Here is a 140,208-nt window from a genome sequence, read left to right on the forward strand (position 1 = left end):
CAAGGTGGAAGTGCTGGGAAGAACTTTCAACTTGGTACGAAGAGTAGAAAATCGTGACGTTGGTAAACTCTTAGTGAGACAATCTGCCGGTTGATCTGAGGATGCCACATACTGTAGTTTAATAAGGTTGGAAGAAACCAATTCACGAATGAAATGAAAGTCCAAAGCAAGATGCTTGATTTTTGTGTGAAAGACCGGATTAGATGCAAGAGCTATAGCCGATACATTATCACACCAAAGTTGCGGAGGACGTGGTAGAAAACAATGTAAGTCACGAAGTAAGTAACAAATCCAAATTACTTCAGCAGCACAATTTGCTAGAGAACGATATTCAGCTTCGGTGGATGATCGTGAAACAGTTGGTTGTTTCTTTGCGGACCAAGAGATCGGACTGTTGCCAAGATAAATGATAGAACCACTAGTGGAACGACTGTCAGAAGGGCTGCCAGCCCAATCAGCGTCGGCAAATCCATGCAGAGATAAGTTGGGAGATTTTGTGATGGAAATACCAAATTGTATAGTGCCTTTGATATAACGAAGTATTCGTTTTACCGCAACAAGATGATCGGACGTGGGCTTATGCATATAGAGACTTACTTGATTGACTGCATGGCTAATGTCTGGTCTAGTCCAAGTTAAATATTGAAGGGCCCCCACCAGACTTCGATATGTGGTAGGATCTTTTAATAGGACTCCAGATGTGGGAGAGAGTTTAGTGGATGAGGTCATGGGTGTAGTACATGGTTTTGCACCAACCATATCCGCCTTCGATAAGATCTCAAGTGCATACTTTGATTGACTCAAAAAAATTTCAGAGTCATTTCTGTTTATTTCTAACCCAAGAAAATAATGGAGATCTCCAAGATCTTTCATAGCAAATGAGAGGCCCAGTTGTTGTATCAAAAGTCCACATGCTTTCATAGAATTTCCGGTAACTAGGATGTCATCAACATAGACCAAAATGATAAGAATAATACCATTGGTGCAGCACACAAATAAAGAGGAGTCTGATTGAGATTTAGTAAAACCAAGAGCCATGAGACAGTCAACCAATTTTGCATACCAAGCACGAGGTGCTTGTTTAAGTCCATAAATAGCCTTCTGTAGTTTGCAGACATAATGAGGATAATTTGGGTCCTTAAAACCAATAGGTTGTTGCATAAAAACTGTTTCTTGAAGATCACCATGAAGAAAAGCATTGCTGACATCTAGTTGACGAATAGGCCAATTAAAATGCACGGCCAATGTCAGAAGAACACGTATGGTGACTGGTTTTGCGACTGGACTAAAAGTTTCATTATAATCAACCCCTTCTTGTTGAAGAAAACCCTTTGCAACTAAACGAGCCTTGTACCTATCAATACTACCATCAGCTTTTTCTTTTATACGAAAAACCCATTTGCATCCTATAACATTTTGAGATGGATGGGGAGGAACAAGTGACCAAGTATTTGCTTTTTGAAGAGCCTGATATTCAGAAGCCATAGCATCTTTCCAATTGGAGTCTTTACATGCTTGAGAGTAACAAGTGGGTGTAGAAGAAGTAGAACTGATAAGAAGGGCAGTAGGAAGAGGATATTTAGTAGAAAGTAACATTTTAGGTTTAAAAATACCTGCTTTCCCTCGGGTGACCATAGGATGAATATTCGATGCAGAGACTGACGGTTGAGATGTAATAGCCGGGTTAGAAGGGGTAAGCTCGGGTGAGAGAGATGTTTCAAAATTAATGGGTGAGATATGGGTGTCATGTAGTGATAAACTATTTGGTGAAGATGAAGGTACAGGAGATAAAGTGATGAGTTGGTTTTGAGGAGACATGATGTGATGTGGCATTAATGAAGCATTTAAAGATGGAGGAATGGGTATAGAAGAATTTATGGGAGAAGAAATGTGGGTAGTTTCTAAAGGTTGGGTTTGACCGTTGTGGGTTAAAGAATTGGCATTTGAAATAGGGTTAATATGGGAAGTGGGAGAAGAATGGGTACTGTGCCCATGTGAAGGAAGGAGGGGTAGTTGGATATGTGATGAAGAGAGAGGAGTGTTGGGAAGTGAAGCAACTGGAGTTGACAGATTGGGTTGAAAAGCTGAAATTTCTTGCTGTAAAGCTGAGTTAGTAGCCGTTGGTTCAGTGGGACTTTGATTTATGGAAGTAACTTGTTGTGGAGCTGATAAATTAGTCATGGGATTTGCAGTGTTTCTATTGAGCAACGGAAAAGGAGTGGGAAATAAGGGTGGAGTTAAAACAGAAGTTGCAGGAGATGACCCTTTCAGGAGATCAAGGTAAGGAAATTGATCCTCATTGAATATTACATGTCTGGAAATGTATACTCTTCCACTTGAGGGATGAAGACATCTAAAACCTTTATGAGAGCTACTGTACCCTATGAAAACACATTCTAAACTTCTTGGAGCAAGTTTGGAAGATGAATAAGGACGCAACCAAGGAAAACACGAACAACCGAAGGCTTTCAAAGAGGCATAATCAGGTTTGTTGTTGAAAATTCTTTCCCATGGGCTAAGATAACCAATAGATCGAGTAGGTAATAGGTTTATAAGGTGATTTGCAGTAAGTAAAGCTTCTAACCAAAATGATGGAGGAAGATTAGCTTGGATTAGGAAGGTACGAGTAATATCAAGAAGATGACGGTGTTTAGATTCAGCCACCCCATTTTGTTCTGGGGTATGTGGACATGTGAATTGGTGAGTGATTCCTGATGAAGTTAATAAAGAGGTGAGTTCTTTGTGAATAAACTCTCCACCACCATCTGTTCTAATAATTTTTATTGATTGACCAAGCAGATTTTCAATTTTTGTTTTAAAATCTGAAAATACATGTCGAAAATCAGATTTAAGAGAGATAGGTAATACCCAACAAAATTTCGAAAAATCATCAATTATGTTTACATAGTATTTGTAACCACTAATTGAATCTACACCTGCAGGACCCCATAGATCGATATGCAAGGTATGCAAAGGCGTTGGAGCATTCGTAGAAGAAGGTGTGAAAGGCAACTTTTTGCTCCGTCCAAGTTGGCATTCCTTGCAAAAGATGGGTTGGAGTGAAGAAGCTGGTAATAGATGTTTGAGTTTCTGCATAGTTTGAAAGGAGGGATGGCCGAGCCTTCTGTGCCATGTGAGGGAAGTAGAAGCTGAAACTGAAAAAGCTGAAAGAGACGATCTAGTTGAGGTAGTAGAATCGAAAGTGATAGGATAAAGTCCATCTTTAGATGGCCCTTGGAAGAGCATCTGGCCCGAAAACAGATCCTTGACAAAATAACCAAAGGGATCAAATGTTAATGAGCAACAATTATCAGAGGTAAATTTATGAACAGATAATAAATTGTGAGAAGCTTTTGGAACATGTAAAACATTATTGAGTAAGAATTGATGTTTGTTATGTAAGAAAGATGAATGCCCAATATTTTTTATTATCATACCTTCTCCATTTGCAGCTGAGATTTTTTCATTACCATTGTAGGTGGAAGAGGAAGCAATGTTGGAAAGATCAGGGGTCACATGATTCGAGGCTCCAGTGTCTGCAAACCAAGGGTTGTGACCGAGGATGTTGGCAGAGGCTAACATAGCAGCAATATTAGTCGGCGGAGCACGCCCCTGATAAGCGAAGTTAATTCTATGGTAACATTCAGAGGCACCATGACCAAACTTGTGACAGATTTGACATTGAAGTCGTTCAGAGTTAAAAGAGAAAGATTGATGATTCTGAAAATTTCCAGAGGCTCCATTGTTAGGTAGGTTGTGATTTCCATTAGTTTGATAATGGTGAGAGGTACGACCACGACCTCTATATTGAGAACCTCTTCCTCTATTCTGATTTTGATAGTAACGGTTACTTTGATTAGGAATAGGATTACCGAAATTGTGTCTGGATTTAGAAGTAGCTAGGAAAGCTTGAGAGTTTAGTGCAGTAATGGGCGAAGCCTTATTTTTCTCTGAGATGGTAATTTCTTCACTCATGAGAAGATTATGGAGTTCAGAAATAGTTACTGGTGGATTACGGACACGAATCGCCGTAGAAAATGAGTCGTAATCAGATGGTAACCCTTGAAGAATACTTACAATTACTTCATTGGTTGATGCTGGACTCCCGGCTTCAGCTAGAATATCTGTATATTTTTTTATTTTTGATAAAAAATCAGCCATTGAAGAGTTTTCTTTCTTACACTCTCTTAATTTCCCTTGAATTTGAATAATATGTGCAGTCGAAGCTGCTGCAAAATTTTCTTCTAGACGTAACCAAAGTTCTCTTGATGATGTTGTTCCAACAACATAAGGTATTACTGAACTTGATAAAGTTGAATTCAACCATATGAGGAGGGTTTGATCTTCCTCAACCCAATCAACATATTCTGGGTTAATGATATTGGCTTGTCTCTTTTCCTCATCAACAAATTGAGGAGGACAAGACCTTGTTCCATCAATAATGTCAGTGACTTGGTACTTCTTTAGCACAGGTAAGAATAAACTCTTCCAGGCTAAATAGTTATCACTTTGTAATTTTATTGGGATAACATTCCCCATTGTATTGACTGCTAGTGAAGTAATCTTAGTTGCTTCCATTAAGATAAATGTTTAATAAAGTTGTAGTAAGAATGCTATGTTTAAAAATGAAAGACTTGCCGGACAATATTTTCAAAACAAATAAATTGTGTACTAGTGGAAACTGAATTTAGACAGACTACAAAAAAAAATAAAGGAAGAAGAAAGACGCAGCTAGAGCAGCTCAGATACCATGATTGAATGAAGAATAGTGTATTTATCAATGAGATTACAATGACTATTTATAATAGTCTTAATACTCTTATTAGAGTATACACAATATTCTAAGTATGGTTACATGGAATGATATGTATGGATACAAGAATATCTTAGATATATTTCCTAATGTGATAATATATTCTTTATTTGCTATTAGAAGGATGCACAACCATTCTTTTCATAAACCTCGACTTCAACAAAGATAGACAAATAAAGTGATCCAACAACAATCCTCAATGTTCATATAAACTTTGTGCATAAATGAAACAACTTTCAACTATGTAAATCAATGAGTATTCCTAAATCGTTCAATATTTTTATGTACCGACAAAAAAATTATGATTGGAATTTCACCTCCATATTTGTTGTGAATTCTGCGATGGTTTTCAATATTATATTTATGTTTGGAGATCTCCCAACCAAGTAGTTCGAAAGAATTTTTGAATATTTATATGTTTGACTTGAGAAGATCCTATAGCAAAAAAAAATGAACATTTGGACACAGTTTGTTTGAGGAGTTTTCTTAGGATAATTTATCGAGGTTGAAGCGACAGTTAAAGGTGTTTTTTTTTATCATATATGTCAAATTAATATTAAAAATGAATAACAATACAACAAATATTTATAATTATTAATTAAGTCAAAACATATAAATATTAAAATACTCTTTTCCTAACTAGTTCTTTAATATATATATTTTTCTTAAACTTTAAATATATATAAACTTTTTTTATTAAATGTTGGATCTCGATAAAAGTTATATATTCAGAAATGATGTTTCATTAGCTTCCTAACAGGATATACTTTACTGCTAAAAAACAAGACGTACTTTCAATTCATTTTTTTCAAGAAAATTGTACTCTTTTTTTTATTTTATTTTCCATTTTCTTGCAAACAAGGTTTGTTAATAAAAGTGTAAAATGCATATTTGAGTTTGCAAAACGTAAATTGAAAACCAGATTTGCAAACTTGATTTATAAAATGTAAATTACAAACTAGACTTACAAGCTTTGGAGAATGTAATCTCGAGTTGCGTATCTTGCAAACTCTATGATGCAGGGGCACCCGGCGTGGAGGCTTTTTCCATGACTAAACCGGGCCATGGGCCATGGAGAGTAGCTTTAGGAAGTCCCAATTTTAGTATGATTATTAGAGAATTTATGTTTAGGAAATTATGTTATTTTAGTATTTCCAATAATTGGAAAGGTCCAGATTTGAGTCTAGTTATTTAGGAAGTTGCAGTATTTTATTTATCTAGGAAAGTCTAATTCAAGTCTATCTAGGAAAGTCCAGAATCCTATAAAAGGATATCTAGTTTGTCCATTATTCCCATGTTGAAGAGAAAACCCAATCAAGTTTAATCGAGTTTACAGTTATTTAGAGTTATTTAATCGTTATTTTATCGTTCTTCGTATTAGTTTATTTTATTCTTAAATTCCGCTGCGTTCTACATCACTCTATTTGCAAATATTGCAAACTTGCTTTCTAAATCGAGAAAAAAAAACTTCAGTTGTTTTTTCTTCGCGTCGGAAAATTAATTTTTATTTCTTCATCATCACCATATAAATTAGGGTTTCGGAGTTGGTTGCACATCATCATATGATTCTTCGCGTCTGAAAATTAAATTTTTTTTCTTCATCATCACCAGATAAATTAGGGTTTCGGAGTTGGTTGTACATCATCATATGATTCATCGTCATCGTCATCGTCATCGTCATCATCAGATCTATTGTTTATCTCTGATTTTAGTCGTGGTGTTGGGTTGTATGACGTGATCTGGTGGTGTGGTGGTGGTGGGGGTTCAGTGGTGGTGTTTTGGTTGATGATGGTATGATGGTGGCAATGGAGAAGTGGTGGCGGCTGGTTTTCTGTGGTGATGGTGTGGTTGTGTTTTGTTATGGTGGTGTGGTGGTGGGGTGGTTCCTGTGGTGGTGGTTTGGGGTGTTAAAGGGCGGTGGTTTTAGTGGTGGTGTGGAGGTTGTGTGGTGGTGGTAAAAAAAGGGTTGTGGTTATGGGTGATGGTGGTGGTGGTTTGGTGTGTTTTGTATGGTGGGTGTGGTGGTTGAATGTCTTCTCGCAGTGTCGGCGGTTTTCTATGGTGGCGGCGGTTTTTCCGGTAATGGTGGCAGTTTTCCGGCGTAGGTGAAGGATTTTTGGATGACAAAGGCGGATTTTCGGTGACGGCGACAATTTTCCGGTGACAGCGGCGGTGGTTCTTTTCGTTTTTTTTTTCTTTTATTTTGTCGACCTTTAGGGTCATTTCATCCGTGATCTTTAGGATCCTTTCATTCTCGGCCTTTAGGGTCTTGTATTGTGTCGATGTCTAGTCCCATTTCTTTCTCTTCATGAGGCACTTTGCATTTAAATGTGTGTAACTCTCATGAAGTTTTCAGAGGAGAGAAATAAGAATGTATTATCATCCATGTAAACTTTGTGATATTATCACTTATGAATGGAATTGGTTCAAAAAAAAAAAAAAAAACTTCAGATGAAGATTCCAACCAAGTCTATATACTGTAAAAAGATTCATCGTCATCATCCGATGTAGATACAAACGAAGTCTATATACTATAAAAAACCCTGAAAGTTATCTGAGAATATTTTTTGAGATCTATAGATGTGAGTGAAAGTTCAAACCTTTCTTCCAACTTTCTTTCTAAAGAATCCATTGAAATGGTTGGTGTCATTACAACCATTTTTACACCATCTGTTCCACCGTTATATGTACTCTATATGATTTTCTTTTGAGTAGCCATAGGTAAGGCTGAACTTTTTTGGAGTTAAATCTGGCTGTCTTGTTATTTTAACGCCAAAAGATTCAGGATGTGGAGCATTTTGGTTTCATTAAGGATCACATAAACAAAAAGGATACAAATTGTAAGAAAATTCATTGAACTTCTGGGAGACCGACAAATATGACTTTTTTTTTAAATCTGTAAACATCGTATTATTTATAAAACATCGTTTACAGAATGAGAAACAAAATTACAATATCAAAGTACAATACACTAAAGTTTAACGTTAAGCACTCTCCCCAACTTGTAATTTACACGGCAGGAAGAAAAGCCGTCTCTAAAATCTTCTGAGAACTAGCCGTTTTGAAGTTAGAGTCACGTTTTTTAACAAATTATTATTGAACTTTTGAGACAAAAAAAAAACTTTAAATGTGGGACTCTATATTATAACACATCATCCATCTACAAGTTTAAAACCTAAAATCCTAGGATTATAGACTATTCATATGGTGTCCTCCCTTTCCTGTCTGTCACCTGTATACTTATCCCACTAGAACCGTACAACCAGTACCAAGGTACTACTACAGTAACATGCATGCAGGAAGGAAAACCCTGTAAGAACTTCGTTTTTAGTCTTATATATCTCATCAAAAAAAAAAAAAAGGAAGGAAAACCCTAATCATACTCACACACACACACTGTCTCTCTCTAGAAAACAGGCTTTTTTCCTCTGTTTCAGAAAAAATGGACATCACATTGTCTCTCACTTCATGGGAGAGACAGTCTCCTCGTGTAACCGTAGCCTATCCTCACTTCTGACGATTGCAGTTCCACTATTATTATACTCTATTTAAGTCAAACTTTTTGTCAACTTTACCTAATTATCCTCATATCTTCCAACATAATTTTGGTCTTTATTGATGCGCATCCTAGATACTAAGTATACCGAAATCAAGATCTCAGTCAATTAGTTTTGACTAAAAGAAAATTTTGTTTGTCAAATACTCCAATTAACTTGCTTAACTTTTATCACATTATCTTAATTTTGCACATGCGACCACGGCCATTTCTCTTCTCTCTATGTCTCTCCTTTCTTGTTCTCTTTCCTTTTCTCTCTCGCGCTATTTCTATCTCTAACTGTTCTTGCGAAGGCAATGAGTCCCTTTGCCATAACTCCCTTGGTCTAAAACGAAGAATCAGAACTCCCTTTGTCCAAAGCGAAGAATAATTCGAAGAGAATCGTGGTTGACTCGCCACGAAACTCTCAATCGAGGGTTACATAATCTTCGATAGAGTCAAAAGTAATATGAAGGGGATTATCCCCTTCATGTTATCAACTAGGCAACAATGAAGACGAAGTGGCACCCCCCTTCTTTTGGGTCGTTTTAGAGAAAGGATGTTGTGGTGAAGGTGATGTGAAGACGAAGATTAGAGAACAGAACTCAATCAACTAAAATCGTTGGAGGAAGTTTTTATTAGCCCGAGGTTATTAAGACTCCCCAAAAGCTCCAACCAACTAGAAGGTTGCTCAAAACGAGCTTAGTTTACCAAATACCAAGATTAAGCTTTAGGCTCATGATTTGTTTGTCAACTCACTCATAATATATTTACTCCAATTCAAAGTTTTCTACAAAAAAAAAAGAGAACAAGTCCCCACATTTTAGATCCGCAACTTTCACCCCAATTACCTGCTCATGTTGTACAAATACTAGTAGTGTACAGCATACTGCAGTCAAGTTCCTTGTATATTTGATACGATCTTCGCTTGAGCTATATTCATCTTATACATCAATTTAATATCAAGAGAAAGAGATAGTTAAATGATTTATAAAAGATTCACCTTTCTTTGCACCACAATAGCTGTTATTATTATCTTTGGCGGTGGTAGTTGTGCTGATGGTGGTGGTTACTCAATTCCGGTAATAGTAGTATTGAGGGGTACTTGTTGATGGAGGGTAGTGATTGAAGTAGGTTGTATTTGTATAGGGCAAATGTTGTGGTGGAAAGGCGGGGGCCAATGTTGAAGAAGCAGTGGTTGTTGAAGAAGAGAATCCTGATGATGCTGCTGTAGTAGTAGAGAATAACGGCATTGAGGTAGCACCGCTACCATTGCCGTACATTTGGAAGGCCCAATTTGAGACTCCTGGTGGACCTAATTCGACCCTCTTCTCTGTCGTTCTTTCCTGCTGGCAAATTGAACAATTTGTATTTTAACGGATTATACGCGCCCTAGTACAACGATTCTCAGAAGCTTTGAGTAGAACATGTGAATGACTTAAACAAACTCTGAACAGATTTTCAGTAAACAAAAATGGAGGTGGACAAGGTAGTTGTTTTGATATACTTGTGTCCAAAGCTATACCACATTGAAATAAAAAACAATGGTTTTTGTTCTTGATTTGTTAATGTCATTTTGAACTGCTAGTTTTACGAGAAAAAGGTGGTTTGAAAATTATGAACGTATAACAAATTGTGAGATTGATGCGGATAAAATTACCTCACAATTAGGAAAGTAACCGGGGTATACACCATTCCAGACGGGATGTTGGTTGGGTGGAATAGCATGGCCGTGAGGGCTTTCTCCACACACTGCTGGAACAGCCTGTAACAACATTAATGTGGTCATTAGCCTATAAATAGTTGCCTCAGATTGATCAATGCCGCATTCTTTTATAGAATATATACTGACATGTAAATAGAGATGGATAGAAACTAGTAAGATGCTGTCTAGACAAGTAAATTTTCTCAAGTGTGGTTAAATTTCAAGGTAAAACTAAATATTGTTTGGAGTTTCAACATATAAAATGGTGTAAAAGTATGTAATTCGAAGTTGAAATAATAGTGAAGGAGAAAACAGAGAGTTTCAAGTATATTACGCTTGCTCTCCGGGAATCTGTTAGGTCAAAGGGGCCACCCGGAAATTGGAGACCCGCAGTACTATCATCACCCTTTGGTTCAGAAGGGAAGTTGGAGGGAGAAATTCCCAAGTTCAAGTCAAGATTGTGATCGGTGCCTGCAAAATAACATAAGAATTCATGAAATCGGACAATTTTACAGACAATGGCCTTATAATCTATACTGAATGTTGCATCGAAAGAGTTTATTTTATCACAATGGAACTCGCCTTTTTGGTCGCTTACAAACTAGACATAACAGAACCGTTGTATCATACCTCCTATGTTGGAATCAGAAATGATCTCCCCTTCATATGAACTCAACTCAAAGTTCGTGACAGCTTCTCTTCCATTACATTTGATTGCTGCCTTGTCATAAGCTCTGATATAGAACACAAAATTGATAATTTGAGTTAAGACTATTTCTGGATAAGAAATTGCAAGTCAGAGAGGTGTTCATTATCAGTAGTACCTAGCAGCTTCTACCTCACTATCGAATAACCCGAGATATATGTACCTACGAGTAAAGGATCCAATTAGAAGAGGGTTTAGTAATTTCGATTAGTGGTTGTGAAATTATTTGTTTCTGTTGAGAAAAAAACACGGTTCTAAATATTTAAAGCATGCATTAGAAAGATTCGACTGGAATTAAGAAGAATGGAAATATGATTCGTAATTACTTCTTGCCAAGGAATTGCCCCATACGAGCTTCCCATCGACCACATTTGTGTAGAGTAACCCCTCTGTATTTAGAGCTTCCTCTTGAGAAACCAGTGCTCTGTCGTCGGAGTATATGAACACATTCTTCTTTTGTCAAGTTCTTCATCTGATGAATATAAATTAGACAACTACTAATACCCAATTTAAAATCAAAACTAGAATTATAATGAAATGAAATTCAGAATTTCCATACTCCAAATACCTGTTTTAGATCGTCATCGTAATCACTTAGATTAAAGTTTATATCAGCCTCAACTCCTCGGAATTTGATCGCAGCTCGATCGTAAGCTCTGCAATAAAAATCTAGTTTCAATCAAAATTTACACCAACCCAAAACTTTTCTAGGGTTTCATATCTGAATTGTAATCCATTCTAACCTTGCAGCTGCATGAGCTGTATCAAACCCACCTAAAACACAAAAATCCAACCAAATTTAATTAGCAAAACCCCAAAAAGGATTACAAAAGTGAAGAGGAATATGAAAAAAAAAAAAAACCTAGGAATGAAATCATAATTTTGAAATGAATTCTTACCTAAATACACTTGTTTCCCACAATCCCTGTTCATCCAACACCAAAAAACAAAATTCAATGGTAGGTAGATAGAGAAAGAAGATAGATAGATCAAATGCATGTAGAAATTATTGGTTACCAGATATGAGACTCCCATCTTCCTGTTCTCCGATAAAACGTAACGCCCCGGTACTGAGAACTCCGAGACCTAGGTCCCCGTCGACTCTTCTTCACCTGCTGTGGTTGTGGCTGTACAACATTCACCTCCGGCAGCACAGTCTCAGGCTGGAAAAATGAAAGATCCGTCCAATGTGACCTTGAAGAAGAAGAAGAAGCCATGGAAGGACCTGATCGAAACTCCGTACCATAACCAGGAGTTAGTCCGTTCACCGGAAAAAGCTCTCGAGTTACTTGAACTGACTCATGATGATTCCGATTCAGATTTTCTTCTTCATTATCGACGGCGATTTTTACGGATTCATCTCTGTTAAGAATATCAAAGTTGAAAGCAAAAAGATCGGAACCAGTACGGTTAGTATTATAACGAGTTGAACATGAATCTTCATCAACTCCATTACTAGATGCTTCAACATTGACAACAGATGAACTTGAAGTTCCAGATTCCGCCATTAAACCACCAGAACCTTCTCTACCTCTATCAATCATAATATCATTTTCATCGTAAGTAGAATCGACTGAGTAACCAAGATTAAGATCCAACATAACTCCTTCTGTGTAAAAGTATCAAGACGAAGAAGAAGAAGAAGAAAACGAAACTTCTAGAGAGTGATTCAACTTAAAGAAGAAATTTGAAGAAAAACTTTCTGATTAACATTTATTAACCAAAGGAATCTATAATTTCAAAACCTAACAAAGTTGGATTAAGAACAGAAAATCGATCGCATACATAAACCATATAGAGAGAGAGAGATGGATCAAAAGATAAAAACAAATTCAAGAATCAGAAAACGTTTCATACTGAACAGAAAGCGAAAGAAACTGATATTATCGTGTCGATCGACTTCAGATTACAGAATCAGTGCCGTTCGTCAAGTTCCGTGGATGGAATAACCAAAGACAAGTGGTAGGAAGGTGAAGTAAAATGTAGAGAGAGAGAGAGAGGTGAGGTTAGAGAGAGAAAGTAAAGAAGATCGATGATGATAAATGGAAGAAGAGATAGAGAGATAGAGATTATTCAGATTGAGATGGGACGTATGATGAACATTTAGAGCTACTTATTTTGTTGCGTCTCTCTTTCTTTCTTTCTTTCTCTCACCTTTCAATCTTTCTGGTTTCTCCACTTCAGGAGAAGAAGCGCTTAAAAAGCTAGAGAGAGAAAGAGAGAGGAGTCTATTCTAGGTTGGGTTAATTAAAGAAGCAAAGAAAGGAAATAAAACAACAATTTTCACAGGTTGTTCCGGTTTTGAGTACTACTTTACTTTTATCAGACAAATCCTCCTGCCCTAATTACTACTAATTTTTTTATTATTTTTTCACAAAATATCTTCAACAGTTGAACTTCTTTTCTATTTATTTATTTTTTATTAGTAGTTGTAGTAGTATTAGTAGCAGCAGTAGTAGATTTTTTTTTTTTTTTGTTGAAACAGCAGCAGTAGTAGATGATGGGATGACTTTAGCACATTTTTATGTCTAGTTGGAAAGCAGTGGTTTTGTTTATCTCCCATTGATTTGTTGATCAATAATATTGATAAAATATCCGCTAATTTTTAATTCGATTCATTTGTTACGCTTATGAAAATAATTTTGCAATAAAATGTAAAATAGATACGGTAAAATTGTTAAAATCGAAGTTAGCAAAATCCTAACTGCACAAAGTTGGATTGTTGATGTAGAATAACATTTGATTAAGATACGTGGTTTGATCATCGTCTCTTCATTTTTACGGTTGAATTCATTGTTTTCCTCAAAACGGCGTTCTCATAATATTTATAGTTTTCAAGAGTTCTTTTTTTTAGGATTCTATTATGTTTCTTTACATTGAAAGTATTTTAATTACAAGTTAATTTAGGATTTTAAAATCCTAAAATTATCTAAGGGTTCTTCCCCTAGTTACATTCATTCAATTTAGTTAATAAAATTTAACCACTTCACTGTATTCGAGAGTCTAACCGTTCCTCTCTGAGTTTAAAAAATGCTCTACGTAAATATTTTGAGATTTTGTTACTCCATATTACGATAACTTCGCTTGCAATCTGGTTCTTTCGATTGACTTATGACATATAAACTATAAGTTGTGTTAAACAATATACAAGCATCGACATTCATACCATTAGGTTGCATTTGTGTTTTACACAAATACAAAGAGGTTATGCTTAGATTAGACAAGAAGATATAGTTTTTTTTTTTAATTGGTCAGCGTGTCTCGAACCTTTGACCTCTAAGTGGAAGATTATACCTCTTACCACTCCAACCAAGGATTGTTGACAACAAGATATAGTCTTAACCGGTGACCTTCTCTGCGTCATAGGACGGAGTTCTCTAGACTCTATGGATAGAAGAACTTCTATATTTCCTTTTTAATAGTTTCATTGAAGGAAAAGAACTTGTAGGTGTTTGTTCTATCACTAACCACACTAAAAAAAGGCATCCGTTCTATTTTAACCTTACTATTTCCATGTGGCCAACTTATACAAGAACTGCTATTTTTATTAAAGAAGAGTTCGTTATGGAGTTTTATTTGGGAACTTTACATTATTGATATGTAATTCGAAAAAGTAAACTTCATTAAGAAGTGAATATGTCGTTAAGTATGCCACTCATTGGTGATCAATTTTTGTGATGGAGAGATTTTTGGTAATTTTACCTAAATCGAAAAAATATTTAAAGAAAATGTTTTGACCAAACCATTGTCTGTCTGTCAAGGGCGGAGCCAGGATTTGAAATCACACCTGGCTAGCCTAAATTTTCTATAAAACAAAGGGTGGAAAAGAAAATTTTGTTTTATACAAGCATTGTTAGGAAGACGTGATTTTTAATGCGCTTACAAAGTTACAATTAGTTAACTATGTTAACCAACGAACATCTGCTCTAATGTTTTTTTTTGCAAAGGCAAGTCGATAAGGCATTTATTAACAACGCTCTAAATTTGCAAGATTACCGCTAATGTAACTTTGTCATCCTTATGATTCCATGGTAATTGTATTGCAGCTTTATTTCATAAGATGCCTATAGTTTGAATTAAGGCGTAAAAGAATCAATATCGCGAGAACAAATAAAACCAAACTTTACGATAAAATTAAAACTGAAAGTGCACATAATTGATCTTCACACATCTTTCTACGGGATTTACTACGACTTTTTAGTAGTCTTGGTAGATCTTAGTAAATCTTAAAAATGTCAATATGAGTAAGTAGTAATTATATTCGTTTAAAATAAAAAAAAAATAACCTCAAAAAATATTGAATTAGTTAGAATGGTAAGGAAAAAAACTCTAAAGTTAACTAAAAATAGAAAGTCACACGTCCTTGTGAAAAAATTAAAATTGTGACTCCATGAGCACATGTAATCTAAGAGAACTCAAGAGAACTAATAAGTGCACTCAAGAGAAGGGAAAAACGAAGCTAAATAAAGTGGTTGAAGGGGGATTTGAAGCATGGACCTCATGTGTATGGGATAAAAGCGTTAATACTAAGCTATCTCTTACTAGTGTATACACCTTGTGAGGTATTCTATAAAATCTATCCCTGACTACCACTAAGCTATCTCTTACTAGTGTCTACAGTTTGTGAGGTATTGAACAAAATTTATCCCTGGTTGCAGCCATGGATAGTCCCCACATAGATCCGTCATTGCATTCAGTTGGTCGTATATCTAGTCTAAAAATTAAAAGGTCACAAATTTGATTCAAGGTAAAGATGGAATCCATCATTTATTGATAATCCATCATCTGGTGATTTGGGTTAAGAGTTACATAAATAAATAAAAGTAAAGATAGAAGTGGGTTTTCGTGCTCGTATGATGTTGATGATGCGAAAAGTAGTCATCAGTTGACTAGCTCAATAAGTGAATAAAAGACCACGAACTCAACTGGTCAACTCGTGTCAAGTCATCAGGGAGTTGAGTCCGAAAGAACTCTACCACTTAAGCACGGAATTATGGGGTTGGTACAAGTATCTTAGGCGCCCACGTAAATTCTAGCTGCTTCATCACAACCGGCTATCAACAGTTTGTCAACAATAAAGCAATAGACTCGCCTCAAGCATGCAAAATCACAACCTAATACAAGCAATTGAAGGTCCAATTCTAAACTCGGAACTTTATACTCATTAAGGTGTCGTTTGACAATCAAAAGTATCAGTTCTTTTGCTTGTAGTATCAGTAATGCAATTTTCTTTTTATTTTCTTTTTTTTCATAGAAATACTTGAGTTTAATTGATTTTATTTGAAAATTACTTTTTTGAAAGAGGTGTCGACAATATTGGTGGTAGTTGTGGTGGTGGTGGAGTCCTGGTGGTATAGTGATGGAAGTGTGGTGATGGTTGTAATGTGATTGAGATGTGGTAGTGGTGGAGTTCGGTGGCGGCGGTGCTTGTGATGGTGAAGGTATGTGGATGGTGGTGTATGTATGAGGATGGCGATGGTGGAATAATGATAGTGGTGTGGAGGTATGGTGTAGATGGTGGATGTACGACGGAGGGATAGGATAATAGTGGTGGATGTATAATGGTGGTGGTGGAGGTATGATAGTGATGGGGGAGGTACGGTGGTGGTTTAGGTGTGATGCTGGTGGAGGTGCGGTGATGATGGATGTATGGTGGTGGTGAAGATACGGTGGTGGTCGAGCTACAGTGGTGGTGGTTGAGATGGGATGGTTGAGGTGGAGGTGTATGGTGGAGGTGATACAAACGGTGTGGTGGAAGTTTAGTTGTGGTGGTGCAGTGGAGATAAACAAAAAAAATGGTAAAGTAAAATTTATGCATGTGTTGAACAAAAGTTACTTTCCTTTCAAGTCAAAAGTTAAAAATCTGAACTTGAAAGGAAAGTCAATTTTTAACTTAAGTGAAGTGGGAAATTTTCACGTTAATAAACTAACTTTTTTACTTTTTTACTTTTCTACTTAAATAAGTAAAAAATAATTTATTTTAGTGTTGTCAAACGGCACCTAATTTAACTGAAAAAACGTTTGACTTGAGTGTATGAGTGGTATTTGAGTACCATACAGATTTCCCCTCCCCAATTCATGAGGAGTAGTTTGAGATCCAACTAAGTAGTCTCTTTGTCTCAAGTCATAACCTAAAATCAAACTTAGACATCATCAGATGTGTATGTGGCCTTTTAGGATCCAAAAATGTCTTAGATGGTAGTTTTAGGGCGTATTCAAGGCATGCATTTATTTATGATTTATCTGTTTGAATGTAATGACCCGGCGAAAGATATCTATACTTCAAAAAAATATTTTTTTTGCGACATTTTTTTGGTCAATTGATTGTGAATCTAATACAAAAATTATAGGTCACAAATTAGATTCATATTAGAGATGAAATCCATCATTTATTGATTTGTGTTAAAGGATATGCAAATAAATAGAGTAATATAAGAACAGGTTTTCATGCTTGTACGTTATATATGGTGTTTTAGTCTAAAATACCTTCGATGATAGTACTTAAAGGGCTTATTCAACTCATGTACCTATGCATAACATGTTCGTGTCGTATTAAATGTAATGATTATTCAAACCTATGCTAAAAAAAAATTAAAACTCAATTTGCAAGCTTACTAGCACGATAAAACAAAGTAGTCTTAAATTAGAGTTAAAATTAATACATTTTCTTGTCATTACCCATAGAAAAAAAGATTAACTAGCAAAACCGACATCTAAAATATCTTAACATTAATGATTACAAGCTTACTCAAAATTATGTACCAAGAGTGGATGTGGATTGAATAAGACATTGGATCATTAGGAATTTAGGATCCAATTGATACCCTAACTTTATAACAACTTTACCTTTAATATTGATGCCCTAAAAATACACTACCTAAAACTATCAATCACACTGGACAATGTTAAACCATTCCATAAATGGATATTTTATTTGGGATTGGGACCATCATGTTTTCATGTCTCTGTCTCACAAAGTGAAGGTATCCAATTACCTAACATCAAATCAACCGTCAAGATTAATCCTTATAAAGTGAGAGAATCGAAATCTTTAACCTCATTCAACGGCTAAGATTAATCTCCTTTTTTTTTGTATTTAATGAATAACTAACAAAATTTATTACCCTATTCTCGGCCTCGTGTTTACGAGCGGGCAAGATCCGTACACGTCGTTCGCTGCCCCAAATGTTGACAGCTGTCTATTAGTGCTGCCCAAACCTGCCCCAACCAACTTTTTATTTTTATTTTTTTTGATTATTTAATTTGTTCTCTCAAATAATAGTTGTCTTTGTGTGATGATGAGGAGATAGAAGAATAAAGAAATGGACGATGAAGACTTGAAGAATGGTTAAGGTGTGAAAAACGACAAATAAATATTTTACCATTATTGTCCTTATTATTTTTCTGAAATGCCACGTTACTCCTTTGCCACCTAAAATATCCCAAAGGTCATAAGTTGGAATATTGAGGACTACCGTTTGTCTCCTTGGATTATCTTTTCTATTCACAGACGGATCTATATGTATTAAGTAAAGCAAAATAAACCAAGTTTGTGAGTTTAATTGTGTCTATTCTCCTAATGCATGTATCGATGTATCGATATTATTTGTTATAATAATATGTTAAAAAATAAAGATAAAAATACTATCGACATATACAATAATAGAATAAACACTCGCAATGTTGAGAAGAGTTATAACATTGTGATAAGATAACGTTATGTCAAAATATTTAAAAGAATGGTAACAAATACAAGAGCATCAATTAGATTCGTAAAAAAAAATGTTCAGATCTCCAATAAGATATATAGTTGTCGAATTGGATACTTTCTGAAGATAGAATATAGATGCAAGAAAGGTGATAGAAATACATAAAAAAAACAAGATAGATGGGGCACGGAATCCATATACAAGTTAATGCTAACTAGAAGACTCACCATGGGGGTTCCATTGATTCCTTCTTAATTTTGAAGTAGTAAAGTGTACTATCAACTAGCAATGGAAGTACATAAGTATTTTCTTACATTTCTATCCCAAATATGACTACATGGAGAGCTACAAAGAGCAAAATTACATTTTTGTGAGTATAGTGGAATAGATTTCTCTCCGTTGCAGAAATCATAGTTTTGAATCTTATTATTACTTCTAGATCTAAATAAAAGCTTGGTCATGGTAAATAAATATACTAATACCAAATATACGGACTAAATGAAAATGACAATTATTTATATTAATTTGAACATAATCTTGAGGTGAGTGAAAGCAATCAAACTTGACTAGCTAACACTTGGCTTTTGTTAAACCTTCATTATCAACTTGATATCCCAAAAACTAAAACTTCAATGAAATTTGGAAATTTGATGCATATTGAAGTGCTTATCTTTGAAGCAAGTTTCAATTTTGGATTATAAGTCAAATATAAGGTTGTTTGTAACTTTCAATTAAGAAGTTAGTACCCCCCAACTTGTACGGCATGTATCTTTCAATACTAAGTTTCCTTAGATCCACTTGCACCTTAATTAGGGCTTTTATTTGTAAAGTTGATTATTACTCGGAATGACTTTTTTCTCATGCTCTTCGATTTTTTCTATGTTTACAAGGACCACAATTTCACTTTGTTTCTTAATTTCCAGTCTTGGAAATCTAAATTGCTTTTTATGTAATTGAATTAATTTATTGGTTCCTAAAATATGAATAGAGGTGTATAGACTTCCGTAGCTTAATAAGAATCAAATTAATCACTTATAGAAATATCGCGTAGTTGGTTAAATTATAAATCTTAGTTTTCCCAAGACTTTCAGGAGTACAATAGTTCTAAGTGTCCACCATGTGAACATAAACCATGTTTCTTTGCTCGGGTCGATATATTTTCATTTCAAAAGTCAAAATTTAGCCAACACGTTTACTTGTTGATTATATGGAATAACTCTTCACCATGCCAACATAAAAGAAATTGCTACTCGGCATTTTTATTATCTAAGTCCAAAAGAAATAGCCAAAGGAGACATAAAAGAATAGGATGTCGAAACAAACATAGTTGAGTTAACTATTTTGAAATGCTCTTATCTTCAATGGAAGGTGTATATATAACCACTAAACAAAGAGAGTTCATATTTTTATGCATAATTTTATTCTTTTGGATTTCTAACTTGTTAAAGTCGGTTAACAAAAGAAATTATAACATGAACTTACGTCAAACCTATTTAAGATACACTTACATATTTCAAGTATGAATTTAGCAAAAAAATTATATTTGACATATATAATTGTTTAAATTATTATATCTATCCTCATATATTTTCAAATAATCATGCGTGAATGAATATAATTGGAAGAATTCAGCATAAAAAAACGAGCATGAACTTAATCAATTTTACGTATAAATCAAGCCTATGGGATTATAATAACTAATATAACTGCACAAACTTTTATAAATTAATAAAATTTAGCCACTTTTGATTATTTATTTACTTGAATAACAAAATCCCATTCACCCACTTGAAGAATTGCATCAAGTACAACTGTTTTTTAAAGCATAATTGGAAAAATGACTAAGTTCATTGAATCACATAAAAATAATAACTGAATATAATCTAAAAGCAATCTTATGCTGAAAATTTTAATATTTAAAACCATTTACTTGGTAAATATCATGAAAATTAAACCTATTTTTTTGTCGTTAATTGGTTGTAATATTCAAGTAATCAGATCTTTTAAAAACAAAAAAAAATAAAAGAATGTATTTTTAATTTATTTTGTATTTGTCTATATAAAGTCATTAGTTTCCAAAATACTAATTTACTTATTTTTATTTAATAATGGTGTGTTCAAGTTTGGTCAATTTTTAAGAATATGTAACTTATATAGTATCCTTACCTTACCTCATTAGGCAAGTGGTAATCGTCTTAACCCAAAAGATACGGCTTTTCTATTTGTCGTTTAAATTAATTAATCGATAAATTAGTTGAAACTCTATAATCTCACAACCAACTTTTGCCCTTTCAATTTGTAAGGAGCCTACAGAACAACCACTTTCTAAAACAAGATGGGAATACTTTTCAATATAAAAGTATTACAAGGAAACATTAGGAAAGTAATATGTTGAAATAGTTTTTCTAAGATTTATTTTTTAAATATAATTTCTTGTAGTGATCGAACAAAATTTTTACAACATTAATTAAGATAATTGTCTTATGTTTGTCATCTACTTTTACATCTTCTAATATCTTGCAATTAAGAAAATTAAAATTGCAAATCAAATAATTAAAATCCCCAAGTATTTTTCTTTAATTTTTTTTATTCTACTCCAAAATATTTATAAAAAATTTCAAAATATTAAGGGGTATATTAGTAATTTTAAAAGTATATTAACTACAATAGATAGAAAAGACCTCAAGGAGACAAGACAAAGCAACAAATCAAACACCTCCCAAACTTGTCATTGACCAATCAAATCACACTAAATGGCAATATAATCTGCAAACAGATCATGACCGTTAGATTTATGAGATTTCATCGAGATAAGTAGATTGAAAACAAGAGAGATGTCAAAATTGTCATTTTATATCAAGTTGAAGGTTTCTACTTAAGGCAACTCTCATTCCTTAAAACCCTTTCATTAACTATTTTCCTAATAGGGTAACCTTAGCCAACTACCTCATTTTTCACCCTTTATAGCCGGTTTTCCGGTCATTTTATCCACCTCAATTATTTATTCATTTTGCCACGTACACCTCAATAGCCTCGAATCTCCTTTTTATTTTATTTTTTTGCCCTCCCTTTCCTGGTGTTGTGGATGTCACACGTTTTCTTTTTTCCAACTAATTTGTGTTTTTCTTTTTAATTTTATTTAAATTTAATTAATTTTGAGCATCATAAATTTATAATAATGAATTTTAACAAATCGTGTTTAATAAATTTGTAACGGCGTCTCATTGACTGCATTACTTTAAGGTAATTTTTATTTGTTGATCTCTTTTAATCTAAAATTAGGTTATTCAAACTCAATTAACAGAATCAATGAGTTGATTGTGAGTTAGGATGTTTGTAGATCGCATGCTTCTATTTAAAATATATGGTCTTACAATGTTAGTAAATTAACGACGAAAACAACTCTCAAGTCAAGGCGTCTAATGGATTGTTTGGCCTCTTGTGCTTAAAGCGACACCCAAAGGGTGAACTTCTGACGATTAGCTTACAGATTAGCTTACAGTCTGTAAGCATTTGAGGACGAAAGGAAGCAAACAACTAAACAAGTGAAGGGAGGCAATACATGTCGAATACAAAAAGTAAAGATTGTACGATAATGTAACAAGGGACTCGACAAGTCCCTTATAGAGTGCAGACTACTAGATAAAGTTCAGTTAGGAGAGAGGAGAGCAACTTAACGACCTTTAGTTGGTCACCCACTACATAAGCCGTTTGTAGAAAAAGCTTTTCGAACTTCCTTTTATTCGTTGTTAAACTAGGGTCCAAGCGTTTCATATATGCCGAACTTATGGGGAATTAAAGTTTTGTTCTTCTTCTTAAATCTGAAATTAGATTATTCACATCTAACTAACAAGATTAGTCAGTTAGATGTGAATTAGGTCATTTGTACATACCCATATTTGAAACGTAGATTTCTCCGTGGCTTCTTATATCTCATGTGTATGTGTGTGCTCGTTTTTCTTAATCGAAAATTGACGAACAACTTAGGTAAGATACTTAAAAATATTATAGGAGAACACTTCTAATTGACGAAGAAATGGAAAATCATGAAATGATAAAAGTGAATAATTTTATACATCTTAAAAAGACAGTGTATAAATTTCCTTTACATTTTTATAAACAAAAATTATTTTGTAATGAAGAGAGCCAGATGAAAGCTCTATTTAATTCTACTAATGACTGAAATTAATAAAGTAAGAGAAGTGATTAGTGGTCACTATAATCCAGCGATTAAGGTAAGCCGTACCCACTAAGTGGCTCCTATTAGTAGGTCCTAGATTTATTATTGTTTAAATTGACGTCATTGAGTATGTCATCACCTTAATATTTTAATAATAAAAAAAACGTGGATACAGTGTACTAAGGATCATTGAATTTTACTGCTCCCAAGAGTGTCGGCATTTGATCCTATATTATATTTTTAGGGTAAAGCCACTAGAATGACTAAAAGAGTTTCTTTAATCATTCTATATATTAAGGATTATTATAGTACTAATTCTGCTTCATAAATCACGACAAAAAGGATACTGAAAATCTATATAATAAGGGAGGAGGGTATCTTTTTCTCTCCTCCCAACGGTTCAGATTTATCACTAGGAATATATAAAAGACGGGTGTGATGAATTCTCTTTAAATCTAAGGGATAAGATCTGAACTATTTTAATTCAATGGTATAGATTAAGAGAGAAAGGGAAATACAGAATCTTTAAAAGATGTTTTTTTTTTTTTAACCCACCCCCAAACATTCTTCTGGCCAAACACCCTCTTCATTTCTTTTAGCTCTCGGTCTTGCTCTCTCTCATCTTCACGACTGTCATAGCACCCTCTCATCTTCATCGCACCCTCTCATCTTCATCGTAGAGAAGTTGTCGATCTGGACCTCTCCCCTCTCTCATCTTCCCAGCAGGTATCACTTTCTCTCTCTCTCTCTCTATATATATATATATACTGCACAGATTTTATCTAGGGTTTTGATTTTATCTAGGGTGAAATCATTGAGCAGAAATCATAAACTTTGAATTCAAGTTTTAAAGAAACCGAGCTCTCAGTTTCTTCATATATTTCACAAGATAGGGTTCTTCCTAAGGACCATTGATTTAGAATAAGAGAAACCCTTCTTAAAAATTGAAACCCTAGCCCCCCAAATTAAAACCCTAAACTAGGATTCTAATTAGGGTTCCGAATTTGGTAGATTTATACATATCAAACTCTACATAGCAAGCTCTACTTGAAAACTAGGGTTCTTCCCGTGAAATCCTAAATTTCATACATTTAGGTTAATTTCGTGTAAGCAATTTGATAATGGATTTGGTAGATTCTTCAATAACTTCTTACTACTCTCCCTTTTAAATGGTAACATATATCATGTTTTTCTTCTCCCACAAAAAATTTAACCATCATATGAGATGGACTGCCGCTTAAAAATAAGGCGGGTTGTCGGACAGACTGTCATTTTCGTATAGGTTAACCATAAATTTTTGGGATCTATATTCAGAAATTAAACTCATACGAGCAGAGAATACAAGTAGTAGCTTCTCTGCCTGGGTATAACCATAGTAACAACAGACACACATGCCTATTCCTATGAACCATAAGCCTCACCTACAAGGCAGTTCAGCATGTAGCTTGACCCAGTCCGAAAAATGTGACACTTAGCCAGATATTTTAAATGCTTTCAATTGCGGAACTAAATGTAACTTCTGGATCTGGATGGAATCAATTAACCCACATGCCTAACCAAATGAAACAAATGGCGATGTTTATTGTAAGTTTCATTTTGAATTAGAATATGTGGATTTCTAAAATTGAGTTGTGTAAACTGAAACCGTTATTTTCTAAGGTGTTAATTTAATTGTTTCCTTGACTGTAACCATTAACTTTTTTTAAGACTCAATAGAATACTACTCTTTCTTGCCTATTTTTATTGGCAATTTACACTATCAAACTTAAAGAGAAAAATGCACATTCTCGCGTAACGCCTTTCATTGTCAGTTTACACTATCAATCTGAAAGATAAAAATGTACATCCTCGCGTAACTTTTGAAAATACTTTCCGTGCCCTACGGGCAATGGTTACACCCTCGTGTTATTATAAGATCGGTTTTTCGAGGTAATATGGTCCCTTTTTACGTGTAATTTGATGTTAATATGAACAAAATTCACATGTTATTTGAAGAATTACTCTCAAACATTTTCTTTCTTCAAATTTTGATCTTTTATTAATTGCTTCAAGAACAAAGTTCACTAAAATCTTTTATCTTCTGTTATTTTCGTAAAGATTCTAAAAGTTTACCTAAATGGAGAGGGTTCATGGCATTTCTTTATTACGATTGGATCAATATCAAATTACATTAACACATGGAGAACTAGACAATATAGTAGTGATTATTTTTTTTAAGTCACGAGGTTTTTTTTTTTTTTTTTGTTGAGGTAAGTCACGAGGTTTGGTAGTATAGAATGAGCTATTCTCCCTAGTAATCTAGAATAATAAGGCTGTGTTTTCATTTTTTTTTTTCTAATTTGAATTTTGAATTATATCTCAATTTAGATTTTTAGTGTTTATTTCGTGTTCTTTTTTAATAAATTCTGAAAAGTTAGTTGAATAGAGCAGAATTCTCAAAATGAAACTGACTCGCTTTAGTTCTTGATGATTTCGATAACAAACTTTTTGGTTAAAACATCTCCAACCCAAAATTGTAACTAAGAAAGCTCCGTAAGAAGCCTTAATTGAAGTTCTTGTTTCGATGTGGGAGAGAAAAAATTCCCCAAATTTTGTATCTTTTTAAATGCAAATCTCAATAACTGTTTTATTTACTTCTCTGGCATGATGAATTTTGTAAAGAAATTTTTAGTATTTCTAATGACATATGAAACTCGATTTATATTAGTCTAAACTTCAAAAATGATAAGTTTGACGATTACAAAATATCCCGAGATTAAACTTTTAGAAATAGAAAGTCCTGTTGAGGTATCTCTTGTAAAGTAACGCCACATCATCTTAGTGGAAAGATTTGTCAAGGCAAAAATTTTAAAAATCTTTTGCGACACTTCAAATTTTTAAGAGCAACTCCAACCCATAGGCTCAAGCCCAATGAAAACCCTCAGTCGATTATACTTAAGAGTCAGATGAGGGCTTTCCCCACATGACCGTTGCGGTTCCAACGGTAATGCGGGAAGCCCCTAGTCGTTGGAGCCAACGACCTAAATTCCAACTGTCATGCGGGGAAGCCCCTGGTCGCTGGAGCCAACGACCTAAATTGGACCCATAATCAGGGAAGCAACCTATAATTTCAAAAGAAAATTTGAACTTAAAAGAAACAAAAATTACTTCAAACACTTGTTTCGCACATACATAAGGTCACCATTTTTCTTCGCACACCTACACAAAAAACCCACACACGTGTTTCACACATATATAATGGACCTAAATCCTCTCGAAGTTGAAGTTAATTTTTGAAGTAGAACTCTTGGATTTAATTACATTAATGAAAAAGTGATTTTCAGCCCTAATCCCCTCCAAGATTGGAGTTGCTCTAAGATTGAGTGTTTCACATTTTTTTTTTTTGTTGAAAGAGATTGAGAGTTACATTGGAAGTGGTCATAGGCTTTGTTGATTGAACCACTGGGTCTAAGCTTCCATACTCTTAAACCCCAATCTTGTTGAATACGAATACATGAACTATAAACATCAACAAGTCCCCACAAGAAACTCAACGAATTATCATCATTCTACAAACTTGAAAGCAGTTCTTTGCTTAGATTAACTACGGTAGAAATTACAAACAAAACCCACTTCTGAATCTTGTTCATCTTCATCGTTGCTGAAGTGGCAAAGTCTCAGATTAATCGCATTCACAACCTTAAGGGCATATATAACCGATTCACCAGGAGTTACATTATAAACATAATTTTATACGCTGTGTTGTTTGGTATGTATATAATCCGCAAATTCGCCCCATTTAATGATAGACACCTTTAAAGGAGAAAATCCCTCTACATAATGGTTAGTTAAATTAAAACAACTTTAACGGGCAACTCACTCAAATATCAAGCAAGTCCAACCAACTTCACCACCACTACCACTTCATCTGTGATTAAGGGGAGATGGCCACGAATGATACTCATGGTGATGAGAGACTGTTGAGAGAGATAAAGAGAGGTTTTACGTCACAAATTCCCCAACTCCTCTCTTATGCAAGGATTATCACACCAAACAATGTGGTCCAACTTAACACATCTGTAAAATTTAAGGTACGAAAAGCAAAATATGATGAAGTTTAACGAGATTCACACAAGCAATGTTTATTAGTTCTAAACATTTTAAGTGCAAATTTGTAATTGAATATCTTTTCTAGGTAATAAATAAACGACCAAAAAATGAGAGACATCGAGCCGAAGTATAGCTACACTGTCCCCTTACTAAGTTCTAACTTCAATATCAGCAGAAAAATAGAGAACCGGAAATCTAAAAACTAGAAAAAATAAAAATTTCACAGGATAGAAAAACTAGCTTGAGATCGATAATTACTGTGAAACACCTAGCCATTTTGTAAAGACATCAAACTCTGTGTAGTCGCTGTCTGAGATCATAGTCTTGTACCATGCCTTTCCTGCTGCCCTAATTGCAGTTGCCTCCTCCTAAAAGTTGGAGAAGAAAATATATTTCATTAACAACAAAATTATGTAATCATCGACAAATTAAGAACACCAAAAGACATGAATGAAATTCAAAAGTTGTTTATTAATACCTACAATTATGCACAAAGACAAAACATGAGTGAAATTATGCCTGACCACTATCCCGGCGGAATCCCAACAGGGGTACGTGGACTTGCAGGATTAGAAGAGAAAGAGTACTCACTTCTCTCTAAATTCTGCATGACACGTACCTCAGTCGGGATTCAGCCGGGGTAGTGGGTCCGTCATAGGATAATTTTCCAAAAAACATTAAAGTTCTACCTACATAGCTTTAACACGAACGGAGGAACATTCTATTAAAAGAATGCAAGTAAAACATCTCAATCTAATAGGTACTTTTCCTAACCGTCCATATATGCTTTAATGCAGTGGCTACCACGTCCTAGCTATAGAGATTAACTTGGTATTTGCTAGTTGCTACACTAAGAGAGGTGATTATTCGCGGTCTTAATTTTAGAACTCTATAAAATGAATAAACAAGTTATAACAGAATGAACATAGTAGAATGTGATTGCTAGATGTCGTCATCTCCAATCCAACATTCACAACATCATAGTATACAACTATCATCTCCACGATGTGCATATCTGCTCAAACTATTATCAATTTGCAGATATATCTAACCTATACTAACTATAATGGTTTTCTTCCGTACTATGTTCGGGTATGATCATGCATCTAATATAAACACCGGGTTTTAATTTCCGGAATTAAACTACAAAAGTAACTTAAACCAACATGAAAGAATACCTAAATTTAGATGATCATAAGAACTAATCAACATTATTAAATCATCATTATCTAAGTTATAATCGAGTGAATATACCTTGGGGATGGCTGTCCTCTTTTTCTCAAGCTTCTCCTTCTTCGCCTTGACCCTTTGAGCTTCGGCAAGTAAAGCCATCCTCCTAGCAGTCTTAGCATATGGATTGAGTCTAAGAAGAGTATTCAAATTCTTTAATGGGTTCTTCTTCATTGGAGGTCTTTTAATATCCTTCTTAATTGGTCTTACAACAGATTGAACCTCATCAGAGTTAATAATCCTAGATAAATCAGCATTAACCATTTTCGATCTAGGCAAAATATAACCTTTCTTCTTCTCAGATTGTTTATCGAAAGTTCCATAAATTGAATCAATCATTTCAAAAGCAGATTTAGTCCAAATGATAAATCTTCCTAAATGACCACCAGGAGCAAGTTTAAGTAGATTAAGACGATTAACATTTGCAATTTCAACACCAGGAAGATTACGAAAAGCTTTAACAATCTTTGATCCTTCAGTTCCATAAACAATTAATGGACCTTTACTAGTAATATAACGACGATTTCTCATTTTACCTTTACCAGGACGAATCGAATGACTATCTTTCGCTTTCTCGACATCGGGATAAGCACCGATCTGTTTCAGTAATTTGATCGCCGATGAAGTTTTTTCAACAGATTCAGCTGAATCACCGATCACGAGTGGAAGTTCAGGTACGGATTCGATACGGTGACCACGAGCAAGAACGAGAGAAGGTACGGCACAAGCAGTTAGAGCAGAAACGATGGCGTATCGTTTCTGGTTAACATTGATTTTCCGGTGCCATCGACGATAGATTCTGGTTGGTGCAAACATTCGTCCACCACGACACATGTTACCGAAGGCAGCTTGACCGGCACGATGAGTACCACCGCCGGGAACACGAGGGATACGAGAAACAGCACGACCAGTACCCCATGATTCAGCTGAGGTTTGATGACCGGCTTTTCTGCTAACGGCGTAAGGTTGACGACTGTTTTTTGACAAATTAGCGTGAACGAATTTGACGATATCAGGTCGGATTGATGCTTTCATGGCGTCTGGGAGAGGAAGTGAGTTGCCTCCGTCGGTTGCCATATCGCCCTCTACCGGCTGAACGGTTACCAGAGGACGAGCCGCGGCGGCCATTGATGATGAGTATAACGGGGAAACTAGGGTTTAGTGAAGATTAACGATGAAATGGGTTAGACTTAAAAGGGGAAGAATTAGGGTTGTTGGTGTTCTATATACTGCAAATGATGCTTACACTTACAGTAGTACCCTCCGATTGGGGCTCCAAATGGAGAGAGGGTATGTTTGGCAACCAGTAGAATAACAACCCAGATTGGGCTACCTACCCGAGCCAACTGGGCTGGACCCAAGCAAGAATGAAAATATTTATTCTCTTTAAAGACCACCTAAATCTCCGATTTTGATGGAGAAGGGAGATTTAGTCAATGCCCCCCACTTATTTAGCTATATTATGACTACCTTCCTGACAAGCGTTAACTCCCAAAGTTCAGTTTCCCTTCAAAAGCTCGTTATACAGTGGGCGTGCGAGTCACATGCTTCTTATCTACCTTCATCATAATTTGACGGTCAGTGGAGGCTTACACTTTCAATGGCCAAGATCGAGTCCGTCACTTCTTCTAGCTGTTGGAATTTTATTCCAAACTTTTCCTTCCCCCAACTTTCTCTAACGGTAAAAATCCAGTCCATAAAAATCCTAGTTGCCTTCTAATCTTCACTTAGAATTCTTTAGAAAACTTTGAAACTGTGCAAATGTTAGTCGACTAGCTAAAACTGATGGGAGGAGGGTAAAAAACAGCTTCAGGTTCTCGTGTATATCAAATCTTATGGACGAAACCTGTGTGGATTATTCGGAAAGTTCTTGTATAAGTGTTTAAAACAAAAGCGGTGTAGATTATTTGGAAAGTTCTGTGCCACAACCTCTATCAACCCCTTTTGCCTATTAGAGGTGAATGTGAGAAGCTTTGGATGCTTCTTGACATGGTCAATGAGTTGCCTAACACTTGCACAGTTGCACTTGCTTCCAAAGTTGATATACCTGAGAACTTGAAGTTGTTTTTGACCCTCCTTCACAATTTTAGCTAGTCGACTAACACTTACACCTGCTTCCAAAGAATTCCAAGTGAAGATTAGAGGGCAACTAGGTGTTTTCATAGACTGAGTTTTTACCGTTGGAGAAGGCTGGGGGGAGGGTAAGCTTGGAGTAAAATTCCAACAACTAGAAGAAGTGACAGACTCTATCTTGCCTGTTAAAAATGTAAGCCTCCACTGATCGTCAGATTATAATGGGGTAGATAAGAAACACGTGACTCGCACATCCTATATAACGAGTTTGGGACGAAAAATTGAGTTTTGGGAGTTAACATCTGAACGACAATATTATTAGGAGTGTACAATATTATTAGGAGTGTAATCCTAATGTACCTAAATCTCCCATAAAAAAAAAAAGGGGGAAAGGGACAACCTAATAAATCGTAAGAAAAAGAGTAAAGACTCCCAGCCCTTCAAATTCAATCCGGTGGATACGAGAAAAAGGCAGATATGGTCTGAGCCTCTCCCACACTTGACTAACGGTACACACTCACACAGTTAAAGAGCGGGAGAGCAGATGACAGCACTAGAGAGAGAAAGAGAGTGAAGAAGAGTGAAGAAGAGTGAAGAAGAGAGAGAAGACAGTCCAGCGGAGAGAGATAGTGAGAGAATGAGAGACCCACTTCTAGTCGGGTCTTCGATTCTTCTCCCTCCAAATTCAGTTCCTCTCCCTCATCTCTTCGCCGCCACCACCAAGAATCACAAATCCTCCTCCTCATATTTCCAAGTCAATTCATCCAAACATTTTCCCGCCAAATTATCATGCTCATCATCATCATCATCATCATCTTCTTCAGATTCCTCCACCATCACCACTACCGCATTCTCACGGCCTCCGCTTCTAATGAACGTCCGTCAAGATATCACTCCACGAAGAGGAAACCGTTTGAAATACTACGCTGATCTTGCTTCCAAGCTCGCTGAAGATGGTAGACTTGAAGATTTCTTGATGATTGTCGAGAGTGTTTTAGGTTTAGGCATTGATCCCCATTCATTTATTGGTTCATTGAACATCAAACTCGTTTCTTCTGGTTTTTCTTCTATGATCTGCGATGGTAGGATTCAGTATCTAGTCGAGGTTCTTGGTAGAGTTGACAAATTAGGGCTTTCTCCTTGTTCACTTTTTAATGAATCGGCTAAACAATCTTTGGCTTTAGAATGTCGTCGGCTTGTAAATCGCGGTGAATTGGAAAAAGTCGTTGGATTCATGGAAAACCTAGCAGGTAATTGAAATTTAACTTCTCTATCATATTGAAATTTAACTTCTCTATCATCAAATAAATTTTATTAGATGAAAATGCTTCTTGGTTTTATTTAGGTTTTCGATTCTCTATCAAAGAATTCGTGGATCCATCAGAGATGATTAGACTATGCGTGGAGAAACGTGATCCAAAAATGGCCGTAAGGTATGAATTGTTTTATTGGGTTCTTGTTGAGATTAAATTTTTAAACCAACTGTACACGTAATATATAACGCCAATGTGATTTTAGGGCGTACATTTGTATATATGGTAGAAAGTATGAACCATAAATTTTAGCTACCCAGAGATTTTGTTTGTACGATATGTTTATGCTCGGTCTATGTGAAACAAACAAAATTGCTATTGTGATACTTGAAACTATGAAAACATAGGATAACGTGTATTCTTCCACAATCCTCGTTTACTTTGCGGCTTTGTCTCATTTATATCCCCTTGGCCTTTAACTCTCCAACTTTAATGAGGTCTGCTACTTTTGTTTTTCGTTTTCTAGTTTACTGCAGTTGCATGCTCTACCTGTTTGATGCTCTTTTTCTTCCACTCATTTTCCAATTTTCTTCATTCTCTCGCTTCACAACTAAGAAAGGGGTGGACTCCAAGATTGGTTGCGAGAAAGGCAGAAAGCATTATGTACTTGGAGTTATTATTACTAAAATATAATATGTTCTGGTCACTATTTAGTATTTAATTCATTTATTACATTATCTTGCAGGTATGCTTGCATTCTTCCGCACGGCCACATGTTATTCAGTTCAATCATTCAGGAATTTGGAAAGAGAAGGGACTTGGTGTCCGCTCTGACTGCATATGAAGCCTCAAAGTGCAATGGACCTAATATGTACGCTTGCCGCACTATAGTTGATGTTTGTGGTCTATGTGGTGACTCCTTAAGGTCTAGGCACATTTATGAGGTACTTGTCTAGTCCCTCTTGGCCTATTTAGAAAATTTTATGCTTCTACTTGTTTTTCATTTAGTCTCCACGTGGATGTTATCTTCCTTTCTGGAGCTGAAACACTAGAACCAGTCATTAGCACACTGGATATGGGTTTGCAGTTCTGCTTTTGCTTTTCGTACACATAACGTACACATCTACTTTGCTTTGATAAATTTTTACAAGAGATCTTGCTCGGATGTTCTGAAAATGAACACGACTATCACTATTTACTACTTATGAACTGTAGCTATCAACATTTTTTCCCTGGGAGAGGGGAGTTTTTTTTAGTCTAACTTTCTTTTAAGGATTTAAGAGCATCTTATCTCTTTCTTTTAAATGCATTTAGTTAAGGAAAATCTTGAAGGAAACTGGTATTTAAAATCACCTAGTTATATGGTCAACCACTTCCTCTCAAGTCCCTCTTGAACCATGAAACAACATATTGAATTAGTTGAACTTGCAGCTGGTGTCCAAGTTTCTCACTTGTCGTGATGGACGACTCTATTGTGAATATTGTGTATATATTGTTCGCTTGATGGGTTAATTAATACTATTTTGCCTCGATTAAAAAAAGTTTAGGGTGTAAATGCAAAGGGGGGAGAGTCCATTATATGAAGGCTACTTCTAGTTGGGACAGTACTTTGTTGAGTACAGCCTATACTATAAACAATAGTCTTGTTCCAAGAGAAAGTTATTAACAATAATATGTCTCAAATTTTAACCATCTATCTTCATATCTCCGAGGAAATACAGGTGATTGTTACTCAGTTTATTTTTCCTTTACTTTTGGTGTATGAAGTTCTCCTCTCCCCATCCATGCTAACTTTTTATTTGTTATTCATCAACATTCCTTGATTCTTTATTGATTCAATTTTGTTTTAATGTTGAATTGTTCGGCAGGAGTTGCTTGCTCAGAAGGTCACCCCAAACACTTACGTTTGCAACAGTCTTATGAATGTGAATGCCCATGATTTGAGCTACATCTTGCATGTCTACAAGCATATGCAAGTAATGCTATCTCCTCTTTTATCTTGCTGCTTTGTAGGTGGGTTTTGTACAAGTTCCATTTCCATGTCTAAATGATGTCATCTGCATTTGGTTTTACAAACTCTCAACTCGCTTCTGACATTTGTTTCATGCCAATGCTGTGTATGTAGTTGTTCAGAAACAATCTAGACATTATTTATTTGACAGTTCAGGGAAATTATCCAGCTCATTTGGAGATATCTATCCTCTTTGGCTCTCCGAGCTTCGATTTTTCTTACTCTTTGCCAGAATCTAAGTTTGAATCCTGCTTCATGTACTAGTTGAATTCATACGGATAGTTATAGTTATTTGCTAATAGATCACTTAAGAAAATTACTATTTCATAGAATGCCACAAAAATATATTGTGCTTTGATGTTGTTTATACACACTCTAACCTTCTTTATACCTGTATATGCAGAACATTGGTGTTTGTGCAGATATGGCATCTTATAACATACTATTAAAGGCATGTTGTCTTGCTGGAAGAGTGGATTTGGCCGAAGACATTTATAAAGAGGTAAGGGATAAAGCTTCGACCGGGGCATTGAAACTTGACGTTATAACATACAGCACAATTATAAAGGTACTTCTCGTCGCTAACTTGTGTATAATTCATTTTTTCCTTGTATCTGTTGACTGGTTTCCTCATTTCCTTTTTAGGTGTGTACAAATACAGTTCATCACTTTTTTTTTCTTTGGGTTCTATTAATTTTTACTAAATTACCAGGTCTTTGCAGATGCAAAAATGTGGCAAATGGCGCTGACTATTAAAGAAGATATGTTTTTGGCTGGTGTTACTCCTAATGAGGTTACATGGTCTTCATTGATCACAGCATGTGCAAATGTGGGACTTGTGGAGCAGGCAATTCGAACATTTGAAGAGATGCTACTGGCTGGCTGTCAACCCAATACACAATGTTGCAACACTCTTTTGAATGCTTGTATAGAGGCATGCCAGTATGATAGAGCTTTTCGCATTTTCCAGTCTTGGAAGGAACATGGGCTTCCGAGACCTTGTCATCCTAATGAGTTCAGTCAAAATACAGGTACCGAAGTTTGCACGGTCGTAGGGGTTTCAAGTTCAACTACTAAGCCGTTCCCCGACCCACGTCGTTTAAGATTTTCTAAGATTGTCCCATTTAAACCGACCATTGCTACATATAATATCTTAATGAAGGCTTGCGGTACTGATTATCACCGTGCAAAAGCTATTATGGAAGAGATGAAGATAGTAGGTCTTTCTCCTAACCACATAAGCTGGTCAATATTGATTGACATTTATGGAAAGTCAGGCGATCTAGGGGCTGCAATACAGGTAAGATATGTTTTAAATATGTTTCTCAACTCTGTCCTGATTGGTATATTTGGTTGCATTGGTTTTGTGGCAGTTCTGATTACTGCTACTGGAATAGATATACAATAATGTCGTGATTGATATACAATAATGTTGCACACTTGCACTCTCCTCTCTGGAAGCACATTTGCTCCGTCAATTTATTTTCAATAAATGAGAGATTCGAGTTGTGTTGCAAGTTCGTAGCGACGCTATTTTTATTTTGGTCATCAGACAGGGTCAGTTATCTCATATCTGGGTCACGGTGCTATTGTAGTGTTATGTGACCCTGGAAAAGGCAAAAATCTTTAACCGCAGCTTGCAACATGTCTCTTTATCCATATTCACTGCACCATCTGTTCTCAAATACATGATTCTCGTTATGTCACTTTTACTTCACTTGTGTCTAATTTTCCGTAGTAACATGCTAACGTCTTGTACCTTGATGTATTCATGAAATTTATTTTTCTTCGGCAGGGGTTAAAATCTATGCGTGATGTTGGAATTAAACCTGATGTCGTTGCATACACAACAGTCATTAAGGTTTCTACTGTTGGTAACACTAAGTTTGACTGTTTCCGAGTCCTTATTTAGTCTTTTTTATGTTCCGTACTACATTGCTATCACTTTCAACCTTGCACAAGCTGACACACCACGTTATTCTTGCAGGCTTGCGTGGCAAATAAAAATTTAAAGATAGCATTTTTGTTATTTGAAGAAATGAAAAGATATCAGTTACAACCGAATCTGGTAAGCACTACAATCCTATAAATTTTCTTTTATAGTGTATAGATTTTTGTGTTTAGTTCATATTCTATATTTCAATTTTAACTCTCATCTAATTTGGTTAAAATAATGAAGAAACATGTTGTGCAAGGTTATTTAGTAGTTATCCAACTTAGATTGTAAGAGGTTGGTAGTGAGAGAATGAAAAAACTACGGTAATTACCTTTCCTGTGACAAGTAAGGAGAGGTTTGAATTCATCCCAAAATCGCCACTCGAGTATCAGTGCGACTGTACCACTCAAAACTATTTTCATCCACAATATTCCCCTTAACTTGAACTTAAAAGGTGAAATTGATCATACAACCTAAGTGGGACCCAGGACGATGAATACTTGCATGTTGAAACTGAGACCATCCAATGTAAAAAAGAACAAGATTACAAGAAACACTTCCAGGTTAGAGAAAACATGATTTGAGGAGGTTTGCTTGTGTACAACACTACAACTGTGAGGCTTATATTGGTCAGGGTCACTTGGAATAGGTGTACCAACCATTATTCATCTGTCCATGGATTTACCAAATGTTATCCTCAGAAGTAATCATATTCCTTAAATTTCATGTGAAGGGCTGAGGTTAATATGGGATCTCGAGTTTGTGTTTCACCAAAGGTTTTTCCGTCATAGTTGCTATGTTACAAAACCAGTTCGCATTCATGTAACTATCATATTTTAAGAACTATAAGCATTTAGTTGAGATCAAATCACAATCTGCTACATTACTCCTTTTTCTAATAGAAAGTTAATAATCGAATTTTATTTCAGGTGACATATAATACGCTTTTGAGAGCTCGTAGTAAGTATGGGTCTTTACATGAAGTCCAACAAAGCCTGGCTGTTTATCAAGATATGCGAAAATCTGGGTATGTCACGTTTCGTTCTTATTAATGATTTTGTTATTAAAAGTACACCAAGTCCTAGAAAAAATCAAAATTTGTGCATTACACGTTTAGACGCATTTGAATGTGCTCTATAAACCTGCTGATGAAATAACATAAATACATAATCATAAATATAAAGTTAGTACACTTCTCTCTTTTACTAAATTGAGGAACTGTTTTGAAGTTCCTGTTCAATGTGCAGCTGGAGAAAAAACCCAGTGATTTCTAATTTATTGTGCTTGATTACATAAAGACATTATATACGTGTTATAAAAATGCAAGTACACAGTTAGTATAAATACCCAGGTGCATAGTTACCTACGTGATTTAGGCTCTATATCCTGTTTCCTTTGTTTCAACGAAATTTGGTGGGTTTGGGAATTTGATGAAGATGAGGGTCCTTTTGGTCGACAACATGTTAGGACTTGGATCCGAAGCTTCATCTGCTGAACCTTTGCAAACCTCTTCCTTTAAATAAATAGATAAATAACATATATACGAGGAACTAAGAAGAGCTATGGAACAAATTGCTGGGGTGACTTTACAGTTTCTTAGTACATAGGTATCTAACACGGACAATCAGTTTTAGCATTTCATGGTGTTGGACCAAAGCCTCACAAGCATTTCCTCTCTGTCCATCTTGTTTGTGCAGCAGTTTCTACGCAATCATGTTTATTCCGTTGAATATTACTCAATGTTAATGTGTTTTCTATATAATCTAAAATTGTCAACTAACGTGTGACCCAAAAAATTGCAAGTAAAGTTAAATGACTTTATAACTAAGACAAGATAACATTGTTTTTCCACTCACAATGTGTAATGTTGCCCGGTACTTGCACCAGATATACAGACACACGTATGATACTAATGTTGAATAGGATTAACAATTTTGGGCATTTCTACTACAGGTACAGTTCAAATGATTACTTTCTGAAGGAAATAATCGAGGAGTGGTGTGAAGGCGTAATACAAGGCAGTAGTCAAAATCCAGGCATTCTGGGTTTGGGCGGTTCTCGTAATAAAACCGGGGAGGCTAAATCTCATAGTCTACTTCTTGAAAAAGTTGCAGATTACTTGCAAAAGGATATCAATGAGAGCCTAGCAATTGATATCCGAGGACTTACAAAGGTATTTCCATTTTTCAGTCATTTCTCTGCAGCTAACTTGGATAAATATGGAATTTCAGATCTAGACTTGAATAGGTTAGGGGAAGTCGAAAACCATTAGGATGAGGATGAGGCTCAATTTTGCCACCTGAAACTATGTTTGCAGACTGGTAGCCTTTATCCTTTCCTAACGACAATAGCTTGTAGCTGTCTTAATCTCCCAATTAGATTGGAGTCAGTATATCGTTGTTGAGCTGTTGCAAGTTAATATTGCAGCTATTTTTTCCTTGCCGTGTTCTTTTCTCCATAAATTTTATTTTTGCTAATATTTCCTATATATCAACAGGTTGAAGCTCGGATTGTCATTCTTGCAGTTTTACGGATGATCAAAGAGAATTATGCTCAAGGTAAGAGTAACTTTTTATGGCAATTCAAATCAATTTTTCACAAAACCAGTGAATTTGAGTAGCTTTATCTGAAATATCTTGGGCGGGATACAGGAAATTCTGCATTTTTACTCTATCTAGGGTCTTATCTTCCGTTGTTTTTAGATTTTCACGCGTCTCCTTATTCATTTTGTTGAGTTGATAATATTTAGGATGTCGTGAATAGTTAGATAGGATATTTTTTTGTTGAACCAAAGACTTCAGATGAGTAATTAGTAACTAAAGATGTGGAACTTCTGATTGATTTGTGCCAAATAGTTATGAATTTGATTTTCTGTTGCAGGATACCCAGTTAAAGATGACATGGTTATCGTCCTAGGGGCCGAAAAAGGTGTTTTTGGCGCCGATAGTGAGTCTGAGGTGCAAGATTCAGTAATGAAACTTTTGCGGGACGAATTAGGCATGAGTGTTTTATTCACAGGACCTAAAATTCATGTTGGTAGAAATGATGGGGAGAGCCCTCTCAACTCAGATAAAAATCTAGAGAAGAGTATAAAGTTTGGATCTTCAGCCAGGAGACCTGTTGTCTTACGGCGACTCAAGGTTCCAAGAAAGTCATTGTATTATTGGTTACAGAGAAGGAATCGGCATCGGTAATGATACTTTAATCTCTCTCTTTCGATTTTTGCCTGTAAAAGCTAATCAATCATGTAATTTAGTTTTTTACACTTTCAGCCTTCAAGAAATACTGATGATGGTTATGTAGAAAAATGTTGAAGTAATAGTGGAGTTACAACCATATGAAGTTCACCGGTTTGATATATAACAGGACATCGGGCCGAACACCCAATTTTTTTTTTTTTTTTTTTGAGAAAAAGGAAGGCAAGTTACAATTTTTTTGGTTAAAAATCTAAAATTTGTCTTTTTTCTATCAGATCATTTTGTTTGTTAAAACTCCAAAATTTGTATTTTGTTTGGTTAAAAACTCGTTTTCTTTTTCTTTTTTGCAAAGCTCTTTCTTGAGGCGTTGCAAAGTGTTGCAAACTTCTTACGAAGCTGCAACAAGTTGTTACAATACTCAGAGAGTTGAAGACTAAAAAATATTGAGTTTTGACAAAATTTTCCTCTCTAAAACTCTCTTGAGATCAAGTGCCTTCAATTTCCTGTATAAGTTTTTGATTCTTTAATGTGCGAATGAACTACAAAATCTCCAAGTTATTAGACTTCGGCTTAAAGAGATGGTTCCTTCCATTGGAGCAAAGAAACTCCTTTAAAGCAAAGAAAGAAAAATGACAACTTTATGAATACAACTGTACAAGCCTTTGAAGAAGTAAGTTTTCCTGATCAAGGTTCCTTTCACAACCGTCAAGAAAAAACATTAATAAGTATTTCAACATTATTTCATAAAAAAAAAAAAATTATTTCAACATTTTTTTTTGGAAGTCGACTACGATCTACTTGGGACCACCAGGGATTTCTAGAGTTTATGTCAACATCTTGGAACCACTTGGGCTACCAACTGTTGACAAAGTATTTCAACATTAGTGAAGCAATTCATCCGAACTCGCCCACTAAAATCTATCGGGCTGGGCGGGTATTACCCGTTGACGGGTAAGGGTGTCCGCGGGCCTTATTGGACTTGGTTGACCGCGTCGGATACCTGGCATTCCAGGTCTCTTTTCCCACCCCTAGTCCACCCCCTATCAGCTCCCCTCCCAAAAAGGTGGAGTGAGAGTCCACCAGTGCACCAAGAAGGGTGGAAGCTGGAAGGTAAGAAACGGTTAGGGACGTTAATTTTTGTAATAACGTTGAGGAAATGATTATCCAACAATTTTCTCCTTTGCTTATTTGAGGAGAAGCGGAAATGAGATTTCCCCCAGTAATTAGGGTTTCTGGTAGCAAAATGAAATCCCCATGGTTGGGGTTCAAATCTACAACAACATCAAAACACCACCAAAGGTAAAATCTTTTCTCAAACTCTATAAATTATTCTCAAAAGAAGTTGTTGTTGTTGTTTAATTTCAGTATGTAATTGGTGAACAGAACTTCTTTTGGAATTGCTTTTGATATTGATGGTGTTATTCTTCGAGGTCGTACTCCAATTGGAGGATCATCTCAGGCTTTGAAGAAATTGTTTGGTGATTTTGGTACGATTCTTCTACTTATTATCATTAGGGTTTGTGAATTCTATAATCTTGTTTTGTTCATTTAGAATGAATTTGGAATCCAAACTCCTGACAGGCTGAATTTAGATTTTAGGATTCAACTATTTATTCTTTTCTTTTTTTTTTTTGCTTTTGTTTTGAATCTAAATGACTAGAAATCTAATCTTGTGCAGGTAGTTTAAAGATACCATTTCTGTTCTTGACAAACGGTTAGTTCGCTTAAGTCAATATAAGATTCTTCATATAGGCTTTTAGCTTTTCACTATGAATATCATATGTATCTACTTGTTATGTTGTATTTGAGCCATTTTTCACGAAAAATGAACAGTGGGTTTACAACGATTTTTGATTTCTTAACAAATATGAGTAACTAGGAGGTGGAACCCCAGAATCTAAACGAGCGGTGGAGTTAAGTGAACTTTTGGGAGTAAATATTTTACCTTCGCAGGTACTAATATACTGCAAACTGATTTCAATTTTTTCGAACATAATATTTTGCACTTATCCGATCTCACATAGTGAATATTGTTGTTCAAATTCATAGCGTCTTTGATTCTGGTGCAGGTTGTACAAGGTCATTCACCTTTTAAGAATCTTGTTAAGAGGTATAATGGCGTAATGAGATAAATTTGATATGCTCTTTATCTGTCTCATTCAATAGTTTGTCACCTAAAAGTGATCTTCAACTCGTGTCTGGCCTAGGCAGATAGATACATCACCGACATATCGGTTATCAACTACTACCCGTCGTACCCGATACTATATTATCGTAACAGAACTTATATACATTATGAAAACGATTCAAAAATAGAACCAATATCTGTTTTCTGCCCGGTCTTTTTCTCCTTCTCTAATATAATATCGGTTATCTCTCTTGACCAATTAGTCTGGTGTTCGCTATCAACTACTTAACTGAGAGCAAGGGGTTTGTGTTTTCTACAGGTATGAGAATGACCTCATAGTTGCTGTTGGAAAAGGGCAACCTGCCGAAGTAATGATTGAGTATGGATTTAAGTATGGTTCTAACCTGATGATTTTGCCTTAATTATGGATTACAATTTGTCACCAAATTCATTTACGGAATTGGAAGCAACTGCTTCGATCCTCATACATTCAACTTTCTTTAACACTTTTATGTGCAGAAAAGTTCTCTCAATCGATGAATTCACATCGTACTTTGAAAATATTGATCCTGTTTCTCAGTATAAGAGTTGGGCAAAGAAGATAAAAAATACTGCTTCTTTAGAAAGAGTCGAAGCAGTATTTGTCGTTAGCGATCCTGTTGACTGGAGCAGGGACATTCAGGTTTTTATATCCTTCCACTTCCACTGTTGCACATTGATTTTCAATATCATTTACGATTAGGTAATTAAAGTATTCCTTTTATCTGTCTGTAACTACAGTTACCGAATGTGAAAAATTAACAAAGGAGATAGCTATTTTTTTTTGTAATTTAGCTCAAACTATCTGTCTAACGAATAGAATACTACAATATCGTTTTTTTGCCAGTAATAGGCTGTTAGTTAACTGATATCTGAATTTAGGTTCTTTGTGACATTTTAAGAACTGGGGGACTTCCAGGAAAGGAGATCGGGCATCAACCACCATTATACTTTGCAGCAGATGATCTTGAATACCAGGTCAGTAGAGGTGTTCATGCTATACAATTTTATTTTGGGGAGATTTTATCCGGAATCATATAAGCAGTAACCATTAAGCAAGGTCTTTGAACAAAACAACCACGTCTTTTGGCACACCAGATTCAGCCAGAGTCTATCGGTCGAATTACCCACAATCCATCCATGGATTTTATGCCAAGAAGAAAAATAGATCTTCTTAGTTTACCAAATTGTCGAAAGAAGTTTGAACATAAAATTTCTCCTACTTATATACTTTCTTTTTGTTCTAGTTGCTGCTTATACGAGACAACTTCTCCCACTTAAGAGTGTGCTCCTTCAATTAGAATTCCCAATGCTTTCATTCTCATAATAGTTAACAATCTGTATTTCATAGTCAATTGATTGGCTCGGAAAGTTAAAAGTCACTGAACTTATTTCTTCTCAACACAGGCTGCATTTCCTTCAGAACGTCTTGGTATGGGCGCTTTCAGAATTGCACTTGAATCCATCTTCAACAGGTAGGTACATCACGAACAAAGAGCATTAACTAAAATTATTGTATAAATAGTATATATCGTGTGATCAGTAGAAGAAACACATGCCATATATTCGACTATCCAGTTTATCTCTTGGATGAGGCGTAATCGTAAAGTCATGCCAACGTAATCTAATCTTTGTAGGTGAATACTGTTTTTTCCTTTCTTTGGTGACTATTGCCTTTGTTCCTAGCAATTGCAGAGAATAGAGGAAAAACATCATCACCTTTTAATTTGTTTTGTTAAAATCCTCAACTTCTTTCTGTTTATGGAAACTCCAAATAACGCAAATCTAATAAGTAAAACGCCAGTTGTTATCACGCAGTACTACATTTGAACTATCCCTGGAGTTCGGGATATGAACGAGTAGTTAAGCACAGATACCATAATGTATGGTTTTTCATTTCAAGTATGAAAAACTGGAACTGAAACTTCCTCATACCCTTGATTTAAAACATGCAGAATTCATCCTAATGCACTGGAGTACACAACTTTCGGGAAACCAAATCCATTTGTATATAAGAATGCAGAGGCTATACTAAGTCAACTTCAGCCATTTCTAGGCTATGACATCGATGCCGTTGAGAAAGAAGCTGGTTCTTGTCATTCTTTTAAGACCTTGTATATGATTGGAGATAATCCTTCAGTTGACATTAAAGGTGCACGTCAGGTCTGCTACTATATAGAATTTTCACACCGTCATTAAAACTTAATCAATTTCGTTCCGTTTAAAATTTTCAGGTTAAATGGTTGAATGTTCCTTTTTTTCTGACTGTTTAGGCCGGACATCCATGGGTTTCTATTTTAACTAGGACAGGAGTTTTCAAGGGGAAAGAAAACCACGCAGAATTTCCAGCAGATCTGGTTGGTTAATCTTCATATTACGCGTTCAGAAAGCTTTTCGTATTTTTATCTGGTAGCTTGGACTTTTTCTGCATCAAACTTAAGCTTGATCTAACACCCGTCTCAATACCAGCGGCATCGTCCCTGATTTAGGCACCACCAAGGCTACTCAGCCAAGGCCCACATCAGTACAATGTATTTTGTTTGCACAAAGCAGCCCTAGACCTCCCTAGACTTATCCACCTGATTAGCCTTGGGGATTACCCTACTTTTACGAGGCCTAGCCCATCTGCGAGAAAGACAAGGTGCTAGCCACCTTAAGTTATAATGCATGTCAGGAAAGTCTTCTTAAGCAATGTGAGACTAATCTGAACTTAACAGGTTTCAAATTGGGAGTTTTTTTATCATTCCGTCCATTTGATCTCTACTAAATCACGAGGAAACGTTATTACTTAAATTTCATAATTGATGATTATGGTTTTCACATGCGGAAATTCTCATTTACGGCTATAACACTAACACTGTTTAGTTTGATGCTTTTGCAGGTTGTCGATACGGTTGAAGAGGCAGTGGATTTTATTTTGAGAAAAGAGTGCATTTTGTCTGGCAGCCGACTGTAATTTGTAAAATCTGTCCAATTGTTTTGTTTTTATATTTGTCATATGTAATCAATTTGATTTGTAGCAAACACATTGTGCAGAAACTGATAAACGAAATGATAATAAACTGATTATATCCATTTAATGCTCACAGCAATATATGCCAAAACTTGTTCTGTTAAGTAAAAATTCACAAATCGTTCTTTCTTGCGCAACCATCCAACATGCTATATAGCATAACCTTGGATCCTGGATCGACTCTCGATTGACCTCAAGGTACGCATCCATTGGATGGAATCCAACCAGAGAGACATCTAGATTATCTTTTCCCCTGTTCCGACCACAGAAGCTAGTTCATTAATTAGAGCCGTCTCCGGGAGACGGCTTGGATGATTACAGTAAATGAGCACTAAATGGTTAATGAGTTGATAAAATGTGGAACGTGATTTGAGATTAGTCTAATAGTGGGTAGAATTGCCAAGATCAAAGTTTCTTTTAACCTTGGTATAATAACCTATATATTATTTTATAAAAATAGCTTAGTATTTGCTTCGAAAGATAACTCCGATTCTCCATTTTTGGTTTTGCTAAGGACATAGATACGCCAGACTATTATTGATTGTGAAGTTCGGTGCGGTTTGCAGTTCCATGTCAACTCACCATATGAGAACCCTATCTCCTACTACTATCTAGACTTTAATTTGTGTTTCTATTTTAATCCTAGTATAAGAGCCCACGAGGTTTAAATTATCTCTTATAAGTTGTACAAATCTTCTGTCCACAAAAATAAATATAACCGTGAGTAGGATATCGTTTTTTAGTTTGCTTATAATTTTTACCCTCACCCCACCCGGTTCGCCCGTCTGAAGGTTCAAGTATATCAGCAAACGCGCCGTCCGGTCTGATCCTAGTATCCTACTCAAGTTTAAGGGGTTAATCCAAAAAGATAAAAATAGTGGAAAAGAAATACAAATTTAAAGAAGTTGATGGACTAATTCAAAAATATAAAACAACACTTTTGTCTTCCTCAGTTGGGAGTGGGAATTGGATTTCCTCTTGGGTTTGCGACTGAAACTGAAACCCTGTGAAGAGAGAGAAAGAAGAAGGAGAAAAGAAGAAGAAGAAGAAGAGAGAGAAAAAGTGACGAAATGGACGATTACACCAGGGAAATGATGGACCTTAAAACTCTTGTTACTCGAACCCTAGAAAAGAAAGGTGTTCTTGCCAAGATCAGAGTAATTTCTCTTCTCTCTAACCAACCTACATTTTTTATTACTTCCCCCTTTTGCTTTTATTCGAATTAGGTTTGATTATGTACGAAAGGTCGGATTTTGATTTAGGGTTTTTAATGGCTTAATGTATACGGTATAATGTTTGATTTCTCGCAATTAACAACCCCTTATGTAAATTAGTGAGATCTGGAGTAGAAGTCTAGGTTTCAAAGCTTTGAGCTGAAGATCCATTCAACATGGGCAACTTTAGATCCAACAGTTTTTTGAGAACTTGCAACTATTTTTGGTCAATTGAAGTGATTTAACCTAATTGTCTTCAAAAATGTGTTATTTGGTGAATGAAAAAAAATCAAAGTGAATTTCGTAATTCATTTTGAGTGATATTAAATTTGAATGTGGTGGAACTTGTATGCCATTTTAGTTTCGGATCGAGCTTTATAGCTGCAATGGGGCATGAGGGAGACAATGTAATGCTAGGTTGTTGTAGTTTATAGTTAGTAGTAAGATTAAGAGGAGCTTAATATTATCTTTTTGTGTTAACATCTATTGATTATATTAATCTGATCCATCCTTTGGCTAGGCTGAGCTTCGAGCGAGTGTATTTGAAGCAATTGAAGAGGAGGATCATGTATTAGAAAATGAAGATGGTGTTCCTCCTGCATTACTTGGAAGCTGTAATGATCGTGCAAAACAACTTCATGCCTCACCTTCTGGTTCGCTCGTTATAGTCTATTTTACTTTTCTTGCCACTTTAAAATTGTTAACTGTTCTTTTCCTAAATGTGATTGTTCTTTGGATCAATTGAGGTCTCGAGATATTGGTTTTGATGGTCATTATCATGTTTAATGGGTATCTTCTTTTTTGCTTTGTATGCGTATTTATCATCAGTGAAGTTATTTAAGATTGTTGCAGATATTGTCATTTCCAATTTAGTAACTTATTATACTTGGTTTGCATTTCGATGGCCTAAATACAGGAAGGCTAATAACAGCATTAATTTGTGAGTACTTGGATTGGGCACAACTAGGCCACACCCTAAAAGTTTATCAGCCCGAATGTAATCTGGTATAATTCCTTGGTGTATTGTGCGTGTTATTACTAATTTCATTGAATTTGTGTAACCAAGCTGTTCTCTTGACTTCAATGTGTACATGTTTTCCTGTTGCAGCAAAAGGATTCTTGGAAAGCTGAGTTGAAGGAGTTTAGTAGTAAAAATGGCTATGACTTGAACAGGAATGGGGAGAGTGGTCCTTTGCTTTTGGATGTTCTTGAAGGATTTTTGAAATTTGAGGTATTAGTTCCAGACTCATTTTATTTCTCCTATACTATAATTGAGCTCGTTCTGTAATGGCAAGTGGATCAAAAGAAGATAAAACCAACAATGAAGACCCATTTTGTGCTTTGATCATTGGAGATATGGATAAAGCTGTGACGCTTGCCAATCAAACTGATTGTGAAAACAGTTCATACGTACCACTTATTGTCGAAGCTAATATATGTTCCTGTTAACTACTGATTTATATGCCTTTATGACAGTAATTCTTAAGACAACCATATCAATAAAGTATTCTCTAACAGTAGTTTACGTGCTGCAAAAGTTGATTCATATATACTGTCATTGAATTCTCTAGTTATATTACAACCAAGCGTGCTGCGTAACCAATCTTCATTACTTTATGAAATTGCACAAAGCTGGTCCAAATATAGAACACCTTATATGATTCGAATGAAGGTTCTAAGCTCTGGAATTGTGACAGTATTTGAAATTTTCAACTTTGCTATTTTTTCAATGATTATCTTTATAGTAGGGTAAGACCCAGCCTCTCCGTGGGCTTTAATGGATTCAGAAATAGAAAATGTGAACGATTTCTCTGTGCCTATAGGCCATTACATTTTATAACTAGCAGCTGGTTCAAATGTAGAACACCTGATGTGATTCAAATGAAGGTTCTAAGCTCTGGAAATGTGACGATATTTGAAATTTACATCTTTGCTACAACTTCAGTGATTATCTTTGAAGTAGGGTACGACCCAGACGATCCGTGGGCTTTAATGGATTCAGAAATAAAATATGTGAACTATTTCTCTGTGCCTATAGGCCATTACACTTTATACTAGTAGCGAGTAGATGTGAACTTCAAGTATGCTTTCTTTATTCAGACTGATTTTTATGCAGAATTTATCTCAAGCAAGGGGTAACGGAAGAAGACCTTCATCATCATCTGTTGCCGGGGGAATACCTCCACTAGGAAGGTAAGGCATCAACATGGATGGCAGCTTAGTCCCGATTAGTGGACTGATAATATTTTTCAGTGCTTTGAACTATTTTTCACCTTCAATTGATTGTTGTTATATCATGTTTTTTTGCAGACCGGTTTCTTCTACCCAGACATCTGGTAAATTCTATAATATCTAGCTCTTTTGTGTGAATTATTTGCTTTCTTGCAATTTTAATTTCTTTACTGAGCTTTTTATCACTTCAGATCGGAGAACAGGTTCCTCCATGCCTGGCTACCGAAAGGAAGAATATAATTGGAGGTATGATACTGATGAGTCTGCTGATGATGTAACTCAAGCTTCAAATGCTTTAGAAAACATTCATTTGGACAGAAAAGCACGTAACCTAACATCATCTTGGAGGTAAGTCCAAATTGATATCTTCGTTTGTGTTCATTTCTTTCACACAGACAACATCCAGCCGCCATCATGTATATATTCTTCCCACGATTTGCTATCACAACCCAAATATGTACTCTCCCAATCAGATATGTAGATTGTTGTAGGCGAGGGAAGGTATGATGGAGATCGGCCACCAACGAGCACACACACAGACACAAAAACTAAAGAACATATTTTTGTACTCTTTATCATTGAGAAAGGTGTTAGTATGGACTAAAAAGAAACTAGTAAGTTGTTGTCTACGTAGGCGTTTCAAAAATTAAACAGCGAGAGTTAGAAATGACTTTTTAGAGTTAGATGTTCAGAGATCCATTTTCATGAACTGAGGCAACTTGAGACTTTTTTGCCCTAAAGTTATGGCTCCTAACTGGCAAAACCGGACTGAAACTCAAGATAGTTTCTCTCTAAGACTCTACTCATTTATAAGTTTGGGTTGTATGAGTTTCTCTTTGCGAATATATAACAAATAAAAACTTCTTAAGAAAAAAAAAAAAAGAGAATCAATGTGTTCCTTAAGAGGAAAGATTTCCATCTCTTTTTAATTGCAGGCATGCTGCAGATGGAGGATCCGAGGACGATGATGACAAAGCAGATCATATCTAACTTCCTTAGTAGTGTATGTAGTTTTCCATCTGTATTAATGCTTAATTGGTTCATTCATCAAAAGTGAAGAAACCAATTCATGTAAGAATATCTTTCTTATTTTCTTGTTATCCTCTGTTTATGTAATTCAGGAATGTGCTTGAGGTTTGTAGTTCCAAATGTGTGTTTTTTTTTGGGTAAAGTTGGGAATCATGGTGGTAAGTTGCAAAGGTAACAAAATTTAGAGAATTGATGATTGTTTTGATTGACATGGATGACGGGAAGAAAACTAGAAACGACAGGATTGTTCGCCAAGGAGGAGTTTAACACCATGATTCTTGAACAAGAGACCAAGCTTTGGTTCGATTCTTGAAACCTTTCTTCTTGATCTCCTCCCTCAGTCTAGTCCTTCAATCTTGGCGTTTCAGCCATGTGTGCTGTGACTTTTGTTTTAGTCTATGTTTAGCTAAGAGATTTGTGGATCAAACTGCCTTAAAAAGATACAACTTAAAACACCCTTAGCGGGAACTCGTCTTTCTAATTTGTGCTTCAATTAGCTATGGATCCTAGCTAAAAATAAAGAAAATTTTGTCAAAACTCTACGAGAAGCACTACGTTCCGTTGCACCACTGATGTGAAATTGATTGCAACATACCCTTTCGATATCACATCATAGTAGAGTGAATCGTGTTGATAATGTGTTATAGGATGATGTGGACCAACCATCTAGATTGATAATGATACTGTCCGCTTTAATACTTTTGAACCTCGCGGCTTTAAAAGACCTCATTAGTAAAGGGTGCTTAACCTCTTAAGAGGCCACACTCCATCTCACAACTGATGCGACATTGATTACAACACCTACAGTATTTTTTTTGCTTTGGTGAAGAAAGACCACTCAATTTTTTTAGTCTTCTCGCTATGTATTTTCGTAATTTACAATTGTTTGTTTGTAAAAGAATTACGATCGCAGAAGGGATGCAACTGCGCGCGAAAGATTACATCTTCTTGCAAAAAGATCACAGATTTATGGATTTTAACCAAACAAGATACAAATATTTAGTATTAAGCGAAACGAAATATAATTCATCTTTTTAACTTACAAAAACTTAAAATTGAGCCTTCGATCAAATTTCCTATAAATGTTAAAAATAATCGCGATGATTGAGTAAGGCTGGGCGGTGTCGAACAATGGCCACGTAGTGATCGAAGATGAAAAAAAATAAGAAGTTTTGTTGTCCTAAAAAAATTTAACAAAAGACAAAATTGATCTAATTGGATAACCGGTGATTAAGATTGGAAAATGACACTATGTCTGGCACCTTTCCCCGTCGAATCTCAGTCGGCTGATGTGTCGGACATAGATCTAGAGAGAGAAAGTTAAAAAAATTCTCTGTAGATCTATGCCAGACACGTCAGTCGTCAGCCGACGGAGATTCAGTCGGAAAAAGTGTCGGGCATAACATCACGAATGTTAAGAAAAATAATATATGACTCTCCTCGTACAATCTCTTGTACGCTGTCTTGCTTAGCTGGTGAATAAGATAAGAAGTACTTATACTCCGTCTGTCTCGTTTTGTTTGTAGTTTTAGAGAATTCAATTTATCAAGGATATGTTATTTATTGCTCACAAATATTAGAGGATCCAATTTTTTTTCTTTTTTTTTTAAAAAAAGAAGAAGATATACTTCATTCATAAATTACTAGTAGTAATACAAGTTGGGATGTTAAAATGATCCCAAAAATCAGTAGCATGGTTCAAGAAGGCATTGTTTGCCAAGCTATGAGCCAAGGTGTTACATTGTCGATGACAAAAAACAAAGTGGATCGAATCAAATTCTTCAATACAATGACGAATGTCGAGTATGATTGATCTAGCTTCCCAAGGTATTGTGTCTCCCTTTCCATTAATTGCGTCAACAATTAGTTTGGAGTCTCCTTCGACAATACAGTTTTGTATATCCAACCGATGTGCCAATTCGACTCCCATGTAAAACGCCCAAGCCTCAGCTACTATCACAGAAACATTTCCAAGGTGTTTCGAACAACCTCCCATTAAATCACCATTCCAATGGCTACTGCGGCACATGTTGATCCTCGTGGTAAAACCGACCCGTCGACATTGATTTTATATTGTTCCGGCTCGGGTGGAATCCATTCATGATGTAATAGTCGATTGTTTGATGGTAAGGATATGGGTGTTGCAATTGGTAGGAAGAAAAGGTCTGATAAGTAACGACTGATAATAGTATTTTTATTGAAGGTAGTCGAGTTAAAAATCATATCGTTTCTCTCTTTCCATATACTCCACATAAGCAGGGAAGCTTTATTGAACATTAAGTAGGAATCGGGTTTTGCGATCCATACGGACAGATTCGAGATGATATCTGATGATACATCCGTTTCTATAGTAACTCCAATTTGTTGGTATAAGTGTTGTACCCGGTTGCAATGTAGTAAGAGATGGGATGATGATTCTTCAAATGTGTTACAAAACGGACAAAGGAGATCGAATATTTTGTACAAATCGACCTATATTAGTTTTTACTGCCAAACCACCGTGAACAATCTTCCATATAAAATTTCTCACCTTAGGATATAATGTATCGTTCGCCCAAAATGATTTCCAGTCGAAAGTTGACGCTTGATACGAAGGTTGATGTAGGGTCAGTAAGCTTTTATAAAAAGACTTGGTACTGAATGTGCCATTCCTTGTTGGTGTCCAAATTAGACAGTCTTCCATATCTTCATGAGGTATAAAAATACTAAATATTTTGGAAGCAGTACTTGAATCGAAAAAACCGCGAATTAAATCAACGTCCCACGATTTACTGCCAAGTGAAAATAAATCCCTCACAAATATAAGTTGACTCGGCCAACCTTCTGATTTGTCCAAGAGAAATTTGTGTAAATCTGGAATCCAAGGGTCTTCAAAGATGCGAATCGAAGTGCCATTACCCAAAGACCAAAAACAATAATGTTGAAAAAGATGCGAATCCAATTAGATCTTATGAGAGGGAACGCACAAGAAAGGTGACTGTGTCAGCGTCGCGTGATTAAAAAGAGCGTGCATTATTCACAACGTGGTCACTGCTACCTCTACTTCGTACTTCATTTTCCCCATCTCCTTGCAACCACCTCTCTCTCTCTCTCTCTCTCTAACTTTCTTTCTCTAACTTTCTGCAACTTCAAATTTGTTACTTTCATGGCGGCTTTTACTCGCCTCTTAAAACCCAAAGACATCAAATTCTCATCATATATGTGTAGAACCCAACTACGATCTTCCTCTTCAAATTCCGATGACAAACCTCTTTTTCTCCGTCGAAATCCCACGGACAGAAATGTCCACTGGGTTTTCCTCGGTTGTCCTGGCGTCGGTAAAGGAACTTACGCTGGTCGTCTCTCTAATCTCCTCGGTGTTCCTCATATTGCTACTGGTGATCTTGTTCGTGATGAGCTTTCATCCTCTGGCCCTCTCTCCCAACAGGTTTCATCTTATTTCTTAGGGTTTCAATTTTACTTCTCAATCGCATGTTATTCGTTGTTGATTTGTTGTTTATTTTGAAGTGTTATTGGAATTATAATTAAGATCTGTCTTAATGGTTACAAAGATCATAAACTCGAAATTCAAACAACTAATCCTTATTGCTTCAATTTCATGCATATTGAGATTTGTTGCTTCAATTTTATACATAATCCTGAGATCATTGATGAACTTATATACTTAGGGTTTTGTTTAGTTTACATGCTTTTTAGGTCATTAGAATTAAGTTACCAATAGTTAAATCTCTAATTCCGTAGCTTTAGGGTTAGGATTGAACTTTGAAGAGGACCCAATTAGCATACCAATTGGGTTTATTTCTAAATTTGTGATTTATCGTTGCTTATGTAAAATTAAGTTTCTACTACAGTTTTTGATTGATAAATCATTGAACTTTGAAGAGGACCCAATTAGCATACCTAGTTAAAAGTACTTGTCCGTAAGATTATCCTAAATAGAGGCAAAACTGTGATTACTAGAGCTTGTACTCCACTTACTGGTAAAATATTTTCTTTTCGGAACAAGAGAAACAAAATTATATTGATAAAAGTGAAATATATAAATAACGGGCTCTAAAATGAGATCCCTAATAGACCCCCAAAAGTTAGACCAAGTTTGTGCATTTCTTCCCCGTAGCTTGAAATAGAATAAACAAGTCACGGGTAGCACTTTAGAGAAGAGCATAATCCTTGAAACTAAAGGTCCTTCATATTTAACTCTTTGAGCAGAGCGATAGAGAGACTTCATTTGCTAAGCCTTTAGTTTGGTCTTCTCTCAAAAGCAACTAAAAGGTCAAGTTTTATCATTATCAGACATCTCTCCTTTGAGTATAGCTCTATTCTTTGTTTTCTAAATAGTCCAAATTACGGCGTGTGGAATTAGGTTCCGAAGTTTCTTGATTTTGTTATAAGCTGCGGAACGCCAAAAACCTGATATATGTAGTGTTAAAAGTATCTATGTTTTATTATTCGCCTTATCTCCTACGAATGCTGGCATCAAGTGTGAGCTTTTATCCTAAGATTACATATTCTACACTTGAGTGAGGGGTTCATTTTGTATTAATTAGATAAATAAAACTATTGACCGAAGAAGCGAGGAAAATGTCTCTCTATCTGCCAACAACCCTTGGTTGGAGTGGTAAGAGGTATAATCTTCCACTTAGAGGTTAAGGGTTCGAGGCATACGCTGAACAATTCAAAAAAAAATGTCTCTCTCTATCTTTTGTGCTGTGTGTGAACTACTTTCTAACCGTTTTTCTTTATATATTGATTTATTTTCTTTCATTGTCTTTTACAGCTTTCCGAGATTGTAAACCAAGGGAAACTGTTGTCTGATGAAATTGTTATTCGCTTGTTGTCCAAAAGACTTGAAACTGGAGTAGCTAAAGGTGAATCTGGATTCATTCTTGACGGTTTCCCACGAACACTGAGACAAGCGGTGAGCATACTCGCAATGATAAACCGAAGGCATGTTCAAGTTCGCATGAATTATCCATGATTAACAAAAAAAAAATTGCAAGATTATATAAATCTGGCATTTGATCTTTAGAATGTCAGCATCTGCATTAAACAAAGTTGGCAGGTAAGTTTTTATATCAAATAAAATTCCCTTTACCAAAAAAAAAAACAAGTCTAAGACCTATGTGGAGTTCCCCAAGTATTCTATTTTGATCCAAGACAATCAACCTGTTTATTATACAAATTTTTGTCAACTTATTTTTCGTTTAGAAGATGAATGTGGATACATTTATATGTGTAATTCAAAATCTAGTTCATTAATGGACCTTGCAGGTAGTTGATCATATCTTTTATGCATTCTGTCTTCTAAGAGCATCTCCAATGGGACACTCAATCTCTAACACTTAGAGTGCCACATAGATTTTTTGGAGTTTTTGATAAAAAATCATCTCCAATGGAACATTTTATTAGACACTCTAATATGAGGTGGACACATTTATTACAGAGTGTCTAGAGAGAGAAACTCTAAAATGAGAGTGTCTACTTGAGACTCTCTAAGTGTTACTTTTAAATTTCAACCAATAGAAAATCTTGCTTTTCAACTACTTTTTATCTATTGAATTGAAAAAGGACATGTGTATTAAGTGTAGACACTTTAGAGATCTCCATTGGAGACCAACAAAAATTAGAGTGTCTCTATATTGACATTTAAGAAAGAGAATCTCTATTGGCCCTTGACAACTAGGACTTTTAGAGTGTTTGTTAGAGTGTCCCATTGGAGATGCTCTAATTGGCTTTCTTCTTTTTATTCATAGGAAATACTGGAGGGAGTGACAGACATTGATTTGGTGATTAATTTGAAGCTCCGAGAAGATGTAATCATCGAGAAATGCTTGGGAAGAAGAAAGTGCAGTCAATGCGGTGGGAATTTCAATCTGGCCTCTATCGACATTAAAGCCGAAAACGGCAAACCTGGAATGTATATGGCTCCTCTTCTCCCACCAGCAAGTTGTGAATCGAAGCTCATAACTCGATCTGATGATACAGAAAAAGTTGTGAAAGAGCGATTACGTATATATAATGAAATGGTATCATAATATCTGAATCTTCTCTTTCGATTATCTTTGTAGTTGTTTTCTCTCTTGGTTTTGGTTTTACAGCTGCGAAAAATGCTTAGTTCTTTCTTATGATTACTGTAGAGCCGACCTGTTGAAGAATTTTATCGAAGCCGGGGAAAATTATTGGAGTTCAATCTACCAGGAGGAATCCCAGAATCATGGCCAAAACTTCTGCAAGCTTTAAATCTAGAAGACAATGATAATAAGCAGTCTGCAGCAGCATGAATTATTACTTTAAGCGATCATTCGACAAGGTGAGTCGATTATTCTTAGCATTTCTGAGATTTATATGCAATAAAGGGTTCGAAAACGGTTTACCCTCATAGTGGGAGAAGATTATATAACCTTGTGTATAAAAAATGTAAATTAAAATGGCGAAGGCAATGCGTTTTTATTTGTAACAACAATTGATCAAATATTATTAGTATGTTTTTTAGGGGTAGGGAAAATCCGGTTTGAGCATAAGTTATAACAATCGGTTAGAACTTAGAAGAACGGGCTAATGGTAGTTGTCATATAATATGTGATTCTAAACTAGTTTTCAAGGTTTAATTATGGTAGCCAATACGGGGACAACTGATTTTTTTATATGAACAACAATTTTCGGGCCCGGTGCGAGTCAATTATAATTGACTTAGTTGACTTTGATTTAATGAGGGGACAACTCCATAAAGTCTTAAATACTAATAGTTACTAACTTGTGGATCATTAACAAAATAATAGTTCAAAATTAAAAATCTAAGTTGTCTTCTACTTCATCATCATCTTCTTCTTCCTTCTTCTTAGTCTTCTTCTTATTCTTTTACTGCTACTAAAAGTAAACTATAGTTTCTACCACTTCTTTTTGTATTTTATCAAACCCTAAATGAATGAAGAAGATTAAACTCATCAATATCCACTTCCCTTGTTTTTTAGTGAACTATAGTTTCTACCACTCCTCTTTGTGTTTTAGTGAACTATAGTTTCTACTACTTCCCTTTGTTTTTTATCAATCCCTAGATGGGTTTAATCAAACCTTACATTGATGAGGTAAAACTCTAACTTTTTTTAATTTTATTTTGTATTTTCGTTTGGGGTAGTTTGAAAGAATACAAAATGATTTCAAGGCAAAAATTCGAAGTGAAAAAGAAATTTCCAGAATTTCGTGGGAAATCCACGAAAATATGCTAGATTTTTGTGGCAAGTCTCCTTCTGTCTTGGCAAATTTTCGTGGGAAATCTACGAAATTGGCTAAGTCAGAATTTTTTTTTTTACAAAAAGTCAGATGTTAAGATCTCTCGTGTTTTGTCGATTTTCCACGAAGCACGAGCAACTTTACTTGTTTGTAAAAAAAAATCTAGGGTTTTGAAAATTTTGATTTCTAGGTTTTAAATGTTTTAACGGGTTTTAGGGTTTTTAGATCTGATCTTTCTGGTTAGGATTATCCTTCAACAATTCCATTCCCTTTGTTTGATGTCATAATCTTCTCCAAAAATATTCTCTTTCTAGAATTTTGGGTTGATGATGAAGATGAAGTAGTAGAAGAAGACCAAACTTACTTAGGGTTTACTTAGGGTTTATGGAGAAAAGAGAGAGGTGTTAAAATAATACATCTAATTCTAAGAGGACTTGAGTGAAAATAATAGGGAGTTGTCCCCTTAGAAACTGGTGTCCATATAAAAAAATTAATTATTTTGGTTGTCCACATAAGATAGTTGTCCATATAAGAAAAACGGTTGTCCACGTATTGGTCACCTTAATTATTAGTTCTTTGAGATGATTTCAGTATGAGATACACTTAGAAAATAGAGAATAAGTTGGTGTACTGTTAGATTAAGTTGAGTGTGTTCTACTCTCCCTAAATTCTGTCTGGTCACATACTTCGGCGGGATTTAACCCGGACAGTGGCGGGGCAAAGTCTCATATTGGTTTTGCAAATATTCAATGTTATGTTATCATGTTCTCTTTTATAAGTCCACATCTCTAAATCTCATCAAAAAAAAGTCCACATCTCTAATGGATTATAATTTGTAATAAGTCCATATAAATTTGATAAAATGTGATGTTAAATTTGAAGTAAAGACTTGGTTACTTTGACGTATGGGTTTCTTCTTGACAAACGACTTGGCATAAAATCAACATCTTGACATAAATTCAAGTCTTGCCATTTTATTTTACTTTATAAGCTAAAGTCATTGCTTTCCTCATTTTCTATTTGATCCTTAGTGGTAGCCTCAACTTTAATAACCATAATGTATCACATTAATTTCGAAAAAATTGATTAGTGATGACCTCAAAAAATCAGTATAAACGTTAATACTTTTTGTTGATGATAACCAAAGGTTCGTTATAAGTGGAAATCGATAAGAGACATTCTTCATCACACGACTCATGCTACCCTTGTGCAAAGGATTAGCAAAGAAATTTTTTTTTACCTAAAGAGTGCAAAAGATAAGCAAAGAAGTTCAAATATTCTACCTAAATGATATCTAGATCCTTTGTAAGTGTCTTAAGCTTTTGTAATTCTTTCAACAAAAAAAAAGGACTTTCTTAATTAAATAAGACACTAATGTATCCTTTTTCTTTTTGGAACTAGCACTAATATATCAATTCTTATAAAGTTGTTCGGATGAACTTGTCAAAATGTAATTAGACTCCAGTTAATTTTGAGAAATAGACACGGATGGTATGTTTTTAACTTTGGTCTTCAATATTTCCGTAAGGATAATTTTGGAAGTGCTCTTCCGAAATGTTTTTGGCACTTCTCTCAAGGCAATAACACTTTTGAAATTATCCTTTTTTTTTTATTACATTGACTCTAAGAGTCATTACATTTCGTGTAGGATGGCCGAACAAAAACATCAAGTGAATAAATCCGATAATTACACTCATCTTAGATTTAAGTCTTAAAAGTCATATAAAGACTTTTCAAACCATCTTAGTAGCGTGAAAGTTCGTTTGTATTTCTATGTTATACATATATATTTCCATGCTTCATCTGTGGATCGAAATTTTGAAATCAGAGTTAGTTTGGGGAAGATACACAATTATGAACCAACAATAGTATAGTTCTTGGGTTAAAGTTATATTTTTCAGTTAGGCACAAGTACACCATAAGAACAGGAACCATACTTCCAAAGGCTAAGAACCACATTATATCATTTATGAATAAATTTTGGTATAAATAAATATCTTGCTTGCTTGCCTACCATTATGGAAAAGACAAAATTGCAGTGCCACGTGACGTGATCAGTTTCAACCTATACTTTGATGACACGCGTATAGAGATGAGTTGAATACGTACATTTTATCTTTTTCCTCCCGAATTCCAAGAAAGTTTGGGATCGGGAATTCCATTTCCCGGTGTCTACCTACTCTTTGCTTTCCCTACAGATAGATTTTCTCACGCTTTCCCCCCTCGGTAAGTTCTGTTTGGGGTCCCAAAAATGGAATGTGAAGGAGAGGAAGTGAGGAACACATTTCATTATAGGCCAGCGTTTTGGGGAAAACTAAATAGTTATCGGGGTGTGAAGACTTGGTCAAAAATTGGTCAATTTTGTTTGACAATTTTATTTAGGGGAAAGCAAAATAGCTTCCCTTTAAAATTTCACACCCCGGAAACTTTTAGCTTTCCCCAAAGCGCGGCCTTATAGGTAGACACCGGGAAATGTTGTTGTATCGATGTCATGTAATAACTAACGTAAATCGTAGTCTATTTAAAAAAAATGAAGTTTAGCCCACACGATTATATGTTTGTCAGAAGAAAATGATTTCAGACAATCTACTCTAACATAACACTTGAGTTTGTGATTATCCATCCGTTTATTTGTCTACTAAATAATCTAAATCAATTTCTATAAATTTTACTATTAACGAGACGAAAACAAAAATATTGTACTTAATACAAATTTGTATGCTTTATTTTTGGTATTTAAATTCTTTCTTTAAGTCAAATAGAGTCTAGTGCCTTGAAAGTGAATTCAGATAAAAGGAGATGTAACAACATGTAAAAAATTAAATCGAGCATAGTTGAGCAGGCCAGATTATGCAGAATTTATGTTTTTGTTCTATCATAATTTTAAAATATAATTCGAATCAGATTTGAAAATATTTGTCTAATTCGTGAAACGTCCGGTACGCTTTACCACTTTGAAAGTTACATAGAGTATTTCTTTTTTTGTTTTGTGACACCCAAGTCCAAACGGAAAAAGTTTATGAGTATCTTTTTTCCAAACACACAAAAAAAATCTCAGACACACACTTGTAGCCAAACTATGATGGTCTATATGAGATTACCACATATTGGTCCAAATAAAATCAGTCGAGTCAGATGAGTCAGATGTAGTTATTGATTTGGAACACTCACTCATTCCCGGGCTATCCACATAAATTGATCAGAGTTTTAGGAAAATTCTGAGTTCCGACGAAAATGGAGAAAAGGAACGGAGGAGAGAGAGAATGTCAGTAGTGTGGTGGTTATGGTGGTTTAGAGAGAGAAAGTAGTCAGAGAGAGAGAGAGAGAGAGAGAGAGAGAGAGAGAGAGAGAGAGGGTGAAAATCAGTGAGCATGAATTTGATATGCGCCTGACGAGGAATTTGATAGGATTTGAGATACATAATAGTATCATAAGAGATCTTTTTCTCATCTGTTGAGTCTGAAAATGGGTTGTTCTTCTTCACCTGAGAAGATAAAAAATGATTTCAATCACCAATTACAACAAACTACAACAGTTCTTACTTTGCCTACGATCTTAACCCTCGGCCGTGTCGCCGCCGTTCCTCTTCTCGTTAGTAGTAGGTTTTTACTTTCCTCTTTCTTTTTATAATCTCCTCAATCAAGATCTTATTTTTATATATGTTTTATTCTGTTGTTGTTATTGTGAATTTAGTTTGTTTACCAATTTTAATTTTCAAAGGTTTAGTTTCTGAATTCAGGGGGTTTATTAGTTGGCATTTGGATACTAGGGTTTTCCAATTCTGGGTCATCATTTCCATGCTTATACTCTAATCAGAAATTAAATCTAGGGTTTCTTTTGTTTCTTGATGTGGAAACTTTTCTAGTTTTAGTTGAAATTATAAAGGGTTGGATTCTTCAAAAGTCTTAGTGGTTTGGTATAGATAATGACATTTAATTTTGTTGTGGTATCTGAATTTTTATATTCAGATTTTTATTTTATTTGTTTGTTGTCAATATTTCTCAGTCTGAATTTGGTAGTCAGCAATGAGGAATGGTAAGGCCATGAAACTATCCAGTTGCTTAAGAAGTCAGATAAGTTATTAGGTTTATGCATTGTCCTCGGCAAATATGGACTGAGTTCATTTTTATATTTCTGACATGAACTCCAAGAGTCCTTACATTCAAATGCATAAATTGAATAAGCAGTGTGAACACTTGGTTGCCAAAGTGGTTGATAGTGTTGACATAAACTCCAAAACCCTGGAGATCCCAGGTTCGATTCCAAGAGGAGGTGCAATCCATGCTTATTGAATTTGGGTTATTAAAGGGATAAATAATAATAAGTTTGGCGGACTTTAGGTTCTATGTTGTTGGGCGTTAGGCCTCCATGTTATTGGTTTAACTTAGGCGGTTATCGTGCTTATCACATCTTGATGATGTATCAATGCCTTGTAATGACTAACGTTGATCGTAGTCAATTTCTTAAAAAAAAAGCACTATAACTACTATTATACATCTTGGGCCCTAAAGGCCATCTAAAGACCCTTAAGACTATCCTAGGGGCATGAAAGCCTATTCCTACCATTACTTTATTTATACCGCTTAAGACAAGTCAATAAAGATGGATTCCACCTTCACCATGAATTGAACCCCTGACCTCCATGTTTTTGGAGTAGATGCACAACCAACTGGCAAAGTAGTTGTTGGCTGTTTAGAGTTTATTACTTCACTATAATTTTTATCGAGTACATTGATATTGTAAATGATGAATGATATCGATATCCTCTTCATTGTCTTCAAGAAAGTGAAAATGACAGATTATAATCTAAATCTCTAATACATATGACAAAATTTAAGGTGTTTTTCATCTTGTTTTTGTACCAAATGTAAAATTTTAAAATTTTAGAATCTCTTTTAAACTATTCCTTGAATACTTGTTATTTGATCTAGCTGTTAATCTTTACCGTCCCTTACATTTCTCGAAGAATGTGAATTATCTCCCTTCTCTTTAAATATGTATATATACAAATTTGAGTTTCACATGTGAATCATGGTTTCTTATGTACGAGTTTATTGTTGATATTGTAAAAGTTGGATATGTAGGATGTTGACAGGATTTACAATGTTCTTATTCTTCCAATTTAGTTCGTTTGATGGTATAGTAGTAATATTGTCACTGAAGCAGTTTTAATTGGCAAGAAGTTTGAACTAATATGTAGCTTGCACAATTCGGCATCATCCTATTCTTTTCGTATTTCATGTCTTTTGTGTTTGAGCCTTGTAAAACTTAGGAATCACTACCCGTCATGGTGCCTCTTGGACAATGTCGTATCTTTCCCGCTTCCTGTAATTGTCTGCCTGGCAATACCCAATCTAGAGATAATAGTTGATGCCTGTTTGTCAATTGATATCAATTTTGTAGATAATTTAGTATCATGTAGCTACTCCAAATAACGGAAGAGTCTTAGCTTTAAGGTTTACCTATTACATGACCCCTCCTGATTTTCTTTCCGCCTATAAAGCTAAGGAAAAGTAAAAATTTTATATCATGGCTGGAAAGGAATGAAAGTGTTATTATTGTGCAGAATGATTTCTTTCTCTTTTCATGTTTTCTCTGTTAAGTGGTTAGTTTGGACTTTCCGCTGTACTGCTTTTATGAACGTCGTGAGGCTAATATATTCTTGTCACTAGCTTTTTATATGAGTGGTTGGTGGGCAACAACGGCTACCACAAGTATCTTCATAGTTGCAGCAATCACAGATTGGCTTGATGGGTACATTGCTAGAAAGGTATTTCCAGTTAAATAGCCTCTCATTTTGTTCAAGTCGTATAATCAGACATCATTTCCGCTCATTCCATTTAATAGGCTTGGCTTGCCAACTTGTGTTTCAGATGCAGCTAGGCACAGCATTTGGTGCCTTTCTGGATCCTGTTGCTGATAAGGTCTGCCCTTTTGCTTCCTTGACTTTGGTTTTGACTTGTCCTTTTAATTCACGAGGAAAGTATAACAATTAAAATAGCAAATAAGTAGAAGGAAAGAACAGTTTAATTTTGAAATTATTTTTATTGAACGCTTACGAAGCTATATGTGATCTGATATTGTGGACTTCAGCTTATGGTTGCTGCAACATTGGTGTTATTATGTACCGGGTCGTTGGAAGTTACAGGGTTTGGAGAAGTGCCATGGTTACTGCCTGTACCTTCAGTGGCTATCATTGGTAGAGAGGTGAGGAGGCTTATTTCAATTTAACTTGCGTACTTACAAGATATTACCTTTTTTTTAATTGTTCAGCGTGCCTTGAACCCTTGACCTCTAAGGTGGAAGACTATACCTCTTACCATTCCAACCAAGGGTTGTTGGCAAGATGTTACCTTTTTGTCTTCACAGTATCCATTTAACGATAAATATGAACTTGTAAACAGAATATTTTGTAAGAAATAAGCATATCCATTTCATATTTGGCTGCCAAAGAACAAGAATGACATCGTTCAAGTTTATTTGAATCCTTTTTGTAGATAACAATGTCAGCAGTGAGAGAGTGGGCTGCATCTCAAAGTAGTAAAGTTGGCAAGGTGTCTTTCCTATCTTTACTCCCTTCTAACCCTCTTCCATACTTTGAAATCTTAATAATTTCTTGATATCTATTAATAGTTTCCAGCAATCTCACTATTATTATATTATTATTATTGTTATTATCAGGCAGTTGCTGTAAACAGCTTGGGAAAATGGAAAACTGCTTGTCAAATGATTGCTTTAACCATTCTCCTTGCTACTAGAGACAACAGGTCTGAAATCCTCTTCGACAAACACCCCTTAAATTTCAATTATACTCCTGTGTGTCTTGATCATCAAAACTCCACACAATGAGTGTTTTAATATTGGTTATTTATATTCTTCCTATTTGTGGGTTTTCCACAGTCTACCAGGACGAGGGATTCTCGTTATCTTGGGAGTTGGTTTGTTATATATCTCAGCCGGACTAGCGTTATGGTCGTTGGTTGTTTATGTGAAGAACATATGGAGAACATTACTGAAGTAATTGATTTGTTAATTCACTTCTAGTTGGATCGGTGTGTAGGCTGGACTAGGAGAAAAATGGAATTGAGTTTCTTCTCCTTTCCCTTTCTTACAAAGAAAACCCTCTTTAGGCACATTCCTTCATCCCCATTGATAGCAGAGGGATGCTGTAGTTGTTGGGGGTTTTCAGTTCTGATTAGTTGTCACTAAACAAGAATTAATCTTCCCAAAACAGAGATTTGCACTTGTAGTTTAGTAGTTTGCAGATCTTGAAACAGTAGATATCACTGCTATAGATGATACTATTAATTGTTATTATTATTTATTTTGCTGTTGATTAGGAAGAAACACTTCGGCCTGAACCGAAGATGCTCATGTAGTTCTCATAAGAGTATGAAAGTAGAACGTAAAAGTACTCATATATTCATATATAAATTTCTGCTGCAGAAGTGGTTTCTTTAATTTGTTACTCTTTGTGGATGTGTTATTTATCATTCATACCCACTTTTTGTTATAGTACGGCACATAATTGGAGAGCACATGATTCGAGAGTCATGATGATGATACTGAAGTACATGATTCAAGTCACGATGATATTACTGAAGAACATCTTTATCAGAATATTTTTTGCTTCATACACTGGGTGTTAAAAGTTAAAATGCAACCCTTGTCTCAATACCCGTCTTTTAGTTTGCTACTCTTTGTGGTTGTGGATGTGGATGTGTTATTTATCATTCATACCCACATTTGGTTATAGTACCCCACATGATTCCAGAGTCATGGTGATATTACTGAAGAACGTCTTTATCAGAATATGTTTTACTTCATACTTCTGGGGTGTTAAAGTTAAATTGCAACCCTTGTCTCAATGCCCGTCTTCCAATATTTTTGTGAGTGTAGAAAACAATTTAGACCCCGTTTTAGAATTTTTTAAAACAATAAGTCTTTCTCCTACTTCTCTTTAATCTCTCTCTGTCTCTCTGTCTCTCTCTCTCTCTCTCTCTCTCCCTATCTCACTCTCTATACTGTACAATAGTATACGATGCATAAAGTTCATCAGTATCTTCCCTTCTGACTCTCTCTTTTTCCACCCCCACAACTTCCGACCAGCACCACCATTTCTGACCACCGACCACTACTGTCAACTCTTCTCTCTATCTCTCTCCTACCATTGTCTCTCCAAAAATGCGCCTCTCTCATGCTCGTTATCTCTCTTTCAGACTAATTCTTCCCCTCTCTCTCATGCAGGAAACCCTCTTCGAAGTCTGGTTTAGGCGAAAGAAACACTTTTCTTCCTCGGAATTGTTAAAGAGAGACAAAGAAGGAGCAAGAGAAAGTGAGATAGATAGAGAAAGAAAAAGGAAAGAATTAGAGATACAGAGAGAATGAGCAGGGAAGAGAGAGAGAGAGAACAGCAGGAGAAAGAGATATAAAGAAAGAGAATGGCAGGAGAGAGATAAAGAGATAGAATGGCAGGTGAGACACAAAGAGATGAGCAGGAGAGAGAAAACGAGCAGGAGAGATGAAGATTATAAGGCAAAATACCTCAAAGTGGACAATGGTTGTGGCTCTACTCTTTTCCCTTTCTAGAAGCACTTAGCTCAGATTTTCGTATTTGAGTGGGCTTTCTAGAAGCAAAGCCCAGTATATTTAACAAACAAACCGATCCAACTCATAACAATCCCCTTCTTCTCAACCATATATTTGGATAAGTTCTCACAAGAATCCCAACCCTCTTCAAACAACAGACAATACCCAAATGGCAGCTCTTCCCACCATTTCTCCTCCCAAACCAGAAATCCAAAACAATTTTCAGACCATAATTTCCAAGCTAGAGTCATGTACTTCCATCCACCAAGCCAAGCAAATCCATGCCACCATTCTTCGAAACCACCTCCCCATCGAATTTTACGCCAAGCTCTTAGTATTCTGCACTTCATCATCCTTTCCTTCTCACTCCTCTAATGTTTCTGCCATTAATTATGCTGCTTTAGTCTTTGAACACCTTCCACATGAACCAACCATATTCATATACAATACCATGATAAGGTTTTACGCGAATATTAAGTCTTCTATACAAGCTCTCTCACTTTACAATCGGATGAGAGCGAATGGAACACAACCCAACAATTACACTTTTACGTTCCTCGTCAAAGCTTGTAGTTCTGAATCTACATTTGGTCCTGCTATCCATGCCCAAAGCATTGTTTATGGGATTCAAGAAACCGATATTCATGTTTATACGTCTTTGTTGAATATGTATGCAACTAGTGATGAAGAAAAAATATATATTGCTAGAAGATTGTTTGATAGAATGAAGAATAAGACTTCTGCTACTTGGAATTCAATGATTTCTGGGTACACAAGGGTAGGAAACATCGATACGGCGAAACAACTCTTTGATCAAATGCCAGAGAAAGATGAACAATCATGGAATGTTATGGTTTGTGGGTACACTAAAGTTGGAAAGTTTGATGTTGCAGAAAGATTGTTTAATCGAATGCCTATTAAGACCTTACCGACTTGGAATGCCATGATTGCAGGATATACTCGAGCTTCAAAGCCAGCTGAAGCAATAGCTCTTTTTCGTCAAATGCAGATTGTCGGAGTTAAACCAGACGAGATCACTATTGTCACAGTTCTTCCAGCTTGTGCATTATTGGGTGCTTTAGAATTAGGACAATGGATTCACATGTTCATAGAAAGACAGAATTTCAGTCAGAATATATCAGTCTGTAATTCTCTAATAGACATGTATTCTAAGTGTGGTTCCATCGACGAAGCATTTGAAGTGTTCAAGAAAATGAAATATCGAAGTGTGGTTTCTTGGAATACAATGATATCTGCCATGGCAATTCATGGCAGAAGCGAAGACGCGAATAATTTGTTCATAGAGATGGAAAATGAAGGAGTAAAACCTGATGATATAACATTTGTGGGATTACTAAATGCTTGTGCTCATACTAGACTTGTCGAAAAAGCAAAATTTTACTTCAAAAATATGCAAACGATTTATAATATAACTCCGAAGATAGAACATTATGGGTGTTTGGTCGATGTCCTCGGAAGAGCAAACCTCTTATCTGAAGCTGAAGCTCTCATAGATCAAATGCCCATGGAACCCAATTCAGTAATCCTCGGATCTTTGCTTAATGCTTGCAGAATTTGCAGGAATTTTCAAGTAGGCGAGAAAGTTTTGCAGAAACTAGTTCAACTAGAGCCTCTGAATTCTGGGTATTATGTGCTTCTTTCAAATATGTATGCTTCTGCGGGACAATGGGAGGAAGTTACTAGAGTTCGGACATTGATGAAGTCTCTCGGAGTTGGAAAATCTCCAGGTTGTAGTTCGATAGAGATCGATAATGTGGTTCATGAGTTTGTAGTTGGAGATAAAACCCATCCTCAAACTCAAGATATATACATAAAACTTAATGAGATATCTAAGAAACTCGAGTCTGCTGGTTACGTACCAGATACTTCGGTTGTGACGTTTGACTTGGACGAGGAAGAAAAAGCACAGAATCTCTCAGTTCATAGTGAGAAACTGGCAGTTGCATTTGGACTTTTGAATATGAATCGAACAAAGCCAATTCGAGTAGTGAAAAATCTTCGGGTTTGTAAAGATTGTCATTCTGCTATAAAGCTTATTTCTCAATTATATGATCGAGATATTATACTTAGAGATTGTAATCGATTTCATCATTTCAGAAATGGTGATTGTTCTTGTAATGATTTCTGGTAAAAATGAAAGTTATACATATCCAAAGCTTGAAAAAGCGCTCCTTCATATATGGACCGAAGAATTTCTAACGTGGACAGTAAATTTTTATTAATACGGGGAAACCTAATTGAAAGACTTAAAACTTATATGTCACTATAACCTCCACCACAACCCACCACCAAAAACCACCATTTTCATCTTCTCCATCAACCACCAACATCTTCTCCTTCAAATTACTTTCTAGAAAGCTTCACAAATGCACCTACTCATCATATACTTCTCTTGGTGGGCAAGCTTTTTCTCTTGATGATATTTTTTTGACACGATAAAATTCGAACTTTTATCTCTTATGTAGAGATAGGTATTTTATTATCCAACTAAAGCGGGATTCATAATATAGTGAACGATTTATACGAAAGAGTTATCGAGTTTCAAGAAATTGCTAGTAGTCACATTATTACACAACACATATAACTTCTCAAAAGTTTTGGATTGGACTTGTACACTCGTCACAATAGGAGTTGAATTAAAGCTTGTGTTTGTTGTTGATGATTGACCTTCATGTTGAATGTTCATTTATTGGTGTTAGGATACAATGCTTCTTAAACCCTCTTTTCCTGCATTCATCTTGCACCCCACTAAAGGCATTAACCTAATTGATTTAGGAATTAAGATCTTCACAAATGTGTTGGTGAAGATTGATATAAAGTATATTGTTCTTCCACTAATATCTTGATGTTATTCAAGCAATAGCTATCCTAAAGTTTCAAAAAAGTCAAGAGCTATCCTTCTAAAAAGGTTGTTCCCCAACAGGTGTAGAGTGGGTGTAACAAGGTAAAGATGGCTGGAAATATCCCACCCAATGTTAAGAAAATGTTCTATTAATGCAAGGACAAATCTTATTTTTATCCTAAAAGAAACCGAAGAAGAAAACCATAAATCCTTCATGAATACTAGAGCCCGTTAGAGTCCATGGATACCTAAAATCCACAAAGGGTCCAACCCAACCGCCCGATATGAAATAAACAGGTCAATTTCGAATTTGTAAGTTATATTTGGCATCTCACCCAATCTCGACTCGTTAATAGTTGTTTGACGGTATCTGATTGCTAACTAGAAGGAATAATATACACACTTTTACGCAATTAATGAGAACAATTTAGTTTAAAGAAATCCTAGATTGAGTGAATTTTGCTTTAAAGTTAAGACATTGTTATTTTGACCCAAATTAGTCAAAATCACCTACACGCAAATGTAATCACAACCTCATTGTCCTCCAGTAAAATGAAACACTTATTTCTTATTTGCGTCTCTATAAATTCTTGACCTCCACAACTCATGTGTCTTGTGCTTTATTGAGCGTTGGGGAACTCAATTTGCCACTTGGAGCACCTTGAGTTTTGCCTGAAAAATTCAAAACCCCCATAATATGGGGACTTGGATGAATTTGTGACACCGATCAATTTATGATAAATTATTCGTCTGAGTCTGCCCAATAATTTCAATGGACATAAAATTCAAGACTTCGACTAACCCAACTTGATAAAGGAGTAAGCCACAATCACCCAACCCAACCCAACCCAACCCAACTCCCACCCCTACCAATCCCTAGCTAGTTGATAAGCTCCAAAATGGGAAAAACCTAAATAAAGAACGTTCTCTAAGTTGCTTATAACTTATAAAAATAAAATATAAGTTGAGGTAACAAGGAGGAAGTATTTCTCTAACAAAAATGATGCTATGCCCGGCTGATTTCCCGGCCCCAATCCCGGCGCGCTGACGTAGCGCGCCAACCGGGCATAGCATCCGATCTGGAGCGAAGAAAGGAGCCAGGAAATGTGGTTTCGTATTTAGTCCCTGAAATTTATGTTTATTCAGGCACAGTCCCTATTATAAAATAGTTAGTGATGCCCTAAAATCTATCTCCCCCCTATCAGACATCAGTTGCGTTCTTCTCACTCTCTCTCTACAGCTCGTCTTCATCACTCTCTTCTTCATAGCATCCCACTTTATAAACCCTAAATATTTTCAAATGGGTAATTAATCTAAATATTTCAACGGGTAATTAATCGTTATGATTTTGATCATAAGTCTCAAGCTTATCATGAAATTATTGATCTCTATGGGGAAAGCCTGGTCATTTAATCACAAACTTGCATCACGAAAGTATTGTATTGATCTTTGAGGAAAGCTTTGTCGTTTGATCACCAACTCTTCTCGTCATGAAAGTATTTATCTTTGAGGAAGCTTTGTCATTTACTGTCGAATTTGACTTTTTAGATCTTGGTGAGGCGTTATATTAGTAGTGGTGGATGAACTGCTTATAATCAAATAAGAGAATATGGATGTAAAACTGAGAAGATTGCACATTACTCTGTGTTTATCATTTTACGTAAGAAACAAATATCTATTTGTTGAAGTCAAATTCGAATGGATGTTATAATGGTAATGACATTGAAGTAGAGAAGGTGTTTGTTGAAATGAAAGAATCTCAAATTCAACCAAATGTGTGTCCTTTAACTCTTTGTACTGTAGTAATCTATGTGTTATGTAAAAATGTCCAATTTTCTGAATCTATTAAGCTTGAAGAGATCACTTCGCTGTCTTTTTACTGTTATTACATTACTAAATTTTATGTAGTTTCTAAATTACAATCTAAGCAACTTGTCCTCCTAATATGTAGTCACTTTTTGCTGGAAGAATACTTTTTCTTTCTTAAGTGATTAAACATCAGATTGTATGTTTATAAAGGACTGCATTTCAACAGAAAAAAAAAAAATGGGTACATGCACCTTAACGCTCAATGGATACCCACTACAAATTGATCAAATCAGTTTGTCAGCTTAAAGCATCTACATAGGTATGCTATATGCTGTGATAATTTATGTGAGATTCTTTTAATACACATGGTATATCTTTGCACCTGCAAGATGATCATTCAACTTAAACCAACAAAAGCTAATAAAAATTATGGAGAAATCAAATATCATATAGGTGTCTAACTCTGTTCATCCATCCGGAGTTGTAAAAAGAAACACAAATTATGTTTTTTCTTTTCTTTAAATAAAACAAAGAAACAAGTAACCACAAGTCACAACACAATGTTATTAGGGTGGGTTTCCCTCAACTTGAAAACACTTCCTGCGACAGAGCTCAAATGCTATCGTGTCCGACACATAAAATGTTGTCTAATCGTTGAAGGTTGTTTCAGCTCCAATAACTTCACTACCGCTCACAATTCCTGCAGCTAAATATACTTGAATAAGAATTGATGAAAGCTAATCCAAGTCTTCGATGGAGATATGGGATGAACCTAATTTAGAAAAATAAGTATCAAAATCTTTCTCTCCGCTACTCCAGAATCAGATGACGAAAAAGAACCACCTCTGTTAGATAGGACACAATTTTTTTTGCAAATTGAGGGCGTTAGGCTCTCATCGTCATTTCTCCGCAATCTTGTTTTTGTTTAAAGTTTCAAGGCTGTAGTCGTTCCGTTTAGGGTTGGTTTTGTCCGAAAATACAATTTCATCCATTGCTTCTCTATGTCTGCCTCGGCGAGTATCGAGCTTTGCTTGTGTACTTCCACGCCTCATCTTTTAGCTTAGATTTCTTGTTAATATTAAATACTTCATCCATTGCTTCTCTATGTCTGCCTCGGCGAGTATAGAGCTTTGCTTGTGTACTTCCACGCCTCATCTTTTAGCATAGATTTCTCGTTAATATTAAATACTGTATCCTGTAGAAGTAATAATTTAACGAATCGACCAAGAAAAAGAAAAACATTTCCGACTCGGTAAATGCAACAGTTAAACTAATAAACAGTTGCAGAAGAAGACACACTCACTTGATGTTATAATCTTTCATATGGGTCAAATGCACAATAATTACAACATAAATTTATCAATCTTGCTACACGAAAATACCATTACCATCAGGATATTCTATAAGTTTTGTTAAGTATGTATCAACTTTTTTGCAACAACTTTTGATTCAACTCGTTTGAAGAAAATGATTGTTCCTACCAAGCAATTAAAAGGATTTGTACCTATGAAGAAGAAAAATGATGAACACTCACCTCCGTTGCAAGAAAAATGGAAGCCCTAGGTGGTGATGAAGAGAGAGTGAGAGAGAGAAAGTCGAATGAAACCTTCGATCTTTTCAAACCCGAGGTGCTGTTCTCTGATGAAGAGAGGAAGCCGTGCCCTAACTGAGATGAGGAGAGAAAGTGAGTGAAACCTTTGATCTGATCAAATGCTATTGTCCAACCATAAGTGATGAAGCCGAGTGAAGATGAAACCCTGAGTGAAGAAGTTGGGTGAAGGTGAAACCCTAACTCCCTAAGTGAAGAAGAAACCCTCGAGAGGAAATGTAGAGTGAAATTTTGAGATGAAATGGGATTAATTTGATGTTTTTATGCAAAGCCCTTTATTGTAATTAAGGTAAACTTAAGGGACCAGAAATAAAACTCGCCTAGTTCCACTTCCTGTTGAAAACACGTCAGATGCTATGCCCGGTTGGACTGCCAGCTCGGCCAGCCGGGATTCAGGCCGGGATTCAGCCGGGCATAGCATCATTTTTGTTTCTCTAAACTGTGGGGAGGTTTGGCAATAGATCAGCAATTTGGAGAGGAGTCGAGAAAACCAGAGTTGGGCGAAAAGAGTGGAGAGAAAGAGAGTTGCCTAAAAAGGTGGGTTGTTGCTCTTCAAGGTCAAAACCCCAGCCAATGATTTTAAGAATAACTTCTCCAACAAAACTGAGGGGAGAAAAAGAAAAAAAAGGTGATTTTGGGAAGAAAAGCTATTAAGCTTCCATGAAAGAGAAGAGAAGAAGAAAAAGGAAAAAAAATTAAGCTGATTCTCTTTTCTCTCTATCTCTTTCTCTCTCTTTATCAAAAGAAAAGATTAAACAAAGAATACCCATTTTCTTTATTTCTTTTTATAGATAAGAGATCTACTTCAATTTCTATCAATTTGATCTCAGAAATTTAGATAAAATCATAGATGGGATTTTGTTGCTAATCATTTGTGGATCAATTTCAAAATCTGAGGAAATCCTAAGAACCAGATTTATATTCGAAGGTATGCTAAATAACCATCTTCTGAATTCTCCAAAACTATATTGAAGAACACAACTTGTTATCAAGAGAGAACCAAAGCTATTACTCCATTTTTGCCCATTCTGAATTTGTTTAAATTGAAGATCTATGATTTGAATTTCAAAAAGGGTTTTGATATTGGGGTTATTTTGGTTATTGGGTTGATGAAATTTTGATTTTTTGGGTGGTTTAATATAAGACAGAAATGTGGGTATGATATCATCTGGATTCATGAAAATTGTTTATCCTTGTTGGAAGCCTTCTGTGGAAGGTGATGATGGTTCTAGGAGAAGTAGAGATGAAAATGGTCGTGTAGAAGGGTTATTATGGTACAAAGATTTGGGGCATCATGTTAATGGAGAATTCTCTATGGCTGTAGTTCAAGCTAACAACTTGCTTGAAGATCAAAGTCAACTTGAATCAGGACCATTGAGTTCATGTGATGATTCAGGTCCTCGAGGAACATTCGTCGGTATTTATGATGGGCATGGAGGACCAGAGACTTCTCGATTTGTAAAAGATCATTTGTTCAATAATCTCAAGAGTATGTTCATCCACCACTTTGCTCTTTGTAAATCATCGTTCATTTGTGGCTGCTCCAGGGTTTGTAAACGTTCTCCATTTTGGATCTCAAAAGACTTTTCTTACTGTATCGGTTTTCTCGCTTAGTTTACTTTATGCACGAATTGTTAAAGGAAAATGCAGTCATAATCATAGGTTTTGTGAGTGCTTTACTACTTCATGTCACACAAATGTTGGACAATCAAATAGGGTTGAATTGGTAGTCTAAATTAAACTAGAGTTCTCGTAATCTTTAGTTCGTTTTATGGGTTATGGTCATCGTTACAATCTTAACCAAGTATTTCGTAATTGAGTGTATGCGTTTTGTGAAGCAAATGCACGTCCTTGACCAAACCCTTTTTCGTTTCAACAGGAGAAGAACTAAGCTCCATTTCTTTTCATTGTTTTTTGTTAGGAAAGTGAGTAACATGTATTGGGCAAGAGACTTGAATCCTCGATTCCATGATAAGTATTACTTTTCTAAAGAGTTACTCTATTACCCAAATGTTTCCTATAATTGAACGACATTAATGTTTACGAGTTGTATATTTTGATGAGCAAGAGAAAGTTTTCTGAAAAATTTATTATGAATATTGATCTTGAAGTTTATGCCCATGATCAAGTTCTTCAATATTGGATATGTATTTATTTGAAATGTTTGTGACCTTTATCTCTTTCTATATATTGATTTTATAATATATGGTGGAATAGGATTCACGTCAGAGCATCATGGACTATCAGCCAATGCAATCTCTAGAGCGTACATAGCGACAGAGGAGGAGTTTCTCTCTCTAGTTAGGGAGCAATGGCTCAATAAGCCACAGATAGCTTCAGTAGGGACATGTTGTTTGGTGGGCATAATTTGTAATGGAACACTATATATTGCTAATGCTGGAGATTCTCGGGTAGTATTAGGGAAAGCAGAAAGGGCCCTCAGAGAGGTAAAAGCTATTCAGTTATCAGATGAACACAATGCAAGTTATGAGTCTGTGAGAGAGGAATTGCGTTCATCGCATCCCGATGATTCACAGATCGTTGTTTTAAAGCATAAAGTTTGGCGTGTGAAGGGTATTATACAGGTAATCTTGTTAACTTTTTTGTACGCGTTTAGTATGACGTAAACAAGTTTTGGACTCGCAGATGTATATTTCTATTTCTGATAAGTTTAGTACTTCTTACAGGCTAGATTGCAGTTTCGATGTTCTTTTTATATTCATGACTGCTTACAGAACTTTCACTTTCTTAGCTTGGCGAAGTTTTAAACTTTTATACACTATCACTATGTTCATCTTATCTGCGTCCTCGTCTTCATATTGTTATTTCACAGTGTTGAAAAAACCATGTGTTTGTGTATTATTTGTCCTCTAAATCGAGTTTGGGTATTTTTGGATTCCGGACCTATAGGATTAATACTCTTCTGGGCAAGATTGATTTTCAGTGTTCTCTTGGTACCAAGTTGTGCGCACAAAAGTTTCACTTTCTTAGTTTTGGTGAAGTTTAAATAGACGGTCACAATATTCGTCTTATCAGTGTAAATCTTGTCTTTGTTTCGATATATCATAGTGAGATTATATAGTCATTTTCGGAAAGAAGAGAAAAAACTTATCGGGGTATCACTTACATGAGAGCATTATTCATGTAATGGACGTCCAATAACCTAAAATTTGTTCCTTGCAGATCTCAAGATCCATTGGAGACGCCTATCTGAAGAGGGCAGAGTTTAACAGAGAGCCTCTACTAGCAAAGTTTAGAGTGCCTCAACCTTTCTACAAGCCCATCCTTAGTGCGGAACCTTCTGTTTTCGTTCAGAAAATTTACCCTCAAGATGAGTTTCTTATATTTGCTTCGGACGGTTTATGGGAACACCTTAGCAATCAAGAGGCTGTTGACATTGTCCACCATTATCCGCGTAATGTAAGGTTTCAACCTCTCTCGTTTTTGCTCTCTCTAGACGAATTTGTATTGAATGTTCATGTTTGGGCAGGGGATCGCGAGAAGACTTATTAAAGCTGCACTTCATGAAGCGGCGAAAAAAAGAGAAATGAGGTATTCGGACTTGAAGAAGATTGAGCGGGGAGTGAGGAGACATTTCCACGATGATATATCCGTTATAGTTTTGTTCATAGACCATCAACTGATCAGGAAAAGTGATTGGTATGGTCCCACGGTTTCTATTAAAGGAAGCATGGGAGTTCCCACTGATACCAACTCCTAATGCTAAGAGGTTCAAAATCTACATCTCTTACTTCACTTTTACCGATTGTATTAAAATGATACTTAAATTCTTTATTCATTTCTAACTTAGGCTTCCCAATACATTGTATCGTTACTATTTATCTCTCTACAAAGTTAGACGTAAGAGCCCGAGATTAAGCTGGGAGGTGCTTTAGGAAGGAGAAAGAAAATTTCTATGTAAAATCGCCTAGTTGTGGCCAAATGATATTTTAAAGTTCTTCTCGCTAAACCATTTTGGTCTTTTCACTTTCGGATAGCGCTTTTTTAATGTGGATCATTACTCAATTGTTTAGAAACTCATGCTATATCTTGTGCAGGAATCAAAACTAAGTTTCATACCCTTTAGGTTTTAGGTGTCTGAAACTTATTCATATTAGTTAATCTAACCTGGAATTATGTCATTGGATCTTGAGCTTAGGAATTTCGAATTGAACAGAGTTAGATCAGATGCTCAAAAGACGAAGTCCCAAGAAGTTTGTTTTGGACATATTTTTCTTGATGAGTGAGTTGAATTCGAACTGTCCATGGATATTGTGCCGGTATTCAGCTTCAAAGTCTTTCCATGTGGTTTCAGTTTCAATATTGTTTTCACAACAGGAAAAACTGCAGATTATAATTGTAGGTGCATTTAGAAAATTAGAGATCTATCAAGAGCTTGAACAACAGCTTTTACAGGTGAAACTATTATGAAGTGTCTAGTAGTCAAGCAAGACAACCTAGAAGTGACATTTTTCATTCTTTTGGTTGGTAAATTTCAAAATTTTATTGAGTCGTACCCCTTAAAGTATGTTGACATTAAAAAGATGGTGTCGTTATCAGTGAAATTTGACATATTTGACCTAGCATATTTCGATACCCAATCCAAGGAGACGTTATAGAATAGACTGATTTTCAGGTTGTATTTGATATAAATAAGCAGATATTGGGAAATTCGACGACAATTAACAACCACCGAGCACACAAATGGGAGATTGCACACAACGGTTCACTAGTTAAAAGTATCTGATATATATTTTGAGTAAATCAACTAATCTTACTGATACAAAAACAAGAAGCTCTTGAAATCAGGTTCTTGAGAATATAGCCACAAGAATAGCCTTCTGGTTTTGATGAACAAAATGATAACCATAGTTATGATAGACAATCTTCTTCTCCTATCTTTTTTCTTTGGATCCATTATCTCGATATTTAACTTGAGAACACAAAATCTACCTTCTCAGAGTTGGCTTCACCATTTGCTTAGCAACAAACAGCAGTGTCTAAGCAAGAACTAGTATGAAAATCCCGATCCATCATTCGAGCCTTTGATGATTAAGTGCATACCAGATTGCTAATATAACAAAAGAGATGGTTCCATTTTCGGTCTTAGAGTCACTAAAATAGCTAAGTAATGGTTTTCTACATAAAGGCATTGGAGTCACTAGAATAGCTAACCAATGATTTTCTACATAAAGGCATTGGCAGGGCCAAAGATGCTATGAGGTAACTCATTTCTTGGGTGCTTGTGTGATAGTCCCACATCTCTTGGAAGAGTGTTCAGCTATAGGTGTCTTCTCAAGGCCTTTTAGGTAAGTTCGTAGAACTTTCGCTAGGATCAAAATCCTATACCTATTGGGTTTCGGTTTGGGTGTCAGGATCAGAAACAATATCGATAACTGCGAGGGATGTTACAATTAGAATTGGCGAAATGCATCTAAATCACTTGCCCCCAAACCCCATTCTACCAGCAGCAACTCCAACCCGACCCGAAATTTTAATTTTGGGTCTGGATCACTCACTCAAATCAAGGTCGAAGGAGGTTGAGCTGAGGCTCAACCCCAACTCTCCCCTTCAGCCGACCCAACAAATTGGGTTGACTGAAGGGTGGTCACATGACCGTTGGGAGTCCCCAGCGGTCATTTGACCATTTGCATCTTGGTCGTTGGATGTGATTCAATTTGTGAAAGTTTATGTTAGTTGATAGACTATAAGACATAAACTAAAATAAAGAACACAATATTTAACGAGGTTCGGTCGGAGGATCACGACCTACATCCTCGGAGAAAGCCAGAACGGCTACATACTTTATTATCCACAATTGTGGTGATTCGTTACAATGATTTATTAGTAATCGAATGCTTAAACTCCTAGAACCCATCTCTTATTTATAGGGTTTAGGGTTTCCTAGTTTCTCCTAACTAAACTAGGAAACAATATAATCTCTACTCAATATTACTATTAAATAGTTACAAGAGATATCCTAAATATATCTTCGATATCTTTCATATCTTCCAATATCTTGGACTCATCTTGATCGTCGGATGTCTTGATGTCGATCCGTCTCATCTCATATATCTTGGACGGTTGATCTTGGATATCTTCGGATCTCGATTCATCTCGATCCTTATACTCTAACACTCCCCCTCAAGTTGGAATACGGAGCTTGTGAAGTTTCCAACTTGAAGATTGGACTTGGAAAAGATGAATTTTGCTCGCATATGATCGGATTCAAACTTGAACTTGAACTTGAGCTTGAACTTGAATTTTAACTTTTGTTTAATGTCAAACAATTACCAATGATGCTGAATTCTTTGTTTGCAACTTGAACTTGTAATCGCACATAAACTTGATATAATATTTTTGTCTTTCGTAAGCTTGAATCTCATTCTTTTCTTCTTTGCTTTCTTTCTTTCTCGAGCTTGAATAAAATTTGGTGAGAGGGAGGTCAACTTCAAATTTATCAACAAACGAAGGAGAAAACGATACCATATGTAGTTGATGATGGAAGATAGTAACCGGCGGATCCATGAAGAGGATGATGAAGACATAGTGTCGCAAAAAGAAGAGAGGTGACAGAAAAATAGCGTCTCGAAACCATGTGAAATTCCACACTCACGTGAGAGAAATCATGAGGGAGAGATTACAATCCACGAGTGATATCGCGAGGGAGAGAGATATAGCCGAGAGAGAGGGTTATGGCCGAGAGAGAGAGAGAGAGATGCCAGAGTGAGAGATTACACCATGTGAATTATCGATCTTGAATAATCGGGAGAGAGAGATAAACTCGTAGGATTACAAACCGAGAGGAAGAGGGACGATTACTCACAAATTGAAAAGAAATTAGTGGTGGCTAATAAGGTGATGTCCGAATCGATGAAGGATTTCGATTGGTCTAAGGAAAGGCCGGGAAAGTCGATCGGCAAAAAAAGAAAATTCTCAATCCAATTTCTGGTGAGCTGGAGAGACGAAGTTCGAAAAACCAAAAATTCAATTGGTTTTGAAAAAAAAAACAATTCACAACATTGAATACATCAAACAACGTTGGAGGCGAGAGATTGAATGCGAGGAATATCGAGATGAAACAAAAATTATAGTAGTGTATCCTACTAAATATGATTTGATGGTGGTGTAATTGATGAGATTAGAGAGATACCATCAATGATGTGTGGAAATTTGCGACTCCTTATTAACAAATCCACGACAGTGATGATTGAACGATAATACAACAAAAAAAATTGTTGGAACTTGCGGAAGCTTAATCCGGATGCAAAAGAAACGATTCGGCAAAGATCGTTATGAGAAGAGAGTGAATGATGGATTAAGGTGAACTCATCGCAGCCGATAGAATGGCAATATTAAGGCGAGTAAAGATATCGGCAAGTTGTGGAAGCTGGAATACGGATTGCTTGAAGCACATCGAATGTGGAGATGTGGAAAACATCTGTGAGATCAAAATCATTGGGAAAAGAAAATTGAACCAACATAGAAAAAAATAAGATTGTGTTTCATGTGCGCGGATAGATTTTATCACAACATGTGATTGTATTTATAATACAGGGTTCCAGCTGTACTGATGTGAATATGTGATGATGGAGAACCCTTATAGAAATTAGAAGGCATCCTGGAATTTCCCACTGCCTGTTGTGATGATGTCAGAAAGACGGGACGAAACCATATGAAAACCCTCACACACGCTGTTACAGAGAATTTAAACAACCCAAAGGAGATGGAATATAAATCTCTTTATTAGTATTAGTAAATACTGAATGAGAATAGATGAGAAACTAGGGTTTCAAACTGAGTTGGATCAGGACCTAGAATAATAGCAATCTGTGATTGTTGAAGCTGATATGAATTGGAATCCATTGAAGCAAAATTAGGGTTTCAAGAGAGAGAAACGATTAAGAATATTTTGTTCATAACTAACCTGAAATAATTTTGACCAAGGACGAGAAAAGTATAATCACGACGTGAGAAAATAGTCGGGGATAGCGGAAGCAAAAAAAGAACACAGGATTAACAAACACAAGAGAATCTTGGATATTCGAAAATAATCGAGAAAGATCGATCGGTTATTGATTACAACGATTAAAAAAAACGTTGGAAATTTACAGAAACCTTATTTATGAATCGGTTGAATCGAGATGATATACTTCTTGCAATGGAAGATGTGAATGGATATTAAATCGACAAAAAGTGATTAGAAAGATATTGAATCACGACGAAAATATCACCGATAATAGCGGAAGCAAAAATTGATGAAACAGGGTTGATGAACCTGCTGAGAAGAATTTAACCAATAAAAAAATCGAGAACTTGCAGAATTCTGATCAGGATTGATTAACCTGCTCTTGATACCATGTGAAAGTTTATGTTAGTTGATAGACTATAAGACATAAACTAAAATAAAGAACACAATATTTAACGAGGTTCGGTCGGAGGATCACGACCTACATCCTCGGAGAAAGCCAGAACGGCTACATACTTTATTATCCACAATTGTGGTGATTCGTTACAATGATTTATTAGTAATCGAATGCTTAAACTCCTAGAACCCATCTCTTATTTATAGGGTTTAGGGTTTCCTAGTTTCTCCTAACTAAACTAGGAAACAATATAATCTCTACTCAATATTACTATTAAATAGTTACAAGAGATATCCTAAATATATCTTCGATATCTTTCATATCTTCCAATATCTTGGACTCATCTTGATCGTCGGATGTCTTGATGTCGATCCGTCTCATCTCATATATCTTGGACGGTTGATCTTGGATATCTTCGAATCTCGATTCATCTCGATCCTTATACTCTAACACAATTGTCAAATTTTTACTTAAAAACATATATTATCTTTTAATTTTTAAAAAGAAATTAGTTTTTTTTTTAAAACATGGTTATTACTCACACATTAGTAATTAAAACACATTACTAATTAAACTTTTACATTAATAATCCAACGATCCAAAATACATTACTAATAATTTTATGACCAAAATCTATCCATTGTCATCGTTAGATCTCGTATTCCACAAGTGTTCAACATGTAGTGCCTAACCAAATAGGGGATTGTACATATTAAGTGGTCATGTATGACTAATTTTCTAAACCCTATTTTCACTTTTCATTTCCTTCCAATTTCTAGCCAAGCAACCTTGAGGATCAAGAGGGAGAGAATTTTGAGAGTTCTAGAGAGAGAAAGTTAGGGCAAAGAGAAGAAGAAGGAGGAGTCCAAACTTGGTGATTTTTCTTCGTGTGGGGCTTGCTTTGCTTTGGATTAAGGTAGGTTTCTATCTCCCTTTGACTTGAATAACCACTTTCATAGAGAAACCTAGACAACTACAGGACACCATAAACTCTAGATTTTGATATAGTTCAGATACTTGAAACCTAATATTTATCTCCATATATGTTCAAAATGATACTTGCTCCACCCTCGGAATTAGTTTCCGTGGAAAGTCAAAAATCAAAATAAAAATATCTTAATATGTTCGGATACTTGAAACCTAATATTTATCTCCATATATGTTCAAAATGATATTTTTACCCATAAAATTTAGCAAAATAATTTTTTACTTATACATTGGCCAAATGACATTTTTGTCCTTCTTACCAAATGACATGTTTACAAAGTTGTCAAAATGACATTATGGATTTTTATAGCCAAACTTACATTCTTACCCTTTTATTATATCAAATTGACATTTTACCCTTATGTTGTCAAAATGACATTTTTACCCTCGTATAATATCAAAATGCCATTTTATCCTTAAATTAGTAAAGTGACACAAGGTTAAATAATTTTACGACATAGGGGTAAAAATATAATTTTGAAAACATAAGGGTAAAAATGTAATTTAGACAACATAATGATGAAAATGTAATTTCCGCAAAAGTAAAAATATCATTTAGACTACATAAAGAGTAAATAAAAACTCTTAATGAATATTATATTCGTAGAAGTTAGTTGTCAACCAAATAACATATTTCGTAATTCCACGGAATAATAAATGACTACCAAACGAAAGAACTCTTATTTTCACGGAGTAAATTCCGTGGAAGACTTTCCATGGAACTCTTGTATTTCCATGGAATTGTTTCCCTGATATCAAACACAACCTAACTGATGAAGACGAGGAAGCGTTGGCCATATTAAAAAGTTTGAGTGACAAATGTTTAACACCACACTAAATCTGAAAAAATCATAAAAGGAAAGTATTAAATAAGGGAAAGAAAAAGTTTAATTATTACTAGAACTCAAACTATTTAAACAAATAATATTTTTCTGTATGAAATGTGGTTCATCATAACGATTGTAAGTACCTTATAAACCCTAAGGGATTTGTTACAAATCCAAATGTGCATTTCAAATAAAATTCTTATCAAGAAATCAAATCTATCTTTCCCCACTATTTGCACAAAAAGTCTATAGGTAAAGAAGAATCGCACAACTAACTATTACTTTCTTTTCCAAACACAAAATTGGAAAAATTTCATTGTATTCATAAGTTTTCACTTTAGAAAAATCCACCAGAAAACAGAATTATATAGATCAACAGAAATCCCTTAGGGTTTATAAGGTACTTACTTTTTCAAACACAAAATTGAAAATTCATTATATTCTTATCAAGAAATCAAACCTGTCTATACTCTCTCTCTCTCTCTCTCTTTCTCTCTCTCTCTTTCATAATTCCCATTAACAACTACAGAACAGTTAAATCTACCACAAAACAGAATTACATAGATCAGCAGAAAGTCAACACCTACTAATATCAAAGATCTATATCAAGAAAATTTTCCTAAATCATTTATAATAATCTCAAATTTGGCAATATAAAAAAAATTGCCGTAATTAATGAACAAAAACATTAAATGTCAACCATAGATTAATGATTATAACCCTAGATTTAGTAATCATCATCTCAACAACAAATTTATAACTAAAGAATACATAATAGAATCACATAAAGCTTGAATCTTTATCCAATAAACTGATTCTTTTGTTATTCTATCAGGTTGTGGGCCGAAGATGGGCAAATAAATGTTTGGGAAAATGATCAAACCCTAGAACTAAATAGAATGAAGAACACCAAAGAGTATACCAAGAAATAAACAAAGGAAAGGGGTAAATCTAGAGGGAGTTGTGTTACCTCCTGGTTTTGAAGAGAGAGATTGGAGTTGCAGTTCTCGTCGTAATGAAATCACATAAAACTCGAGAGAGAAGAAGATGATCGAGAGGTAGAGAGATGAGATATTGTCTGCTTAAGTGGTTCCATTGAATCATGATCGAATAGGAGAGAGGTTTTCTGCTTATAGGGTTAGTAGAAGAGATGAGATTTGAGAAGTGTGGTAGACTGGTTCGGCGGTGAACTTGATCGAATGGGAGGGAGAGCAAAAAGCTTAGGGTTTGTTTGTTTTAGATTTATTATTGTTTTGTTTTAATGTGTTAAATACCAATTTGGTTGCTTCGGTTATCCGACAACCTCATCCATAAACCGATCTGAAGGCCTCAGTTTTGAGTTTTTAAAAGCCAAGCCAATCGGGAACAATTTTGGACCGGGTCTTGAACCGATCCAAACGAATTGGTCGATTCGGATACTGCATGTTCATCCCTACCATATATGGAGATTTGACGATGCAACCGCACCTAGGATGATATTTGGGGATCTAACATGGCCAGTGTAGGTTCTGTGTCATGCGACACGGTATTTATTTCATCCCCAATGCATACAATTAATACTCCATAGCATTCTAGGATATCCTTGTGATTCCCAAGTGTTAGGAGTCTAGATATATCTGACTCATTCGGATCCCTCAAGTATTTAGGGCCGAAGACATGGATGACTCCTATTACAAATTCTTTTAAATAGTCAATGACAATAGACTTACCAATCCGACAATATTCGTCTTGTGAATCGGTCGGACCTCCATATGCAAGCATCCTCATTACAGATGTAATAAATAAACCACGATTCAATGCGTCAATGCATGAATTCCTTTTGGCCAAATGCATCAATTCTTTCTGTGAATTTGGAGTTGTATTCCCCAACCGCATTGAGAATACGTATAATTAAACCACGATTCATCCTGTAGCGTGAGCGAAATATTGCCTCATCAAATGTTCGAGTTTCATTGAAATAGTCTCTTATAATGGTTTCATTCTATGTTGTTTGGGGCGTGAGGCGGGCAACAGATCCATTGCCTCGCCTTGGCGAGCTTAGATGCGCTTAGGCGATCTCCTCAGACAAAGGCAGTTGTTGCTGCCTTTGCTTACCTCCAGGTTTCATGATGGAACTTCCATCAACCTTTTAGCCAATAACTACATATTCAAGTACACATACATACCTAACATAAAAATAACTAAATATGTCAAACATTAAAGATTCAAAACTTGACATCAAAGCATTCAAAAGTATTCAAAAACATTCAAACAAGAAATTAACCAACAAAAACACAAGCAAGCAATGCAATGTCAAATTTATCAACCATCAAAACTTAAGTCTAGTAAAGATCTAAAAGTCAACATCTTCATCAACTCCTGACTAAGGACCACTACTGTTGTCTGACTTGTCTCCTTGCTCTTCTATAGGTGAAGGATCGGCATCTTCACCCGTCTCAGGTTCAGAGTCTTCAACAAGTTGACATTGTGGTTTTGTCGGTTGACTTTGACTTGGTTTGGTGTTCTTCTCCTTTTATAAGATCTCAACCCAGTGCTCGAACGAACATGATCTCCTTCATTTCCCTCAACCTCTTCAACAAGCCTATGTGTTAGATCGGTGTCACCTACGAACTCATCCGCTGCATTAAATGGAGCAATCCACTCATCCAGATCAACATTTTTCAATATGATTGGATCTATATCTCTCTCGTCAGGGATAGTTCGATCCAGAAAATGAACTTTCAACTTATTGTTGTATTTGACAAATGCAAGATCATTCAACTTTTGATGATCTCGTTTGTTTCGTTTCTTTGTATGTAACTGTCAAATCAAGAGATAAACATTCTTATAAAAATAATGATTTTAGTTTTTGAGGATTTTAAATTCTAAGCTTGTTTATTCATCACTTACATTGTCAAAGACACTCCAATTCCTTTCGCATGGAGATGTTGCACAAGTTAGCCCAAACACTCTTACAACAAAATTCTAAAGTTCTACTATATATGATCTCCAACTAAGCCATCATTGAGCTGCATTGTGCGGATAACGAATTATCTATTAATAAACTTAACAAAAGATAACTTTAAAGTTCCCAATTATGTTTGATTGCTTAATACCTGGTGCTAGCGTTTTTCTTTTCGCAATTGCTTCCTTGTCCCTCATTTCTTTAGTCGTAGAACAATATTCTACAATTTAAGCAAAAATCAATAACCCAGTAGCAGGATTTGGGACTAGAGCCCTAATACAAGCATTTAACCCTCTTTTTATCTCTAAGTTACTTTCCATTGGTGGGTCCGATGATGGATCAAAGTAGATGCGAGGATTAAGATAAATTCATGCTGCATGCAGAGGTTGATGTAGTTGATCAGACCACCTATGCTCAATAATTCTAAGCACTTCCTCAATCACCACATCATTTTTTATTCCCAGAGAGCGTATAACTTCTTCCTACACTCCTAATGACACATGCACGACTTTTCTTCGTGATCTACCATCCTAATGACATCCACTAATGGTGAGATAATTTTTAGACATAAATGTAACTTAGTCCAGAAATCAGACCTCCGCATTATCTTTGATACTCTCTTTCCTTCTTGCATTTTGACCCATTTACTCATAGTCCATTCCTCAGAAAGCATCATTGTCCTCAACCCCGTTCTTTGATTAAAAATATTATCCATCGATAAGTAACTAGTAGTAAATCTAGTTAGTGCAGACCTCACCAACTTTTTTTCCTTAGTGAAATTTCTCATCATATGCAACACTTGATTATGGGTGTACATGAAAACAACAATATATATACAATCTCATACAAATTTGTGAATCCTAGCAATGTTAGATACATCTTGGCAAATGAGATTCACCAATGTGTTCCACATGGAGTGCAATACAAATTATATTTCTTCTCTTCCATCAATCACTTCCTGCAAGCTTGCAATCTCGTACAAATTTGTGAATCCTAGTGATGTTTGATACATCTTGGCACATGAGATTCACCAATGTGTTCCACATGGAGTGCAATACAAGTTATATTTCTTCTCTTCCATCAATCACTTCCTGCAAGCTTGCAATTAGATGCATTATCTGTTACACCCTACAATCAAGTGAAATATGCCGAAATAAGAATTAAGATATATATGAGAAGGCCTTGCAAACATTAAGGTGTGTAAAGTAAACGAAGGGTTAAAGTCTTACTTGAACTACATTCTCGGGACCCACTTCCTCAATGACTTCAGTCAATAGTTTGAAGATGAGTTTTGCATCCTTCACATGTTCGGAACGATCAAGTGATCTAAAAAAGACAGTTCCTTTTGGACAATTCACCAGAAATTTGATGAGGCATCTACATTTTCCATATATCCACCAATCAGTCATAATAGTACACCTACATGAAACCTAGAGGGATTTAAATGTATCTATCAACGTCTTGGAGGCATTGATTGCTTTGACCAAAAGAGGAACTCTCAACTCCTCGTAAGTAGGGATTTTTAAACCCAGACCAAATTGTCCAGCCGTTTGAATCATCTTAGCAAAACTAAGTCTTTTGATTACATTGAAGGCGATCCCATTATGGTAAAAGAAACCAACTACATACTCAACCACATTGTCTCCTTTTCTCTTCGTATGCACATTATCAATAGGATTTTGTACTAATGTTTTGAGGTTTGATTTGAAATAACTATACATTTGAGATGTGTCTTAGGTGGTTTTGGAGCCATTCTACTAGTTGGTGTCCCACTCCGAAATCCACTTCCACCACTAGCTTGTGTACCATCTAAATCTATGTAGTGATCCTCCAACTCTTCGCCATCCTCATAAGGTGCACTAGGTGATCTGTAAATATTGACACTTTCAATTTGACTCATCCTCTATCGAGTCTTCTCGTCTCTTTTTTTCCTTCTTTCGTCCATATACTTTTGTATCACTTCTTGTACATCCTTAAGCACCTTAGGACAAACTCTTACATCTTTGAAACCACCGGCAAGATGTTGTTTGTGCTTATTAATTCCTCCATTCGTGATCAATCCACACAAGTCACATTTCACTTTATTCTTGTCACCACCCACAGGTTATCCATATTCCCAACCCAGATCACTCGATGGTTTCACACGTTCCGTCGAAGCCGAAAAAGACATATCACTAATTCATAAATCATAAAGACGCAAACATATTTTATGAGCAAACAAACTATGTAATTCACAATACATAAAGAAGTAACTAAAATAGAGAAAGAAATTAAAAATGGAAAACATATAACAAAGTATGATATGCATTGATATGACATTAAGATTAAGAAGAAGAAGAAAATGAAGAAGATGAAGAATAAAGTATAAGAACAGTAAAAATAAAAACTTAATGAAGTTAAGAAGAGGTAGATTAAAGTGAAGAAGAACATTAGAACAATAAAAACAAGTTGCCAGCTTGCTGCAAAGGTGCAGTCTAGAACAGTAAAAACGAGTGAAAAGAACAACTTAATGAAGTTAGGAATAAGTAAAACAGTAAAAACGAGCGAAGAAAGCAAGGGTTACCTTCTGAAAATCAGTGAACTAGCTCAAGAATAAGTGATAATCGAGTTACCTAGAAAAAATAAATATAAGTAAAGAAGATGAAGAAGTAGAAACGAGAAGAAGGAGAAGATGAAAAGGGATGAAATCGAGTTACCTAGAGAAAAAACCCTTTCCGTCTTATCTCACTTTTGGTGGTTATCGTGCTTATCTCATTTTTATGGGGTATCAATGCCTTGTAACGACTAACGTATATCGTAGTCGATTTCTCAAAAAAAAAAGGAAAAGAAATTGAAGTTAGTGTTACACTATTACATAAAGTGGTCTTGAAATCACGTTCCGTCTTGTGATCTTAGAACAGGTCCAACATGCGTCAACTGGGGCTAAAAATTCAAAATTTCGGCCTCAACCGAGGGGTCCAACCCTAATGGGTTGGGGCTGAGCCCCAACCGATCTCTTCAGCCGACTCAGGGTTTAGGGTCGGTTGAAGTCCCCAACATGACCGTTGGGGACATCCCAACAGTCATGTTGGGGACCACCCTTTGTCGTTGGATTTGCTCCAACGGCTAGAAATGTGTTCAGCTCCTATAAATAGGGGCTGGACCCATTCTTCGTCTCATCTCATTCTTAATGTTTCCATCTCTTTCAATTTCTTTCTCTCTAATCTTTTCCAATTTTTTTCTATCTTTCCCATTCAAACTCTAATTTCGATCACCTATAATGGATCCCAGAGATGTTAATGAAATGTTCAACCAAAATTTTATAAAAATGTTATCTCCTTCTTTTCCATCGGTTAAATGAGGAGATGACGATGATGAAGAAACATCTCTGATGATGCATAAAATGTCCAGACGTTGACTAATGTCTGAAGAGTCAAGATCAGACCTGAAGTCCAACGGGTCAACCCGGCTTAAGGCAGCAGGACCGTTGAACCCTTGACGATATGTTACACACTCCCCTACCTGGGAGGTCGGCTAAAGGAAACCCGCCCTGTTACGCCCTCGACATGACCAGATCAACCCTGGGTCTCTAAAAGAATGAGGGAGGTCCGCGTAGGTTCGATCGATGCCTTACGCCCATAACTGGGAAGGCAGAAGTGCACTGACCTACCGACTTAATCCCGAAATATCTTTATAGATCTTAGTCGGTTACAGATCTAGAAGTGTTTAAGCAAGGGTGGACTTCAAGAGTCTTAGGGGAGGAAATATCTCCTTGAAGATCTATCACCTCGGCAGGATATCTACGAAATATCTTTGAACTTAGGATATTTCATTTATCCTCGATACAAGATAACTGGTAAGGGAAACTCTAATTCAGCCTATAAAAGGGCCTCATATCACCTTCTTCAAAGTAAGCTACACAAGTCTAACAGACTCCACACTCAAAAGGATCGATCAATACTCATTCTTTTACTACACAGAACAATCTGACTGCCTTGAGTTTCAGAGCCGTTTTCTTTCTTTTGCAGGTTTTCCCCCCAGGTTTCTAAGAGAAGGAACGGGAATCGAAGGAATATCGATCATCTAGACGGAATATTCGATCATAACAGAGGCTGTCATGCATCAACTCCCTTTTCATGCAGATATAACGGAAGGCAATTTTTTGACATCAACAATCTCCACACAATCCTTCAACATTAAATGAAACTTTTGATGATTGTTGTGGACAAGAAGACACGACTTCAACCAAGATAACTAAAACATGAACCGTATAAACTAGATGAAGATATTTTACTTACCAATTCTTTTTTGAAAATCACATTTGATGCGGTTATCGCAAATTGTCAGAAATATAAAGTATTTTACCAAAAAATAGCGGGAAAATATAATGAGCATGCAAAGCATCAATGTGCACACAGGAGTTGTAAATCTCGTTCCAGTGAGATAAACTCTGAATGTCAAAGCTTTATCTCTACTTTGAGGCTAGTAAATAAAGTTCCATAAAACGGGAAAAACGATTATTATTGGGTAATTATTCAAACTTTTAATCCCTTTATTTTATCTTTTGACTTCATAATATAAACTTAATATCAATTTTGTTTATTTCAGTTACAAAGAGCACTTGAAATGTAAAAAAAATCACAAAGGAAAATGCTTTAGATTTCAACATATTTACAAAATTTTGATGGCACACAACAAGTGGATGTCTGACATGCATGGAGAGTCAACATCGGACAAAAGAGATTCTAGTACCAACCAATCAATCGGAGGAAAGACCAATTGGCCGTGAACAAGCCAAATCAAATGCAAGAGTTGGAGAAGATTCCACACATTCTACTGCAAAAAACAAAGAAGTCAGTAGTTCTTCAAAACCTCTGATGGAGGGATATTGGGAAAAAAATAGACGAAGAAGCCTAACGGGTCCAACAAGAAGTTCTACAAGAAGCCGATGGGATCAACAAGAAAAAATAAGAGCAGAGAGAGCATACGATAACCGAAAAGTGCAATTTGACAGAGATCAATATGGGTGAACTTAATGATGATTGATAAGACTCTCGACGAAGATGGTGCACAAATGCTTAAGGCAACCCGAGACGCTTATTTATCCGGTCTTCCACGAGACCCAAGAAACCGCTTCTAGCTATATTTAATAATCATTATTGTTTAGTCGTATTTAAGTAGATTTAAATTATTAATCAATTATTAGTTGTAATTAATGTTGTTTAGTCGAACTTATTAAGTAAATTAGGAAGTTAAAAATTAAAATTTTAGGCCTCAACATAGACTGGGGTTGGAACTGAATTTTTGAAGCTGAGATGAGACTGAAATTTTTGAATGAAAAAGTGATTTTTTCGGCCTAAGACAGACTGGGGTTGGAGTTGCTCTTACTTGACCCTCTTTGTTGAAATTCGGAAAACATTTGAGAGGAGAGAGAAGCTCTTGATGACGTCATAAACAGATTTTGGGAAATCGATTCTCTCTTCCTGATCTTCCCAATCTCAGTTAGGGTTGTAATATTCTCAAACATCTTACCAAGAATTCTTACAAGATCAGTAGTTGTTAATTCTAGATATCAGCTCAATGAATCAGGTTTTATCATGGAAAGGAGCTTCTCTCTCTAACTTTTAGAGAGAGAAAGTAGATCTGGTTTTATCAAGAGCAAATCATATCTAGTTTGATCATTTTCGTTTTTTTTTTTGGGGATTCTGTTAGAGATCTCTAGTAATCATCCATCCTTAAACTCAAGGACATCAGATCTTAGTTTTCTCTTTGATTAGTTTATCAAGCTTCGTTTAGTCAGGAGCAATGGCTAGCCATGCCTCTAAATGACTTACTTATCATATGAGTGGTGGTTTCTTAGATTTTAATGCTTCACTTCCTCCCTATATCTATCTTATTTCTTTTCAGTTTTCTTCCATCAGATTTAACACCAGGTATACAACTTTGATGATTATGGATCAACCATACATTTTGAACTTATTTGACTATTTTCATCAAGAACCCATAATCTCCAGATTCTCTAACCCTGGTGCCGATGAAGTCAGTCGTTGGGATTCCGGCGACAACACACGTGCCCAACAACATGATTTTTTATTTCTTCTTGCTGACATGCGTTCTCTTCCTTATACTACAAGTGGTGGGCCTTTACCTTTGCTAAGCTCTTTCATAACTTTGGGTCTAGGTATTTCTCGAGTCGGAACCAATTAAGTTACTTTTTGGTCACTCCTTTTGACCCAGGGGAACTAAGAAAGGCTTGGTTCCTAGCTGTTTTGGGTAAACCTTTTGATCCGGGTAAGCCATTATTTGCCCAGTCAGAAACGCGTAAGGTTCCTTCTATTTTGTTTCGCCTTGCTATTTGGGCATCAACTATGGCATTATTTTTCACCAGTCTTGATTCTCTGTTTCACCAATCACCCTTTGCAACTCGACTGCAGTTTGTTACGGACTTTGCTACGTCTTTCTGATTGGGCTTGGCCAGCAACCCTAATTTCTAGGTGTCCAATTATAATCTTCTTCGATTGTGGTGGGACATGATTTCTCTGTCGAGAGAATACTGGGGGGTAACCTTGGAATCTTCGTGTGACTCCCCGTGTTCCAAATCACGGTTTGCCAGGCAGTTTATAAAAGAAACTCGGTCTAATACTAACTCAAACCAGTTTCAAATATAAACCCAAGCCAAAACTCTCATCACGGGTTACAAATCAAGAACAAACACAACAGAAAATCAAATATAGTTTAAACCTTTTGAAAATATGCTCGGAAAATATGTAACCCAAAATAGTTTTCATAAAGAGAAAAACAACTTGAATTCATGTTTATGAATAGTTCACAGAAGAGACTGAATTTGGACAGAGTCTCCTCTATAAATTGAACATATCAAACCTGAAAAACCTGTCAAACATTCATACATATCTCACAAACTTCTAAATAACAAAAGCATCAAATAAAAAGTGATAATGTGCATACTATTTACATGTGTACAATCGCAAACGAGTGAGAGAACGATCCTAACTATTCTAGATGATACATATATAATATTAACGTTGTGCTTATGTTGAAAACATAATAGAAATTATAATCTTACATAATGTGAGCCGTCGAAGTAAACTATGTCACTCCGGGTCACCAATACCTGCAACTGAACAACAACAAATAGGAATGAGATAACCCGAAGGTCAGCTCAGTAGGATACCTAGACATCCTACCCGCACCACACACATCAGCATTTTAATATATCAATAGTTATAAGTGTTACATATATACAGAAATATATACAGAGATATCAATATGCACATGAAGCAAAGCAATATAGCAAGATAGTTCTTCTAGCTTACCAAGATCACGACTGAATACGCCCTCAGTCGGGGTCACCTACTATTCGGCTAGGAAGAACCGGTAGGCCTTTGTTAGTGCGTAGGCAGGCGGCACCTTATCGAACGTTTGACTACTGCAGTGTACACATGGATCCACGTAATACCCCGGTAAGAGCTTCCGTAACTCTCCCTTCGTCATCATCGCCCATCGGGCTGGCTTGTGATCTCAATACGCATCGAATAGTAAATCTCACCCAAACAATGATACGCTTAGAATATGTCATGACTTACCCAGATGACTATAAGAGTATCGTCGCTTAGTAGAGCCATATACCTACGTCGATACAATTATCTCGTCTTGAGGCGCGTCCTATCTCCGGCCAAATCTGACGCTTCCTCGCAAGGTAATTCATTGACCATTCGAAGAATACCCAAACATATGCATGAACCTATAATAATATTAAATGATCTGATAGGCTCCCAAAGCTACAAGAACAGAGCCCTCCTAACAAGGTAGGGTAAACCCTGTTTAAAGCCAAGCTTTTACAAGTTTCCACTTTCAGGGATTAAGTATTTTCTTATTAAGAAAACTTGGGTAAACACCCTCTTTCAGTTCAGTGAAACATTTTAAGTATCAAACACAAGTCATTACAGAATTCAAACCACACTCACTAGTGGCTTAGCAGAATAAATAAACAAACATGGCACTGGTCAGTCCCCTAAATCACTCAAAGGGTCGGAATACCCCAACTCCCAATCTCTCTCGGACCCCATTCCGGGTAAACAAGAATGGTCGTTACCAAACGGCTGGCCACACGCACCGAGTGTAACCCTTAACATGAATTCATGGCTAATCCATAACAGAAATATAAACAAGGGGACCAACCAATGCCCGACGTCAAACAATCAATGCACGTAACACTGATCAAGCGATTCCGCCTCCATGTTATACACGCAGCTCAAGCGATTCCGCCACCACGTGTTTACAATTCACACAAAACGATCACACAGATCAAGCGATTCCGCCTCCATGTGATTATTTTTCAGAAAAAACCAATTTATTTTGAAAAGAGAAACATCCATAACATAGCACCACATACATACATATCATACCATATCACATCATAAATTGAACTAGAGAACTATAAAAAGATGAAAATGACTATATATATATATATATATATATATATATATATATATATATAATGGTGAAACGGGGAATACCCGTGCTCCAAGTAAGATTCATAGGATCCTACCTCTCCTTGCGCTTCCAATAGTGTCTTTGACTAAGGTCCGCCTCTCCTCGAGCTCCCTATAGCAGTACAGTAGACTCACTGGAATATAAAAGGACAAAACGGTCATTTGACAGTTACATAACTGTCAAGACTCCTCTTGCAAAGCAAGAATGCATAAAATGAATGAAACTATACTAGGAATGTCCTATCGGGCACTAAAGAGATCATTGAGACGTTCCATCGAACAACCGATACACCTTACAGACCAACCCACAAACCCATGAACTCTATTTTACATTTCCGATATCCCATAAGCTGACAAATTATATATCGAACCAAATACTATGGATCTTGAACTATCAAATCATAAAATGAACCTAATGTTACGAATCCATAACTCAACCTATCCATTTATGTTAACGGCAAGGTTCGGGTAACCATCTCTATTCCAATTCATTAAAAAAAACTGATCCAAATATCAAATTTGAGCCGTAAAATAATTCGGCAGCAACCCGTCTATATATGAACACCCCAAAATAGTCTACAATCTCCTAAATATGTTTCTGAACACAAATCATTCGAAGAAATTGAATAATAGTCGTCTAAATAGCTCCAAATTTTGAACCCAAATGAAATTAATACAACTATACAGTTCTCGAAATAAAATAACCATCAAATAACCACCAAATACGGACGAAATTGAAAATTCTGAACGGATAGATATGTAGAACAAGTCGAATGGAATTACCTGGAACAAGTTTCATTGAATTCCGACAAAAACTCGCGAAGAAATCAACGACAGAAACTCGGAACACTTCCACGACCAAAACTAGTTGCGCCTCACTGCTCACGGTTGGGAAAATTTGATTTGGTCTCAAATCAGATAATTGGATTTAAAGGGGATGAAATTTTGGTTGGAGACGTGGGGCACATGCACTTTAAACTAAATTGGCTGCCACATGCCATTACACAAAGTGCCCACATTACTTAATTCTTGTTAAGTCCGTCATTTATATACATCTCATAACTAAGTCCCTTTATACTGATGTCTCACTAATTCAACCTCCACTAATTACCTTCCGACCCCAGTTTAACCTTTCTTCTTTTCTTTTTCATTCCACAAGTAACCATGAAGAAATTATATGGTCCCTCTTGATACGATAACAAAGAAATATGTCGAATATGAAATAGTCCAAACTATTTACGAACTTTTCGTGTGACCAGTCAAAATTCATAATTTTTCGAGAACTATCCGATGAGCTGCACACATCAACTAAAATAAGTATTCAATACCAAACCCCAAAGAAACCACTAAATCCGCTCGACGCTCTAACTCGTCTGATTCTCCGACTTGATGGTCGGGGTGCTACACTTCGGGTTCCGCTTTAAAGAATTCTCAGGACTTTATTAAAGTTTTGATTTTCTTTTCCCCTTGTTTCAACTGGTGCGCCTTGAACCAATATTGGTGTTGAAGTGGTGGTCCTTGTTGTATCGGATAGTAGACAGCTGCTCTGAAATAGCAAGGTCATATTCTCGTTCGATGTTGAGGATACTTGTCCACGCTGTCAGGAGGCTTTTTAGATTGGAGAAGATCTATGCAACTCCTAAAACAACCTTGAAGGTTACTTATAGGAGTGTTTTAAAGTTAGGGAGATTTGCTGTTTGGACCCCCTTTCATATAATCCACTTGCTGTTTGGACTCCCTTTTTCCAGAGTTGCATTTTGGACTCCCTTTTTCAAATAAATAGTTATATATAACTGTTTAAAAATATTTTGGACATGAAAATACTATTTTACCTTAAGTATAAGAGAAATACTATTTTACCCTTTACATAACCTAACCTAACCTGTGTTTTAACCCACAAGTTAACTGACCCTAAACAGCAAACCCGCGAGTCAAACCCTAGTAGATTGAACCCAATTCCCATCAATTCTAAAAATCGATTTGGGAGTGAAAGGAGCAAAACCGAGTGGCAGCCATCTCCATCTTCTTCGAATCTGTCTCTCTCTAACAGTTAACAAAAACCGAGTGGCAGCCATCTAAAAATAGATTTGGGAGAGAAGTGAGTTACAAATGTTCTTCATCTTCTCCATCTACCTTCATCTTCTTCCATTCTAAAATTATAGGGTTGTTATTGCAGGCATCGATTGGGCTCTAAATTTTAGGGTTTTTGTTGTAGTAATCGATTGGGATACATGTATTACAAGTTCTACTAAGCTGTAAGTTTTTTTAGCTTTACCTTTCTACAAGTTATGATCTTCATACAATTTTATGTTCAAATATTTAGGTTTTTTGAAATGGAGATTTTTTAAATTAGGTTTGTTCTAATATTAGGGTTCTTAAAACTGGGAGAAACCTTCAATTAGGGGTTTGATTTTGTTGTATAGAATGTCATGATAGAATAATACTGAATATACATTGATTTCATATTTCTTATTCAAGCAAGGAAAACGTCGACACTAAAACAAGTTCAAATATGGTGTATATTGAAGGTTCTACACAACTACCACCTATAGAGACTAGTACACCACTACCATCACCTACTCAAAGTCTATGTGAGTATATTAAGTATACAGTAAGTTATTTTTTGTTTAATGAATTATACTTGTTTCATATTTCTAAATATTTCGCTAGGGGGAGACGTGAAACTACCCTCCTTTAACTTGCCAGCTTATCCCGCCATCCCCTCATTTGATTTGGGATTTGAATTTGATGGTATCGATCCCGAAAAAGTTATTCCCAAATTTTATGAGCCGGAGCCTGATCCAGAAGACAACACACTACTTAATTTAGATGGGATTCCTACTAGTGATGAAAGCGATGATGAGGAATTACTTTTTAAATCTAGGCTCGGGTTTGATGACAATGAATCTAATGAGGATGAAGAGATGGGGTCCAGGAAGACCTAAAAAAAAGCAGACATCGAGCTCATACTGAACCTACTGTGCAAAGAAAGATGAGAAGGTGTTCAATATGCAAAGATTGCAATCATAATGCGAGGACATTCCCTAAGAAGTATGATGCAGCTGCTGGTTGCCACAAGAAATCAACAAAGAAATGAAAGAATTCTTCGAGTATTGGTGAAGTGAGCACAACAGGGAGTATTGCAGCAACTGCTACTAACACAGGTAAATAATTCATGAGAAACTTATACTACATTCATCTTATATTAATATGCATATTATAACCAAGATCCAAGAACATAACAGTAACATGAGAAACTTACCTACTCTTATATTAATATGGCAGGGACTAATGAAGGGGTTGCTAATGCTACCAAGAAACGAAAGGAGTCGAGTGGTTCTTCGTCCGACAAGCCAAGAGGAAAACAGAAGCATGGCGACATAAACATATCACCAACGGTGTCAGGAGAAGTTGGAAGAAATCAACGTAATTGTAACGTAACAATTAATGTTACTGTGAACAATTGATTGGCCCTATTTAGTCTTTGTTGAATGAACCACTAGTTTAGTCTTTCTTATTTGTTGAATGAACCATTAATTTGTCGTATTATTAACCGTCGAATTTTCGAACCATTAACCGTCGTGTTATTTGATGAATGAACCACTTTTTTGTCTCTGTATTTTGTTTTCCTTTTCATTTCAGAAGGCTCGTTACAGATTTTTGCAGGTTCCTGAATATGTATCACAAGGCATTAGACAATAGCTTATTTAAACTATATGGGAGTACTATATGACAAAATAGGCAGATTTTTGCAGGTTCCTGAGCATCTCAAAGTCATTGCTACCAATGTAAACTATATGGGAGTACTGTTGCACATAATACAAAGATCCAATAACGTTAAAGCCATTGCTACCAATGTAAACTATATGGGATATGTGCTGTTGTGCTTTAGTGATATGTGCTTTAGTGAGGGAGCTGCTGTACAATTTCATTTGAATTTTTTCCTGATTTCTTTAGTGAGGGAGCTGCTCTTCGGAAAATATGTTATGTTGATTTACTTGACCTTAGTTACGGGATCTACTGAAAAGAATCAGATATTTTCAAACACAACCCATCATATTTTTTCAAATCAATACTGCTGTAGGGCATCCACTGAAACGAATCAAATTAACCAGTTACGGGATCAAAGATGATCGTATCGTTCATCCATTTCATGATTTTAAAAACATGACCTTAGCTGAGCCTTTACAGTAAGCATGCTCAAGCGGATACGTTGACACTTACTCAAATGGTTTCTATGTACTAAACTCATTCTTTTCAATTTTCCGCGTATAAGACTAAAAAACTTAAACGAACCCAAAAGATGAACCTTCATGTAATTGCTAAGAGATGGATCCCATTGTGTAATCCTGTATGTCTAACCCAAAAGACGACCCATCATCAGTCATGAAACACAAATATACTATAACAATTTAACATGAATGTATATAGAATATCAGTACCAACAACACAAATGCAAACCCCAACAACACATTAAAAACACAAATGCAAACCCCAACAAAACATTAAAAACATAAATAACATTAGACACATAAATAACATGAGACACAATTTGGATCAATCTATTACATAGTTAACACCGGATATCACGTAAATAACATTCACGATTTATAACATTAAGCACGCAATTTCAACTTTTTTACAACTTCCTCGCATATATCTTCAAGATTGATTTCCACTTCCGATCTTTTCTTCATTCAGAGGGCATCAGACACCCACATGAATTTGTCACACTTTAGACACTTCAGAAACGGCATACCGTTGTTAGGAATCTTCTTACATATTAGGAGCTTCATTTTGCCGGTGCATCCGTCAACATAACAAGGAGATAAATTCCAAGGAAAATTTTGCAAGTAATGATTAACTTTTCCACAACCATAACAACCTTCTTGGTATACAGATCTTGTAGACTATGAAGAAGCTGACGAATTTGCTTTTTCGATTTCAGATTCCAACCATTGAAATGCACCGCAATCGGGAAATTGACACGAAAGGAACTTCCTTCCAAATGAATGAGGTCTAGCCGACATCCCCAATTTCCTAATTTCATTGCAATTGCCGTTAATGCATCTTGAGTACATCCATGGGCAATGGAATGATTCATGGCCAATTTGATCACATATTGAACACTTTTCCTTGCAAAATGAACAAAATCAAATCAATCTTACTATAGTTGAAGTTGATTCATGGCCTAATCATGCAAACATTTGTTGAACCAACTATCAGGCAAAATTCCAACTATGAGGCAAAATTCCAACTCAAATTTAAATAGCTTGGTTGAAGATGATGCAACAAACCCTTTCATAACTGAAAAAACCTAACATCCAAATAATCTGATAATTCAAGATTGTCCAACTTAGAACAATTCCACATATTAAAGGGATACAATTTTCGTCAGATCTCTTATACTATATGGTATTAAACAAGTAAAATTATTAGTACTACTAAGATATATAGTTTCCAAATTCTGATTTTGCAACAAACAGGTACAGGATTTGTGCCCTAATTTTGTAATCCTTACTAGAGGAAAGTGTTAATCTGAAAATTAACTGAAAAAAACCCTAACATAACAAGAATATACTTCCTTGATTTTGTTTGGGATTAAGAGATATGTACATAGAGAGAGAAAGCTGCAAAAAAAACCCTAATTTTATTTGAGATTAAGAGAAATGCAGAGGATAAAGAGAGAGAGCCACAACAAAAACCCTAAAATCGGTTTGAGATTAACAGAGACATGTAGATAGAGAGGGAGAGAGATTCATCACATTACCTGAAGATTCTTTGGTCTCCTATCTTCAACCATCTTCTTTCCTGATTTCTTTGGATTAGGATTGTAATGGAGAAAAGATGAGCTTAGAACTCACGATGAAGACGAAAGGGAAATACACTTGAGTGGACATTCACGACCAACCCAGGTAGAGTCGGGTCAGACCGGCTATGGTCTGGTTAATTGGATCCATCATATCCGTACATGTGGCAACCATCTAGTTGTTGAGTTAAATAAACTAGGGAGTCTTGATTGCAATATTGATTATGTGAGGGTAATGTAGGAATTATCTTAACTTTAACTTCATAAACGGAATATTCCCTTTTGATTCTGTCAAAAGGGAGTCCAAAATGCAACTCTGGAAAAAGGGAGTCCAAACAGCAAGTGGATTATATGAAAGGGAGTCCAAACAGCAAATATCTCTTAGGTTGTGTTTGTTTTTTTGTGAAGGTCTGAATCTGAATTGGCTGAATCTGAATTGACTGAACTGAATTAGATGAATCTGAATTGGTTGAGTAAGATGTTTGTTTTCCAAATCTGAATCATTTAATCTGACTAAGGAAAAATTACATTTATAACCCCATTTATATTATTAAGGAAACAAAAAAACCCTATCTTTAATTTTTCTTTTTCCCTTTCTCTCTCCTGTCCTCTTTTTCACTTTCCCTTTCTCTCTCCTGTCCTCTTTCTCAAAGTGCCGGCTGCTACTTCCTAGATCATCTAAACCCTAATTCACATAATAATAAAAAGATCTTGTTACCTTCTCTATCCTCCATAGTTGCAGAAACGAGTACCTTCCCATTTTACTTTAGAAACGACTTAGATCGAAGACCAAAAGTTGTAGCTTGATGGCGTGGTGACTGTTGTATTTGCTCTCTTTCTCTCCCTCTCTCTCTATAGTAGAAGATTAGCCAAAGCCAGATTGACGCCGAATCTAACGAGGGTTTCCGACAAGATAGCTCTCACCAGATCCGACAAGGGTTAACAAGCCCTTCATGTGGTGGTGGTGGTGGTGGTGGTGGTGGACGAAGAGCGTTCAGAAAGCCCATCATCTTGTTGTGATGGTGTTGAGGTGGTGGTTAGGGCGTGTTTGAGATTGGCACTGTGTGCTCTTGTTTTTTTGTTGTGTTCTGTGGTGGTGGTGTTAGTGGTGGCAGTGACGGCGGTGGTGGTGGTGGTGAAATGAAGAAGATGAAACTAGAGTAATTTTAGGTTTTTGCGGGGGTATATTTGTCATTTGTTACTTTTCAGCAGCTGGGTTGATTTTTCAGACTTGTTTTAAAGTCTGAAAAAACTGGGTCTTAATTCAGCCAATTCAGATGTCTAATTTAGTCAGCCAATGTTTCAGATTTTGTCAAACAAAAAAACAAACATCTGAAATCTGAATTGAGATTTTAGATCTGAAAATTTTAAAAAACAAACAGCACCTTAAAGTTATATTTCTACTTGTTGTACTCAAATGTTGCAGCTGTGTTTCCCTGGGTGTAAACCTTTTATTCATAAATAATAGTTTTACCTTCAAATTAAAAAAAAAAAAAAAACCTTTCTGTTGTGAAAAAAGTCAAGGTTATATAACAGTGTCAGTAAGTTTTGCTGACGGATCTATCTCCTCATGGTAATAGCAGCAAAAGTGATTTTCAACTGTATAGAGAGAGAAAGTGAGGAAGGGAGGTGGTGGAGAGGGGATAAGAAGAAGGAATTCTAGAGAGAGAAAGAGAAAGAGAAATACACCAAGAAATCTATAATTGTTTAAAAGAAATGACAACTTTCCCTTTTACTATTATCTATAGTAATGGAATCCAAACTCCATTCAAGTTATTTCCTACATTTTCTAGGGTTTCTTCTCCATCTTCATCTCCATATTCACTACAATTTCAATCTCCATTGCGGACATCGCTTACATCTTTACCACATCATTGTCACCACCATAATGCATCTGTTTCTTCAGGCAAGTCCTTTCAATTTGAATCTCAACCAGTATATTTTTCTCAGATTTCTCATGTGTTTTTGTTCTGAATTTTTACAGATAGGATTATTCGTCGAATTCTCATTTCACCAGTTTTATGTTCTAAAAAGACTCAACAGGAAGACGATCTATCTAGTTCAGGTGAAGAGATGTTAACTTGTTTGAACCAATCTCATCTCATTATTCATTCTATAAGGATGCAATTATTGTTTTTATGTCTTTATACAGAATATATATATATATATATATATATATATATATATATATATATATATATATATATATATGTGGTTTATTAGTCTTTATTGATTTATTGAGATTTTTATACAATGATAAACAATAGCACTATTGAATCTAAGATAAACTAAAGAGCGAGAAGAAGCTCACTGGGATGTGAATTGAGGTAGGGGACATCTAATTGAACAGAAAACTTTGTCATTAGATAGATAGAGAAAAAACAAATTCAGCCTAATTTGTGAAGGAATTAGAAAGGGATATGATGATTACAACTACACAAGACAGTGTATTAATCTATTGTGTCTTAGTTAAATAAACTAGTTCAAGTCAATGGCCATTAATTAAACCTTTCTAGCAAAGTAGTCCTATTTAAACTTGGATCATATCGCCATCGGGTTTTGGGTGGACTCTCCTCAAACAGCATTCTTAGATGCCCTTTTTGTTAGACTGATATTCATACCTATGTGGAGCCGCTGGCTTCAGTAAAGTCTGTTGAACTTATATAATGCAGACCACTCGCGTGGACAAGTAAACTTTCTGGTATCGTACTATATTCCTGCCACGTAATCTTTGTTCTACCTTGCAGTTGTTCTTCGAGTTTAAATCTTTCTATCTACTTGTTAACTTCGGAGGTGAAACGATGTTTTCAACTTTGATGTGAGTACTGTAGTACTGTCTTACATGTAACAATTTATAATAAAGTTGCAAAGCTTATGCACTTTCTGAGTGTTTGCGGGCATTTTGACATTCTAATTTAATTACTTATCTGTGTCAGTGACTTGCACGAAACATTTCAGATTCTGCAGATTCCCTATAGTCTGTCTGAATATAATATCATGGTGAAATGGACTCTGCAGAAGAAACAAAAATGAGCACTTCTGAATCATCTAATGGCACTGATACTGTTGATAATGACACTTACATTTCGCTTCCTGATGGCGTTCAAGATGAAAACATCAAGGAGGCCGAACCTAGTCGCGCTTCTTCTATAAGGACTGTTGCTTTATGGGTAAGTATCTTGGAGTAATTTATAGTCAGTGAAACTGATTTGACTTATTGATTACACTTCCAGTCTCAAAATTGAATTCAATAAAAAATTTCACTTGTAGGTGTGCACTGCAGTGGCTTTTGGTGTTGGTGTGGGTTTGAATGAAGGAGTTGGCAAGGCATCCGAGTTTTTTGCAGGGTATGCACAGAACATGGATCTCTCCATATCATGTGTTTTTCATGTCACAAGTCATGTAAATAAACCTTAATAATATCAACATTGTTGTTCCAACTTTTTTTTACCCTTTTAAAGGTAGATTGGACTATCCATGTCATCCCTGATTGGCTTCTTTATCTCTAATCACATGGGTTTTTACTGCCCCTTCCCCTGACTCCCATGCCAAAAAAAGTACTAGTAAATGTCGAAAAGCAAGGCCACTAACTCTGGAGTTGCAATAATTTGTTTGTTTTATTTAGTTCCCTTTATGGCTTAAATGCTGCTTCAAGCATCAAGTTCAGGCAAGGATGACACTAAATTATTATGTTGCATTTCAGGTATCTACTTGAGCAAAGTTTGTCAGTGGACAACCTCTTTGTATTTGTATTGATTTTCAAGTACTTTAAAGTGCCAATTATGTATCAGGTGCTGTGTTATCTGCAAATTTAGCGTTTGAGTCTGAGCTGTTTGTGTTAAGTATATTACTGTATTCTACTACTATTTGTTCTAATTGATATTCATATTTAATGTTAAGAGTTCTTATTGTCTCAAAAATCAAAATACAGAGTCGGGTGCTCTCATATGGTATTGCTGGTGCTATTATCTTCCGCTTATCACTGATACTTCTTGGATCTGCAACTCTTCAGGTAGCTAATTCCAGATTTACAATACCATCTTTATTAAGATGGGTATGTCTGTGTGTCTTCGGTTTGTTAGATTCAGCACTAAAATATATAACTTTATTGTTCTTATAGAGGTTTGAGGCAGTGAACTTATTTTTGGCTGCGATACTTATATTTTCATCATACAAGGTACACTTTCTCGACGAACCAATGAATTAACTGTTGTACGTCTCCCTTGTTTTACTTTGTTGATTATGACTTTGTTTATCCCTTCATTATAAAACACTTATTATGCATTAATATAGCCCTAGAAGTCAGATGACTGCCTTAAAATCTTAATTGAGCACCGAGCAGTGGTGTCTATAGGAGAAAGCGGCAGTTGAAGGGATAAATAAATTTATTGAAAAGCAACAACTGTAACAGTTAAGGATTTTTCTGTAGAGTGTTTGATAATTCAAATTGATCTTCCTCCATGAATCATTGTCATCAAAGATATGTTATTCTTGAGACAAGCCCCCTTGTTACGAAGTGGTTCCTAAGGCCTTCACATTACAGTATACTGTATATGATGTAATATATATATATACATATTGTAAATTATGCTCGAATGTTTTAACTTATTTTCGTTTGTTGGTAAAGGGATAAAGAATGCATTCGTAGACATTTGCATTAATCATATTTGTTCATCTTATTTGGTTGGATACATGATGTGTCCCCTCCAATGATCCTACATTCCTAAATATTAGATGCGTGTTTGTTGAGGCCACTATCTAGGAAAGTCTATTCTTCCTATCCTTTAAACAGTTTTTATTTCGTATAGCTATTTGCCGGAGGAGAGGATGACACTGATCTGTCTGACAACTTTATTGTGAAGACGTGCCAGAAGTTTATCCCAGTTACGTGTAAGTTGTATACCTCAAGTTTTCTGAACTGTTTCCTCCATTTCAATTTTCATATGTTAATCATGAGTTGAGCAATCAATTACATATTTCTTACTCGTATTGAGTTTATTCTCCATCGATGCACATAAACATGAAAACTAGCGATCTCTTTTGTACCACGTTCATTCTCCATGATCTTAGATAGCAAAGAGGAGTAATTATTCTTCTGTTTCTTATTCATTTAACAGCTGATTATGATGGCAATCGATTCTTCACATTCCAGGACGATGCTTGGAAAGTAAGTTGTTTGTGAGATTATATACTCAGATCAATGTCTTAACGTGTTTATCCCACATTCTGTTTGTAGGACTAAAACTACTAATTAATCGTAGTAAATGCCTTTGTAGGTTATGTTAGTTCTATAATGATCAACTAGCATATTTTATGTTTAAAGTTGCATTGTTTTTGGTGGGATTTCGTTGACTTACAAACATTTTGCGCAGGCTACACCTTTACTCCTTGTAGTGGCTGTTATTGAGCTCAGTGATATTGCATTTGCTGTACGTTTTTTCTTCTATCCATTTAAAGCATTCATTTTCTTGTTGGCTTTTGATATCAACATGTGAATATAAGTTCATTTTTTCCAATTTTTGTAGGTTGACTCCATACCAGCAGTTTTTGGTGTCACAAGAGATCCTCTCATAGTTTTTTCTTCTAATTTATTTGCCATCTTAGGTAATTTCTTTTCTCTATCTTTTACATATTCAGTCCTGTTTCAGTAAACATGCTATCTTCATCTCATCTCTCTGTAAGATATTAGACTTAGATTGTGAAAATAACTCGAACCAAGATAGTCCAGTTGTTCTTGCATATCCTTCATTACTAAATTTCATAATAATCTGATAGTATTTAGTAGGCAAGGGCATAACAGTCGGAGAAGTATTTCCTGTCAGAATTCTGATAGTGTTTAATATGCAAGAGCATAACGTTAAGATAGTTAGAGAAGAATTTGGTGCTAGAATTCTGATTGTATTTGGGTACAAGGCTTAAGCTGCACTTTAGCTCCTCTCTGTTGGATACTGAGTACCATTCATTTCTAGGGATTTATGACAATCATTTAACTAGAAAGCTGCTATAAGTTGTAATAAGAAGGGAAATATAAAAATTGACTCTCATCTATAATTAAAAGGATTCAAGAATGTTGTGTTTGTTTACTTGGTTTACAATCCAATGTAGGTTTGAGATCGCTATATACTCTTATTTCCGCAAGTATGTCTGAGTTGGAGTATTTACAGGTAATATTTCACTTAGTTCGATCAAATAAATATTGAATTGTTGACTATATGAATTTAGTGGTTAAGGTCTTGTCAGTTATTATGCAAATTTCTTTATGTAAGACCTAGTGGGAAAATAGGACTACCATATGTTATATTGTACAAGTCTTGGAGAAGTTTGATGTATCTTGCTCTTTTGATCCTAATTTTTGTGGTTTTAACTTTTAAGAATGTAATCCATTTGCCTGCCTATTTCTCCAAATTATCACCAAGAGAAGTAAACTTCTTTTTCGAAACCTAAAGAGAAGCAATATGATTTAACATTTCCTGTTTCTAGGCATTCACAATTGTTCGTGCGACTCTCCCTAAGACCTCTGCCTTAAGAAATGCTCCAATTTGGCGTTCTGAAATCTATTGTCCAAGTCTCAAAACATGAACATTTATTGACCACATAAATGATGGAAGTTTTATATGACACGGAAGATGTTGATTCGTTTGCCATATCATATTAGTATTAGTAGGATTACCATCAAATCTCTCTCTCCCAGACTCGTTTTTCTTTAAACTGTATCTCTGATCATTTATTGAGGTTCAAAAAGTTACTAACTGAAACTGCCTATATTTGTCTTTTCAGCCTGCCATTGCCATTGTACTCGGTTTTGTCGGATCAAAGATGATCTTGGATTTCTTTGGTAGATTATCTTCTGTTCATAATAAGTCCATTATTTTTCAAGTTTCTCTGTAATCTTATAATTGGCAGACCCATCTGCTTTCGTTATCGGCTCGGTAAAGATATTCAAGTACCTCATTTCCTGCAGGTTTCCATGTCTCAACTGAAGTTTCTCTTGGTTTCGTAGCAACTAGCTTAAGTGCTGGGGTGCTGTTAAGTCTCTTGAAGAAATCTGATTAAATTCACGAAAGAAACAAGCCAGCAGGTAAATATTTTGCATTTCTCTCAAGTATTTACCGCTTTTGTTAGTTACAATTTCTCGACATAGCGAGTTCATATTTACTTCAACAAGATCAATCTAGTGGAAATGCAAGTACCATTATACTTCATTCCTTCTAATCTTCTGCTGTCATTTTTAATTCATAAACATGAAAAATACTTTGTCATAAACCTCCGATATTAAAATTGTGAAAATAGAGTGAACAATAGATTGCCTAAAAATCATCTACAATTTTCTTCTTACCTTTTGTTCTCTGTATTTTACCCATTTTCTTCTTACCTTTTTTCCTTCTTTTTCTTTGCAGTGAGAGGCTTTGTTTTGTAATCTATAAAGTCGACAAACATAGGAGAAATAAGAGAGGAAGCAAGCCTTGTCAATCTGCACTCTTTTTGTAACTGATATCTATTCATAAGGAGGAGGTGAAAGTAAAACCTGCCCATCACTAGGACATGGCTAGAGCCTACTTGGTGAAGATGACGATAAATTAGCATTTTTTTTCAATATGTATCAAGCAATGCCGTGTATATTTAACACAACATTATAACAGAAATACCAGTTGGTTTTTCGATTAAGTTCTTCAGTTATTACTCTTACCGTCACGATGAAAATTTTAGCAAGCTTCTGTTCGATTTTATCCTCTTTTAACAGTAACAATTAGATGGAAACTACCAATTTTGCAACATTTACTCAAATTTCTTGACTTTCTATGCCTATTCTTGTGTTTGAAAATATCCTTCATTTCTTCTTTCATGAATTAAAGCAAATGGGAGCTGGTTATACAACTAACACCAAATCAGAAGGTCATCATAAGAATGAGAAACTAAATGGGTTGAACAAAAAATTTCAACCCCAAGAAGACTTCTTCTTCTTCTTCTATTCTTAAATTCATTAATCCTTCCTCCAAGTCTAAACTACCTCATAATCAAGAACAAGAAGAAGATGAACAGAACCCGAAATCTCAATCACTAAACACAATCCACTATTTTGATATAGAGCTAAAACACATTTTCTTCTGTATTGCTGCATCATCAAATTTATGAGAACAGAGAAAAGAATATATTAAACAATGGTGGAGACCTAGAGTAACAAGAGGTATTGTCTGGGTAGACGAGAGTAAGAATTCGGAGAAATGAACCGTTACCCACAATTCATATATCTGGGGATACATCAAAATTCAAATACTCGAATCGTCAAGGATCAAGATCAGCTCTTAGAATTGTTTCAAAGACAGTGAGGTTAGGTATAAAAGATGTGAGGTGGTCTGTAATGGGTGATGATGAATTGACGATACTGTCTTTGTTGCAGATAATGTGGGGAGGGTTCTCTCGAAGTATGATCATAAGCAGTTTTATTATATTGGGAGTTCTTCCGAAAGCCATGTTCAAAATATATTTTTCTCATATGCAATGGCTTATGGAGGAGGTGGGTTTGCTATAAGTTATCCATTAGCCATGGCTTTAGAGAAGAATAGAAGATACAAGACAAATGTATGAACAGGTAACCTGGATTGTATGGCAGAACTCGCCGTACCACTGACCAGAGAGAGTGGATTTCATCAGGTAATTTACAGTCATAATAACAATTCTGGAATCTTTAACTTCTATTTGTTTTAAGAAATCCACATCGGTGAGAGGCAAAGTATGGTGCCCCCTTACAAGGGATTAAGCACCCTTCCTAGTGACGTGTTTTTACGCCGTGAGGCCTGATGGTGCCAAAGCCGATAAAATCACTAGCAACCTAGAGGGCTGGCCGTGACAATCCTAAAATGCGTACTCAACGCGATTTCCTTACGATTTCCACATTGGTGGGAGACTCAAATCTAGCATCTTTTTTCTAGTGACGCCTTGTAAAGTCGTAAGGTCCAGAAAAGTCAAAGGAGACAATATTGCCAACAGCCCAAAATGCTGGCGCAAACAATTCTATAACACTATTCAAATTTTGAGTAATTTGGTGTTTAGTTTTCTGTAATTTGTGCTACATATCTCATACAAATGATATGGAAACTCACCTTCGTTTTGCCAATTTAGCTTTCTTTACTTGTTTGAGTGTTGCAGTATGATGTATATGGAGACTTCTTGGGTCTTCTAGCTGCTCACCCAGTTGCTCCACTCGTTTCTTTGCACCATTTAAATGTTGTCGATCCGATATTTCCTAAAATGAAGAGAGCAGGAGAGCGCCCACCTTTTTGAATCCATCAAATTTGATCCGTCTAGTATAATGCAACAATCAATCTGCTACGACAAAAAAACGAGCATGGTCAATCTCCATCTCATGGGGTATAATGCCACCTAGAGAACTAGAAACGCCAACAAGAACCTTCCTGAATTGGTATAAGAGAGCTGATTATACTGCTTATGCATTCAACACTAGAGCCATACTAAGCATCCATGCCAAAAACCATTGATTTACTATATGCAAAATGTTCGACACGATAAGAGTAAGAGGGAAACAGTGAGTATCTACTTGAAAAGAAAGGTACCACACCCTTATTGCAGGTGGAAAATGGGGTCCCCGGAGAAAATTGACTCCATTGTTGTCATAAGAAGACCCGATCATCCTCTTTGTCGGCACAAGGCAAGATTTGGATATTCTTATTGTATTAAAATTACTCAAGTTTGACCCCATAATATTAATTTTGATAATCTTTGATCTATTTTGTTGCAGTCACCAAGAAGAGATTGGTGTAGAGTTCTAAATAGAAGTAAGAGTTCGACAATGTATATAGCTGCGGAAAAGTGCAAAAATGGCGAGATTGGTGATTTTTTAGCGAACAAAAATGGGTTAGATTTTTTGTGAATATCTGATTAGCTAAAACCCAAATCGAAGATTCGGGTTTGTTTCATATTGAGTACATCAAGGGGTTCAAAATGCAAGATTTAGATAAGCTTTCAGATCACATGAGTTGTTCTATTATGTTGTCAGTCTCAGAAATTTTGATATGAATCTATAACTCTAAGTAATCACAGAAAATAGAAATTAGAATAATGTTTACATACTTGAAAACGAAGGCGATTTCTCAATTGGTTTTACTTTCTTCTATGAGTTTCAGCTTCTTCACTTCCTCGATCGTTTTGTCTGGGATAAGTTCCTCCAATTGAGTAATAACCGAGAGAGTTGTTTCGTTCATTTCGGTGTTGTTATTGAAGTGATCTGTTGTTGGCAATACATCAACAATTGTTCCATCCTCCAAAACAGTCACTACAATTCATCAAAATAAACCAAATCTCGATTAATAACATTACTAAAAGCAGAGAAAATCACAGGACTACTTAAAGAAGAAATCTAGAAACAAATCAATTATTCGAAAAATGAACAAGAAATTAAACCTAAATTTCTCAAGAACCCATGATAATTATAATAACAAGAAGAAAAGGGTAGGTCAGCTAAGAACAAATCTAGTAAGAACTTGTTCTTTTTCATACTCAATAAACCCAAAATCAACAAAAAAACAGAAAAAAAAAACCCAAAATAGAAAACAAGAAGAAGAAGAAATTTAGATAATGTAGTTGGGAAGTTGAGATTATTATGATTATTACCAGGATGACAATGCCAACAGAGCATGAAGAGAGAGAAGAGTAGAATGAGAGGAATAAGATGAACCCATTTTTCAGAAATGTGGTGGGATGATCTTGAGCGAGAAGAAGAATCTTTCTTATTGTTTCCTCCATTAGAAGAAGATGAAGGATCATAGAGGGGTAGTTCATTATTATTATCATCATCATCAAGTGTTACTGGTTTCTTGTTGTTTCCTGGGGAGCGATTAATATGAATCTGTGGGATGTTAATGTATTCATCGGAGGTTCGAATCAAGCTTGCTGGTCTTTGCATCTTCAATCTAGAGATAGAGAGAGAGAAGAAGAAGTTAGAGAGAGAGAGAGAGAGAGAATGAGGAAAATATCAAGGTTATCGTGTTTAGGGTTTATTGTCCTCCTAACGGTTTCTCGTTAAGATGGGATGGCGGGAATCCAAATAAACCTTGTGTTTTAGGGTTTATTGTCTCCTCCGGCCACTATTCCGGCTGGAGCATCAAAAGTACAAAAATGAGAAAAAAAATTCAATTTCACAGAGCTAAAAGGCTATAATCTCATTGGAATCAAAATAAATGCATAATATTTTGGAGTACCATTGTGCAGAATTACATAATATGAAGCGTTCAAATATTCGTTATACTTCATAATATCTAACACAAGTAGTCCATTTTCACGTTCTTTTATTTATTTGCATACATATTAAGATGATAATCAAATAACACGAAACGATTCCATCTGAATCTATCTCTTAATTCAGAAAAGAAGTCAACCGTTTAATCAACTCCGGAGCCATCACAGAGTGTGGATGAAACAAATGAAATCCATGATCTTCTCCTTTAGACTCAAAAATATCCAAAACTCCATTCCACCCACTCTTCTCCAATGTATCATAATATAATCTTCCCCTGTCCCTAAATATGTCTCTCTCGGCCACACAAACCAAAACCCGTTTGCAACCCAACTTCGAAAGATTTGGGTCATCGATCGGGTTGAGGAGCCGGTCATTACACACTGTTGTCATGTGGCCAGTAATGGGCCAGAGCTGGTCCTGCTTATCCATATCTTTTGTCTCGGAATCAATCGGATCCGACACCCAGAAGTAAGGATGTAGTAATACAATCCCAAGTATGTCTATGGAGAGTGGCTCAGTAGCTACCTCGGCAGCCCGAATGGACATATTATGGACTATATTAGCACCAGCGCTATCACCAGCCAAGAAAACTCGACTGTAATCGCCATGGTCATTTAACCATGTCTCTGGTACTTGGCCTGTAGAATGAGAAGATACCCATTTCAAAGCGTCCCATGAATCGTCATAAGCAAGAGGGAGATAATTTTCTGGTACTCGCCTATAATCAACTGACACTGCAACCACTTTTGCCTTCAAAACTAATGAACTAAGAAAGTTATGATGAAACCGAGAGAAATGAGTTTCGAAACAAAATGCTCCTCCATGATAGTAAACCAAAACCGGGAATTTCTGATTTTTGCGAGTGATTTTAGGAAGATATAGTCTCGCAGAAACACCGGTTTGAGGTACAAGTAGGGTGTCTTTCGACAAAACATTTAAATTTGAATCCAAAGATGGAGGAATTACTAATTTGCTAATGAGTAATCTCTCAGCTATACCATCTTTCTTTTTTTTCTTGAAACAAGCTCTACCATCTTTATAAACCTTTAAAAATGATAAAACCTTATGCACTATTTTGTTGTTGTTGTTTGATTGCATAGTTTCCATTTGCAATATCAATGGAAGAGACGAAGACGTATATTTATATTAACAACAATTAGTAATTGGACTTAGCTCGACGTCAATAGGCTCAAGTATATATGAGGTTATAAGTTTGTAGTGATAGCCACGCCTCACATTCCCATCTATATAGTATATTATTTCTTCAATGGACATATTTGAAATGGTCGAGGTAAGCTACCTTTCTACCAATGAATGAGTATTCATTAATTCAGTTACTTTAGTATCAAGTATTTGAATGGGTTAGGTCAAAAGTTTAGAAAAATGACTCTTCAATTAAGTCACAAAGAGTACTAGTAGCTACACATACCATATGGCATTGTTGGAACCTATGGAGAAAAATATTGCAACTTACATACAATGCCTCACTAGAAGGTGATGATTTACTCGACTAACTTTACAGATGAGTTGAGCAAAATCTTACAAGAGGATAAAAAAATGGAAATTGTGTTTAAGATCTTCTTATACTACTTTTGGGTCTTAAGCCTCTCTCTGTGTGCCCTTTTAAAACAAGATTGATTTGACATGTTTGTCTAACGAAATGATCTAGCCACCCAAAATCCACCTGATTTGGCAGAGAAGCCCGAATCAGAAGTCCAGATTGATCCTAAATTGAAGGAGCATTTTGATTATTATTATTATTATTATTATTATTATGATAAACTCATGTTGACTAGGTTTAAAATATGCTTATACAAAAAGGTCTTTGATAAAGTTACATGGTTAAATAGCATTGCCTTCTCAAAAATCAAAATTTTCATATTTTAGGTCCCTCCTTTAATTTGACAAAGGGACATTGCTTTTAAAGATTAAAATAAAAAAATATATATATTTATAGAGATTCAAAATTATATTTAAAAATAGCAATAAAAAAATATATCAGAAATTTTTTGTCTCTTTGTTCATCTTTCTTAAACCTTACAAACTTCACCATAAAACCCTACTTTTACCTTTCCAACAACATACAATCACCACTAGTAACCACTATAACCTTGTTTATTCGTATTTAAGACATTTAATATGTCTCAAGACATAGATGATCCTTTATTAATGAAATATGATGTTTCATAGATAGAAAATAATGCTTCATTAATGGACAATGATTTCTCATTGATACAAGATAGTTTTTACCAGTCTAACGAATTAATAAAATCAATAAGTGACAATGTTGGTGAACACTTCTCGGAAGAGGTAAGAAAAATGCGTATTTGATATTTAATTGAAGAAAATTGAGTTCTTAGGTTATCTCTTCGTTGACATAATTTCAAACACCTTTTCAATTGGTGAAGATGATAAATTTCGGACATAGTGGTCGAAATTAATGACAAAGTGTCAAAATTACAGTACCGAAATATCTAACAAATTTTGACCGCTATGGTCGAAATTCTGTTAGTTGGTCGATTTTTTTTCTTTCGCAAAGATTGTTTTTTATTATTCGTTTATTTTGTATAATATAGCCAAATATCTATAATGACGGTGAAAGTTTCGAAAATGTGAAAGAAGACTAGGAGAAATTCATTTTGAAGAACTCAGTTTCTCACTTGATTTGGAGGAAGAGAGAGAGGGAACTCGGTTTTCACAGAAGATGAAGAAAGGGGGATTTAATGTTTTAGATATTGTTGGTTCTAAATTTTTTTATTGAAGACTTATTTTTAAATATGAAATGTTTCGTAGACTTGTTTGTAAGTTAATGTCTACGTACTAAAAGTGTCAAAGTCTCTTCACAATTCATGTCCCAATACACCTAAGCAAGGTCCCTATACTAAAGACGACTCAAACAAAACCAGGCGTGATTCTACAGTATCAACATTAAAACTACATTGCTTATGACAACTAACAAACTAAAAGTAACAATAATGCCACTTAGGCTTGCTTGACCAAAAGTAGTTTGAGAGACTCAAGGAGGCAAATTTACACATAAATGGTCCGACAAGGCATATTTTACATTGATGAAAGTGGAAAATTACTTTATTTACGGGAGTGTTTTCTTTTTGAGATAAACCAGAATTTCATTTATAGAAGGAATACAATTGGTTTTGATATTTTTGACTCATTTGAGTACAACATGGATTTACTAAAGTAAATAACAACATGAAACTTACAAAAGTAAAGACAACATGAAGGGAAAAGAGTACAAGATTGCAAAAATAAAATAAAAAGACCCTAAAAGTCACAAATTAAAGATCTTAAAGATCATGAAGGAGACCCTAAAAGTCGTGAATTTTATTATACTCAATTATATGTAATCAGGATTTGTGTCCTGATTCTCAAGTAAGTTGAAAAATCCTAGTCGCACAAGTTGCAGGCATTCAAATCCTTCTTCCTCGACCTTCAACTTTCGTATGACGATCTTTGGCTGAAGCCATTTTGTTGTTGTTGTCTATGTTACCATCGGCAAAACCTTTTCTCCTTCTTTTGTTTGGTGATTTGGGTGTTGATTTAATGAAGTTTTATCATCATCTTCTACTACAACTTCGATTCTGAATTGAATTCATCATATAAAACAAAAGAAAACCCTAGACCCACAATCCCAATAATACTGTATACCCAACAACAGAAAAACTGAAACTGAAAGTACACAGGAACCGAAAAAAGAAATAGAATTTCTATAGAGAAAGAGATGTGTTTCTCTGTAAACCCCCGACTTATCTTCTGCTAATAATTTCTTATTAACTATGAGAAACTAAACCAAATCAAAGAGAGTGAAGATAAGAGAAGAAAAAGAAAGAAAAACAAACTCTAGATTAAAAGCCTTCTTTTGCCTTGAGAATCTGAACTTTTCATACAAAGAGAGAGAGAGAGAGAGAGAGAGAGAGAGAGAGAGAGAGAAATTAGTTTCCTGATCCAGCAATTACAATTACAACAAAAATAGATGAGAATCAAGTCCAGACCCGAAAACAACACACAAGTAGTAGGAAGGAAATACAGATTCTGGCGAAGGGACAACACTTCGCCGAAGGAAATCGAAGATCTAAAACGGTTTTCTCTCTCCAGAACGGTTTTCTTTGAAGAAACAGAAGTTTAAATAAACTTTTTTATTTAGGGGAGTGTTATGTGTATAGATTTTACTTAGTTTGTGACTAGATGACCCATTTTTACTAAAAAGACAAACTGATTCATTATTTGACTACGATCTAGACTGATTTTTATTTGAGTAAGTAATCGTATTTTAAATTAAGTTAAGATCTTTTATACAGTCTCATATTTGAATACGGAAAGTAGTGAGAGTGTAAAAAATGTAGGTAAGGTGAATTTGAGATTTGTGATGATAGATAAGTTGATTAATTTCTGACTTATCCACTCAATTAGAAAGACATAAAAAAAAAAGAATTTTGTAGTTAATTATATATCGAACCAGACCTTTTGACGAGAGGAATATATGACCTTAGGGTCACAATCAAACATTGATTAGATAATCTGACCCGGTAGCAATGAAAATAATATGTAGACATATCATCAATGTTATTTAGCACGACAAAAAGTAATTAAATGACACAGAAGGCAAATTGATGATGTCATGTGTCTAATTTGTCATGTCAGAGCATTTAAGATACAGACAAAATAGCAATTTCCATAGGTATATCTACACATTTCAAATTTACTATGGTATTTCTTTTATAATTTGATTACCCTTAGTACTAAAGTTCTTTAGACTTTTTGGAATTATATAACTAATAATCAAACATTTTGTATTTAAATTTTGGTTTAAACCATCAATAAGAAAGAAAAGAAGACCTGCCAAAAATATACTTGCAATCAGCTAGCTATATATATGTTAATCTGTCTTGTCTCTAGCTAGCTAGCTTGTACTAATCAGCTATCACATAGTAAAGATATTATTCAGACTTTCACAGAGAGAGAGAGAGAAGAAAGAGAGAACTTATCATCTAGAGAGAGAAAGAGAGAGTCATGACTACATGATAAATGTTTGCCTATAAATGTGTTTTGTTTCATCTTACCAAGGAAAGAAACCCTAGTCTTGAGCATAGGATCATCTAACTCATCACTAGTCCTCTCATTGATAAAATCAATACAAAAAGAAAGAAAGCTGTTCAGATTTCTACAAGTCGGTAATGGGTATAGCTAGTGCTGATTTTGTACCAATTTTGCAGCTTTAAAAGATAAGACCCAAAACCCATACTAAAAAAAGCAAATATTTATCAATTACTCCAAGAGTTTAATTACTCATCAAGATTAGTCATTGAAACAAAATACTACTACTAGCTCATCCATCATCTTTACCCTAACCTAGCTAGCTAATTAGTTGAACAAAGAGAGTTTTTCTTATAGACCCACAAAACAAAAGTAATAATAACTCCTTAACATGATTATAGACTACATGAAGAGCTACTAGCTAGGTCATTCATCTTTGAAGTTGCTACCTGCACTACTTTTGATAGGGAAAAGTTCTAGGGTTTTCAGAGGTTGCTTATTGTAATTGCTACCACAAGAAGGAGATATTGTTGCTTCTGAACCCACATCCATCATCATCATCCAATCATGACCATACATCATTTTTGATGAATTCTCCATCATTATCATCTGATCCACATCTACAACCTTCTTATCAACAGGAATATTGTTGTTATCCATTACCCATGACTTGTAGTTCATCACTTCATTAGGTTCTTCTTTCATTACTACCAACCCTTCCTACAACACAAAAATTAATCCAAGCTATTAATACTAAAGTTAGGGCATAAGCTAGAATCTAGGTCATTTTTACACATATTAATATTAAGTCAAAAGCACAAAGTTAGGGCATAAGCTAGAATAATAATATGTTTAGGTCATTTTTACTCATTAAGGATCAATGAGTTTTGAGTTGGTCGTCCACAAACTCAACTCGACGTAATATCCGAACAAGACCTAGACGTGATATCACCAACAATAACATATGCTCTACATCACCCGAAAATACGTACTAGGCTCAAAACAAAAACCCCTCTAAAGTGAGACAAATAGTCTCATGTAGACGAAGGATATTGTCTTAATCAACAATAGGTCAAATTAGTTTGGAGTTGCTTTTTACAAACATATTAAGACACACATACATAAATAGAGGATTGATTTGACAAGTTGCATGAAACAATATTAATGGGGAAAAAAGAATCAAATAACTAACCAATCAAAAACCCAAAAAAGGAAAGACAAATAGTAGTATATTTAGTACCTGAGGATGATGAAGAAACTTGGGTAAGTGATGATAATGGGGAAAATGATGATTAAAACCTGAAGTAGATGATTGATGATGAGAAGTTCCATGAAAATGGTGAAGAAGGTGATGATGTTGGTTTATGATGATTTGTTGATGTTGATGATGAAGTTGGTGTTGGTGTTGGTGTTTGTTGAGTAGTTTTCTTCTAAGTTTTTGTCTATCTCTAGCTTTATGATTTTGAAACCAATAGAAAACATTTTTTCCTTCAATCTTACCATATAATGAAAGATGAGTAGTTATTTGTTGAATCTGAGAAGCATTTGGTGTTCTTATCCCACCTTTATACATTTCTTCAAGTATCATTAGTTGTTCTGTTGTTGGACACCATCTTGTTGATGTTGTTGTTGGTGACATACTAATAATATCTTCTTGATTCTCTCCCTCTCTCTCTCTCTCTCTCTCTCTTTCTCTTTTTCAAACAAGCTAGCTATATATGTTCTTTTATATAGAGAGTGAGAATGAGCTAGCATATACACATGCACACATAGTTCTAGAGATATATAGAGAGAGAGAGAGGTGAATGAGACAAAGGGGAGTGGGAGAAATTCAAAGAAGAAAAGTGAGAGACAAAAGGGAAGGAGAGAGAGAGAGGGGAAGAAACAAAAGGGAGTTAAAAAAGGAATGGAATGGTACTATACATTGTCATGAAATTTGATGTCTATCTATGACATAGCATTCAATGTGAGATAAGACAATGCATGCATTCTCTCTCTCTCTATATCTCTCTCTCTCTATATCTCTCTCTCTCTCTATGGAGTATCTCTTTTCTTGTAGAGAGAGAAAGAAAGATGATAATTGATAAATCAAGACATCATCTGTATTGTGTACATTCTTGAGAGAATGAGATGACATTGGAGAGGGTTAGCTAGGGTTTGAATGATTTCGTCATCATCACCTTATTATTTATTTCAATATCAGAAGAATCACTGGCATATATTGTATAGGCCTCTACTAACCCTAATTCCTTAAGCAAAGCATCTCTTACTCTCTCTCTGTCTCAATCTCTCTCTCTCTCTTGACTGGGGGGAGGATCTTGAATGTTTGACCTCTCATGATGCTAACATAGATTAGGTTAATCTCTGAAAACCTAAAATCTTCCACGTCACATGAACACTACTCTTTTGTACTTTGACCAATACTTGCCTAGAAGTTGACTACCCAAGAAGCTAAGACCAATCAGGTCCCACTTAGACCTCTCTCTACTAGTAGCCAATTTTTGAGCATCAGAGAGGGTAAAATAAGTTTGACTTTTTTGACGTAATATTGGTGATTCAAATCGGTATTCAACGGTCATGAGGGTGACTTAACCATGGTCCTTTCCTCCTGGGATTGTTAAACACGTGTTTCTTTATAGACGAGCACTTCTATTGAAAAACTCTATAGACATGTCTTTCTCCATCCCTCCATTTGCCCCTCCACCCCATCGCTCCGCCTGATGTGGTGACATGTCTTTTCAGTGTGGAGCAAACAGAGAGAGAATACGTTCAAGTGAGACGTCGCCACATCAAGTGGAAGGACCAAATGGACAGATGAACAAAATTTTCGATAAAATATTAGAATAATTAATATTAAAATCATCTTTCACATAGTATCACAACTAAAAAAATTGAACTCTAAGGGTTTCAGTCTTTACCATAATAACTCTCTTTTGCTCGAACATTTGTATTTCTATCTTTCTAGTTTTTTCCCTTCTCTCTCGTTCTTTGCTCACTCCGGTTGATTTCATACCGATTAACAAGAATTTTTTTTCATTAAACATGTAAAATTTGTCATGCAACCAAGACTCTACACTAGGTGATGTACTGGTCAGTACAAACTTCTTTGATACCCCTTATAACGCTCTGTCTCCAAAAATAGGCATGAGTGCGTCGTGACAATTCACAAGACTAAACATGTGTAAGAGTTATTTAGACATTAACCCCCAACTATTTAGTGATATTAGGATGCACCCCAAGCTGAAAATATGTATGACGTTGAACCCATTCTCGATGTTTTTTTGTTAAACATCAATTAAGTGGTTCACGTGCCAACCACATTCGTGACTTACGTCAAAAATACCTTTCATGAAATATTTAAGTTATTTGGACATTGACCCCCAACTATTTACTGATATTAGAACTACACCCTAAAACAAAAATATGGTTAGGGACTCTCATAGTCTTGTTCTCGAGATTTTTCGTCAAATATCAATTAAGTAGTTCGCGTTTGGTTTCGTATTCCTCTGATTTTTATAAGTTTTAAAAATAGTTTTCATGATGTAAATTCATCCCAATCCGACAACATAAGGATCTAAGATCTCGAATTGCTAATATACCTAAAGCGATTGGTCAATGAACTCGAAGTAAGTCCGAGAACTTGTTCCAAATAAGCCAGAAATATTAAGGAAAACATATATTAGATATATTAGATAAGCTACCGAAGGAAAACATATAAAAAGGCTTACCCCAGTATCTGTCTACCTGACTGTCCAATTAGTTTGGTTGATTATAGATATTAGAGAAGGTCTCAGATGTTATAATCCTTAACTACAAAATCTTGTCTATAGTTAGTTTTAGACTTGTTACTTATATTATAAAAAACTCATACTGGCAAGCAACATGCTTTACTGGTGTTTGACGGAAAAATCGAGAATGAGAGTTAACCCCGAATATACTTTCAGTTGAGGGGCGTAGTCCTGAAATTGTTAAATAACTGAGGATCGATGTCTAAATAAACCTAAATATTTCGCGAAGGATACTTTTGTCATAAACCACTCATGTGGTCGGTACGTAAACCACTTAAATGATATTTAAAAGACAAAATCTAGATTGAGGATGTTTAGAGGTGTAGTCCTAATATCGCTTATAGCGAGGTCAATGTCTAAATAACTGACTAGTAATTCATTATGACACCTGACTCAATATCAAATTACATTCATTTTAACCCCTAGACCAAATTTCTACCCACTTACCATGAGATCCATGATAAGTTCAAAACCTAGAAGAGAGAGGGAGAGAAGAACGGGTGAAAATAGAGTTACCCACCTAATCAATTGGGTTAAGTCCAATTTACACTTTGTAACTTAGATCCCCTAATAAAGACCAAAAATATATATAACTTTGTTTGCACTTTGAGAATCTGATGAGCATTATCCAACTTTGATTACATCACGAATTTGGAATAATTGATCAATCCAAGGGAGGGGGATCAAAGCATGGGTACGTATAGACCTACTGTTTCCATTATACCATGTGAGCCTACTACTATATGATTGAACAATGACACATTTGTCCAATCAATTCCAAGTTTTTAATAATTCTTTTTTCTTGGGACTTACTAATGGAACCAACACCTAATTGCTAGATTTATGCCAGAGTTATTCCTATTGTATAATGTGTGTTGCTTTTGTTTAGAAGAGTGACCTATAATTAGAGAAAATTGAACTCTTTTTCCTATATATATAACTTTTAGAATGCATAATAGAATAGTTTAGACTGTTTCAGATCGTCTGAAAAAACTCACTATTTTTTAATTTTTGGTGTAAAATGATCAATATCTGTTATATATAAGATATGATATGCTTAATTTTCGTAGGGTTTGTTGTCGAGCATTACAGTAGAATTTAAAGAAACATACACTATTACTACACCATGAGCTCGAGACTAGGACGAGAGAGTTCTCGAAGGCAACAGAGTTGCATATCATTTTATGTTGTAAGTAAGTTGGAGCATATCCATAAACTAAATATGTAAATTTTATTTGAGCTTGGATGTTTTTTTGGGTGGACTTGTTAAGGTTTGAGTAGTTCTTTTTTTTTTTCTTGTTGAGAAGTTTGAGTAGTTAGGTAACTTGGTAAATAAGGGTATACCATTATTGGTGTGTGTTATGAGTCAAAGCATTTAGATAGTTGAGTGGTGAGCCTGTACTTGTTGTTTTTACTGTTACAACAGTGTTTCCAATTCCATGTCTAAATGCATGCAAACCTTTTAGGGAACCAAACAAGTAAAACATCTATCTATACACTGTTAATTAAATACTTTTTCATTTTTTTTCTCTTTTTTTATATTAATGTCAAGTCTCTATCCAACAACCATCTGTTTTGTTTATTTCCCTTAGATGAATGTTGTCTGGTCACCCAAGGCCATAGATGACGCACACGACTGTCACACCCCTTTTTGCACTTCAATGTTCTTCTTTTTGTTGATAGAGTTTTCCACTTCAATGTTGGTTCATAGTAGAATAGATTCCCAACAACTATATGACATGATACATGTCAAACTATATGAAACAACGCCTAAAAATCATTCGATATAGCTCATTACAGGCTACTTGTAAGAACTTATAACAAACAACTATATAATATTTAGCAAATATGTGTTGTATGTGCGAGAATAGTCCCACAAGACCTCTCGCAACAAAAAATGCAATGTCTAGTTCATCTCCACTAATTGCTAAGGGAGGTACTAAAGTTACTTAGAGGATAATATAATGACGTAGAGTTAGATGACTACAAACTGAACATAATATTAGAGCTAGAGACATAAGTTATAGGTTTAAAAATGGAGTTAATTCCTATATGGCCCCCTACTTTGTGACCAGCTTCCTTTATGGCCCCCTTTTTTTCGTAAACTCAAATATGACCCCCTATTTTCATGGAAATGTCCTAACTACCCTTCCTTTAAATCTTTTTTCAAAATAAAATCAAAAAAACAAACATAATTCCACCTCACTTCCCTCTCCACCACTTATCTCTCTCCACCTCACCTCTCTTTCCAACTCATCTTTCTCTCTCCCAACTCACCTTTTTCTCTCTCCACCTCATCTCTCTCTCTCTCCACCTCACTCTATCTTCTCCGATGAAGGTCGCCGGCCGGAAAATTTTCCGGCCGGCGACCTTCAACCTAAAAAAAAAAAAAAAATTTTTTTGCTCTCTCATCTCCCTCTCTCTCTAAAAACTCCGGCGAAGGGGGTTTCCCTTCGCCGGAGTTTTTAGAGAGAGAGGGAGGTGAGAGAGTAAAAAAAAAAAAATTTTTTTTTTTTTTAGGTTGAAGGTCGCCGGCCGGAAAATTTTCCGGCCGGCGACCTTCATCGGAGAAGATAGAGTGAGGTGGAGAGAGAGAGAGAGGTGAGGTGGAGAGAGAAAAAGATGAGTTGGAGAGAGAGAAAGATGATTTGGAAAGAGAGGTGAGGTGGAGAGAGATAAGTGGTGGAGAGGGAAGTGAGGTGGAATTATGTTTGTTTTTTTGATTTTATTTTGAAAAAAGATTTAAAGGAAGGGTAGTTAGGACATTTCCATGAAAATAGGGGGTCATATTTGAATTTACGAAAAAAAGGGGGCCATAAAGGAAGCTGGTCACAAAGTAGGGGGCCATATAGGAATTAACTCTTAAAAATGACATGTGCTCCACGTCTATGAAAATAGATTTGAGAAATTACTATATCTTTTTTTTTGAATTAGAGGGACGCACTAGTTCTAGCCTACATTTCAACAAAAAAAACGTTCTAGCTTACATGCCCATGTGGCCTCGTTGCTTGTAAAGGGCTATAGCAACGGAAAATGTTGGGCCAACACATCTATTACCATTTCAACAAAAAAAACACCAATCTATTACCTTTGGGTTAGAGGCGAGTTAATTTTAGGGTTGAAAAACATCAAGTTTATTTCGTACCCTTTCATATTCATCTTCGCCCCACCACGGCCAACCATTGTCATTTTTCTCTTTATGACTTTATTATCTCCCTCTCTTTTTCCTATTGTTCTCATCTCACTGTTTCGGACAAGGAATTCTTGTTTTTGTTAGAACAATGAGAGGAAAGAGAGATTTTAAGAGAGAAGAGAGTATACAAAAAGAAGCGTGAGAGGAAACATAGTGGCATTCAAAGATTGCCGTGGTGGTCGGAGGTGGTGGATGTAAAGATGAAAACGAAAAAAGTAAGAAAAAACAAATATGCTCGATTCGGTCAATAGGCTAAATATGGACGGACCCAAGTCTTATGCCACAAAATTTTATGGTGGCCCCAAAGCAGCAGCCTTTGAAGGTGCCTATAGGATCTGGTAGGTCGCCTCTAAGATTATGTTATTACACTCCCTGGAACTTTCCTGGACAAAAAACCTGTGGACCCGGCCCGAATTATCATAAAACGGGCGGGTCTGTCTCTTTTTTCGTACGGTATAATCTCACCAGAAACCCGACAATTCTTTTGGCGGAACGACAAAATAATCACTGTCATTTCTCTTTCTTACCATCATCTAGGGTTAGGGTTTTGAAATAAATTACTCCATCAAATTTTGGTTTCCAACTCTTAGATCTTAGTATCAGAGCAACTACATATCAGGTGAAACCCTTGAAATCTTGTTTAATTTTTTCAGTTAAATTTCTACTGAGTTATTCTTTACCTTTGATTACTGATTAGTTGATATAGCTTGGAAGCAAATAAGTTTATAACCTAGTAATCATGTGTCTAATTATCTGTTTGATCTTCATGGTTTATCCTTTCATGAAAAACCTAATTTTTTCACCAATTGATCGTTCTATTTCTATGAAATCTATCTGTTTATCTATCTAGTTGATTGAAAAATAAACGAAAATCTGTTCTATTGATCTTGTAATATTTTCTTAATTTATGTTTGTCTATTTATTGGAATCAGTAGTCGGGGATCACAAACTGAGGAAATTTGTATGATATAAATGGAAACAACTAGTAAAGAGATGGGAGTCCGAGCTTCACCGGCAAGTGTTTACGAGATATCAGGAGAGCCTGCCATTGTAATTAATGGGGTGCCAAATGTGGGATCAAGTGAGTCTTCGTCTGGTTCCGACACTTCAAGCGATGATGATGACTCGAAAGAAAATGTTGGGTTTGGGGAGTGGTTAGAGGGTAGGGAAGTTAGGAAGCTATTCGGGGAGCAATTTTATTCTGGTACTGTTATAAAGTATGACAGAGAATTAGGTTGGTATAGAGTGGTATATGAAGATGGTGACTCTGAAGATCTTGAGTGGCATGAATTGGAAGAGATTATTCTACCTTTGGACACTGCAATTCCATTGAAATCATTGGCATTGAAAGTTCTCAAGAAGAGCGAGAAATCCACTTACAGAAAATCCAATATTGTATCAGCATCAGGAAAAAACCGAGGTATGGGGTCTAGAGTGAAGGCGAAAGAGAGACTCGGTGAAACTTCTTCCATTGAATTCAATGTTAAAATGTCGATAAGTACAAACTCATCACCTGGAAGTGCTAACCAGTAAATTCTCCAATAACTGAAAAGTGGGCATGATCATTTCACACACTATTGGTATAAGCCTAAATTTAGCAGAGATGCATAAACGGTGAACTCGAAGTCGTGCAAAATTTTGTTGATGAACTCTTTTTGTTTTTTCTTTGGATCTTGTCTAATTTACATGTAGAATCTAACAAGTAATATTTTGTATGTGCTAATCAGTTCTGTGCTACAAAGTTAAACAAAGAAATGGAAATTCATATTTTTACACAATTTGGGTTTTATGGTTATGTATTGTCCTAGAAATTTTCCTTATGAAAGTGGAACCTGGTTGTGGAATTATGACTGAATTCATGGCAAAGGTTCTTGAGCTGATTGACGAGGGTGGGGCTTCCGCAGTAGAAAACACCTGTAACGGTATCACAAGTAAGGCAGATAGATGAAACACCGGGTCTTAAAGGTAGCAGCAATTTATGCTTGTTTGTTTTGTTAAATTACGGGGTTAGAAAGTTTCTTACCTATTCGAGAAGATTTGTGAACACTTGCCAAGTTGGAAAACACCTTCCTCCAGTTTGGTCTTGCAAAATGTGTCCGAATCTGTCATGACTCCGTGTTAGAATAAGAGAAGAGAAAACTACATAGAAACATAACAAAAGAAGAAATATCTGGAAGATTTTCAAATTTGTAATGAATACCCGACTCTCAGAAACAATGTCGACTCCATTCTTCGCATGTTGCAATGACTGAACCATGGTAATGAGTGCTGACCTAACATCACCTTCTTCGTATACACTTGTTAAGTAGTTGTGCATTTCAATTATATTCTGCAATTTCGACATTAAGAATTGATGTTTAGTTTATTAGTATCTTATTGCATGGAAAATCACTGTGACTAGTTATTTCTATAACCCACATTTTGGTCGTGCTCTGCCACATCATCCATGACACCTTTGAACCATTCAAATGAGGCTTGCTCTCTCGTAACCCAGTAGAAGTATGCCCTCTCTGGACCCTTTACTTTTCCAAGTGATGAAGAATCCTGCATTAGTTTTTTCATCTAATGTTATTACAAACTTTTTCTTCTCTATTTCAAAGCACAAAGGATCAAGGTTTTTTTTATTGTGTGAATCTGACTCATCTGAATCTTGATTGCCTGAGTTTGACTTGCTTTGCTCAGGGGCACAATAGTCATTTTCAGGCAATGAGCTCTTAATTCGGGCTTCTATACGGTTAGTTCAGATGGAATCAAAATCAGCCCGAGTTAACCATTCAGACAAGTCAGACTCACGAGTTAAACAAGAAACAAACATTTTGAAAACTGTGTGAATCAATTGAGATCTCTGAGTTGAATTTTCTCAGTCATTTATATGCTACCATGTCATTCATTTTGATATGGTGCAGGAGATCCTTTAATATGCTGATGAAAGGGGTTGCACCGATTCCAAGCCCAACGAGCAAGAGAATGTCATACTTCTTGTAATTCTGAGCAGGGGCCCCATAAGGACCATCTATGATGAGCTTCGGGAAACTGCAAAAACAGGGAAAAAATTGTCAAAGGCAATCGGACTAACTGGGTAAACACTAATAAGCAGGTCTACTAAACTCTTACACTTTACCTGAGACGTGATTCTTCGAAATCTGTTACTGCTGTGGTTTCCAGTCTTGCAAGTCTGCCCTTCTTTGGTTGAGAAGGCTGAGCATCACACACCTACATGAAGAAAACAAAATACAAATTAGTCTTATGAATTTTGCCCTGGCGCTAGTTCTGCAAGGTCAAAGTAGTCAGTTCCCTCTCCTGACGGCCATTACTTGCAAATTGAATGGTTTAACCAACACAGAAGTTGAAGTTACAACCTGTTGAAACAAATTTCTAAGCTCTGTTGTCCAATCTCCTAAGGTTCGGATATGAACGCTCAAGTAATCATCTCCAGGTGCAGAAGTAATTGAAAATGGGTGCCTGAAAATATTGTACAATCTGTTCTAAGTCTGTAGAGTTATAAAAAAACAGGTTATAATTGCATAAACTATTTATGATTTACCACTCAAAGGGTGATACGTCAGGACACTTGACAAATAAATACATGCCACTCTTGTACTTGAAACCAATAGGCTTGGTAATGTACAAGGCAAGAACATTCCCTGCATATATTACAGCCTGCACAATTTACAAGATACATTAAGTTTGTCATTCATCCTTATGGTGGTGCTTCTAAGCACGACATGAATATAGTTTAGGAGTTATTGACCTTAATAACATCGACCCGATCATTGCTTTCACGAATAGAAGTCAGCAGTCTCTCAGAAGTATAGAAGAAAACAGGAACTGAAAGATACATCCAAGTCTGCAATGAACAAAATGAAAATGATCTTAACTTCAAGTCTTATTTTGCTGCAGGAAAGACGGGTAATGGGTTTGGAGTTATGGAACTTACCGTCTTCTTAAACCATTCCTTGGTGAGAAACAGGTAGTAACTATGTATGATTAAGAGGAGATATGCGACGACTAGCAAATGATGAGCATACCAAAATGCATTAAAGCCCGCCAGATGAAGAAAAGGCCACGGCAACTTGACAACATTCTTTCGAAACTTATGAGTTGCTAAGGTGAATGAGAATGACATTATAATGAGCATAAAGATGCCAGTAACACCAGGACTACTAGATAGCAGGTCATTATAAGTTGGTTGATGATAGTCGAAGTCTGAACCGAGCAAAGCCATGAATTTTGCTTTCGGACATAAGACCAGCCTCGGAAAGTCACAAGCTATGTGAGCAACTGTATGTATAAAAGTCCCAGAAGCTATTCCAAGAGCAATCACCTTGTGGAAATTGATATTATCGTCGAAGGGAATGAAGCTACCAAGAAATGTGGATCGAAGTCTAGTGAGTGTGTTTCTACAGACAGGTAAGAGAATGAGAGCCATATTGAGCTTAAGACTTTCTGCAGCACCTTTTGCTACGCAAACACAATTACCCATTATTAGGTATGATGATTTTCGCTTGTATTGGTTGAATTTCCATACGAAAAGTATTAGGTTTACGAGTAACCATAAACCGATAATCCATATTCTCTTCCAGTTTTCGTGAACAAAATCAGATGCCTCTTTTAGAAACTTCGTCACTGGAGTTCTGTATTCTTTTGGGATCATAGTTCTGGTTAATGTTTGGCTTTTCTTTGTAAATGCATCTCCTTCTTCAGATCTTACCATTCCTTGCAGTAGGGTTTCTAGCTGCCAAATCTGTGGAGATACATGTTTCAATTGCATAAGATAACTTAATGTCAAGTAAACATAGTTTCGGTTTCAATCTAAACCCCTTACTTGGTGCTTGTTTTTATTCTGATAATTATTATTTTAGATTATTTCAAACATGTGACGAGTCAATTAAGAAAGAAACATTCTGAAAATACAGACTCTGAGTCGATTCCGATCTCTAGTCGCCTAATCTGTGAAGCTGCATCTTTTCGATTCTGTAAGGGTCTATATATTGAAGTGAACCATGTTTCTTGTTGCAGCTTTGTGGTAAAGCAGAAACCTAGTTTTGAGTATAATCTGTGAACCTTATTTAACTCGGAATGCCAAAGAGCAAAAGGGTATCTTGTTGCAGCTTTGTGGTAAAGCAGAAACCTAATTGTGAGTCTTGTTCTTACCTCTATGTAGCCTAAATGATCAGGGTCAAGCTCCTCCATGATCAAAGATGCATAAGCTTCTGCATGATTTTTAAGATTTTGTAGCTTGTTCGCCGAGGCGCTCAACAAAATCACCTCCTTCACTTCATCCTCTGATAGCTTCCCGTCTCCGTTCTTGTCACACCTGTTTTGTAGAATCAAATGAGCGATTGGGAAAGGAACCAGGATTTCAGATTTTATTCACAGTTTTGTTTCACTTTCACTACCAAAAACTCAAAATTGCCAAGTTTAACAATGCAAGATCACTTGACATATTGTTAATTGTTTAATAGATTCAGTCCCATTTTATATCAAAACCGAAAAATTGTTGAAGTTTTTTCTTACATATCAAAGAAAATTTGAAGCCTAGCATCAAGATCACGATTCGACATATCTTCCCAAAACTCCCTCAATTCTTCTCTGCAGATACCCATTGTTGTATCAACACCTCTTCGCCTCGCCAATGCTTCAAATAGCTCTCCAGCAAATTCCTTTGATTCAGCCATTCCTTCATCAAACAGAGTAAATTTCAGAATCTAAAAAGAAATAACAGAGTGACAGAGGAGAGACAGAGAGATGAAAATTTACCAATACATTTTCCAAAATTATCTTTATAAAGCCTCTGATCATTAGAAAGTTCATTAAATCGTCTTTCGACAGCTTTCCAAGCATCATCTTCTTTCCCTGTTTTAGTTCTAGCTAGAAATCTCAATCCTTGAAGCCCTTTTGTAGCACTTGAAGTTGCTCTACCCAATCTAGGAACACCATTTTCCAAACTTCTATTTTGAGTTTTCCTTTCATGAAGTTCATTCATATTGAATTGAGCTTTTTTTGGTGATTTTTTTGGATTATCATCTATTGAAATTTCTACCATTCGATCTATTTCTTCTGGTACTAATACACTTTCAAGAATCCATTTCGAAGATGCGGATCGAACCCCACGATTATCATCTTCTGTTATCGTTGTTGTTGGCATTTTAAGATCTTTCTCTTCTTCTCACATGTGATTAAGGATTGAAAAGATAGATTTTGAGAAGAAGAGTTGCAGACAAATAATGGAAGAAAATTTTCTTGTTTTCTTAGATTGAAAAGTTCGGTAAATTAGTTTTCTAAACATGGATTGTGCTATTATTCTCCATTCAGAGATTATACTAATATGATTCGAGGAGCATCGAATATTTTATTATTTCAACGTGTTTGAGTTACGATATTACCCTCATTTTCTACTCGTTTATGATATCTAACGATTAAGATCGATGATAAATATACAATAGAATTAGTAAAGATAATGTGGGAGACAAAAACAAAATATACACATGTTCACGAATCTATACAAACTTGACTTAAACTTGGAAAAAGAAGAAGAAAAGGATTTAAAATGTACAAAAATAAGATTCTACAAATTCATAGTATTTTTTAGGGTTTTAATTGACAAGCACGTTCATGTGAAGGTGTCCCACTTCATTCACTTACTATATCATGTTCCCCTTGTATTTCTTTAAACTTTGAACACTTGCAATAAGTTAAAGAACCAAAGATTGGGGATTCTCCTAAATTTATGAATACCCCCATTCACATGTTGATGTTGTCAAGCTCATTTCTATCGCCTTTGAATTCGATCTGTTTTCACACTAGTGAGTTGCCCGAGTTTTATTTCTAGAAATTCAGTCATTTAGTCCATGGCAGATGAGATTTCGGAATATTTCTACTTAGGTCGTCGAAGTTTTGGTGTAGATCTGCCAGGCTTGAACCTGATTCTTGATAAAACTTTGCCTATCTTCGTTGATCCGTAAAATCAATGGTCTTCTTCTCTTCTTCAAGTGATCATCTCCTCATAAACATTATAGGATACAGCCATTCTAACATAAAACATTGAATTCATCGATAAAGACGTACCTTTGAACTATTTTAATGGAAATGTGATCTAGAAATTGAATAATTTCAGTCCTCAGTCCATACCATAGGAAGAGGTCCTTGACCCAGTATATTATGCATCTTTTGCAGAAAAATGCAACTTCAAATAGAGCAAGACCCATCAGATTTATTCATATGAATCGAAATTTTCGTTACTTCTGATCAACCAAAGAATTAGGATAACCTAATTCAGCTTGGTCCCGACAATATGTGGTTGATCTTCGGATGATGAACCAGAGAACCCAAATACACGGTAAGCTCCTGGAGTAATGCTTTCCTTTTAAGAACTCAGATTAATATTTTCAAGTGCCGAAACCTTCCTCCTCTTCGAACTTCCTGAATAAAAACCCTTTTCTCTAATCATCCCAACCAAATCTCCTATCACAGCATAAATATCATCCATTCTGTGGTTTAAAATATCACCGGCTACAAAGTTCTGTAACCCAGAGATTGTCTAAAGCCAACTACAACCAGGAAATTTCTTCAACCCCATTTCCTTCATCTTCTCCCTGATTTCCTCGGCTTCATTCCACCTTCCAGCTTGAGAATATAAGTTCGCCATAATAATATAGTTTCCTGTGTTTTCAGGTTCAATTTCGAATAATCGATCACAAACAAACTTCCCAAGATCAACATCCCCAAAAACAGATGCACCATTTAGTAATGCACCCCAAACTTTGGCACTAGGTTTTATAGGCATTTCAGAGATGAAATCAGCTGCTTCATAAATCATTCCTGCTCTGCTAAGAACAGCTGCCATACAAGCATAATGTTCTACTTCAGGATTTATCCCATATTCCACCAACATAGAGTCGAAGATTTTTCGAGCTTCGTCTACTACCCCTGAATGTGCACAGGCAGTCAGAACTGCCGTAAACGTGACAGAATCTGGCTTTATTCCGCTTGAGACCATCTCAGTAAACAATGTTATTGCTGCACTAGAATCACCATGAGCTGCATATGCCGATATTATAGATGTCCACAAAATCAGGCTTCTTGTTCTTGAGTTTTTGAAGAGCAAGTAAGCCCCATCAAGAAAACCTGATTTCGCGTAAGTGCCGATTATACCAGTTGCAACATAGATATTTCCATCAAAACAATTTCTAATTGCATAACAATGTATCTGTTTTCCACTTTTTAGATTCGAAAAATATGAGAAAGTTGGAAGAACACTTGATAGTGTTACAGAATTTGGTCTAAAACCCATTACTTGCATTTCATGGAGGAGATCAACAATACAATCATGACGATTATTCTGAACAAGACCTGAAATCACAGCATTCCAGGTGCTCAAACTAGGGCGCTTCATCTCACGAAACAACGATAGTGCTTCGTCAATGAAACCATGCATCATGTACCCAGATATCAAAGAACTATAGCTAACCTCATCCCTCTCACTCATCTCGTCGAAAAGTTCTCTAGCATATTCTAAGCTACCACATTTCGCATACAATCCAATAATAGAATTACAAACCGAAGAATCCACTTCAACTTTGTTATCAATTACTAACTGATGCATTTTCATCCCCATATCAAGATCCTTCAATTGAGCACAAGCCTGTAAAACACTAACCACAGTGACCTCATTTGGTCTTAATCCTTCCAAATTTTCCATTTCTTTATACAATTTCAAGCATTCCTCATAAAACCCACTTTGAGAATACCCAGAAATCATCGAATTCCACGACACAATATCTCTCTCAGGCATTTGATCAAACACTTTTCTAGCCAAACTCAAATCTTGTGATCTAGCATAATAAGTAACTAAAGCATTAACAACAAACAAATCAGATTCATACCCATGTCTTTGAACAAACCCATGAATCTCTTTAGCTAAGTTTCGATCAGGAAACAAAGTAGACAAAGCTTTCAAAACAGAAGTAATCGTAAAATTATCAGGTTTAAGAGTATGGGTATGTTGTGATGAAGAAGAAATCAATGAATTAAAGAGTTTAAGAGTATGGGTATGTTTATTATGAAGTGAATAAGCAATAAGCATAGCATTCCAAGAGAAAATATTTCGATTAGGAATTTCATCAAACAGTTTACGTGCTTCAAATAAAAACCCAGATTTAGAATAAAAAGTTAAAAGTTTTGAAGCAAGAAAATTGTCAGGGGTTATAGAGAGAAGTATAATTCGAGCATGGATTTGTTTAGCTTGACGAACCAGTTTATTATCTGTACAATATTGAATGAGATGACCATTAGCACGGTAGTCGAATCCATTGATTCCTCCATTTAGAGAGAGAAAGTTTTGTTTGATATGATGAGTATTGTTTGATAAAGATCTTGTTAACTTCATCAATTCCAACTGAGAATAACCCAATTTGGGGAAGAAAGAATTGGCGCCAATTTAGTTGATATAAATTTGACGCTTAGATTTATCTCTTGAGATTTGAGGCGATGAGATGAAAAGAGAAAAGCAATCGGGTCGGATCAGCCCGGAATTGCAGTTTAAGTTCGGCGGTTGTCGTGTCTATCACATCTGGATGATGTGAGACCAGAGGCGGAGCCTGGAATTGTAGTATGGCCGGGCTGAAAATTGTAACAAAAATTTTAGTTTTTAATTAGCTTACCTCTTCAATACTAAGTGAGCATTTCTAATCTTTCACGTTTATGTAAACTAAAGATTTTTAGTTTTTTTTAGCTTACCTCTTCAATACAAAGAATTTTTATTTTTTGAAAAGGAAAAGAAGTAAAACAAAAATGTTTCAAGATTTTTTTGAGCTTAGCCCCTCAATACAAAGACTTTTTTTCAATTGTTTTCTTCAATTTTACTATTATTTTTCAGAAAAGAATTTATAAATTGTTGTTTGAATTTGCTATTTTCACGAGGTGCTGAAAGCATGTTTTGATCTTGACGACAGAAAACTTATACAAATAAAGGCAATGAGGTAACTTAAGTTACTACCAATATCAAAATTTTATGGGAAAAACATTAAACAATTGTTCTAACAACAAAGGATCTTTCATAAAAAAAAAAAACAACAAAGGATAAAATTTAAAGCAATCACTTTCTCAAAATCAATCCAATTAACAACTAACTAGTTAAATTTAACAATAAAAAATTATTATTTATGACCAACTTTTACCCCCTTATAAGCAGCATAATACAAATTCCAATCAACACAAGCACTTGGAGAAGAATAAGGTTAGGTCCCATGTTGCAACGACTAACAAGTTGATTCACTTTTTTTTCCTTTTTTGTTGAAAGAAGTTGATTCACTTGACTGACCGAAAACTCATCATTCTCAATTTCTTTTTCTTTTATATAAAAATTATCTAACGAAGACCCATTCTTCATAAACGCCTTCATGAGATTTGAATATGCTTTTCTTGCCAAATCTTGAAATTTCTTAGACACTCTTTCCCCATCAACCTCCGTGGTGGTGGTGGCGCGGGTGGTTTGGCCAACTCTGATTACCCCAACCATATAAACCATACAGGATAATAAAATAGCCCGAGCCCGATCACGAAAATGTTGAGAAACAAATACTTCAAAATTCTTTGGTGGGTTATTAAGAATTCCTAAAATCGATTTACAACTTAATATATAAGCGTACTCATTATAAGCCAATGATTGTTTTTGATGATTCAGAAGATTCCGATTAGTACCAGGTTCATTAAAAAATGGATCCTTGTTCAAAACTAGAGCTTGGATTGATAACAAAACTTGTAGTATAGTTGAATAATTTGGTACCCATTTCTCACTATTTTCACCCTCCCCAGTATTTATAATGCTTAAACGAACATACCCATTAGAATATAAGTTTGGATTTAATTGAAATCCATACGAATGATAATGAACTTTTGGGGGTGAATTAGGGTAATCCGAAGGAAATTGAATATCAAAGAAGAAGAGACAATCTTGATAAGGAGTACCTGATTGACCAATTATTACTGCTCTTAATAGATCTATACGTTCTTCGTAAACCCTAACAAAGATTGAATGCAAGAGTGAAGGACCACGTGGTAAACCTTCTTTTAAGATTTTCCACTCTTTCATTATTTTCTTACATGTTTCTTTACTATAATTGACTTGTTTTGATGAACCACCATAACCATAATAATGATGATCATTAATGGAGTTTTCAATAGCTGGAATTATATCAAACTGTTCGAATTCTTCTCTTCTTGTTGAGTTTCCCTCTACTACTACTACTGATTTACCTTTATCTACTACTATTTCAATCATATCTTCTTCTTCTTCTTGATTTCTCATCTTAATTTGCTTTTAGATTATTACTTCACTAAAGACTGAAGGTTTATTTATAAGCTTGTTTTAGTAAACCCTTAAACAGAGTTCTCAAACAAAATAGCAAGTCGGTTAAAGAAAGTTTCCTAAATTTTTAGTACTAATATCTTCTGTTTCTAAGAGTTGTTTTAGTAAACCCTAAAACAGAGTTCTCAAACAAAAAATAGCAAGTCGGGAAAGAAAGTTTCCCAAACTTTTAGTCATATCTTCTTCTGTTTCTAAGAGTTGTTTATTTTCAATTTTGAAAATAATTTCAATAAGCATAGCATTCCAAGAGAAAATATTTCTGTTAGGAATTTCATCAAACAGTTTACGTGCTTCAAATAAAAACCCAGATTTTGAATAAAAAGTTAAAAGTTTTGAAGCAAGAAAATTGTCAGGGGTGATAGAAAGAAGTATATATGGTTCCTCTTGGTGGTACATATTTAAGAGGATCTAGTTAACTTCATCAATTCCAACTGAGAATAATAACCCAATCAAAAAGGGAAGAAAGAATCGCGCCAATTTAATTAATATAAATTTGACGCTTAGATTTATCTCTTGAGATTTGAGACGATGAGATCAGCAACCGGGTCTGATCCCTCGATTGCTTAAGATGGGACCACTTTCTATCCTAGTGTTTATAGGTGGCTCTAAAGGAACCAGGTCAAAAGGTTGTTAGCGGACGACCATTTCTTTGACTCGGTTCAATGACCATTGACACGAGTTCCCTATAAGCACCTGACCAACTAATTTGGGTAAAGTTCACTTCCGTTTTCTTATTTTATCTTCTTTCAAAACAAAATTCTTTTTCCTTCCAAAACAAAATCATAGGTTGTGCACTACAACCGACATTCTCTGTCCGATAGATTTTTAGGACAAATTAAAATTTTCATCTTTCATCACTATTGGTCTTCACCAAATGATTGTTGATTCTTACACTTAGAGAGTGAAAGGACTCATTGAGAGCAAAATTTGAGAGAGATTCGTGAGATTATGAGCAATTTGGCAAGGAGAGGTTCGGTTCTTCCCAAGGCTTTAGAGAGAGAAAATCTCGGTATGGAAATTTGACAAAATCGAGTGAGATTATGAGAGATTAAGGGTGGAGATTGATGGAGGTCGGGTTTTGAGCTTCAGACAGAGAAAATGAAGGTTTCTCCCCAAATTGGTTTTCGAATTATGAGATTTAGATGAAGGTTAGGGTTAGGTTAGATGAGGTCGGGTGCTTACAGATGAGACCGGTGCTAACAGAGAAATTAATTGTTGGGCCTGGTGCTAATAGAGCCCGCCCGCTAAGAGCCTTTTGGCCCGGTGCCTTTAGAAGCACCCTAATGTTTTCTGTTGACAATTTGAGGATTTATGTAATCGGGAGAACATTCTCATGTATCTGGAATGTTATCCCTTCCTTTTCTAGTGTTACAAACTGGTACAGTTTTGTACTTCACACGATATTTACGGATTTGTCATTGAAGAAAATATCGTGTTTATGTTGTTTTCCGATAAAATTACGTATACGTCATCCACTGGAATAATGACACGCAATTTTATATTTGTCTTTTCAATTTGTGATTTCTCTTTCAAATTTTATTCTCTCTCTAAATTTTAATTTTTCTTTCCATTCTCACCCCAATTTTCTCCCTCTCTATTTTCTTTACTTTTTATCGTTATTTCCTTTCACTCATATCTTCTCGCTCAAATCTTAACAAATTCTTTCTCTCTTTACAATTTTTTCTCTCCAGATTTTCTATTCTTAAATTCATATTTTTTTACTAAATATTTTCATTTCATTTTATACTCTCTTTCCATTTTTTTTTTTTTTTTTTCTTCTTTTTAACTACATCCTTTCTCTCCAACTTTCTCTTCTTTCATGTTGGGTAAAAGTTCTAGGTTTTCTTATATGTGAGATTCAACCACAAGTGTATTGCGCATAAAATAACGCTCCACAAGACGTTATGCATTTAAAAATGTATAAGACATATTCAAATGTCAAATATATTTTTTTTCCAAAACTTAAGTTATCTGGTGAGAAAGTATTGAAAATTTTGTTATTTACAGTACATATCAAATGTCTTATACATTCATTCAAAAACGTAAATCATTTTAATGAAAACTTATGGGACATTTTGCTATATGCTGTACAAAACAAAAAATATTGTATGTCATAGATACTTCTCAAATTTCATGCACTTTCTTGGAAGAACGTATATGACATTTTGTTATGTATTTTATATAATTAAATGTATTGTTCATATCATTATGTCTTGTACATCTTTCAAAATTATGACACTTTCTGGTGAGAAAGTATAGAATATTTTCTTATGTACAATATATAATGAGACGTCCTATGCCATACATATAATTATGTCTTACAAACTTCTTTAGTTTCTTATATATTTTAACAAGTTTAACATCGAATTTGTTAACATCAACTAATGCAAGACAAAGTAAACACTTTTTATAGATCATCATCATCAACACTGTACATACCGAAAAAATTTGTAAAATAAATAAACATTCCCTCCCAAGATCATTATCATCCTCATTCACACAAAAAAAGAGAAAAGTATTTTCATCTTCAAGTTTCCAAATCTAAAATTTATTAGATCGTCTAATACAGAAAATTCTTGATCTAACAATGAAGATCTGTAAGTAAAGAAATGTAAGAAGAAAGAAAATAAAATTAAGCAGATAATATATACAAGATGAATAAATTTATTATATCAGATTTTCCGAATATCATCATCATCCTCATACACTAAAACTCTGTACATACCTAAATTATTTGAAATTGACACTTCAATCTCCTAAAACCAAAAGTTACAGTACTAATTTGTTACAGACACTCCAGATTTGTTCACGGAAAAAAATCCAAGTCTGTTCAAGAAAAAATCCAAGTTCGTTTAAGAAGTACGTCATATAATTTTGATGTTGAATCCTTCAGACCTTCTTGGAACTTGCTAATCTTTGCTTCATTGGTTAATAGATAAAATTTTAGAGAAAGAGTGAAAAAATAAAAATTCTGCAAATTTTAGAGAGAGAGAGATGGTGAAGGAAATATAGAGAGAGATATAAGAGATGAAAATGAAATACACCCTGCCATGCCCATCGGAGAAAGGAAGCTTAGCTGCGTTTTGTACTGTACAAAAGTATTACAGAAGAAAAAGTAAAAAAAAGGGAAAAAAAACGCAAAAAAATATCGTTTCTGAGATTGTCGACCTGTGCCTTATTTCTAGTCTACGCTAGGGAGATTCCGTATTAGGAGAAGTTTTGGACCTTTGCCAAATTTCCAGAAATTATATTGAGAATGGTCTTTCCATTAACAAAGAAAATTACAATATTCAATCCTCACAACGACATAGGAGTACGTGATGCTCACACGTGAGGGATCTGAAGCCGTTGATTTCATGATGAAAGCCACGGGATGTCAGGATCTTCGGCTGAGATTAGTTCTAACAAAACACTAGCGTTCCCGTCTACTATGGATTTTTTTTCTAACAGATATTTGTTTCGCCATTTTACATGAACTGCCGTGAATTTCACTTTATTATTGCTCTTGTTCTCGTAAATATTTTTAATTTATGTTGTGCTTGAAAAGACAACTAAATTTGAAAATTCAAGATCGATAATAAATACTACATATACAATTATGTCAACAAAAGTGGCTAAAAAGTTCCGAGGAATTTGAGGCTAAAAATGATGTCCATATATTAATATGTCCTACAAGGACAAATAGAACATTTTTCCACCACAAACCAGTCAAACCCTCCTACCACTAGTTTAAGAAGAAAAATAACTTTCCACCACTTTGTGACAAATCATAACTCAACAAAATGGGCAAACCTAACCCCATTAACAGATAGATCACATAAAAATTAATGCAAATTCCAAAGCAAGAACAATCAAACAAACCCTACTTTGTTTCAACAAAAAATAAAAACACTACTTTAGCCTATAAAAATGTGAGCCTATAAAAATGAATTCTCCACTTCTCCATTTCATCCATGAACTCCAAAAATGGAATCATCTAAACATCTTCTCTCTCTACTTTTCTTTCTTCATGTTTTCTTCAACCTTCTCTCGCCATCAACTCTCTCAGCCCAAGCAGAATCTAGGCTATTCAGAGAGTACATAGGAGCAGAGTTTAAGAATGTTAGATTTGAAGATGTACCTATTTACCCCGATGTGGATTTCCATTTCATTCTTTCTTTCGCCATCGACTACACAGCTTTATCTTCTCCGTTACCCACAAACGGAATATTCAACATCTTTTGGGATTCCGACAAACTCAGTCCTCATCAAGTTTCTCTCACTAAACATAAACACCCAAATGTTAAAGTAGCTCTAAGTATAGGTGGTGACAGTGTAGGTAACGAACCCGCCTATTTCAATCCTTCATCGGTCGAATCATGGGTTCAAAACGCCGTTTCTTCACTTACAAGTATCATAAAGAAGTACAAACTAGATGGAATCGATATTGACTATGAACACTTCAAGTCAGATCCTGATACATTTGCCGAATGTATCGGAAAACTAATAAGTACACTGAAAAAGAATAAGATCATATCTTTTGCTTCTATAGCTCCTTTCGATGACGATGAAGTACAGAGAAACTACTTGGCTCTATGGAAGAAATATGGACATGTAATCGATTATGTGAATTTTCAATTTTATGCTTATGATAATAGCACAACTATATCTCAATTCATGGAATACTATGAAACTCAGAGCTCAAATTATAAAGGGGGTAAGATCTTAACCAGCTTAATTAGCGACGATAGCAAAGGCTTAACTCCTCCAAACGGTTTCTTTACTGCCTGCAAGAAACTCAGACGTGACGGAAAACTTCATGGTATCTTCATCTGGTGTGCAGATGACTCAAAGAAGGACGGTTTTCGTTATGAAAAGCAATCACAAGAAACTTTAACTTATCGTCACTAAATTTCATACTCTAGATTGTTTATTAATAAGCAACAATCAAGTAATCTTATTTAATCAGTTTTTTTTTATTGGTTCATTGTGTGCCATGGAAACTGTACTCGAATCACCTGCAAAGACCAACAAACTGAAAAGACCAACAAACTGAAAAGACCGAAACAAAAATCATAAAGTATCGATTGAGATCATATTGCAAAAGTATTGCACCATAATTCAAAGAAAAATGAGTGACAAATGATGTTTACTTATCGAGATAGTTGAACAGCATTAGCAACAGCTTGAAGCAAGAGTAGTAGTCATGGAAAAAAAAAATGATACGTACGATCACCTAATAATCGAAATCTGGCTCATTTAAGTTATCATCGGCAGGACTGTCTCGTCTATATTTTGAGTAGAAAATGCAAGTTATACTATCGTTCTTGATATGCGAACCTGATGATGATCCAAAAGAAAATGAATGGTCTCATTTAATAAAGAACTCGCATTGTGACTTGATTGTTAAGACAGAAATTTCGGTTCTTCACGAGAACAGCATTTGTCGCTTCAACCTGGGAAGGGAATTGCACGATTCCGAATCTGATGGGGTTTGGCATCCCAGGCCTGCAGATAATTTGCAAAGTATTCATAAGATATCCTAAATCACATGATAGGTTTTACCCCTTAATAATGATGCAAGTGACCAGTAATTAACCTCATTAATAGTTGCATGTTGGATGCGTTGAAATTGCAACCAGACAAGAATCTCTCTACGTCATCTGGTAATGCATTTCGAGGGAGTCCTTGAAGTAAAACCTAACACAGTGAAAGATTTAATTTTGGGCTTCAAGAATTGAAAGATTGCAAATGCAGTAAAGAATAGCCGTTGCATATACATCTGATCTTCGGATTACTAGAATTATATAGCCATGAGTTGCAAAAATCTAATTCCTCAGGTTATTTCATTGGACACTTCTATTAACAAGAAAACGTGGTGGAGGTTCCCATTAACAAAGCTGGATGAGAACTCAAGTACCAATTTTAAACAACAATATACCTGCTAAGATTACCTATCATTCAGATTGGGGATTAAATTCAGTCAAAATCCATTTTCAACCATAAATGATCTATAAAATTGGTTTCTAGATTAAATGAAGAACAAATCTAGCTAGAAAATGGTGCAAACATGTGGCAGGTGACGATGACCTTCTAGTCCTCGGCTATAACATCCTTCTAACCTCATAAATTTAGTTTTTTGTTTCAGAAAGATAAAATTAAAGACCCCTTCTTTATATCCTAACACATGTTCATCCTATGAACGGACAGGACATACTATAAGTCTACACTCTAAAACTACAAATATCAGCCGATCTACAATATCATCTGCTAAAAATTGGCGATCTAACTAAGAAGAATCATACAAGTTAACTTTAACAATCATAGGTTAATGAGTGTTGAAAACTTGATCTACTATATATAAGGTGCTACTAGATAAACTGAAAACATCAATAAAAGAGACATTTATATCTTTTTCTCTGGGAAAAGAGACATGATTGAGATGCAATTTTTAAAAAATCGGTGTGTTCAATGAACATAATTTAGACATCTACACGAGCGGTTTTAGGGTTAATTGGTAATGGTATTAACATTTAACAACTTGAAGTCCGTAGCTTTATTGGTGCAATAAATCAGCAAGAACCCACAAGTCTATATGGAAAGAAAAACATAGTTCACAATTTTGTACTTACAAATTTTCCATCAAAATATTCAATTTCCCAATGACTGCGATCCGCCTGACACGAAAAAGTTCAGCTTCAAAATAACTCGGGACAATAAAATCAAGATTAGAGAAAATAAAAACATATAAATTTTAGGCTCGAACACCATAAACTAAAATCACCTTATCTAATTTGTATAACCGACCCTTCCGATTGATTGCCCTTACTGCATTGTCAAAGGCTGCTCTTGAAGGAAACTGCACTACCCTGAATACAATTTGTAAAAAAAACAAACGTTTCATCGAATTATCATACAAAAAATATCGAATCGATTAAACATTTCATTCCTACCATCAAATTATAGTAATAACAAGTTATCAATGAACTTGTTTAATTCAATAAAATCATTGAGAAAGAAATACATACATGCCAACTGGAGCGAACATGCGATTATATTCGAATCTAATATTTTGGGGAGTCAAATCACATCCTTCTAGCAAATTGAGTATATCAGTTTTCATTGAAAACCTTCCACCTCCAGATAATCTCCCATAGACCAAACCTTTTCAAAGTATAAATGTGGGTAATCAATCATTTTGGGTAATTCTACATAGATTTGATCTTCTCTTATATTCAAACCAAGTAATTAAATAAAATGAATTAAACGCTAAAACCCTAACTAGGGTTTTTGATTTAGTAACGAAATTTTACCTTGATTAGGGGGACGAAGAAAGGCATCGATGGGAGTTACTTCCTGCTGTTCTTGATTTTGTTCATCTGGGATTTGGGTAGAGAAATGTTTGGGTGAATGGGGAAGAAGAAATTGAAGAGTTCCTTGATTTGGGGTTGGTTTAAATTGAAGTAAACCCTTTGATCTGATTAGGTTTCTAAACTGATTCATTATGGAAGAGAAAGGGTAGAGAGAGAAAGACCTTGAGAAGTAAAAGGTAGGAGGAGGAGGAGGAGAAAAAAGTTCGTCTGAGGTGAGTTTCAGGTATTCGACGAAGAAGATTAACTTCTTGCCCTGGTGAGACTGAGAGAAATGAGTTTAGGGCCCAAAATGGGCCGTTCTTGACTTGGGCCTATAAGAAAAACTTAGTCAAATATAAGGCCGACTAACATGGTGCTACCATTAACGAGCCCGATTGTTGGACACACTTTTTCTTTTTTTCAATAACCTGCCTACGACCTCTAGATTTTTGGGATTTATGTCAACACTTTGAACCACTTGGGCAACCAAGTGTTGACGACACGCCTTTTTGTTGGGAAGTGTTAGGAACGACCATTTTACAAGTGACACACAATTAGAGACACAAAGCAGATAAAAATTATTACAAGACACAAATATTACTGAT

At 35.5% G+C, this 140,208-nt stretch overlaps 15 protein-coding genes, 2 long non-coding RNA genes and 4 pseudogenes across 31 annotated transcripts; 11 read left to right on the forward strand and 10 right to left on the reverse strand.

Moving 5' to 3' along the window:
- Positions 1 to 9,090: 9,090 nt before the first annotated feature.
- LOC147568285 (APETALA2-like protein 3) lies at positions 9,091 to 13,109 on the reverse strand. 2 transcript variants are annotated; one of them, XM_086654747.1, is made up of 10 exons: positions 11,777 to 13,109; positions 11,659 to 11,684; positions 11,503 to 11,533; positions 11,328 to 11,415; positions 11,086 to 11,231; positions 10,878 to 10,922; positions 10,684 to 10,787; positions 10,388 to 10,524; positions 10,009 to 10,113; positions 9,091 to 9,694 (listed from the first exon to the last, which is right to left on the reverse strand). In XM_086654747.1, the coding sequence occupies exons 1-10, from the start codon at positions 12,358 to 12,360 to the stop codon at positions 9,422 to 9,424; spliced, it is 1,539 nt and encodes a 512-aa protein (XP_086510873.1). In that variant the 5' UTR covers positions 12,361 to 13,109; the 3' UTR covers positions 9,091 to 9,421. The 2 variants fall into 2 exon arrangements, with proteins under 2 accessions (XP_086510873.1, XP_086510872.1); XM_086654746.1 differs by having other exon boundaries at positions 9,091 to 9,697.
- Positions 13,110 to 26,753: 13,644 nt separating this feature from the next.
- LOC147568286 (large ribosomal subunit protein uL4-like) lies at positions 26,754 to 29,366 on the reverse strand. The gene is made up of 2 exons (XM_086654749.1): positions 27,992 to 29,366; positions 26,754 to 27,105 (listed from the first exon to the last, which is right to left on the reverse strand). The coding sequence occupies exons 1-2, from the start codon at positions 29,093 to 29,095 to the stop codon at positions 26,992 to 26,994; spliced, it is 1,218 nt and encodes a 405-aa protein (XP_086510875.1). The 5' UTR covers positions 29,096 to 29,366; the 3' UTR covers positions 26,754 to 26,991.
- Positions 29,367 to 30,402: 1,036 nt separating this feature from the next.
- LOC147568287 (Tetratricopeptide repeat (TPR)-like superfamily protein) lies at positions 30,403 to 38,598 on the forward strand. Its single transcript, XM_086654748.1, has 13 exons — positions 30,403 to 31,290; positions 31,386 to 31,473; positions 32,039 to 32,237; positions 33,162 to 33,269; positions 33,708 to 33,872; positions 34,017 to 34,604; positions 35,100 to 35,165; positions 35,292 to 35,372; positions 36,170 to 36,267; positions 37,194 to 37,413; positions 37,738 to 37,798; positions 38,121 to 38,430; positions 38,513 to 38,598. The coding sequence occupies exons 1-13, from the start codon at positions 30,678 to 30,680 to the stop codon at positions 38,541 to 38,543; spliced, it is 2,628 nt and encodes an 875-aa protein (XP_086510874.1). The 5' UTR covers positions 30,403 to 30,677; the 3' UTR covers positions 38,544 to 38,598.
- An 875-nt stretch (positions 38,599 to 39,473) lies between these two features.
- On the forward strand, positions 39,474 to 43,679 carry LOC147568288 (mitochondrial hydrolase YKR070W-like). Its single transcript, XM_086654759.1, has 13 exons — positions 39,474 to 39,547; positions 39,634 to 39,736; positions 39,821 to 39,924; positions 40,116 to 40,151; positions 40,317 to 40,390; positions 40,507 to 40,547; positions 40,885 to 40,956; positions 41,085 to 41,247; positions 41,487 to 41,582; positions 42,012 to 42,079; positions 42,560 to 42,767; positions 42,878 to 42,961; positions 43,486 to 43,679. Exons 2-13 carry the CDS (start codon positions 39,642 to 39,644, stop codon positions 43,558 to 43,560), a joined length of 1,116 nt encoding a protein of 371 aa, XP_086510885.1. The 5' UTR covers positions 39,474 to 39,547; positions 39,634 to 39,641; the 3' UTR covers positions 43,561 to 43,679.
- An 867-nt stretch (positions 43,680 to 44,546) lies between these two features.
- Positions 44,547 to 48,234, forward strand: LOC147568289 (protein TONNEAU 1a-like). Its single transcript, XM_086654761.1, has 9 exons — positions 44,547 to 44,774; positions 45,352 to 45,484; positions 45,748 to 45,836; positions 45,940 to 46,062; positions 46,948 to 47,024; positions 47,142 to 47,167; positions 47,255 to 47,411; positions 47,999 to 48,066; positions 48,185 to 48,234. The coding sequence occupies exons 1-8, from the start codon at positions 44,688 to 44,690 to the stop codon at positions 48,051 to 48,053; spliced, it is 747 nt and encodes a 248-aa protein (XP_086510887.1). The 5' UTR covers positions 44,547 to 44,687; the 3' UTR covers positions 48,054 to 48,066; positions 48,185 to 48,234.
- A 2,758-nt stretch (positions 48,235 to 50,992) lies between these two features.
- Positions 50,993 to 54,597, forward strand: LOC147568290 (putative adenylate kinase 1, chloroplastic). Its single transcript, XM_086654760.1, has 4 exons — positions 50,993 to 51,519; positions 52,870 to 53,010; positions 53,846 to 54,118; positions 54,230 to 54,597. The coding sequence occupies exons 1-4, from the start codon at positions 51,238 to 51,240 to the stop codon at positions 54,371 to 54,373; spliced, it is 840 nt and encodes a 279-aa protein (XP_086510886.1). The 5' UTR covers positions 50,993 to 51,237; the 3' UTR covers positions 54,374 to 54,597.
- Positions 54,598 to 58,410: 3,813 nt separating this feature from the next.
- On the forward strand, positions 58,411 to 62,783 carry LOC147568291 (cardiolipin synthase (CMP-forming)-like). The gene is made up of 7 exons (XM_086654763.1): positions 58,411 to 58,920; positions 60,995 to 61,092; positions 61,196 to 61,246; positions 61,416 to 61,529; positions 61,820 to 61,876; positions 62,004 to 62,089; positions 62,223 to 62,783. The coding sequence occupies exons 1-7, from the start codon at positions 58,788 to 58,790 to the stop codon at positions 62,341 to 62,343; spliced, it is 660 nt and encodes a 219-aa protein (XP_086510889.1). The 5' UTR covers positions 58,411 to 58,787; the 3' UTR covers positions 62,344 to 62,783.
- A 1,579-nt stretch (positions 62,784 to 64,362) lies between these two features.
- LOC147568292 (pentatricopeptide repeat-containing protein At3g62890 pseudogene) lies at positions 64,363 to 66,063 on the forward strand (annotated as a pseudogene).
- A 1,326-nt stretch (positions 66,064 to 67,389) lies between these two features.
- Positions 67,390 to 74,162, forward strand: LOC147568293 (putative protein phosphatase 2C 38). The gene is made up of 5 exons (XM_086654758.1): positions 67,390 to 67,757; positions 70,611 to 71,681; positions 72,410 to 72,777; positions 73,376 to 73,612; positions 73,683 to 74,162. Exons 2-5 carry the CDS (start codon positions 71,351 to 71,353, stop codon positions 73,911 to 73,913), a joined length of 1,167 nt encoding a protein of 388 aa, XP_086510884.1. The 5' UTR covers positions 67,390 to 67,757; positions 70,611 to 71,350; the 3' UTR covers positions 73,914 to 74,162.
- Positions 68,986 to 70,621, reverse strand: LOC147568294 (uncharacterized). Its single transcript, XR_015231011.1, has 2 exons — positions 70,118 to 70,621; positions 68,986 to 69,778 (listed from the first exon to the last, which is right to left on the reverse strand). It is a non-coding gene; the product is annotated as an uncharacterized LOC147568294 (long non-coding RNA).
- A 22,032-nt stretch (positions 74,163 to 96,194) lies between the features above and the next one.
- Positions 96,195 to 97,710, reverse strand: LOC147568295 (uncharacterized). Its single transcript, XR_015231012.1, has 2 exons — positions 97,579 to 97,710; positions 96,195 to 96,943 (listed from the first exon to the last, which is right to left on the reverse strand). It is a non-coding gene; the product is annotated as an uncharacterized LOC147568295 (long non-coding RNA).
- Positions 97,711 to 99,173: 1,463 nt separating this feature from the next.
- PDE149 (integral membrane TerC family protein) lies at positions 99,174 to 105,282 on the forward strand. Of its 7 annotated transcripts, XM_086654754.1 has the most exons (16): positions 99,208 to 99,523; positions 99,602 to 99,682; positions 100,365 to 100,435; positions 100,554 to 100,787; positions 100,888 to 100,964; positions 101,321 to 101,408; positions 101,549 to 101,629; positions 101,738 to 101,794; positions 102,426 to 102,507; positions 102,735 to 102,784; positions 102,990 to 103,046; positions 103,143 to 103,221; positions 103,723 to 103,781; positions 104,395 to 104,452; positions 104,579 to 104,695; positions 105,015 to 105,282. In XM_086654754.1, exons 4-15 carry the CDS (start codon positions 100,623 to 100,625, stop codon positions 104,668 to 104,670), a joined length of 945 nt encoding a protein of 314 aa, XP_086510880.1. In that variant the 5' UTR covers positions 99,208 to 99,523; positions 99,602 to 99,682; positions 100,365 to 100,435; positions 100,554 to 100,622; the 3' UTR covers positions 104,671 to 104,695; positions 105,015 to 105,282. The 7 variants fall into 7 exon arrangements, with proteins under 7 accessions (XP_086510881.1, XP_086510876.1, XP_086510878.1 ...); XM_086654755.1 differs by lacking the exon at positions 100,365 to 100,435 and having other exon boundaries at positions 99,174 to 99,523; positions 100,576 to 100,787; XM_086654750.1 differs by lacking the exon at positions 100,365 to 100,435 and having other exon boundaries at positions 99,174 to 99,523; positions 100,636 to 100,787.
- Positions 105,283 to 105,473: 191 nt separating this feature from the next.
- On the forward strand, positions 105,474 to 107,623 carry LOC147568297 (uncharacterized; annotated as a pseudogene). Its single transcript, XR_015234160.1, has 4 exons — positions 105,474 to 105,510; positions 105,638 to 106,269; positions 106,765 to 107,284; positions 107,375 to 107,623. The product of XR_015234160.1 is annotated as an uncharacterized LOC147568297 (transcript).
- A 1,365-nt stretch (positions 107,624 to 108,988) lies between these two features.
- On the reverse strand, positions 108,989 to 109,978 carry LOC147568298 (putative carboxylesterase 7 pseudogene; annotated as a pseudogene).
- A 4,150-nt stretch (positions 109,979 to 114,128) lies between these two features.
- LOC147568299 (WUSCHEL-related homeobox 3-like) lies at positions 114,129 to 115,614 on the reverse strand. The gene is made up of 2 exons (XM_086654762.1): positions 115,164 to 115,614; positions 114,129 to 114,643 (listed from the first exon to the last, which is right to left on the reverse strand). The coding sequence occupies exons 1-2, from the start codon at positions 115,560 to 115,562 to the stop codon at positions 114,350 to 114,352; spliced, it is 693 nt and encodes a 230-aa protein (XP_086510888.1). The 5' UTR covers positions 115,563 to 115,614; the 3' UTR covers positions 114,129 to 114,349.
- Positions 115,615 to 121,354: 5,740 nt separating this feature from the next.
- Positions 121,355 to 125,736, forward strand: LOC147568300 (dirigent protein 17 pseudogene; annotated as a pseudogene). Of its 5 annotated transcripts, XR_015231016.1 has the most exons (4): positions 121,355 to 121,523; positions 121,837 to 122,869; positions 123,811 to 124,417; positions 124,805 to 125,736. The product of XR_015231016.1 is annotated as a dirigent protein 17 pseudogene, transcript variant X3 (transcript). The 5 variants fall into 5 exon arrangements; XR_015231015.1 differs by having other exon boundaries at positions 123,587 to 125,736; XR_015231014.1 differs by having other exon boundaries at positions 123,811 to 125,736.
- Positions 122,541 to 127,203, reverse strand: LOC147568301 (putative respiratory burst oxidase homolog protein H). 2 transcript variants are annotated; one of them, XR_015231013.1, is made up of 13 exons: positions 126,665 to 127,203; positions 126,422 to 126,584; positions 126,059 to 126,221; positions 124,842 to 125,648; positions 124,656 to 124,751; positions 124,449 to 124,564; positions 124,264 to 124,366; positions 124,026 to 124,117; positions 123,676 to 123,937; positions 123,323 to 123,631; positions 123,105 to 123,233; positions 122,928 to 123,006; positions 122,541 to 122,818 (listed from the first exon to the last, which is right to left on the reverse strand). XR_015231013.1 is itself a non-coding variant. In XM_086654767.1 (13 exons), the coding sequence occupies exons 1-13, from the start codon at positions 127,050 to 127,052 to the stop codon at positions 122,709 to 122,711; spliced, it is 2,526 nt and encodes an 841-aa protein (XP_086510893.1). In that variant the 5' UTR covers positions 127,053 to 127,203; the 3' UTR covers positions 122,541 to 122,708. The 2 variants fall into 2 exon arrangements, 1 of the variants encoding a protein (XP_086510893.1); XM_086654767.1 differs by having other exon boundaries at positions 123,323 to 123,448; positions 123,784 to 123,937.
- A 128-nt stretch (positions 127,204 to 127,331) lies between these two features.
- Positions 127,332 to 130,591, reverse strand: LOC147568302 (Pentatricopeptide repeat (PPR) superfamily protein). The gene has a single exon (XM_086654764.1). It carries the CDS (start codon positions 130,290 to 130,292, stop codon positions 128,445 to 128,447), a length of 1,848 nt encoding a protein of 615 aa, XP_086510890.1. The 5' UTR covers positions 130,293 to 130,591; the 3' UTR covers positions 127,332 to 128,444.
- A 394-nt stretch (positions 130,592 to 130,985) lies between these two features.
- LOC147568303 (putative ubiquitin-conjugating enzyme E2 38) lies at positions 130,986 to 132,268 on the reverse strand. The gene has a single exon (XM_086670813.1). The coding sequence runs from the start codon at positions 132,210 to 132,212 to the stop codon at positions 131,079 to 131,081; it is 1,134 nt and encodes a 377-aa protein (XP_086526939.1). The 5' UTR covers positions 132,213 to 132,268; the 3' UTR covers positions 130,986 to 131,078.
- A 3,970-nt stretch (positions 132,269 to 136,238) lies between these two features.
- LOC147568304 (chitinase 2-like) lies at positions 136,239 to 137,236 on the forward strand. Its single transcript, XM_086654765.1, has one exon. It carries the CDS (start codon positions 136,239 to 136,241, stop codon positions 137,160 to 137,162), a length of 924 nt encoding a protein of 307 aa, XP_086510891.1. The 3' UTR covers positions 137,163 to 137,236.
- A 113-nt stretch (positions 137,237 to 137,349) lies between these two features.
- On the reverse strand, positions 137,350 to 140,081 carry LOC147568305 (Ribosomal protein S24e family protein). Its single transcript, XM_086654766.1, has 6 exons — positions 139,565 to 140,081; positions 139,280 to 139,415; positions 139,036 to 139,120; positions 138,884 to 138,928; positions 137,851 to 137,951; positions 137,350 to 137,759 (listed from the first exon to the last, which is right to left on the reverse strand). Exons 1-6 carry the CDS (start codon positions 139,752 to 139,754, stop codon positions 137,627 to 137,629), a joined length of 690 nt encoding a protein of 229 aa, XP_086510892.1. The 5' UTR covers positions 139,755 to 140,081; the 3' UTR covers positions 137,350 to 137,626.
- Between the last annotated feature and the right edge of the window lie 127 nt (positions 140,082 to 140,208).

This window comes from Eschscholzia californica, unplaced genomic scaffold (genome assembly GCF_041429995.1).
Source record: "Eschscholzia californica isolate CP2 unplaced genomic scaffold, dmEscCali1.0.p SCAF_1, whole genome shotgun sequence".
Taxonomy (NCBI): Eukaryota; Viridiplantae; Streptophyta; class Magnoliopsida; order Ranunculales; family Papaveraceae; genus Eschscholzia; species Eschscholzia californica.

Bases quoted from the DNA above. Each gene is read 5' to 3' on its own strand.
- LOC147568285 (XM_086654746.1), bottom strand. From the start codon at position 12,360: ATGTTGGATCTTAATCTTGGTTACTCAGTCGATTCTACTTACGATGAA. The intron at 10,788-10,877 runs GTACTACTGATA...GTTCTATATCAG, and splicing joins AGTGAGGTAGAAGCTGCTAG to AGCTTATGACAAGGCAGCAA. The intron at 10,114-10,387 runs GTAATATACTTG...ATGTTGTTACAG, and splicing joins CAGATTCCCGGAGAGCAAGC to GCTGTTCCAGCAGTGTGTGG.
- LOC147568286 (XM_086654749.1), bottom strand. From the start codon at position 29,095: ATGGCCGCCGCGGCTCGTCCTCTGGTAACCGTTCAGCCGGTAGAGGGC. The intron at 27,106-27,991 runs GTATATTCACTC...TCCAACTTTTAG, and splicing joins AGAGGACAGCCATCCCCAAG to GAGGAGGCAACTGCAATTAG.
- LOC147568287 (XM_086654748.1), top strand. From the start codon at position 30,678: ATGAGAGACCCACTTCTAGTCGGGTCTTCGATTCTTCTCCCTCCAAAT. The intron at 32,238-33,161 runs GTACTTGTCTAG...ATTGTTCGGCAG, and splicing joins GGTCTAGGCACATTTATGAG to GAGTTGCTTGCTCAGAAGGT. The intron at 38,431-38,512 runs GTAATGATACTT...TTACACTTTCAG, and splicing joins CAGAGAAGGAATCGGCATCG to CCTTCAAGAAATACTGATGA.
- LOC147568288 (XM_086654759.1), top strand. From the start codon at position 39,642: ATGAGATTTCCCCCAGTAATTAGGGTTTCTGGTAGCAAAATGAAATCC. The intron at 40,391-40,506 runs GTACTAATATAC...ATTCTGGTGCAG, and splicing joins TAAATATTTTACCTTCGCAG to GTTGTACAAGGTCATTCACC. The intron at 40,548-40,884 runs GTATAATGGCGT...TGTTTTCTACAG, and splicing joins TTTAAGAATCTTGTTAAGAG to GTATGAGAATGACCTCATAG.
- LOC147568289 (XM_086654761.1), top strand. From the start codon at position 44,688: ATGGACGATTACACCAGGGAAATGATGGACCTTAAAACTCTTGTTACT. The intron at 44,775-45,351 runs GTAATTTCTCTT...TCCTTTGGCTAG, and splicing joins GTGTTCTTGCCAAGATCAGA to GCTGAGCTTCGAGCGAGTGT. The intron at 46,063-46,947 runs GTATTAGTTCCA...ATTTTTATGCAG, and splicing joins AAGGATTTTTGAAATTTGAG to AATTTATCTCAAGCAAGGGG.
- LOC147568290 (XM_086654760.1), top strand. From the start codon at position 51,238: ATGGCGGCTTTTACTCGCCTCTTAAAACCCAAAGACATCAAATTCTCA. The intron at 51,520-52,869 runs GTTTCATCTTAT...TGTCTTTTACAG, and splicing joins CTGGCCCTCTCTCCCAACAG to CTTTCCGAGATTGTAAACCA. The intron at 54,119-54,229 runs GTATCATAATAT...TGATTACTGTAG, and splicing joins TACGTATATATAATGAAATG to AGCCGACCTGTTGAAGAATT.
- LOC147568291 (XM_086654763.1), top strand. From the start codon at position 58,788: ATGGGTTGTTCTTCTTCACCTGAGAAGATAAAAAATGATTTCAATCAC. The intron at 61,093-61,195 runs GTATTTCCAGTT...CTTGTGTTTCAG, and splicing joins ATGGGTACATTGCTAGAAAG to ATGCAGCTAGGCACAGCATT. The intron at 62,090-62,222 runs GTCTGAAATCCT...GGTTTTCCACAG, and splicing joins CTTGCTACTAGAGACAACAG to TCTACCAGGACGAGGGATTC.
- LOC147568293 (XM_086654758.1), top strand. From the start codon at position 71,351: ATGATATCATCTGGATTCATGAAAATTGTTTATCCTTGTTGGAAGCCT. The intron at 71,682-72,409 runs GTATGTTCATCC...ATGGTGGAATAG, and splicing joins TTTGTTCAATAATCTCAAGA to GATTCACGTCAGAGCATCAT. The intron at 72,778-73,375 runs GTAATCTTGTTA...TGTTCCTTGCAG, and splicing joins GTGTGAAGGGTATTATACAG to ATCTCAAGATCCATTGGAGA.
- PDE149 (XM_086654750.1), top strand. From the start codon at position 99,334: ATGACAACTTTCCCTTTTACTATTATCTATAGTAATGGAATCCAAACT. The intron at 99,683-100,635 runs GTGAAGAGATGT...TGGACTCTGCAG, and splicing joins AGACGATCTATCTAGTTCAG to AAGAAACAAAAATGAGCACT. The intron at 101,795-102,425 runs GTACACTTTCTC...TATTTCGTATAG, and splicing joins TTATATTTTCATCATACAAG to CTATTTGCCGGAGGAGAGGA.
- LOC147568299 (XM_086654762.1), bottom strand. From the start codon at position 115,562: ATGTCACCAACAACAACATCAACAAGATGGTGTCCAACAACAGAACAA. The intron at 114,644-115,163 runs GTACTAAATATA...TTTGTGTTGTAG, and splicing joins AGTTTCTTCATCATCCTCAG to GAAGGGTTGGTAGTAATGAA.
- LOC147568301 (XM_086654767.1), bottom strand. From the start codon at position 127,052: ATGCCAACAACAACGATAACAGAAGATGATAATCGTGGGGTTCGATCC. The intron at 124,367-124,448 runs GTAAATCATAAA...CAATATTTTCAG, and splicing joins GACGTATCACCCTTTGAGTG to GCACCCATTTTCAATTACTT. The intron at 123,007-123,104 runs GTATTCATTACA...GAGTCATGACAG, and splicing joins ACATTGTTTCTGAGAGTCGG to ATTCGGACACATTTTGCAAG.
- LOC147568302 (XM_086654764.1), bottom strand. From the start codon at position 130,292: ATGAAGTTAACAAGATCTTTATCAAACAATACTCATCATATCAAACAA.
- LOC147568303 (XM_086670813.1), bottom strand. From the start codon at position 132,212: ATGAGAAATCAAGAAGAAGAAGAAGATATGATTGAAATAGTAGTAGAT.
- LOC147568304 (XM_086654765.1), top strand. From the start codon at position 136,239: ATGGAATCATCTAAACATCTTCTCTCTCTACTTTTCTTTCTTCATGTT.
- LOC147568305 (XM_086654766.1), bottom strand. From the start codon at position 139,754: ATGAATCAGTTTAGAAACCTAATCAGATCAAAGGGTTTACTTCAATTT. The intron at 139,121-139,279 runs GTATGTATTTCT...AATTGTATTCAG, and splicing joins ATGTTCGCTCCAGTTGGCAT to GGTAGTGCAGTTTCCTTCAA. The intron at 137,760-137,850 runs GTTAATTACTGG...AATTATCTGCAG, and splicing joins AACATGCAACTATTAATGAG to GCCTGGGATGCCAAACCCCA.